General features: G+C 47.0%; 3 protein-coding genes and 1 pseudogene across 3 annotated transcripts; 2 read left to right on the forward strand and 2 right to left on the reverse strand.

The window, feature by feature from the left end:
• The first annotated feature begins 32,035 nt into the window (after positions 1–32,035).
• Positions 32,036–58,305, forward strand: LOC132483157 (calcium/calmodulin-dependent protein kinase type 1G). The gene is made up of 12 exons (XM_060088406.1): positions 32,036–32,102; positions 39,179–39,299; positions 44,906–45,034; positions 48,710–48,784; positions 50,881–51,019; positions 51,655–51,778; positions 53,356–53,431; positions 54,501–54,613; positions 55,373–55,451; positions 56,901–56,988; positions 57,208–57,632; positions 58,215–58,305. The coding sequence occupies exons 1-12, from the start codon at positions 32,036–32,038 to the stop codon at positions 58,303–58,305; spliced, it is 1,527 nt and encodes a 508-aa protein (XP_059944389.1).
• Positions 44,150–44,526, reverse strand: LOC132483350 (small ribosomal subunit protein eS25-like; annotated as a pseudogene).
• Positions 58,306–60,709: 2,404 nt separating the features above from the next.
• Positions 60,710–100,104, reverse strand: LOC132483159 (laminin subunit beta-3-like). Its single transcript, XM_060088407.1, has 22 exons — positions 100,077–100,104; positions 99,113–99,267; positions 86,984–87,098; positions 86,386–86,459; positions 79,865–80,056; positions 78,768–78,831; positions 78,225–78,418; positions 76,163–76,283; positions 75,201–75,389; positions 74,010–74,165; positions 73,448–73,644; positions 73,029–73,140; positions 71,914–72,292; positions 70,553–70,713; positions 70,232–70,452; positions 69,753–69,950; positions 69,287–69,431; positions 65,411–65,618; positions 64,866–65,007; positions 64,312–64,488; positions 63,444–63,597; positions 60,710–60,846 (listed from the first exon to the last, which is right to left on the reverse strand). Exons 1-22 carry the CDS (start codon positions 100,102–100,104, stop codon positions 60,710–60,712), a joined length of 3,519 nt encoding a protein of 1,172 aa, XP_059944390.1.
• A 31,033-nt stretch (positions 100,105–131,137) lies between these two features.
• On the forward strand, positions 131,138–132,140 carry LOC132483160 (G0/G1 switch protein 2-like). Its single transcript, XM_060088408.1, has 2 exons — positions 131,138–131,275; positions 131,435–132,140. The coding sequence occupies exon 2, from the start codon at positions 131,467–131,469 to the stop codon at positions 131,776–131,778; it is 312 nt and encodes a 103-aa protein (XP_059944391.1). The 5' UTR covers positions 131,138–131,275; positions 131,435–131,466; the 3' UTR covers positions 131,779–132,140.
• The last annotated feature ends 11,286 nt before the right edge of the window (positions 132,141–143,426 follow it).

A 143,426-nucleotide genomic window follows, 5' to 3' on the forward strand; every position in this document is an offset into this window, starting at 1 on the left:
GGGAGTGTTTCCTTAATTTCTCTCTCAGATATTTCATCATTAGTGTATAGGAATGCAAGAGATTTCTGCGCATTAATTTTGTATCCTGCAAATTTACCAAATTCATTGATTAGCTCTAGTAGTTTTCTGGTGGCATCTTTAGGTTTCTCTGTGTATAATATCATGTCACCCAAAAACAGTGACAGTTTTACTTCTTCTTTTCCAATTTGTATTCCTTTTATTTCTTTTCTCTGATTGCCGTAGCTAGGACTTCCAAAACTATGTTGAATAATAGTGGTGAGAATCGACATCCTTGTCTTGTTCCTCATCTTAGAGAAAATGATTTCAGTTTTTCAGCATTGAGAATGATGTTTGCTGTTGGTTTGCCATATATTGCCTTTATTATGTTGAGGTAGGTTCCCTCTATGCCCACTTTCTGGAGAGTTTTTATCATAAATGGGTGTTGAATTTTGTCAAAAGCTTTTTCTGCATCTATTGAGATGATCATATGGTTTTTATGCTTCAATTTGTTAATACGGTGTATTACATTGATTGATTTGCATATATTGAAGAATCCTTGCATTCCTGGGATAAATCCTACTTGATCATTGTGTATGATCCTTTTAATGTGTTGTTGGATTCTGTTTGCTAGTATTTTGTTGAGGATTTTTGCATCAATATTCATCAGTGATATTGGTCTGTGATTTTCTTTTTTTGTAGTATCTTTGTCTGGTTTTGGTATCAGGGTGATGGTGACCACCTAGAATGAGTTTGGGAGTGTTCCTTCCTCTGCAATGTTTTGGAAGAGTTTGAGAAGGATGGGCATTATCTCTTCTCTAAATGTTTGATAGAATTCACCTGTGAAGCCATCTGGTCCTGGACTTCTGTTTGTTGGAAGATTTTTAATCACAGTTTCAATTTCATTACTTGTGATTGGTCTGTGCATATTTTCTATTTCTTCCTGGTTCAGTCTTGGAAGGTTATACCTTTCTAAAAATTTGTCCATTTCTCACAGGTTGTCCATTTTATTGACATAGAGTTGCTTGTAGTAGTCTCTTAGCATGCTTTGTATTTCTGCAGTGCTTGTTGTAACTTCTCCTTTTTCATTTCTATTCTTATTGATTTGAGTCCTCTCCCTCTTTTTCTTGATGAGTCTGGCTAATGGTTTATCAATTTTGTTTATCTTCTTAAAGAACCAGCTTTAATTTTATTAATCTTTGCTATTGTTTTCTTTGTTTCCTTTCATTTATATCTGCTCACATCTTTATGATTTCTTTCCTTCTGCTAATTTTGGGTTTTGTTTGTTCTTCTTCCTCTTGTTCCTTTAGTTGTAAGGTTAGATTGTTTATTTGAGATTTTTCTTAGTTCTTGAGGTAGGCTCGTATAGCCATAAACCTCCCTCTTATAACTGCTTTTGCTGCATCCCATAGGTTTTTTTTTTTTTTTTTTTTTTTCTTTTGCTGTACGCGGGCCTCTCACTGCTGTGGCCTCCCCCGCCGCGGAGCACAGGCTCCGGACGCGCAGGCCCAGCGGCCATGGCCCATAGGCCCAGCCGCTCCGCGGCACATGGGATCCTCCCAGACCGGGGCACGAACCCGTATCCCCTGCATCGGCAGGCGGACTCTCAACCACTGCGCCACCAGGGAGGCCCTCCCATAGGTTTTGATTTAACGTGTTTTCATTGTCATTTGTCTCTATGTATTTTTTTATTTCCTCTTTGATGTCTTCAGTGATCTCTTGGTTATTTACTAATGTATTGTTTAGCTTCCATGTGTTTGTGTTTTTTATGTTTCTTTTCTAATCTCATAGCGTTCCTAGTGGTCTCATAGCGCTCATAGTGGTCAGAAAAGATGCTTGATATGCTTTCAATTTTCTTAAATTTACTGAGGCTTGATATGGAACTAAGATGGACCTATCCTGGAAAATGTTCCATGCCCACTTGAGAAGAAAGTGTAATCTGCTGTTTTTGGATCAATGTCCTATAAATATCAATTAAATCTATCTGGTCTATTGTGTCCTTTAAGCTTGTGTTTCCTTATTAATTTTCTGTTTGGACGATCTGTCCATTGGTGTAAGTGAGGTGTTAAAATCCCCCACTATTATTGTGTTACTGTCAATTTCCTCTTTTATTTGCCTTATGTATTGAGGTGCTCCTATGTTGGGTGCATATATATTCATGATCGTTATTTCTTCTTCTTGGATTGATCTCTTGATCATTATGTAGTGTCCTTCCTTGTCTCTTGTAACATTCTTTATTTTAAAGTCTATTTTATCTGGTATGACTATTGCTACTCCAGATTTCTTTTGATTTCCATTTGCATGGAATATCTTTTTCCATCCCCTCACTTTCAGTCTGTGTGTGACCCTAGGTTTGAAGTGGGTCTCTTGTAGACAGCATATATATGGGTCTTGTTTTTGTATCCATTCAGCAAGCCTGTGTCTTTTGGTTGGAGCATCTAATCCATGCACGTTTAAGGTAATTATCGATATGTATGTTCCTATGACCGTTTTCTTAATTGCTTTGGGTTTGTTTTTGTAGGTCCTTTTCTTCTCTTGTGTTTCCCACTTAGAGAAGTTCCTTTTGCATTTGCTGTAGAGATGGTTTGGTGGTGCTGAATTCTCTTAGCTTTTGCTTGTCTGTAAAGCTTTTGATTTCTCCATCACATCTGACTGAGATCCTTGCCAGGTAGAGTAATCTTGGTTGTAGGTTCTTCCCTTTCATCCCTTTAAATATATCATGCCACTCCCTTCTGGCTTGTAGAATTTCTGTGGAGAAATCAACTATTAACCTTATGGGAGTTCCCTTGTATGTTATTTGTCATTTTTCCCTTGCTGCTTTCAATAATTTTTCTTTGTCTTTAATTTTTGCCAGTTTGATTACTATGTGTCTTGGTGTGTTTCTGCTTGGCTTTATCCTGTATGGGACTCTCTGAACTTCCAGGACTTGGGTGGCTATTTCCTTTCCCATGTTAGGGAAGTTTTCAACTATAATCTCTTCAAATATTTTCTCTTGTCCTTTCTCTCTCTCTTTTCTTTCTGCGACCCCTATAATGCAAATGTTGTTGTGTTTAATGTTGTCCCAGAGGTCACTTAGGCTGTCTTCATTTCCTTTCATTCTTTTTTCTTTATTCTGTTCTGCAGCAGTGAATTCCACCATTCTGTCTTCCAGGTCACTTATCCGTTCTTCTGCCTCAGTTATTCTGCTATTGATTCCTTCCAGTGTAGTTTTCATTTTAGTTATTGTATTGCTCATCTCTGTTTGTTCTTTAATTCTTCTTGGTCTTTGTTAAACATTTCTTACATCTTCTTGATCTTTGCCTCCATTCTTTTTCCGAGGTCCTGGATCATCTTCACTATCATTATTCTGAATTATTTTTCTGGAAGTTTGCTATCTCCACTGCATTTAGTTGTTTTTCTGGGGTTTTATCTTTTTCCTTCATCTGGTACATAACCCTCTGCCTTTTCATCTTCTCTATCTTTCTGTGAATGTGGCTTTTGTTCCACAAGGTGCAGGATTGTAGTTCTTGCTTCTGCTGTCTGCCCTGTGACAGATGTGGCTATCTAAGACGTCTGTGTAAGTTTCCTTATGGGAGGGACTAGTGGTGGGTAGAGTTGGCTGTTGCTTTGGTGGCAGAGCTCAGTAAAACTTTAATCCCCTTGTCTGCTGATATGTGGCTGTGGATTCCCTCCCTGTTGGTTGTTTGGCCTGAGGCGACCCAACACTGGAACCTACCCAGACTCTTTGGTGGGTCTAGTGCTGACTCTGGGATGGCTCACATTAGGAGTACTTCCCAGGAGTTCTGCTGCCAGTGTCCTTGTCCTCATGGTGAGACACAGCCACCCCCCACTTCTGCAGGAGACCCTCCAACACTAGCAAGTAGGTCTGGTTCAGTCTCCTATGGTCTCACTGCTCCTTCCCTTGGGTCCCGATGTGCACACTACTTTGTGTGTGCCCTTCAAGAGTGGAGTCTCTGTTCCCTCAGTCCTGTCAAAGTCCTGCAATCAAATTCCGCTAGGCTTTTAAGTCTGATTCTCTAGGAATTCCTCCTCCCATTGCCGGACCCCCATGTTGGGAAGCCTGACATGGGGCTCAGAACCTTCACTCCAGTGTGTGGACTTTTGTAGTATAAATGTTCTCCAGTTTGTAAGTCACCCACCCAGCAGTTATGGGATTTGATTTTATTGCGATTGTGCCCCTCCTACCATCTCATTTTGGCTTCTCCTTTGTCTCTGGATGTGGGGTATCTTTTTTGGTGAGTTCCAGTGTCTTCCTGTCAATGATTGTTTAGCAGTTAGTTGTGATTCTGGTGTTCTCCCAGAGGGAGGGAGTGAGAGCACGTCCTTCTCTTGTTTTCTCTTTCTGAATGAAGCAGATTGGTCTGAAACATACTTTCATGTCACTGGATGTTGCCAGGTAACTTTGGGTTTGCTGTAGAGATAGCACCCAGTTGAGTTGCCAGATTCCTCCAAACCTCATTTCAAGAAAGTTTAGTTATTGGTGAAGGACTTCCTGTGTGCTTCCATGTGCCAGAGCAGAGCAAGTCTGATCTTATGTGCTTTTTTAACCAGAATTTAAAATAATTTTTTTAAATTTCTGATACATACATTTTACATAATACATAATATTATTCAGATTCATAATAATTCATAATAATTCGTAATATTATTCATACATAATATTATTTCAGAAATGCATATTCAGTAGTCAATAAAGGATTATCAAACATAAAAATATACTACATTAAAATAAATTTCTGTGAGAAACAAAATAGAAAGACAAGTTTAAGAAAAAGAATGAAATAAAAGGTCTCAGTGTTAAAGAAACAGTTTGCTCACAGGCTTTTCAAATGGACGATGATGGATATCAAGTCACTATGGTATTTAGATTCCACTGAATACATTTAATGAGTGATTATAGTTTCTTTCTTTTTTCTTTTTTTTTTTTTTTTTTTGCTGTACGCGGGCCTCTCACTGTTGTGGACTCTCCCATTGTGGAGCACAGGCTCCGGACGCGCAGACTCAGCAGCCATGGCTCACGGGCCCAGCCGCTCCGCGGCATGTGGGATCTTCCCGAACCGGGGCATGAACCCATGTCCCCTGCATTGGCAGGCGGACCCTCAACCACTGCGCCACCAGAGAAGCCCTATAGTTTCTTTTTAAAGAGTTTCATAGTTTCGTATCCTCTGGAATGATTTCAATGTATGTAGAAAAATTGTAAATAATTACTTAAGGATGTTTGAAGTGCTACATAGATTTTAGGATACATTGGAAGGCACATGAGCAAAATGGAAGGGCACTGTCTTTGAGCCTGGAGGTGAGGAGGGGTCCTGGCAGCAGAGGCCAGTTCCAGGCTTCCTGCAGAGTTGTGATTTCCTAACTTTTTCTTCTACCTGATCCCTTAAGGGCCATTCTTTCTCCTAGAGAAAGCAGTGACCCTGTGGACCAGAGCTATAGAAGGCTTGGGACCCTCTGCATCTCTGTCCACTCAATGTTACAACAGCCTTTCTTTTCAACAGGAAACCCAGTTTGGCCACGTTTTTAATGCATAGTCTGGTTCATTCGTTTAGGAAGGAGAGAATGTGGGGAAACTTTATTTATTGAACATCTGCTATGTGTCAGATACTGTGCAGGATGCTTTATATACATAATCTCATTTATTAATAAAAACAATTAAGGTTATGATATATAATTATTGTTACTATGCTGAATACTTACTATGTACTAGATACTAAGCTATAACTTTATATGAATGATGGTAATCAGTCCTTACTATAATCCTATGAGGTAAGAATTATGATCATTCCCATTTTACAGATGAGAAAAATAAGGCTCAAATACATCTTTCAAAGTTAAACAACTAGTAAGTGAGAAAGCCTGATTATGATGCCAAAGTCTACACTTTTGATCTCAATTGTTGTTATGCCTGCTTAAAATGAAGCTCTGAGATGTTAAACAACTTGGGAAGATCGAAATTGGTAAGTCCCAGCTCAGTCTGATTGATTGATTCTTTCCTTATTTTGTTCCAGAAGAGCATCCAAGCAGTTCCTGATAACTATAGATATTCATATTTTCCTAGAATTCTCCAAATACATTATTCACCATCCTTCTATGTCAATTTCATAAAGCAGACAGAATTGACTTTATTATAATAATTCTTTTATTATAATTGATTTTTAAAATTATCATAATTATATAATTACTATCCCTCACTTTTTTTTTTTCAAATGAGAAAACTAAAACGCCCAGAATCGTTCCTGAGACTTGCCCCTCCCCATCAGCATTTTACAGACTCCTGATCAGAGCATGTCTGACAGCTGTGAAAACTAAACCAAGGCAGCTGATGCAACACCGGGGCCCCCAAAACACATAGGGCTCGCACAGCTGAGCCCGGGTTAGGAAGCCCTTCACACTCTTCATGCTCTTGGATATCAATGCAAGCGAGGACTTCAAACTGACACGTCCCATCAGGAGGGACCTGTCTGTCCACAGTCTCACTCACAGTTTTAATCGGGGAGCCTTTGGGCCCCGGGCCAGGAGTAGACATGAAGGGCCGGGCCTACAGGTCTTCAGAAAAGAGGTGTGTGGGGTTCACTCCTCACTGCCACTCCCTGAATAGGGGTACTTTTTTGTTGCTTCAGAAAGGAAGGATATTCACTGAACTTTGAAAAAGGGCCTTTTTTCACTAATTATGCCCAAGGCAATGGCTGGGGGGGTGGGGGGTGAGAGGGGCATTTAAACTGAATATAACACATGCAAAAATCCAAACAGTGATTTGATCCTGAGGGAGCCTGAGCCGTGGAGGAGCATGCTAACCCCGACAGAAAGGAAGCAAGACTAGACTGCTCTGTGGTTTGCCTGCTGATACTCCCAGAATTCTCCTGCCTACCCCATTCCACTGCTCCCAGGAATGGTGCATCACAAGGAGAAATAAATGGTCTCATATTGGTGCTTTTTTTTTTTTTTTAAGGATTAGAAGAGAAGAAGTAGCTTTTGTTTTCTTTTTTCCCAGTTGACTAACCATGACATTCGACCTACAGGCTTAGAAAACAACTTGACTAGCAGTGTGAGTGATTAGATAAGACAACAGCCTGGGGTATTCTCTTATGGAAGGTGGGAAGCCCAGGCTGTCTTTTCTTCTAAAATGTGTGGCAATCATCAGAAAAGAGCAGCTGTCAAACTCGCCTCCTGCCCCACTGGGGCTGCCAGGCTGCTGCAGTCTTTATTTAATTGGTTTATTAATCTTATAACGCAATACAAGCCTCTGTCTCTCTGCTTCCCTAGTTAGCCAAGCCTGGATTTTGTAAATATGTTTAATTAAGCTTGAAAAGCCACAAGCCTTCTCTCCTCTTCGTTACACTCTCCCACCAGGCCAGACCCCATCCAGAGCTGAAATAAATAAATGGCTCTGCTTCCCAGTCCATCTGCCCCCTCTGGGGGGTGGTGATGCGAGGGCAGGACATTCAGAGGAAAGAAATGTCCTTTGCCTCATCAGAGGTTTGCTGCACTCTTTGATGGGAGGGCTGCTGTTTTGTGCAGAAACATAAATTAAGAACTCTAGAGGGAAAGGAGAGAAAAGGACACCATTCAAACTTTTATGTATAAATCGCTCCTTTTTCCAGCCACCCATACTTGTTGGGAAGGAGAGGTAGCTAACAAAGGAGCAGCGCTTCTCTAGGACTCTGTGAATTCCTGAAGACAATTCCCCACCATAGAGAGGAGGGGAAATGTGAGGTCAGGGGGAGAAGGTGGGATTGTCCAGAGATGGATTTGGGGGGAAATGTGCATGCTCTACAACTGTTTATTAACAGCTGTGTGCACATCTGTCTCACCCAGTACATTGTGAGTCCTAGCAGGCAAGGACTAGTACCAAACACAGTGCAAGGCACATAGTTTCTGAACTGATCTTGATGATTTCTTTCCTTCTGCTAACTTTGGGTTTTGTTTGTTCTTCTTTCTCTGGTTCCTTTAGGTGTAAGGTTAGATTGTTTATTTGAGATTTTTCTTGTTTCTTGAGGTAGGCTTGTAGAGCTATAAAATTCCCTCTTAGAACTGCTTTTGCCACATCCCATAGGTTTTGGATTGTCATGTTTTCATTGTCATTTGTCACAAGGTATTTTTTAATTTCCTCTGATTTCTTCAGTGATCTCTTGGTTATTTAGTAACATATTGTTTAGCATCCATGTGTTTTTTTAAGTGTTTTTTCTCTGTAATTCATTTCTAGTCTCATAGTGTTGTGGTCAGAAAAGATGCTTGATATGATTTCAATTTTCTTAAATTTACTGAGGCTTGATTTGCGACCCAATATTTGATCTATCCTGGAGAATGTTCTGTGCCCACTTGAGAAGAAAGTGTAATCTGTTGTTTTTGGATGGAATGTCCTATAAATATCAATTAAATCTATTTGATCTATTTGTCATTTAAAGCTTCTGTTTACTTATTTATTTTCATTTTGGATGATCTGTCATTGGTGTGAGGTGTTTAAGTCCCCCACTATTTTTGTGCTACTGTTGATTTCCTCTTTTATAGCTGTTAGCAGTTGCCTTATGTTTTGAGGTGCTCCTATGTTGGGTGCATATATATTTATAATTGTTATATCTTCTTCTTGGATTGATCCCTTGATCATTATGTAGTGTCCTTCCTTGTCTCTTGTAACATTCTTTATTTTAAAGTCTATTTTATCTGGTATGACTATTGCTACTCCAGCTTTCTTTTGATTTCCATTTACATGGAATATCTTTTTCCATCCCCTCACTTTCAGTCTGTATGTGTCCCTAGGTCAGAAGTGGGTCTCTTGTAGACAGCATACATATGGGACTTGTTTTTGTATCCATTCAGCAAGCCTGTGTCTTTTGGTGGGAGCGTTTAATCCATTCACGTTTAAGGTAATTATCAATATGTATGTTCCTATGACCATTTTCTTAATTGTTTTCGGTTTGTTTTTGTAGGTCATTTTCTGCTCTTGTGTTTCCCACTTAAAGAAGTTCCTTTAGCATTTGCTGTAGAACTGGTTTGGTGGTGCTGAATTCTCTTAGCTTTTGCTTGTCTGTAAAGCTTTTGATTTCTCCATCGCATCTGACTGAGATCCTTGCCAGGTAGAGTAATCTTGGTTGTAGGTTCTTCCCTTTCATCACTTTAAGTATATCATGCCACTCCCTGCTGGCTTGTAGAGTTTCTGCTGAGAAATCAACTGTTAACCTTATGGGAGTTCCCTTGTATGTTATTTGTCATTTTTCCCTTGCTGCTTTCAATAATTGTTCTTTGTCTTTAGTTTTTGCCAATTTGATTACTATGTGTCTCGACGTGTTTCTCCTTGGGTTTCTCCTGTATGGGACTCTCTGTACTTCCTGGACTTGGGTGGCTATTTCCTTTCCCATGTTAGGGAAGTTTTTGACTATAATCTCTTCAAATATTTTCTCTCATCCTTTCTCTCTCTCTTCTCTTTCTGCGACCCCTATAACGCGAATGTTGTTGTGTTTAATGTTGTTCCAGAGGTCTCTTAGGCTGTCTTGATTTCTTTTCATTCTTTTTTTTTTTTTTTTTTTTTTTTTTTTGCGGTACGTGGGCCTCTCACTGCTGTGGCCTCTCCCATTGCAGAGCACAGGCTCCGGACGCGCAGGCTCAGTGGCCATGGATCACGCGCAGGCTCAGTGGCCGCTCCGTGGCATGTGGGATCTTCCCAGACCAGGGCACGAACCCGTGTCCCCTGCATCCGCAGTCGGGCTCTCAACCACTGCGCCACCAGGGAAGCCCCTCATTCTTTTTTCTTTATTCTGTTCTACAGCAGTGAATTCCACCATTCTGTCTTCCAGGTCACTTATCTGTTCTTCTGCCTCAGTTATTCTGCTATTGATTCCTTCTAGTGTAGTTTTCATTTCAGTTATTGTATTGTTCATTTCTGTTTGTTTGTTCTTTAATTCTTCTAGGTTTTTGTTAAACATTTCTTGCATCTTCTCGATCTTTGCCTCCATTCTTTTTCCAAGGTCCTGGATCATCTTCACTATCATTATTCTGAATTCTTTTTCTGGAAGGTTGCCTATCTCTACTTCATTTAGTTGTTTTTCTGGGGTTTTATCTTGTTCTTTCATCTGGTACATAGCCCTCTGCTTTTTCATCTTGTCTACCTTTCTGTGAATGTGGTTTTTGTTCCACACGCTGCGGGATTGTAGTTCCTCTTGCTTCTGCTGCCTACCCTCTGGTGGATGCAGCTATCTAAGAGGCTTGTCCACGTTTCCTGATGGGAGGGACTGGTGGTGGGTCATGCTGACTGTTGCTGTGTTGGGCAGAGCTCAGTAAAGCTTTAATCCGCTTGACTGTTGATGGGTGGCACTGGATTCCCTCCCTGTTGGTTGTTTGGCCTGAGGCACCCCAACACTGGAGACTACCTGGACTCTCTGGAGGAGCTAATGGTGGACTCTGGGAGGGCTCACACCAAGGAGTTCTTCCCGGAAATTCTGCTGTCAGTGTCCTTGTCCTCATGGTGAACCGCAGCCACCCCCTGCCTCTGCAAAAGACCCTCCAACACTAGCAAATAGGTCTGGTTCAGTCTCCCCTGGGGTCACTGCTCCTTCCCCTGGGTCCCCATGTGCACACTACTTTGTATGCCCTGCGAGGGTGGAGTCTCTTGTTTCTCCCAGTCCTGTCGAAGTCCTTCAATCAAATCCCACTATCTTTCAAAGTCTGATTCTCTAGGAATTCCTCCTCCCGTTGCCAGACCCCCAGGTTGGGAAGCCTGACGTGGGGCTCAGAACCTTCACTCCAGTGGGTGGACTTCTGTGGTATAAGTGTCCTCCAGTCTGTGAGTCACCCACCCAGCAGTTATGGGATTTGATATTACTATGATTGCGCCCCTCCTTCCATTTCATTGTGGCTTCTCCTTTGTCTTTTGATATGGGGTATCTTTTTTTGTGAGTTCCAGTGTCCTCCTGTCAATGATTGCCCAGCAGCTAGCTGTGATTCTGGTGTTCTCCAAGAGTGAGTGAGAGCACATCCTTCTACTCCGCCATCTTGGTTCAGGGTCCCCACTCCCACTGCTTTTTAGATGCATTTTCTCTCTTAAAGAGAAGATGATGTGAGCATCACTTTTCTCTCCCCTCTGCCTGCCTGGCTGTTGGCTGCAGTCAATGCAACTTTAGGAAGGCATTCTTGGAAGGGAGGAGGGACACAGGCTCTTGTAGAGTCAACAGCCTACCCTGTTGTGATCCAGTCTCCTCCTCTTAGCCCCAGGACATCGCTCTGGTTACTCCAGGGTACTTTTACACCCCACTGTGCCTATACGTGAATCCAGCTGCCTAGTGCAGAGTGGACACCGTTGAGTCAACAAATAAATGATGAATGAAGTATAAACACTAAGATCTCAACTTAATGAAATAAATGTTCTCTCTCTCCCCCTCCCTTGCTATAGGCCTTGCTACTCAAAGGGCTGTCCCTAGATCAGAAGCATTGGCAATCACCTGGGAGCAAGTTTTCTGGGATCCCAGGTGACCTAGACCCAGATTCTACTCTGAAAAGTGCTCCTCTGTGTTCCTAAGTGGCAGTGGGATAGTAGACAAGATGATCTCTTAAAGACCCTTATGGCCTTACTTGTGTCTCAAATCAACATGGCCTATATTAGATTGCTATGATCATGGAAGGCTTAGCTCAGGGTCATTACAGCTAGAGCACTAGCCTAGGAGGGGGAAAGTGGAATTTCAGCTCTTCCTTTCTGTCTAGCCCTTCCTGCTGTTCTGCTTCTTTGGGGGGCCCAGCTGGCAGATCCGAAACACAGAATGGCTTTGCTCTAACTAATTGCCAACAGTTGGCTCTAGCTACATTGATTATTCAAAGAGGCTCATTAATCTCCTAATGCCAGTGCAGCCGTGGCTGCTAATGGTGCCTCTCACCTCCCATCACCCAGTTTCCAGGGGGTATCCTGGCTCTTTCTGTCAGCAGAGCAGTAGGAAACAGCATCCTTCTCAGAAGTCTCAGCTAGTTCCTGGGGATGGGGAGCCAGGCTGATTTGGAACCTGGCTAAGCCCTGCCTCTGGCTAGAGTGGTTCTAGGAGACCTGACCTAATTCTAGCTCACACATGGGTCACAGAGCCTTGGAATGATTCAGGTGGGCCTAAGAATGGATTATAGCAACACTAAGGGGAGGGGTATCTGCAACCTCTTGGATGAGTTCAGATGCCCTCTCACAGCCATATTAAGGAATCTGTCCCTTTTTCCTTTGGATATAGGGATGAGCTCTACCTTGGAAGACCTTGCAGGATGTTTGGAGATATGGAAGAGGTGCATTCTCAAAAGCTCATGATAAAGAAGTCCTGAAGAAGTTCAGAGCCTCTTTCCAAGGTCTGAGTCCAAGGCTCAAACTTGTGTTTTTCCTGTGGCTCAGAGAACATAATTTAAATGTTCTCCTGCCTTTCTTCTCGAAGTTCTGCTTCTGTGGGTTTGTCTTGCCAAGACTGTAAATTCTTCAGGGAAGGGATCTGTTGTGTCTTTCACATCTACCCCCTTGGTCCCAGTACTTGGCCTTGCTAACTCATCAGCCATCCACCTAGACTCACACCAGGGGTAAAGGAGAGAGTGTGAGGGAGAAGGGAGAGAAAGAGGAAGAAAAGACAGGGAAAGAAAGAGAGCAAGGGAGCTCTTGGGGGCAGGTCTCTGAGCAGCGAGAATATGATGAATATTAAGAAAAAGATGCTTAATAAAGATTGATACCAACGCACACATCCAGTGGCTATGGGACTGGTCCACATGGGTGAGCTACTCACTAGCCCTAGGACTGAGGTGGCACAGCGTAGAGCTTTATCTTCTTTCTTCTTCTAACATTTTTTTTTTTTTTTTTTTTTTTTTTTTTGCAGTACGCGGGCCTCTCACTGTTGTGGCCTCTCCCGTTGCGGAGCACAGGCTCCAGATGCGCAGGCTCAGCGGCCATGGCTCACGGGCCCAGCCGCTCCGCGGCATGTGGGATCTTACCAGACCAGGGCACGAACCCGTGTTCCCTGCATCGGTAGGCGGACTCTCAACCGCTGCGCCACCATGGAAGCCCTTCTTCTAACATTTTAATACGAAAATTTTCACAGAGAAAATTTGAAGTATATAGGAAATGCTAATCGTCTAATAATATGGTCGGTATATCGGTGTCTTTTTTTTTTTTTTTTTTTTTTTTGCTGTTTTTGTTCTTTAAGTGGACCAGACGCTTTGGCCTCTGTCAATTCCATCAGTATTGCCAGCCAAAGCATCCTGCTCCCCACAAAGTGGTTGTTAAAACAATACTGCCCTCTGCTGACCACAGGCTCTCACTTCTCTGGGACAGCTCTTCTGCAAAGGGCTCAGAAAGGGCTGGATCAGATTGTCCCTCTTGTACCTGTCCTTTGCTGAGATGCCTCCTTAGTGCTGTTGGGACCCACCTTAGTGCTGTTGGGGCCCACCCAGGCACAGGGATGAGTACCAGGACTGAGATGCAGCTGAGCTCAGACAATTAAGCAATGTATTAGGCCAGCTAATGTCCTTATATCTTCAATATTCTACAGTCGTTTGCTGAGTACCTGCTTGCATGAGGCCAAGCACCAGGGCTGTAGTGCAAAGCTATGGCTCTGTGCCATGGATAAATAACTTGACCACTCAGAGCCTCATTTTCCTCCTAGGTGAAATGGGGACCATCAGACTGTCTTCCCTGGGAAAAAGAGTGGCTATAGAGCAGAGAGTGAGAAAGAGAGCAATAAAACCCTGTGGTTTCAGACACACCTAAAAGAACTAGAAAGCATTCGCCTTCTTAAGGCAACCATGAACCCATTTCCAAGTGATTTTTTGACTTTAAGTAAAAACACTGAACCTTGATCTGTTTGATGTTAACTATTCTAAGACAGCTGATGCTCAAATATCTCAACCAATGGGAAGGGGTAAAGCAGGATGGACCATCCCAAACTGTGGCCACCTATGGAGTCAAAGTCCCTGGGTAACTGGGAGCTGAGAGAGTAGGATCTCTCCCTGGCCTTTGTCACCTGTTTTATTCAAGATAAGTTAGAGCAGTGGTTCTCAAAATTGACCTGTGTCATATTCACCTGAGGCAGTCGTTAAAACCCAGATTGCTGGTCCCACCCTCAGTCTCTGATTCAGTATGTGTGGGGTGGAACCTGAGAATCTGCATTTCTAACATGATCCTAGATAAGCAGACTGGACAGAACTCCCGGGCCGGCTGTGCTGCGGTAATAACTCCTGAATCTCAGTGGCTTCACATCATGAAAGTTTACTTCTTGTTCGTGCTGCATATGGAATAAGAGTAGTGCATCTCTGTTACATGAGGTCACTGGAGGACCCAGGTCAACAGATGGCCCATCATCTTTCAGCTGCAATTTCTAGAACATCTGACCTTCTTAAGCTGCTGTGACAAAGGAAAAGGTAGTGAAGAATCAAGTTTGGGCTTTTAACGGTCTCAGCCCAGAAGTGATGACACTCGTCATATCCATTCACATTTCACCTACCACAACTACTCACATGGCCCTGCCCACGTTCCAGGTAGAAGCCTTCCATGTCCCTAGGAGAGAGAGGTGAACTAGATGTTGGAGCACTTGTACTGTAACCCTGTCACCTAAGCATATCTCTTCTCACTCACAGGAACACATGCAACCAAGTCAAAACGGAATGGTGGTTATGGGGGACACACTTTCAGCCTCTTACCTGTTGGTCATAGAGCAGTGATGATGGTGGTGATGATGGTGATGACGATGATGATAGGCAATAACCACTGAGTGCTTACTATGTGCCAGGAACGGTTTTAAGGGCTTTCTGTGTATTAACTCATTTATCTCTCATGACAACCCTGATGGTAAGTACCATTTACATTCCCATTTTACAAATGAGGAAACTGAAGCAATGTGTGGTTAGGCAGTTTTCCCAGGTCACACAGGTAGTGAGAGACACAGCTGGGACTACAATCCAGCCAGTCCAACACTAGAGTCCATGTTTTCAACCACTGTTCTGCTCCATCATTGTGCAATTAATTTTATTTTTGAAGAGAGAGTAAAGGGGACTGTAGTGGGAAGGCCTGGTTTCTGGATAAGCTGGTAGTTCAGACCTAGTTATTCTAAATATAAACAGTTCTACAGAGAGCAACCCCACACCAGTAACTCTACTGATTTATGAAGGAATTCGCTCAAGCCAGATATTTAAAATGGGATCCAGTTCCAACAGAGGGTCTTTAAGGCCCCTCACTGATGCCCCGCAATGGCCAGAAGGTCACGCAGGTAGTGTCCATGCCTCTAAAAGAACACAATCTTCGTAGTAGTTGATCAGCAATCGGGAGGATTGGACAAGACATTTCTCGACTTTTCTTATAGAATTGCTCCCCAGATCTTACGAGTCCTCCTTAAATGGGCACCCAGGAATCTCCTTGAGCTCTCTCCCTCCATCTTCCCCCCAACCCCTCCCCTTGACCCTACTCCATCTGGAGGAGCATGTCCAGCTGCACTGCCTCCACCTGATATCGCGGCACCTCCTCTCACTGCTGGTGAGCTACTGCCATGTTCTTATCTGACAATGCCATAGGAACAGGTTTTAAGTCTTAGCGTTACTGAGGGGCCACCCCAGTGAGTAGTGACTAAAACACCTCTTGAGGTTAGGGCACCTACATGAAAAATAAGCCTTTCTCCCACTGATAGTAATAGGCTCTCAAAACGTCCATGGGTGATGGTAATGAAAACTGTTCCTTTACTGTGTCTTATCAAAGACCCACACTCGACAAGAAATTAGGAAAGGAGGAGCTAGAAAAAAAAATACAGTTGGGAGACGGAAATCCAACGAGTTGGGTTTTTCCGTCATCAGCGGGAGCGGGCAGGACTTAGCTACAGAAAGGGTCTCTGGCTGATCCAAAATGGCCAGCAGAGGGCGCTAGTCTAGTGCCTTAGAGAGCTTCAAAACATGAGCTATTGTGTGTATGTCTCTGGTCACTCCGTGATAATTCTGGAGGAATGTTACATCATCAAGAGGGATTTGTTTAACCCGAAACACAGGATATTCAATGATCCTTGTTAGTGCATCAAAGGGAGTCCGTCTTTGGCCTCAAAATTTCAGATTTCTTCCCTGGGGTTTACAATTCTCTCTTTTCCTGTTTTTCTTGATAAAAGTTCAAAATCTCCCTGGCAATGATTTTGCAACACTACAGTTTTCAAGGCAATCTAAAAATACTGGCTATTTTGTTTAGATAGCTATCAAAGATCCACGGTCAGTTATTCCATCCATTTGTCTCTCTCCCTCTGTCTCTCTCTCTCTCTCTCTCTCTTTCTCTCTCTCACACACACACACACACACACACACTCACACAGAGACAGAGACAGAGAGCGAAAGATATACACATCCACATATTCACACAACAGTCACAATTTCTGCTGACAATTCAAACTTTTGTCTGCAACCTGGGGTCTGACTGAGAAGACAAATGACTGGGAATTAACTAAGTGCTCAGATCTGTTATTCTGTATTGAAGGTCTGTATTGTGAAGGGTCTCAGCCTGCCCAGGGGTGTACTTGGCATTCACAAGCCACAGTGCTGTAGAGCAGTGACTAAAGCAATTCTTTCTGACCAAGTCTACAGGTGGTCATAGACATGGAAACATGTCTTTCCTTTCTTGCAGGAGTCAGATGGACCAGCGGTGGGAATTGTGCTGTGAAAAACAAGCAATAACCACTCACTTGTCAGCTAATTTTGACATGTAAAGCATGTTGCATACACAGCTCCTAAAGGACACCCCCTGGGCTCTGACTCCAAACTGAGAATGAAAAAGTAGGAGTTGAGGATTTTACATTTTGACAGAGCAACAAAGGCAGACTTGGGATCTTCCATAGCTCGCATTCCAGCCTGTGTGCGTGAGAGGCAAGCTGATCCCAGCACTTCCTTACTGCAGCACTGCCCAGCTGCACAAGGTTCCTATCCACAGTTCAGTCCTATCCATCTCTGTGAAGGTGTATTAGTTTGCTAGGGCTGCTGTAACAAACTACCACAAACTGGGGGGACTTAAACAACACGAGTGTACTGTCTCGCAGTTCTGGAGGCTATATGTTCAAAATCATGATGTCAGTAGGGTTGATCCCTTCTGGGAGCCATGTGGGAGAGTCTGTTCCATGCCTTTCTCCTAGTTTCTGCTGGTTTGCCAGCAATCTTTAGTGTTCCTTGTCTTATAAAGGCATCCTCCCAATCTCTGCCTTCAGCTTCACTTTCTGTGTGCATATCTGTACCCAAATTTCCCCTTTTTATAAAGGCACCAGTCATATTGGATTAGTGCCCATCCTAATGACTTCATCTTGACTAATTACACTGGCAATGACTCTATTTCTGAATAAGATCACATTCTGAATTACTGGGGGGTTAGGACTTCAACATATGAATTTGAGGGAAATGCAATTCAACCAATAAAAGGAGGGTATACCCTCTCACAACCACCAACCCTTCTGACAGGCCAGATGGGGATGCCAATGTCCAGGGTATAAAGAGAAAAAGAAATAATTCATTAATTAGATTCTAGAGTTAATTTCTTCAGCTTTCTAGCTTATCAGTATAGATTGAAAATCTCAATGAGTAATAACCCAAATGTCCCTATGTCTTCCACCCCACCCCTTGAATTCACATCAAACCTAGAGCCTTCTGCAAAGTTGCCCCAAGTATTACTGTACATCCTCAGGAGCTGTTTCATGTCTTCCCTTGAGCAAGTCTCTCTGCTGCTACTCTGAGATCCCTCGGGATTCTCCACCTGCCACTCTGGTCTCACCTGCTTTTCTCTGGAGCCGTGCAGTTCTTCCCTGATGACCATCACTGATCCACCATGCGCTACCACCGATGTCCTGACCTTCTCACTACCTATACTGTTGCGCATGGCCAGTTTGAGAATGAAGGAGAGCCAGGTGGAAATGGCTCTTTCCCCTTCATGGAACACTGTTAAGAGGCTATTTGTGCCCTCATGCTTTACAGGGTTTCCTGAAGCAACACTTTCTTGTTTTAGTTCAAATCACTTTTTCTTCTGGAGAGAACATATTAGCACTGAGCCAAAGGTGATTTCAAGTAACTGCCACCAGGCTTACCCCTCCCATCTGACAAGTAGTGTCTTCCCCAGGAACAGGCTCATCTTGCCTCAGAATGACTTCTCCCACAATGTTCCTTGGCTCCCCTGCACACTGGCTTCTATAGAACACGCCTGGTTTCCTAAGACTTGGCCTCTTGTATCTAAACCCCATCAGCAGACATACATTGAGGTTCTTTCCCAGAGTCTACTCAACATCCATGCAAATAGACTTCTGGCAGGTCCACCTGCTCAGTTTCCTAGATGAGCCCAGAAGAATCATTCTCACACTCAGCATTTCTTAAGAATCTACTAAGTTCTAATCATGAACTAAGTAAGAATTGAGGCTACAAAGATGAATATGACACGGTCGCTGTTCGCAAAGGATTTGCAGTCCAGCTGGGGAGATAGTCATTAAGAAAATATTTTTAACACAAAATCACGTACTGAGTGATAAAGGCACATAAATAGAGTGATAGGGTGTCACAGGACTTTTTTTGCCCAATCCAAAGAAGGCTTCTCAAGCAGTTGAAGTCTGAGATGGCTTTTAAAGGTGAAGAAATACAGGATGGGTATCCTAAGCAAAAGGAGAGCACCAGCACGAAAAAGTCCATGAAGCATGAAACAATGAGGTGTATGCAGGGAGTTTAGCCAGATCTGTACTGTGCCATATAACTTGGATTTGATCCTGCAAGCAATGGGGAGCCCTGGGCAGATTTTAAATGAGTGATATGCTCATATTTGCATTACAGATTTGCATTTGCATCAATCATTTTAGCCAGGCTTGTGAAGAATGGGGATAGGAGAGAGACAAAACTAGAGGAAAAAAGACCAATTTAGAGCTCTTATTATAATCCAGGCAAGAGATGATGAAGTCAAACCATGAAGGAATGAAGAAGAAGGGGCAAATTCAAGAAATATTTAGGAAATTAAATCAGCAAGACTAGGAGATTTACTGGATGTGGAAGGGTGAGGGAGGTTGAGGGGTCACGAGGGACTCAGGCTTCCAGGTTGGATGACTAAGAGGATAACACAGGATACAGGTGGAGGATCCAGTATGGGGAGAACATGTCATGTTCAGTTTCCTGGCTCCACCTCACCCCTGACCCTTCCTACTCCCGACTTCACATTAGACATGCTGAACTTGAGGAGACTGTAGAATCCCTGGAGGAGGTCTTCATTCCTGTCCTCAAAGAATTCACATTCTAATAGGGAAAATAGACATGCATGATCTACATATGGCTAGACTCAACTACCTACAATTCCACAACCCTTTATCTACAATTCCAAAATCCAAAAGGCCCAGAAAATCCAAAAGAAAAAAATGTTTTAATAAACTTGAAGTAAGTTCATCTGACAACAAAACTAAACAGAGCTCACCTTTGACCCATCAACTGTGGCCAAGGGTAGGTTCTACATAGACATAATGGCTCCCGTTGGAGCCATGTGACAAGAAAACGAGCATTTCCCAGCAGAAAAGGGGTGGAGGGATATACCCAGAAAGGGGAAAGAGGGCTGTGTAGACCCCACAGGAGTTATCCACTATGCCTGTAAGAACCCAAATGCAGTCAAGATTACTTACTTACAAATACTTACTTACCAGATTACTTACAATAATTGCAAGATTATTCCTCCATCCTAGAGCTGAAAAAACTGAGGCTTAGATTTATCTGAAGTCACCCCACAAGGACTCAAATCTAGAATGAAAACCTCTTCTATGAGATGAGAATTTGCAAAGGGCTGCTAGGACCTGAACTGTCATTATTCTAAGACCTAAGATTACTTGACTTTTCCACTTCACTTTCTGGTTGTTTTCATGATGATTAAACACCCCCCATAGACATGTTTATCATACCTGAGCTGTAACCCACCCTTCTCCAATCCATGGGTTAGAAAAAGGATCTCTCCCAGGAGGTTTTTCTGGAGCGAGAAACCATGTGATGCTCCCCAAGGGAAGAGAAAAGCCACAGAACTGTTGAATTTTAAAACTAGAAGTAGGCTCTGTGGAAAACATGGACAGGTAGTACGTGCATGGATGGTGCCTCTGCATCTCTGCCAGTTTCGTTTCCACATGTTGCACAGAGCATGTCTGGTATCTAATGGTGGCACGAGGCTGATTCTCTGGAGATCCCCTCAGGTGTGCTAGTGCTGCCTGCTCTGCCCTTTGTGGAGACGAGAGGACAGAGCAATGGTCCAGGTCTCCGGCTTGTTGACTTGTTGATACGTGGCATCATCAGTCCTCCAACTACAACAGAGACCCCTTCAACCCTGTGCCCCCAGCTGCAGACTCAGCCCCATTCCAGCATGGACATCAGGACTGCCTTCCATTAAGGAGCCTAGAAGACCCTTTTGCTCAATGTTCCTGAGACTTGGCCAGCATCCAGCCTTTCTCAGGGTGACTATTCAACTCTGTGACTGAGTCTCCATCTTATTCCTGCAATGAATTCTCCTCCCTGAGTCCCATTTCCAACCTGGATTCCTCTGCTGGGATCCCTGCATTAAAACTCCACCCAGTCCCCAATTCCTCTGGGACAAGGACACTTCCTTGCCTTTGTTTCTACACTAACCCTGAGTTTGGGGTTTCACCCTGACATCCCCCCCACCAAATCTCACCCCCATGCTACCCACCAGCCTGCCTCCCTGAATCCTAATTTATATTTGTTGAATTAATAAATTACTAGCTGCTATATGTCAGGCACTTAAAGACCAAGTATCTACTCTAAGGGCTCAGTATTTCACAAAATACATTAATTTAATCATTTAAAATTTTGAAAATGATGGCAAAATGAATAAGATATTGCCAGACACTGTGGAGAGAGTGAATCACCTTGTCACGGAGGATTTCGTAGAGGGGTAAGATGTGAACTATTTTTAAAGCACAGTGAGTAATCTCATCAGAAAAGGAGAGGACACTCCGGGCAGGGGAGGCGGCCCACGCGAAGGCATATGGCAGGACAGTCTCAGAATACTACCTTCTCACGGACCCCCCACTGCGATTTCCTGCACGGTTGTTGCAGTGACTCCATTACTTCTTGCGGGATGTGATGTACCAGCTATTACCCATCAGCCACCTCTCCAGATACTGAGCTCCATCTGGTCCTTAATCCTTCCATTCTCAGCCAGTTACAGGCTCCCATAAAGTCAACCTTACCTTACAGAGAAATGTCCAGAATGACTGATCTGATACTTCCAAAGCTTCCTAAAGTTGGGAAAGGAACGGGGTCTGCCTTTGGTGCTGCTCTTTCCTTCTGTCCCTGGTATCTGCTATGCCCTCGTCCAGGAGGAGAATAGAAGAAATACCTCCTCCCCCTCGCTCTCCCTTAAACACACCATCTTGCAGGTCTGAGCTCCAAACATGACCCTTTCAGTAGTCTCATCTAGGACATCTGCACCCCAAGGTCAGTCAATAATTTTCTAGTGCTACCGAGTACACTGACCTTGCCACCACTGCAAGAAGATAATCTCTGGTTCTCTTGGTAATCTTTTAGCTTGATTGCTTTCCCCAGGCTTCTGAAACGCCTTGACAGACCATTTTCTCTCTGCTTCCTCCCACCTGTTGGGGGAGGTAGCCATGCTGAAAGTTGAGATCAAAACAATGCATAACCTGAAGTGTCAATGCCAGCTTGCTTCCCATCCCGGTGCTTCAGACTCGCCTCCAATACAAGGTACAGGAACTAGCCTTGGACGTGCAGTGTATTGTGTCTGTTCCCAATGCAGGCCATTGTTCTCAGCCCACAGACCTGGCCCTGGAGGCCTCGTGCCTGCATTCTTTCCCTCCACAAGGTTCTTTCAATGCATCTCCCAAGGTCAAATTTGGACCACAGCACTGCGAACTGTCAGACAGGAGATCTGGTAACTAAATCAAGCAGTTGTTTTCTTCCTCAGGAGTAAATGATTTCTGCGGATTTCTACTTATCATCAGTTCTATTATTTAAATGTTCTATCTCAGGGACAATTGGAGATGAGACCATTTTGGTGGTGATGCTGCCAGCAGCCTCAGGAGCCCTCCTCGTCCTGAAACCTTGGATGGGGGGAGGGGTTCACCTGCCCTCAGCAGGGGTGGAGGGAGGGTCACTGTGGCTACTTTCCCCAGGGGCACCAGGGGTGGATGTGTCCCCAGAATACTGTCTAGCTCTTAGTTCCTAACATTTCAGTTGTTCAAGAGTCCTGGTTATCACTCTCCCTAACCCATTATTAAGGAAAGGTTGGGTCTTTTCACTGCCCTCCCCCTACTTTTGACTAAGTCCATAACTAGGGCGTGTGTTGGACTTGCCTGGGTACTAGAGTGCTCTGGAGGTCCGCACTGCTCCTCTTCCTGGAAAAGACAGTTATCCCAAGAGAGGAGAGGACCTGTCACTGCTATGCCTTAGGATTTTAAGCTGAGACCTCACTGTACATGGAAATCCTCTATCCCAGACATCACTTGCAGGCGTGCACACACGTACCCACACTCCCCATCCATGTGGACACTGCCCCTTCCCCGGCCCCATCTGTTGCCTCCACCCCTCCATCCAGCCCTCTGGAGCTGCCTTACTCTCTGTATTGTTCCCTGCCGTGTCTCAAACTGAATCACGCCCCCAAAGGGTCCACTTCCTGAGTACAGATCGTTTCCCAAGCACTTCACGTACATTATCTCATTTAATTCTTAGGACCCTCTTGTTGAGGAAGGTGTTCCCTTAGGCCCATTTTACGTGTGAGAAACAGACTCAGAAATGTTAAGAAACTTGCCTAGGATCACACTGCTAGTAATAGAACATCCCAAATTCAATCCTAAGTCTGCTCTCCTGTCTGATTCTTAACCTCTTCACTGTAACTCTCAAAGAGATGTATACATATTACAGAATTCCAGCATCTATCAGGGGAGGCACTTCTTAAGGTCAACTATGCATTCAGTAGACAAATTCTTCAATAGGTGGATCCTTCCAGAATGCCTTTCTGCGCTGGGCACTGTGGGGAAAGAGATAATTAGCAGGCTGCCTCTGTGATCCTGTTGGGTCCTTTCAGTGTTGGGGGGCAAGGGGACAGGGTGGGAGACTCAGTTATCATCCCTGGAAAGTTTCCAGAAGGTTGACATCCTGCTGATGACTGGTGTGAGATCTTCTCCTCCTGAGACAGATGAGACAGTGGGAGCGGGCTCCATGGCTGGCACACTTCCCACCCACCATAGTAGATCCCTGACAAATACTTGTTAGTTCTTAGAATAGTATAAAAAGAGCAGCACTCACCACCTATAGCATGAATATGGAGAATTTCGACGCGAGGCTTTTTTGAGGAAGGGTTGGTCAGAAACAGTCCTGCCAGAAAGAAGGTCTGTTCTCTCCATCAGCCAGAGGGGTGGACGCAGTCACCAGGTCTGGGCAGAAGGCTGTCACTAGAGGGCAGTGGCAGCTCCCTCTTGTGACTGAGGAAGCCCTGCTAGCCTATCTTCTCTCTGGAGAAGCTAAGAACAGTCCTGAGCCTTGTAACTCTGCCCGAGGCGGGGGCAGGACCGGGCGCCAGACACATGATTTCAACCGGGAATAAATGCAACATTACTGTTGATGTTTCATACACATCCCTTCATGTCATTTGACCCCAATAGACTTGTGGGGTAGACTGACATTGTTAGTCCAATTTGACAGAGCAGAACAGGGAGATCCTTGAGATTTCGACTCATCCCAGTTTGTTTAGATAGAAAAAATGTTATGGGGACAAATGCTAAGTCACCTAAACCCCTGTCTGGGGAGAATATGTTTGTAAACATGGTGATGTGGGCTAAATTCTTTAGTGAAATTCTCACCATCATAATTTTTCCTTTATAGGCCAGTCTCTTTATTTGTTCATTCCCTGGAGGGTTAGGAAAAAACAGAAAAAGGAGATTGAAATCAAATTGGACAATCAGGTACTTTGTAAGCTGCCTTAACAAAAGTTTGGATCAGGCAAGTGATACTCATGAGCACCCACCCAACACCTTTGCCCCACACCACTGTCTTTCAAGGTCACACAGGTGACCTTGGAGAGTCATGACTGATTCCGCCAGCTATGGATACAGAAATACATGCAGATAATCATGGACACAGAGGAGGAAGGTACAGCAATCTCTGCCGAGGACCAGAAGCAGGTACCCACATAGAAACTGACTACGTCATCAGCCAAAAATCCAAAGCCCAGGGTGACAGGTTTATTCTGCCTCCCATTTCTTCCTGGAACGTGGCATGTACCAAGACTGGGCTCATTGGAAATGTGACTCAAGGCCACAAAGGTGACAGATTCTTCTAGCCATAGACACACAGCAAACACAAGAGGAGGGGATCAGGTGAAAATCTACTCACCTCGTAGGGCATCCAAACTGCAGGATCTAATGCCAACCCGGTCCCACCCAGAGTAGAGCTAGATATAGCTGAATGCTTGCTGAACCTTGGCAGAGGCTGAGTAGGAGAGGAAGATGTGCAGGAAGGGTGTATAGGATGAATCATGGGAAAGAAGAGAAGAAAGAGAAAGTTCGGGTGTCATGGACTGATACCTTCCTCCCTAGGTGGAGGGGCCATGGGGAAGCAGCCAGAGATGCTGACTGAATGGCCCACCCAACACCCAACTCTGCAGACTCTAAAGAAGTTGGAAGATGCAACGCAAACCAGAAGAAGTGAAGTCTTTTATATATTCTTCTGGATTCTGTCAGGGGGAGGGGTAGCCCATGGTAGCCTGTTACTACTGGACTGAATTCCTGCTCCTACTGTTAACGGTGTCAAACTCAGGACACACCAGAAAACTCTCCTTTTAGGTTTTATTCAGCACTTTGATTTTGAAAACCTTTGTGGAACATGCTCTCTGTCAGGCAACATGGTGGTTATAGAGGTAATTGAGGCATGGTTTGTACCCTTAGAGAACTTGTCACTTCCGGGCAACCTTGACATGCATCAGACCAATTTCCATCTCAGTGGAGCAGGGTGGACGCCATTGTAGAGACGGGCTTTGGGAGAACAGAGAGGGTGGTCCATTTTGCCTGTGGACCCAGGGAAGGGTGCTTAGGAGAGGAGACTTTTTACAGGTTCACTTCAAATAAAAAGATGAGCACATCACAGGCTGCAAGAACCATACATATCATGCCTATTCCTGGAAGCACTAGAAATCTGGTGCCTTATTTTTAAAACAAATACTAAAGTAACAAGTATCACATTGTGCCAGCCTGTCTCTGCTATCCTGTCATTTCCATTCTCTCCCCCCATCCTCACTCCCTGTGCCCATTCCATTCTCTATTAACCAACTTCAGTGGGAAATGTGTTATGACATCAATGGGATTTGTTCCTTGGTGGCCCCTCTCCCTCTCTTTATCTTTCCTATCATACTTTGAAGGCCTTGCGTGATTTTCTCCTTTTCCTGCTTCACCAGCAGCAATTGGGGCTCCTCTCTCTCCAGCTTCCACTGCCCAGCCACAATGCACTTCTCTGTCTTTCCAATAGGTATGGCTCCTTTCCACCCCAGGGCCTTTACCCTTGCTGTTCTTTGGTGTCTCCAACTGTTCTTGTAGCTAATTCTCCTTTCTTCTGATTCCAGTTTGAAAGTCACTTCCTTGGGGCTAGTAAGATTTCCCCTATCATATACTTTCTTAATGCCCTAAACTGTTCATAGTATTTATCACAATTGTAATGATCTGTATTTGTTTAAAATCTGACAATACTGCTAGAACACAAGACTCATGAGGACAGAGACTGTGCCTATTGTGTTTATTACTGTATGCTCAGAGCCCAGCTTACTGCCCAGGACAGAGTAGGTGCTCACAAATATTTGTTGCATGAATGAACTAATGAACTAATTGTTTTCCCTTCCCTTTTCCACCCTGGCGCCCCATTATGTCTTGTCATTTCCTATCCAGAAAGCTCAATCTGAGATCTAATTAAATGTAAAAGACAGGGCTTCCCTGGCGCAGTGGTTGAGAGTTTGCCTGCCGATGAGGGGGACACGGGTTCGTGCCCCGGTCCGGGAAGATCCCACGTGCCGCGGAGCAGCTGGGCCTGTGAGCCATGGCCGCTGAGCCTGCGCATCTGGAGCCTGTGCTCCACAACGGGAGAGGCCACAACAGTGAGAGGCCCGCGTACCGCAAAAAAAAAAAAAAAAAAAAAAAAGCAAAAAAATTTGTAAAAGACAGCACAGACCAAGGGGAGGCAAGAATGTGCTCTTTGACAGACCAAGGATTGCTCTGTCCTCATGAGCGTGCCTCCCTTTTCTCTCCTTACCCCAACCACAGGAAGACCCCCTTATTTTGTTTATTTGGGGAATAAGTGTGACCACACAGGAGCAGCAGAGGTGAGGACCTGGCGAGTACACTTAGCTACTTCTCCTTTTGCCAGCATCACCTGTGAAATAAATAATAGCTTGATAAGCTCAGACCCACACCAATCATTTTGGGGTGAAAGGAGGAAGCTGATGGGCAATGGCACCCCCTTCAGGCCACTCCCTTCTTTTCTCCACCCCTGCTCCCTCTTGGTTCCAGCCAGCCCTCACCCCCTCAGGTCTTGGTGACTGCAAGGCTTGCCTGCTGATTTTCCAGTCTCCGATTTTCCCAGCGTCAGGCACATCACCACTGGGTTCCCATCAACATCCTTGCTTAAGAACCTGCAATAATGCTCTACTGCCTTTGCAGGCAAGTCCAAAGCCCTCGCTGCTTCAACACTAGACACTCTGATCTCTCACTGCATTGCAGGTCGTCGTATCCAGCACACATCTTGTATGTTCCAAGCTGTGTGTTTTTCCTAATCCCATCTCACCCACCACACCTCCCAAATTCTGGTCCTACTCATCCTTAAGGCTCAGGCTGACTCCCATGAAACTTTTCCATGAAACCTTTCCTGACATCTCCAGCCCACAGCGGGCTCCACATGGCCTCATCTCTGGTGACAACATGAGTTAATAGCATCCTATTTAGCTATTAATTGATCTCCGATTGTTCTCTGTGTTTTAGTTTATGTATAATAAATATTTGGTTGAATTGTTGATTGGGGGAAACATAGCGATACGGCCATTACAAGAATCTGAACCAAGACAAAATGCAAGCACAGGGGTGTATGTGCACATGCATGTGTGTGCCCGAGTGTGCATGTGTTGTCAAGCCAAAAGCTCTCTTCCACCTCTTCCACCTTGGGAAACATTTTCTAGTCACCTGTACCAATACCGGAGCAGTGGATGCTCCCCGCTCCGGCCTCTGATGTCTGGCATATGACCCGGTCAGTACCTGCAAAAACCCCCGCCTTCTGAATTCGACATAAAGAGGCAACACTTTCTCCTGTGCCGCCCAACATCTGCTGAACCTACTTCTATTTCCACAACTGAGAATTCATTCCCGGCACTGTGGCTCACCAGGACCAGCAGTGTGCCGGTGGATGGGAGGGAAGGGGAAGGAGGGAAGAGGGTGCTGGTGGGTTGGTGCTCACAGACAGTTCCTTGCCCAATTCAAACTTGTAACAGAATACAAAGTACTCTGCATCACAAAGTAACACATTCTGAGTTACAGAGTACAGAGCTAACTTATTCCTTGCACTTGGACAGTAGAAGTTCTATGAGTGTTGAGTCTGAGCCTGGCTTCTATCCTCAACCCCTAGTACATAGTCAGTGCTTGACAAATATTTAAGGAATGAGTGTACATACACATGTGTTGGGCACGACTTCAGAGAGGTGGAATTCAACTCCCTGTGGAGATAAACTCTCTAACATTTGTTGACGTCCATGAGCCTTACTTGACCTTTTCAGGCTGGGATAAACTCCCCAGTTCCTGCATCTAAACAGGAAGAGGACAGCTGCTCGTCAGGTCAGGGATGCTATACCCAGAGAATCTAAGCAAGAAACAAGATGTTGGACCCATAACAATAATATGTTATTATTCTTGTTATCAGTACTAATGAGTTAGCATTTATTGAGTACTTACTATGTATACCAACCATGAGCAAATCATTTCTTATTTATTGGACTCTCAGAGTCCCTTCCACTTCTGGTGGAACCTATCTGGTTCATCACTAAACACTGGCTGAGTGCCTACCCTGTGCTGGACACAGGAGGAAGATTAGGGAAAGGGAGACAAGAGGGCAGGAATAGAGGCGAAAATCACTGCCTTAAGAATTCTCAATTCAAAAAGGGAGACAGCAGTGGAAACACGAACTAGAATCCAAGGCAGAAAAAGATTAAGAAGTAAGGAGAGTTGTAGACAGAGAGTTTTGAGAACAGCACAGAGGAAGGAGTGATTATTTCTAACGGGGCGAAGAAATCATGGAAGGCTTCATGGATGAGATGGTATTTGATGTGAACTTTTAAAATCTATAGCATTTCCATAGGCAGAGAATGAGGAAAGGGTATTCTACACTGATAGATCAGCATAAGCAAAGGTCAGGAGCTTTGGAAATAAGTGGCATGTTGGAAATCAGTGTCTCCTGTGATATGGCTGGAATGTCAGCTGGGTGGATGGAGGGACTCAGGGGAGGGAGGATACTTTTGTACCAGATCCTGTAATGCCTTCAATGATGGGATGAAGTGTTTGGATTTTATTCTGTAGGGAATGGATATTTTTGAGGTGGAGGCAATTTTCTTATTGTGATCATTCTAGCAAAAATGAAAGTTGGAGAGAGAATAATAGTAGCTCATATTTACTGACTACCTACCAAGTGCCAGTCATTGTTCTAAGCAATTTGCCTTCTGTCTCGCTCCACCCCACTAGGGTGTGAAATAAATTCAGTGATTATCCCATTGGACAGATTGAGAAAACTGAGGCACAAAGAGGCTAAGCCACTTGTCCAAGGCCACACACCCAGTTAAAAGACAGCCCAGGGGCTTCCCTGATGGTGCAGTGGTTGAGGGTCCGCCTGCCGATTCAGGGGACATGGGTTCGTGCCCCGGTCCGGGAAGATCCCGGAGTGGGATCTGCAGAGTGGCTGGGCCCATGAGCCATGGCCGCTGAGCCTGCGTGTCTGGAGCCTGTGCTCCGCAACGGGAGAGGCCACAACAGTGAGAGGTCCGCATACAGCAAAAAAAAAAAAAAAGAAAGAAAGAAAGACAGCCCAGGAGTCCAGCCTAGAAGTCTTCTCAAAAGCCTCGCTTAACTATCCCATCACACTACCTCAGCCAGGGACCAATCAGCGTCTAGTCTAGTCTATTACAATAGTACCCAAGAAAAGAGAAGAGGGGCCTGAATTAAGATTGTAGAGACGAAAATATAAAAGAGGCAGCATGTACTTACTGTCTTTTGTGTAAGAAAGGGGCCTAGGGAATATATATATTATTTTGTTTGTTTCTGCATGAAATACTGGAGAGATACACAAGAAACTAATAAAAATGGCCACCTGTAGAGGGCAGGGTAGGGGGAAGGGGTGGGTGGGGAGTGGATGGAGTGAGACACCTCTATGTATGGCTTTCAATAGAGTTCTGATTTCTGACCCACATGAATGTGTTGTTTATTCAAAAAAACACAAACGATAAAAAATGGAAAGGCAGGGGCTTCCCTGGTGGCGCAGTGGTTGAGAATCTGCCTGCCAATGCAGGGGACACGGGTTTGAGCCCTGGTCTGGGAAGATCCCACATGACGTGGAACAGTTAGGCCCGTGAGCCACAACTACTGAGCCTGCACGTCTGGAGCTTGTGCTCCGCAACAAGAGAGGCCACGATAGTGAGAGGCCCACGCGCTGCGATGAAGAGTGGCCCCCGCTCGCCACAACTAGAGAAAGCCCTCACACAGAAACGAAGACGCAACACAGCCAAAAATAAATAAATAAGTAAATTTTTTTTTAAATGGAAAGGCACAATTTAAAAGCTAAGAGTTTCCAGAAGGAGGGGAATGGTCTCCTGGGGTCCAATGGGTTAGAACTGAGAAGAGGATGGTAGATTTGGGGATCAGAATGCTTTGCTTCTGGAAACAGGTGAGAGGGGTAAAACTATGCAGCAGTGGGCCCCCCAAGGGATATCCAAGTGCTTCTCCCATTTTATAAGACACTGAGGGTTCTGTAGTCTCTGCTTTCAGCCAGTATAGATATCCTACTGCTCAGGAAGGTATTTTAAACAACATACACCAGCAACTGAGTGGTTAAGAGGGAAACGGAGGCAGGCAGTCTCTGATTTTCTATTATCACCCCATTCAGGCCAATGGAAACCTTTAATCTGATGTTTTGTTTTTGTCTTTTATGTTTTCCCTCTCTCCATCACACACCTCCATGCAAATACAATCACACACACACACACACACACACACACACACAGCATAAAAGGGCCCCTTTGCAAAAGGATTTTTCTGGATCTGCTCAGAGGGAAGGAAAGGCAGAGGAAAGGAAGGAGAGATGCAAGCCGCCCTAGCTACTTTTCCTCCCCTTTAAGGCTGCCTGGTTACAGTCCTAGGAAAGAAAACCCCTGCATTCCTCCCCTTTAATTTGGTTTATTGTTGAAGCGCTGGAGCAGCTAATCCTCACAGACCTGTAGGAGCTGGAGTGGGAGGGCCACGGGCACCGTTCTCTCAGATTCCCTGGGTAAGATGAACCTGCTTCTTTATTCGGTTTGAGGAGGTTTCTTTGTTTAGCGGGAGGCTCCTGGCACCAAGAGAGTGAGTTTGAAGAGCCACTCTTGCAAGCAACTTGGGTGTTTATTTCAGCCCCAGTTCCTGTCTTGCCTGACTCTCGAGGTATCAAGGGGAAGTTGTAGCTGCCTTGGAAGATAAGTCTGAATGGGTGTCCGGGTGGGACCTCTGCGGGGATTATCTGGCCATCACTTCAGGATTGGCTTGAGTGGGAACCTTTCGCACTCCTGGGCAAAGAAAAGGGAGCAAAATATCTGTATGTGCCCCTCCTGCCATGCCTGCTTGCATTTAGGGACAGCCCTCTGGGCTCTGTGCCTGGGAGGGGCTGTCCATCTGCAGGGTGTCAGGACCTCCAGCGCCCTTGCACCCCTCCCTCCTGCTCAGCTTTCAGTTCTTAACCTATCAGACCCCATCTGTCAAATGGGGCAATGCCCTGTTTTGGTTCTGCCTACCTGTCTAGGTTGTTGTGAAGATTAGGAGAGTCAGTGGGCAAAAAGGAGGTTTGTAAGCAGTCAGTGGCTCTGCAGACCCAGGGCAGGCAGACCAGCCTCAGTCCCTCCTGGCAGGGTCTGTGGCCCAGTGCCCGCTCCTGTCCCCGACTGCGTTAGGATGCAGAACTCAGCAGGGACACCGCTGTCAGTCACCTTCCCCAGGGGTAGGTCTCTCTCCCTTCTGTCTTTAAACTTCCCTAGTTCAGTTCTCAGGTAAAAATGGTAAAAGGAGGTCTGGACTCATCACCACCCCCGTCCGCACTGTGGCCCCTTCTTTCCACGTAACTTTGACGCACAAACATTAACCCTGAGGCTCCCGGGGACGGCTGCCAGGGCTCTCGCTGCTGTTCTGGCAGCGTGCGTGGCTGGCCAGCTGCTTGTTCTGGAGCCAGATCAACTGATGAGGAGGAAAATCTCTGAGAAGGGTCAAGAGAGTCAAGCAGGTTCCATCTTGGGTGAGGAGGTGATCTTTCCCAGATCAGAGGCTGGAGACAGCCCGGCCCCTGGCAGTCCTACTGACTTAACCTTAACTAGGGCCAAAGACAAGACCCAATAGGCCATAATACAAAGTGCTTAGTAATACCTGATATGGGAACCACACTCTACAGTGAGGAATGTGCTTTTAATTAATCATGTTTAAGACAAGCCCATCGGGCTGGTGGGGCAAATAGTGGTTCCTCTGAGACTCCACAAGGCAAAGCTGGATACTGGTGAAATCCATTTGATGACAATAGCATTTGAACCCAGATCTTCTGACATAATCGGTGACCTTTCCATGATATTACAGATAGCTATGGTGCAGGTGTGAGTGTGGGTGTTTTTATGTGTATTAAGAGCACTCTTTAGAAAGATAGAGCAAAACTTTGGGAAAGAAGCTCAAGGTTAGAGTGAGAAAAGGTTTGAGCTGGAGCCAGGAGCCACTTAGACAAGAGACAGATGGCCAGCCCCAGACTCAGTGTTGAGAAATCTGAGTGTTCCCGGGATCCAGCCTTTCCCAGATCATCCGAGCCAGCCATGCGTTCCAGGGAGAATCAGTTGGTTGGTGGGATTACAGGAGAGCATCCTAAGGATGAGGGCAGAGGTAAGTGAAATCCCAACAACCACCCGCAGGAAAGAGGCAACAGGTTACATGGTGGGGGACAGGGAGACTACTGTTGGGGTCTGATGGACTGGGGTTCATGCCCGGCTCTGTCACTTACTATCTGTTTGATTTGGGGGCATTTTTATTAATATTTCTACCCATCAGTACCTCAACTATAAAATGGGGTTAATGATACCTGATTCCTACCTTGAAAGACATTAAACGAGATAATGGCAGGTAAAGCGCCCAGCACAGGGATCACCCAGGTGATCAGTATGAGGCAGCGAATACCTTAGGGCCTGGGAGCAATTCTGCAATTCTGGCTGCGACTACAAAGAATCCCCTTCCAAGAGACCAGCACCTCCCTGACCCCCTGTGCCCCAGTCACGCACGTACCCGCTGCCAGAACTAAGCTGCCATCCCTTAGTGTCGGGGCCCAGCTGCAGCCTGCCAGAGGCAGTGGAGTGAATGGGCTGCAGCATGAATGGGGCGGGGCGGGGGGCAGCTGTCTGCAAACGGGCTGCGAGCCAGCCCTACAAGTGCTGGTGCATGGCCGTTGTCAAGGGCAAGGGGACTGGGGGTGAGCAGCTACCCCCGTGGAAAGCAAGCTGGTGAGGGTGCCAGGGAGCTGCACGGGTTGTGGATGACTGTCACACCCGTGTCCTGGAGCGGGTGAGGGGGAGGGGGAGGGGGAGGCTGGGAACTCAGAGCTTCTTGCCACAGCCATTCTGAGCTCAGCCCGTCCTTCCTCCTGTTCCGTCTCCCCAGGTGGAGGTCCCTTCTCTCACCTTCCAGGGGGCGCAGTACAGTGAGCCTCTTGCGTGGGAGTGGGTCTTAAAGGCAGCGTGTGGCGGACACACAGTTACACCTATGACTCTTGAACCCTGCTTAGAAAGGTACCCCAGTGGAGACCAGCCCATGGAGAAACTCAACCCAGGCAGTGTTAACTCTGTGCTCCAACAGATCTCTGCCTTCTTGGTTGAGTAGCAGATAAAGTAGTTGGTTTGCATTTCAGGGCTACATGTATGAAAAATTATACGTCTTCAAACACTTTAAAAACAGAGTGAGATGCGGGTCACACTTGAGAGGCATGTGGGAGCCGAGACCAGCTAACAGATTCACGACTCCTGCTGTGTGCTCACCTCTATTTAAACTGTTTGTTTCCCCTCTCTCTGCCCAGTGTTTAATCCACGTGCCTATAAAGTGGGCTCACTGCACAGCACTTTAGAGGTTACAGAATGCTTTCATCCCTGTTGATGTATTGGAAGCCCCCAGGAATCCTGGGAAATAAACAGAGCAGGGATCATTAGTCCCATTCAGCAGATGAGGAAAATGAGCGCATTAAGAATAAGTTACACACCCAGCTATCTCCAGTGACTCTTATGTGTCGACCCCTCAGCCATCACACAAAGAAGCACAGAATTCTGGCTTGTCACTGCAGCAGGGTTTGATTAAACTTAAATGTGGGTTTGAGCCTGAAATAAACTGCAGGAGGCAATTGAAAAATGACCTTCTTCAGTGATTTTGGGAACAGAAACTGGCATGCACAGTTGGCCTTGGAGATGCCAGACTAGGGGGAGGGCTGGAGATGGAGCCAGTGTTCCTGGGAGGGTCTGTCCAGCCAGAAGTCTTCAGGAGCTTTTCAGGTCCAGGGCCTGAGCTCTGGCAAGCTGACCAGCCACTTCAGCTGCAGCCTATGAATTGGAAGTAGGTTCTGATGGCACACACAGACCCAGCCACGTGCCTGTGCACCAGGAGGAGAGCAGGGCTGTGAGTGATGACAGCAGGCTGCTGGAAATTTCATCTATTGCTCATTTATACAATCACAGAACATCAGAGCTGGCCTAGTCCCCACTTTCCCCAGTAGGCTCTGAGCAACCATAGATCCTCTGGATGCTAGTAAGTGTTGAAAAAGGAAAGAATTTACAGTTACAATCTAGTAAAGTTGAGGGACACTAGGTTAAAAAGCATTAAGCAGGTGTCTTTAACAGCCCTCAGAGCCTTTAATAAGCTAACACGGAACATGAATCTCCAAGGAGGGGCAGTTAGCAAATCTGCTTTGCTTACAAAGAGTCTCCTAGGACTAATATTCTAAAAAACAAATGTCAAGGAACCCAAATCTAGTCCATTTTCCTCTTTTTACTAAGGAGAAAGGTGGAAGCCCAGAGATGTACAGTGATCTGCCTGGGGCTGCCCACTTCTTGGTGCCAAGCCAAGACTGGAGCCAGAATTTGACCTCTTTCCAGTGTGCCTCTCAATCCAGAGGGTGATGAGAAGTCTAATATAGGCCAGAGTCCAGGAAACTATGTTAGGCCAGACCCAGGAAAGAAAATGTCCCAGCTTTAGTCTTTAGGCTCCTTTATAACCAAACAATTTATGTATTGCCATGATTCTGTGTGCCCCAACCTGGAGACAGGGAGCACATTCTTATATGCTTATAAGACAACTGATAACCTCCTTCCCAAGACCCACAGCCCTTTCTGAGTCATGCTCGCAAGGAATGGAGAACCCCAGAAGTGGTCTTAGGGTGGGCAAATTCCTCTGGGGTGAGTAAAGGAACCACACCTGGTCCCACAGGAAGGCTGAGGCTTGCCCACCATGCCTCCAGTTCATTCATGCCTCCTTGCTCAGAAGCCTCAAGTGAGAGCACTGGAGAAGGCTCTTCCCATAGGCAGAGTTGAGAGCCATTATCTGGAGTTGTAGGCTGCAGGGATGCTACTCGAAGATTCTCCCCTTCCATGTGTCCATCTCCTCTAGTTTACTCATATCCAGTTTAGGAATCTACTGTGGGTTTGGGAAACATACATTGGATTGGACTGAATTGAATGCCTCTGGATTCAAACATGGTGCCCCCGAGATTCTGGGACGTCTCATCAGGTGGGGTGACACTCTGAAGCAATTAGCCCTGCTGATTAATTTTTTAAAAGCACCTCAGAGCAGAGTCTTAAGTGGCTATGACTCAAGATAGTAAACTTTGGCTAAAGAGGCCATGTGGACCAGGGCAGGCAGGAGTGAGTGTCCAGAGAGAGGGTCCTGGGCAGGGTGGGGTCATAACATGACTTGGTACCTACGTAATATGGTGATGGCAACGAGGATGCCCCTGAAGATAAATGTCATGTGCCTTCAGGTTCTGCCTGGGTCTAGTTGCTGCCCCTGTGACCAGTTGGAGCCTGGGAAGGAGATAAGGACAGCAATGCTCCGTGAAAGAAGCATGTGAAGCGTGCCTGCCTCCTGGACTCACAGCCTGAGCATCTCTCCCCAGCAACTCATAAATAGCCAGGCTGGATGCCACCCGCCTATTCGCAGAAGCTCAGAAAGCGCCACACTCAGGGGTAGCGTCCACCTCGAGGCTGTGCAGCCTGCCCTTTAGGAATAAATTTTCCCTCTGTAGTCTCCTCCCCAGCTGTGAAATATTTTCCCAAGAGATCAGGAAGGCCATCTGTCATATGGAAGACCACACAACAGAGCAGGAACTAGGAGCCTGGTGTTGCCCTGTGGGGGTTACTTTAGAACCAAGTGAGAGCAATATTGGAGTTTCAACCTTCTCGGAATTTTTCTTTTTCTCTGAAAGGACCTCAATTACAGAAGTCGAGAGAGGAGAGGGAAGATTTTCAGGGAAAGAAGCAGGATGCAGTAATAGAACACCCCCGCCCCCCATCTCAGAGCCCACAGTTAGACCCCTAGCACATAGGGCACCAGGGCCCTGAGGTTTCTCCAAGGTCAAGGAGGGGTGGCAATGAAGTGGAGTTTCAGATCAGGGTCCCTGAGCTTTCCATGCGGCTCTGAAGATGGAACTAAATTGTTAGGGCTGAGTGTATGGGAGGAGGGGTGGGCGGGAAAGATGTTTTCTTATAGCCGAGCTTAGGCTAAGAATACTATGTTTTTAAGCTATTTAAGAGCAATGAGAAAGAAGGAACAGTGAGTACAGATCTGCTAATGTGGTGATGATGCTTCCTGGAAAGTGGACCCATCATTCCACAGGGGCTTCAGAAGGGGGAGTGATGCATGCCACACTGATGGGCCTGTGCTGGAAAGAAGGCCCTTGATTGGCTCTTTACCTGGAAAAGGGGCATCTACAGCCCAGTTGTTCTGTGGAGGGGAGAGACAGAGAGGGAGTCACACAAACTAATCTTGTTGATAGGCTCCTTTTAAGGTCCAGCCCCTGGCCCTCATCCCCTACATCCTTCAAGACTTCTCAGCTGTCCTGTTTCTATACAGTAAGAAGCAATTGGTCCAAGCACAGCTCTGATAAGTGGAAGCTGCTAGATTTGGGGCTAAGAATCTGCAGAATAGTATCTGGCTAAAGATAGCCCTCTCTTCTAATATTTCATCTTCCCCAAAGCAATCTCTGCCAGTCAGGGTTCATTTGTCTCCACCTTGTAGACTGTGCCCTTGAAGTTCAAGGTCAGCCCACCATTGCATGCCCGGCGAGTCCTCCTCTGGCCGGTGCCTGTGCCCTGAACTGCTGTGGGCCCTCTGCGCTGCCATCCTGCCAAAAGGAACAAATCAACAAATGGGTCTGGAGATACAAGGGTACACCAGATCTACATTCAGCTGTATCGAATGCTAAAGAATGCTTAACATTTCCCACATGTGCTTTTCATAATAATAGCCACCAATTATTATATAGCCAGGTTGCACATTTACACACTAGGCTAAAATGTACAAAGAAGATGTAGCTTCTTTATTTCCTATAAAATCTTCCCCATGAATTCCCACCCTACCAGGCAGCAAAAAGTATACAAAGGGCAACTTTACATTTGAACTTGTCCATTATAGCATCTCAGGTTTAATAAAGAGTCTCATTTGGCTGATCCAGTATCTTTCAGGAAAACACAGCCTTGAGATGGTCTTTTCTCCTCCTGTTCCATTTTCAAGGTAGCCTTTTATGTTATAAGGTACTTACTTGACCTGTTTGTGGCAGGGGAGAAGGGAGCCCCCTACTTATCAGAGACCTCAGATCCCAGTTCTCTGAGAACTCACAGAGGCTGACTAGCGACCTCTGAGGTGTGCCTGGTCCCATCTGGCCCCTGGGGCATCAGGCCGACATCCTCCACTAAAGGCCTGATCCCAGACATTTGCTTCCACGTGAGAAGCCCTGATTATAGCTGTTTCTTCTTCTGGACCCTGGTTGACAGGAGCCCTAGCAACAATATATCCCCTCACCAGGGCCGTGGGCAGAGGTGAGCTGGTAAACGTTTAACATCTGGTTCTTGAGGGGTGGAGCAAGGAGTGGAGGAGAAGCCCTGATGGTAGCATTTGCCTGTTCCTATGGTGTAAATACTCCCACTGTGGTCAATTCCAAGCTAACAACATGAGGCCACTGAGCATGGAGTTTGGTCAGCCGTGGGTCCAGCCCCCACAGTCCCTGAGGAACTTCTGGACTCCCTGCAAGTCATGTGACACTGACTCACTCACCTCCCCGTTCTGGGCCTGTCCCATGATGACTGTTAAATGTGTTGAAGTCAGAGTTCCTCCAAGGCTTAGGGTCTCCCACCAGCAGAGTCCTGGGGAGCCCATCCATCCAAGTCCCCGATCTCCCCCATTCCTAGATGGATGTTTACTACAAGAGGGTGAAAGCAAGATGTGTGTTTCTGACAACTACACCATCTGTCTCCCCATCTCCTTCTCAGGATCCACTTGGGCCCAAATCGTCAGTCTTTCCACACCTCTTCCTCCTAGCAAGGACCATCCTTGTGTCACATTCTTCTTATTTCCAGGGTCTTAAGCCTCACAGTTGTCACTTAAAGGCAGAAGAGGTTTCCCCCTGTATCACAGAACCTATTTTATGACGTGAGTCCTCCCCTGACCTTCATCTAAATAAGACCCTTCCTGATTATCTCTCTAACAAGCTCAGGTTTTGTTCTTTTATCATCTACCCACACTTTGTCACTGTATACATGTTAGCTGACTTGCTCGCTTCCTGACCCCTCCAGCCTCCCAGGCCTAGGAAGGCAGAGCCATCACCTGTGTTCTTCACCTGACCACTGGGTTATACACTAAGTACCATAAGCAATTTTACCTTGCAGTGAAATGTAACAGGAACTCATTTGTCTAAAAACGTATTGAAAAACATTAATTAAGACCCTAGAACTTGGTGTCAGGGGGCTAGAATGCAGTGTGATACAGTGAGGGATGCATAGCTTCTGTTCCTAGTCTTGACTAAGAAATCTAGACTGAAAACAATTAGCTCTATAACCTTGGCTAGATTATCTGATCTTCAGATAATCATTCTGAATCATCCTTATAAAAGATTTGAGATCTGCTCTATCTACCTCACTAGAAGCTAAGACCACTTCTCTGGTTCTCCATTTCTCATTACATCAGTCAGGGTCCCAACAGGAAACAGATGACATACATTGATCGACAAGGAGAGTTTACCGAAGGTATTATTTAGAGGAATACAGTCAGGATATATATACGTACAGCCCCTGGCACATCATAGGTGTTGACTGTTGAATAAATATGGTATTGAGAGAACTCATGTAAGCTCAGGACACAATTCAATTCAGATTTTAATGAATAACTGTTTTTCCAGCACTGTGCTAAATGTCATGGGATTTGCAGAGGAAACACAATGCTCATTCATCTAATATTCATTCATTTAACCCATAAGTTAAGAACAGTAATGACTGGAGGTGGCATCAGAGCTGTGATAATAGAAAGAAGGGCAGCTGACCCGGTAGTCTGAATAAATACCTGGGCGATCACTTGGTATCTTAAGAAACAGCCCAGATGCCTTCAAGGTGGATAGTCCCATGTTAATCATTCGTGTATGTCTTATTGCCCTTACGTACGTTTGTACAAAGTGGATTTTCCACTACTAGACTCTAAACTCCATGAGCATGGGGCAAGCACAATGGGCATGCAGTAGACGATCAATAAAATTTGTCATGGTAGTTTAAAAAGCAAGTGGAGAGAATAAGTCTTATTTTTGCCAATTACCCAGGTTTTGCTTCCAGTCCTTCCTTCCAGTTGTTACACGCAGGATGTATTTTAGATTCTTTTTACAACTTGTTCTCATCCAATTGGAGGAATTATCTGATCAGACCCTTTCTTCCCTTCCTCAAACCAAGCATCCCCAGAAGCTTCAACTCTGGAGGCAATGGGTCGGAAGGAAGAAGATGACTGCAGTTCCTGGAAGAAACAGACCACCAACATCCGGAAAACGTTCATCTTCATGGAAGTGCTAGGATCGTGAGTCCTGGGGCTGAGGATAGGGTGGCTGGGCTGCCTGCTGTGGGGAGTCGGAAAAGAGTCATCCTGGGCCAGCAGAGAATGATAAACTGGGCTGAGGCTGCTGTAACACTATCTCAATAGCTCTCAGGGAATAGAGTAGGGGCTTCAGGGGGTAGATTAGGGAAAGGCACCTTGGGGTAATACAGAGAACAATCCAGCCCTTTCCCCAGGGTTCTGCCTCCTTACTCCCAGAGGCCCCCACCCTGCTTCCAGATCTGTGACAACTTGTGAGTCCTGCCCTAGTTGCAGGAAAGAGGAGTTCTGGAGCATCTCTGGAGACTCAGTGACTCTAGAACCTTCCTGGGCCTCCTCACCCAGCTTCCTCATTTCCCCCCTGCAGTGAAGAGGTCAAACCCACTGTCTGCTATAGACAGAAAAAGGAGCTTCTGAGGCTTGGAGAGTGGATGGGTTACACACACCTGAATCAGCTCCCACCACCACCATCCTTTCTGCTCCATATTTAAGTACTACGCTGTAGCCAAACTCCTACCAGCCTCTGGCGTGTCTGTTCCTTCCCCCTTGACAATGATTACATGGCTGGTGGAGCAGAGACAGCCTGTCTGGAACTGACTCTCCACTTAGTCCTACCCCTCTTCTGAGAGGTCACAGCCTCTGACACAGGCTGGCACCCACTCCAGGCCACCGGCTCCCATGGCCTCAGAACCCAAGCTGGTGGAGCTAATTAGTCTGGGCTAATTGGGCTGGGGACATGAGGGGCCCTTAGTGGGCTGTCCACTCAAGCCAGCTTTCCCTTTAGCCAAATTGGCTAAGTTGAGCCCCCTCCGCCTGGCTAGGAGGCAGTGACCTCAGGCAGCGAGAGCTGCCTACACTCTCTGCAGCCGTGAAGGAGTCAGCTTGGCCCTGAGAGGAGGCCTCTGAGCCCTCCCATCCCAGGCGAGGGTGGCACTCCGCACACAGGAGGATCTCAGTGGCCGCCCTGGTCATCAGAGCCTCCACCCTCCATGGAAGGCCATTGTCAAGATGGGGTTGGCTAGAGAGGGGATTTTGGGCAGGAGAGAGAGACAACGCTCATGAGTGAATCTGAAATGATTTGCTAAGCAGCCCAAAAATCCAGAGAAAGAGAGAGAAATAAGCCCAGGTTGACAAGAGCGTACACACCAACTGCTCAGATTTGTGCTATAGGATTCTGAGAGGTAGCACGTGCCACCCTTACAGAGTTCAGTGAGGTCTGCCAAGCAGCTTCGAAACCCAGGAGGATGTTGGAGCCACCTGGGGAGCTTATGCCTCTGACTTTTAACTGTGAAAATGTTTAAGTAAAGGAAAGGTGAAATAATAGTACAGTGAACTCCGATATACTCACCGCCTAAATTCAATAGTGGTTAACATTTTACTAATTTGTTTTACATACACACGAACACACACGAACACACACTGCATTGAACAATTTGTAAACAACTTGCAAACATCATGACACATCACCTCTGAGTCCTCTGTCGGCCCTGCCTAAGAATGAGGGCATTTTCTTCTATGTTCACAAATATCATTGTCACACTCAAGAAAATGAATAATTCCCTAAAATCATTTTAGTCTAGGGAATTTTTGAAAAATACAGGTTCCTGGTCCCAGACTACTAAGCTGAAATTTAAGGGGCTAAGATCCAGTGGCCAGGCATCTATCTATATATATATATTTTTTTTTTTTTTTTGACTGTGTTGTGTCTTCATTGCTGTGTGCAGGCTTTCTCTAGTTGCGGTGAGCAGGGGCTACTCTTCATTGCAGTGCGCATGCTTCTTATTACAGTGGTTTCTCTTATTGCGGAGCACGGGCTCTAGGCCTGTGGGGTTCAGTAGTTGTGGCACGTGGTTTCAGTAGTTGTGGCTTGCAGGCTCTGGAGCACAGGCTCAGTAGTTGTGGCGCATGGGCTTAGTTGCTCCGCGGCATGTGGGATCTTCCTCGACCAGGGATCGAACCTGTGTCCCCTGCATTGGCAGGCGGATTCTTAACCACTGCACGGCCAGGGAAGTCCCAGGCATCTGTATTTTAAGTGTTGCTGGTGGCTGTAATGTACCCAGCCCAGCACTAATTTGAGGGAAGCAGGTGGACAAGACAGGACAAGTCACAGCTGTTGCAGCAGCTAAGGCTGAACAAAAACTAAGAAGAAGTCACCTCTGTGGTGCTCAGGATGGGGACAGGCAGCCCCAGGCTGCAGACCCCACAGAGTTACCCAGGTGAGGTGGTCTCCACAGAGGGGACAGCTAGACAGAGCTGATTCCCCTGTTCAGGAAGCCAGAATCCCATGACAAAGGCCCCTTTCCTCTAGTCCTCAGCTCCTCTGGAACAACCCACCAGGGAAAACAGGCTTTTGTGAAATCTGCCCAGATGCCACCCACAATTTCAGGGCCCTGGGCAGCTGTAGGGACACTGGGCAAAACTCGTCCATTTCAGAGGGTACATCACCCAAGTCCCAGGCCTCCTCCTTTCACTGCCAAGGAAGAGATTTTTCTTCTTGGTTCCTCCCTTCCTCCTCCATCACCCAGGCTCCCAGCAAGAGCAGAGAGCTGTTCAGAGCAGGAAACGCAAATCAAGATCTATTGCAGCAAGCGCTTGCTCCTGGCTCTGAAGCCTCTGTCCATCTTGCCTTCTGACCCAAGCAACCTTGGCCACTCAAAACTAGCTCTCTGCTCCCCAGTCTGACAAATGGCACAATTAAGTCTTCTAATCCCTCTCCCCTGTCCCTGCCACACACACACACACACACACACACACACACGCACGCACGCACGCACGCACACACTCCACACCTCCCACCCCTGCACACACGCACAATGCAAGGCAGCCTGAGCCAAAAGAGCAGTAATTACCACAACATTGCACAACCCTAGGAGATACCACAAACTGCAGGATCCCCCAGGAAGGTTTGATCTCATTTTACACGTGGACCCAGAGTGGGTGTCAGCTTTGAAATCAGGGGACCATCCATGTGTGGTTCTAAAGATACAGGTGAAAGGGGAGAAATCTGAAGGTGGATCCAAGAACATCACAGGTGGAAGGAATCTTTAAGGCCATGTGGTTCAACTCTCCTTTTACAATAAGGAAAGCGGGGTCTCAAGATGAGTAGAACACACAGATAATCCCCGTCCAAACTTCCTCCCCATCCATCCATCCTTCCTTCCACCCATCCACCCATCCATCCATCACACAAACACTGACCACTTTCCACATGCTGCCAGGCACAGGACCTGGTGCCCATCCACATTTGTCTCCCCTCGTTCCCTGCCTCACACTCTAGCAAAAGAGGCTGGATTACCGGAGGCAGCCCCGCCTCTCCCTGCTGTCTTGCACCTCTAGGCTTTTTCTCATGCTTCTTCCCCACCCCCACCTGAAACATCACTTCCAACTTGCTTTTTCCCTAGGCTAACTCTCATTGATCCCTTAAAACTGAGCTCAGTGTGTTCTTAAGTCAGAGGGCCACAAATGATCTGCTTCTCCGCCATCCCAAATGGTCAGTTTGGACACATTAGGGAAAAGCGCCCTTTTCTCTAGCTTGCTGTCCAGAGTGAAAATGTTCTTATAATTATTGTATGAAAAGGTACAGTGGCTCCAAGGTGATGGCATCTGCTGGAATTGTACAGTGTGTAACCGCCCAACCATAGCAGAGGCCCTGTCTGAAGTGTCCATTTTCTGTGGTCTCATAATACTTCCCGCTGATCTGTCTCTCACGCTAGATTCTAAGCTAGACCAGTACTAATCCCAGTGCCTAACACGGAGAGGTTCTGTCAGCTCAACAAGCATTCATGTAATGCCTGATAACATTTTTCAAAGTGAATGTTAATTGCTCATTTGTCTGTGCTCTTCACTAATTTACAGGCTCCTTGAGAGCAGAAACACTTCCCTTTTTATCTCTAGTGTCTAAGATTCAGTAGGTGCTCAATAAATCTTGATTAGAGGGACGAGTGAATGAATGAATGAATGAATAGAGCAAGCTCTGAAGGCTCTAATTAACTCAGTTCCAAGTGCAGCTGGGGGAAACAGGAAACACCAAGTATTTTCTAATGCAGATTCTGAATGTCCTTACACAAGCTTGATTGCTATTGGGGCTTCGTGCTAGAATCCCCAGATGGCTGGGGAGAGGATGGCTCAGCTATTTCCTCACCTAAACTCTATCGCCTCTTGTTATGATCAGGTGTTCAAATAATAATAGTACTAATAAGAATAATAGTATCTAGCACATGTAGTTTACTAGATCTCAGGAAAACTTTTATGCACTTATATCTATAACTCAGGTACTCTTCTAAACAACCTTATGAATCAGATACTATTGACATTCTCACTTTTCAGATGAAGAAGCTGTGCATATGGAAGTTAAGTGAATTGTTACCCAAAAAGCTGAGGTTCTAACGTGGGTCATCGGGCTCCAGCATCCACTATTTGCTAACTGCTGTTATGGCCTTGCCTCCAGAGGGCCCCCTTGAACCAAGAAGCCTGCAATTTGGAATCCTACCCTGTGTTCCCATTGGGTTCCATACTTTCTGTCTTCAGACAGCCTGCCCAGAGCTGCTGAGTTCCGTTTTGTCCTCACATATCCTACTGAGCAAGAGGATGCTCACCTCCCTTGCCGCTAATCATTGGTTCAGGGCAATCATCACTATCTAAAACAGATACAAGAGCCTTTTTTCTCTCACTGTCAGAGCCCTGTCTCCCAGTGCTACTTCTAACTGCCACACAGTGACCACACAGCACACCACATTGGGAGAAGCCAAGTAAATTGACTCTGCAGTGGCCTCTCTTTTTTTTTTTTTGATTTAATAAAGTTTTATTTTTCAAAATGTACAGTTGGTGGGACCTGTTCATGCATCTTCACCAGCAGCTGGGGCATCTCAACCCTTGGTGTTTCTGGTGTAAATTACTTGAGCTCTATGCTTTGAAACAAGCTTAAAAATCCTTTACTAAGGAGCTCCTGAAGGGCTGCCCTGGCCAGGGAACCAGGAAACTTCAGTCTCTCAGAGACCACAACTGGGGTTATAAGCTTCCAGTTGGGAACTTCCTTACGGAGTTTCTCATATGTTGCTTTGTCAAACAAGACTAGGTTATTGAACTTGTCCCGAAATTTGCCTTTGGACCACTTCTTCTTTTTGGCCTTGCCCCTAGATTTGTTCACTGGGCCTCTGTCTTTCTTGGCCCACTTTCCAGCATCTTTCTTCTTCTTGTCGTCCTTGGACGGCATAGTGAAGCTGGGAGAGCAAGTGCTATCACTGCCGCCTTGCTGAGATCAGCAGTGGCCTCTCTTTAATGGGTTTGCCAAGTGGAGAAATCTCCAGAGCTAAAGCAGTTTCTGGGAACCATTCCCAACTTATGGAACTAGGCAAGAGCAGCTGCCTAGTCCCTGAGTCTGTAATAGAATCTTTTCTTTCCCACGTGATAGGTGAAAGAAAGAACACAAGGCCATGTCAGATGGGGTCTGCCATGGATACGGCTCCACGGGGTGCCCACAATGACAATGAAATGACTTACCAGTCACACCTTCTTTCATCTACAAATTTTGCCTCCAGCAATGTTCTCTACCGGCCAGTACTAATTTTTATCTCTTGGTGTCTTCTACTCAGAGGAGCTTTTTCAGAAGTTTTCCTGGTGAAGCAAAGAGTAACTGGGAAGCTCTTTGCCCTGAAGTGCATCAAAAAGTCGCCTGCCTTCCGGGACAGCAGCCTGGAGAATGAGATCGCTGTGTTGAAAAAGTGAGTGGGTCCTAGGGTTGGTCGAGTGCAACCGTGGGATCACAACATTTCCTTCACAAATTACCTTTGAGAAGGCCTGGGGCTGAATTTGCACACCCAAAGGTATTACTCCCTTCGATTGAGCTAATGGGTCAGTTTGATCCATCAGCTATATTAGCCAGACAGCTGTCTTGGCTGATTTTCTTTCTTTTTTTTTTTTTTTCCAGCAAATTAACTAGTGATCAACTGATAGCAGAGTTGTTTTGTGTACATAAACCACGGGGTAATTAGCTCAAAGGACCAAAAATCAATTGAGGGCCAACACCAGGAAGAATCAATAATTAAGGAAGCAGCACAAGATTTGGAAATGAGCCTCAGTTTCTTCCAAAGCAAATGCAGGTTCAGCACTCCGACTATCATGAGGGAGCTGACACGAACAAATCATCAAATGTTTAGAGCGGGACTCATAAAACAAACCCTTGCGGAGCCCCTATGGTGAGCCAAAAGTTTATTAGGCATCAAGACCACAAGGATGAAACCAACAAAATTCCTTACCCTCAGGAGCTCGCGTTTTGTGAACAGTCAAAGGTGCCCATAAGTAACACCAGTCCCATTGGATGTGAGCCACACAGCAAAAGGCAGAGTTCAGAGGAGACAGAGATACAGGTTGCCTATATGTGTGTTTTCACGAGTATGTGTTTTAGGTACATTTTCAAAGAAGACAGACCTTGATGGATGAGTAGAATTTTGTGGAGGCAGGAGGGGCAGTACAGAAAGGAAAGTATGGCCAAGAGTAGCATAAACTTTAACATAGAATCATGGACGGGCAAGGGATGTTAGGGGAGAGTTAGAATTGGAAGCCCCTGTACTGAGAGTGAGTACCGTCAAGGGACAGGAGATGAAACTAAAATGGTCAAGTGGAATCTGATAATAAAGGGTCTTAGATGCTGTGATAAAGAATGTTGACTTTATTCTGTGGGCAAAGAAAAGTCCTCAAAGGATTTTAAGTCAAAAGTCCCATGATCAGATTTATATTTTAGAGCCATCCCTCTTACGCATGGTGGTGGAGGATGGATTGGAGGATGCCAGCCTAGAGGACAGGACACCAATTGCCAGACTTTCTCAATAATCGAGGCAAGGGATGAGGATGCAAGCAAAGGTAGTGGCAAGATCACATGGTGGCAAGAAGACTGGGTTCAAGAAATCTTTCAGAGAGAGAAGTGATCAGGTTTGGGGGTGGGCTGGTAGGAGTGTAAATAAGAAAAGCATTAAAAAGACCCTGAGAAAGTAGGATCTCAAAGAGATATTTGTACACCCACGTTCATAGCAGCATTATTCGTAATAACTAAACCATGGAAGCAACTCAAGTGTCCATCAGTGGATGGACAGATAAGCAAAATGTGGATATACATGCCATGGACTATTGTTCAGTCTTAAAAAGGAAGGAGGTTCTTCAGTTTGCTTGCAACATGGATGAACCTTGGGGACATTATGCTAAAAGAAATTAGCCAGTCAGAAAAAGATACATACTGTATGATCCCACTTATATGAGGTACTTAGAATAGTCAAAATCATAAAGACAGAAAGTAGACTGGTGATTACCAGGGGCTGGGGGCAAGGAATATCAGGGAGTTATTGTTTAATGGGCATAGAGCTTCAGTTTCACAAGATGAAAACAGTTATGGGGATGGACAGAGGTGATTTTTGCACAATGATGTGAACATATTTGACACCGCTGAACTGTACACTTAAAAAATGGTTAAAACGGAAAAAAAAATGTTTATCATGAAATATATCAAAGTGTAAGTAAAATATATATGTATAATTTAAGTGAAAAAAAAGACCCGGAGATTGAGCTGTTATGTGGACAGTCATATCATTACTTGGGAGTGCAAATGAAAAGGATGTGTAGGCTGAGAGGAAATAGAAATTGGTTGCAATATATTGAATATAAATATCCACCTACCTCTACATATATTGAATAAATATCCACCTCTCTCTACATAGAGGTAGGCGTCTGGTAGGATGTTAGAGATGTAGGTCTGGGCTTCAGGGAGATTAGGGTAGAGACTGTAAACTCATTGAGAGCAAGGACTAAGATGGTCTTTCTTATCATTGCATTGTATCACCAGTCTCTAACAGCATAGGTGCTCAATAAATATTTGTTCAGTGAGTAAATCATCGATAAATTACTGTTAGCATCATCAGATTATAAATGTAGTTGAATCCATCATGTAGCCACTGCATGGGGTCTGTATTTTTTTTAATATCTTAAAGATGCTAGCTACTATTGATTATGTGTTTTCTATTTCCCCAGGCACTGTACTAAGCATTTTACACGTCTTATCTCTTTTCATCCTGATATAATTCTATGGGAAAGATGTACTTTACAGACAAGGAAAGTGAGGCTTAGAAGATCTGAGTAAACCAGCCAAGGTTACCCAGCTAGTAAGTGCCTGAGTCAGATCTGAACTCAGGTCCAACTGACTCCGAGTCTAAGTTAACCCTTGTGCTGCACAGCCTTGAGTAAAACTTCTTAGAGACTTTTCTCCTGGATGGGCATGCACAGAGATGCTGCCTAGAAACCAACCCCACAGCTAATATGATTATTCTGCTTGCCTCAGCCTCTGAGTAATCCCAGACAAAGGTAATCTAGGGCAAGGTTTCTTGACCTCAGTGTTATTGACATTTTATTTTTTTTATATCTTTATTGGAGTGTAACTGCTTTTCAATGTTGGTTAGTTTCCTCTGTACAACAAAGTGAATCAGCTATATGTATACATATATCCCCATATCCCCTCCCTTTTTCATCTCCCTCCCACCCTCCCTATCCCACCCATCTAGGTGGTCACAAAGCTTCGAGCTGATCTCCCTGTGCTATGCATCAGCTTCCCACTAGCCATCCATTTTACATTTGGTAGTGTGTATATGTCAGTTCTACTCTCTTACTTTGTTCTTGACATGTTAAACCAGCTAAGTCTTTGTTGTGTTGAGGGCTCTCCTGAGCATTGTAGGATGTTTAGCAACATTCCTGTCTCTACCCACTAAATGCCAGGAGCACTTCCCCCCTCCCCAATTGTGACAGTAAAAAATGTCACTAGATATTGTCAAAGGTCCCCTCAGGGACAAAAGAGCCCCTGCTTAAGAATCACTGATCTCAGGTATCCCATCGAACTGACCCTCAAAATGAGCATCTGTCTTACTTCGCACAATATCCTGGAACAATAATTTTGTAGCACTTCCTCAGTGGTTACCCATGAGGAGGCTTAGCTAACCAAAATCCCACCTGTTGAGGGATCACACTTCATGTGATGTTTCTGAAGGAGACCTGGATACCCATTTTGTAGAATAACCTAGTGATCGATGCTCCGCTAGCCTCCCTCAGTTCTTTTAACTTTCTCTTTTGGTAAAGTTTAAAGAGATTCCTGGAGTAACAATGAAGTATTTGTTCCCTGAAGGCACAAGGATCAATTACCCATTCAAAAATATGAACTGAACACCATTCTGGGAATCTTTTCTCTGGAATTTCTTTGTGACTGCCTACTTATTAGGAAAGCTTCACAAGGACCCTATCTTCCTAAACATTGTCAGCAATAGTCTCTGAAAGAAATGAAAGTCCAGCTGGGCTAGATCTGCATTCTTTGTCTGGACAACCTGAACCATATACCTTTCTCCATTACCCTTACTCTTCCTCAGGATCAAGCATGAAAACATCGTGACCTTGGAGGACATCTATGAGAGCACCACTCACTACTACCTGGTCATGCAGCTGTAAGTAGAAGGTGACCTGCTTCTCCACACATGTCTTGCGGGGCCTTAGAGGACTAGAAGAGGTTGGTCGGTGATGAGGGAAAGATGGTGATTAAAAGACAAATCAAGAATTAGTGCAAGAGACCCTGAAATGCCAAGAGTTCCTTCTGGTCATGGATGTGTTCTGAGTGGACCGAGGGGTAAAACTAGGGCTGATGATTGAGTTGGTATGTACCAATGTAACCTTACCACTTGTTAAAATATTTCCTACCAGTCAGCAAATAGCTGTGGCCCTAACCTGTCCATCCTTCCCTGCTTCCCTATACCCCCAACTTTCTGGACCTCCCCACAACCCTACAATTGAAGGGGTAATGCCTGACATAGCAGGAGGCCTCCAGAACCCTTCTCTGGCACCATAGCTTGAGTCCATTTTGACCAGTCAGTCTATGTCCTCTTAACCGGGCATTAAATATTTTAACATCCTCCAGGGTAAAATTACCATGGAAGTAGAAGCCACAGGTAGAGAGATATCAATTCAATAGAAAGAATGACTTTCTCAAAAGAGAAGCACCCAATGTTAACAATAAGCTGATATTGTGTGTGTACCCATGTGTAGGACAGAAATGATGCCCCATTAGAAAGGTGTCCATGTCACTGTCATATCCAAATAAGAGCTATGCCTGAGAGTGACTACTATAGGGCTGGTCGGTGCTCCTGAGGGCTCAGCCTTAGGCTCAGAGATGCTTCTGTGTATAAAGTACACACACACACACACACACACTCACACTCACACACACATCACCCAGCAATCTCAGCACAGCTGGATACAATGTTTTTGACTGATAGGCTGATTCCTCAGAAATTTTAACGAGCTAACTCAGGCTATTAACTCCTGGGCTCACCTGAGGCCCAGTGAATAGTGGTAGCAAGCAGTCAAGGTAGTGAGCTTGGAGGGGCCCAGAGCAGCACTAACAAGTAAGCAGGGACCATGTGGCACCTTAATGAAGCCAAGTCAACAGAATTAGCACACAGTCATCCAGGTAGAAAGGTGGGCAGGTTTAGAAGTCATCAAAGTACGTCAAGCCTCCTAGAGCACCAGCTCCAGGACCCAGGCCAGTCTGAGTCAGGAATTCATACCTGTGTACAAAGAGTATCTTTCTCATGGGCCTCTAGCTCCCATAGCAGAGCCCAGAGCTTCAGGACAGAAACAAAAGGAGTAGGACTGTGTGCATTTTGATTAGAGAAATTCTACTTCCTTATTGCTGCATGGTGCTGTCACGTGTGCATATTCACAACCAGTGTCACTTGCAGAAACTACAGGGAATCAGGTTACATCATAATATATAGAAATAGTAAGAAAGTGACAAAAAATAAAACAGTCTGTCTTAGGAGGGAGTGAGTTCTCTGCCACTGATGTGTTCCAGTACTGTCTAGAAAAATTGGCAAAAATAGTGGAGAGAACATTCAAAACATGGGGGTTGGGCCTGATCTTAAAGCTCCTCTGAATCCTCAGATACCATACCATGTGAGCCTAAAAACACTATTACTATTAGAGTCACTCTATGACTCTACCTCATAATTTCAGCTTTAGGTAGCTCAACTTTCCAAAATGAAGAAAGAAATCCTGGCATAAGCCCAGTTAGCCTCATCTGCACTTCCTTCTCTTTCCTACTTCGTCTGATTTCAGCTTCACCTCTCCCTTGCATCATGGCTTCCTGTGTCCTAGGCCAGGAAAGACGGCAGCTAAGAAATGTGTCCACAGGAAGCAATTATTGGCTTCCTTTTTTGACGTATAGTTGATTTACAATGTTGTGTTAGTTGATTATTGGCTTCTTGCAAAACCCTAACCAGAGGCATTTTGCATTAAAAAAAAAAAAAGTTTCCAGGGAGAGGTCAATGGTTGACCCAAATAAGTGACTCCCTAGTGATATCATTCCAGGTACCCAAAGAATGTGTTCTGAGGTTGGAGTAGTTCTCCCTGCACCCCTCGAATCACAGTCTGTGGGCACTTGCCTGTTCCACCAAAGCTGTGCCCCCAGGGCTACAGAACAAATGAATTCATGTCCCTTTGACCTGAAATAAGTACTGGATTCCTGCACTTGCCCCTGTGCCTGCAGTGTTTCTGGTGGGGAGCTCTTTGACCGGATTCTGGAACGGGGTGTCTACACAGAGAAGGATGCCAGCCTGGTGATCCAGCAGGTGTTGTCAGCAGTGAAATACCTCCACGAGAATGGCATCGTCCACAGAGACTTAAAGGTGCCAAGGCGGGGCCCTCAGTGGGAAACAGGGAATGACCCTTTAGGAAGCTGCATGAGTCATGGGACGTCTAAGCTCTGTAAAATGAGAGGGTTAGACTAGCTCATCCCTCAGATTCTAAAACAAATCTTGGGTGACTGAACAATCATTGTTCATTTGCACATCAGCCTTTTCCTGAACTTTTCACTAGGCCTCACCCTACTAGGTTACCAAAATAATCCACACATTTCTTGAATTTAGCCACAGTCAAATTTAATAAATACTGATTGAAAGTCAACATTGCAACAGACACCTACCAGACTTTTGAGAGATCAGAGAAAATAGACTAAGGGTTGGTTTCCTCAACAAGCAAAACAGTCTTAGGGTAGTTAGGGATGAGAAGAGGGAAGGGTTAGTACATTAATAGTTATAAAGCTAAGCAAAGTCAGGGCCAAAACCAAAACTCAAGGTGCTGGGTTAGAGGGGTTGAAGGTCCTGTAGGAAGCAGGAAGGAAGAATGGAGGGAGATTAGTCTGGCTTTGAAGTCAGGAGCACAGGATGCAGCTCCCTAAGAAATTATATGACGGGGGAAGGAAAGTGATTCTTGTTTCAGGTGATTATATCCTGTATTACATGATATTCCTCTTCACCCATAGCCTGAAAACCTGCTGTACCTCACCCCTGAGGAGAACTCTAAGATCATGATCACAGACTTTGGCCTCTCCAAGATGGAGCAGAATGGTGTCATGTCCACTGCCTGTGGGACCCCAGGCTACGTGGGTGAGTCTAGGAACAGAAGGGAGGTTGACCAGTTGGCTACATTCCACCACATGGATGTTATTCATGAAGAAGGATTGTTGTAAGGAGACAGGGTTCAATTTCAGGGGTCATCCTGGTAGTACAGTCACTTATGAGGTTTAGGGCCAGCCAATCCATCTGGACCCTCCTGCTTACAAGTCCTACATCTTCAAAGGCATCCTACCCCTGAGCCTTCCCACTCCTCCTGTCTGTACTTTTGCTCTCACTTTTGCAGACAGACTCCCTGCCTTTATCTAGACCAGGGACAGAGAAAAGATCACAAACCCAGAGATGAGTAAATTGCTGAGAGGTTGGCCATTAGACCTCCTTCTACTTTCTCCTAGTCTGGAGAAGACCTCAGCCCCCCAGCTGGTGGTATCCTGGAGGCACAGTATTGTGTTTGAATCTGAGGAACTCAAATATGGGTCCCCAAATATATATACACACAAGAAAATACCCTAGGAAACTGGCAGAAGTGGGGCCTCCTGCCTAACAGCCCTATAGGCTTCCAGGGCCCCCCAAAAGGTGAGAGCAGGCAGGGTACCAGGAGAGAGCATTCATGGGATCTAGGAGGGAGAAAGCCAAAACTCAGAGCATCCACTACTGCCCCTTCCCTCTTAGCCACTCATCACCTGATTGGGGTTGGGAGTGGGAAGCAGAACCCTGACTCAACAGAGGGAATCTTCTCTCTCCCCAAAAGAGAGGTTGGTCACTTACCAGCACGTATTGAGTCCATTGGATACAAATCCCTGGTATCTGGGATAAATGCAGACAGCAGCTCACTACTGCCCTAGAGCTCCTAATCAGAGGAAGACATGGCCCATTCCCTCACAGAGCTCTTGATCTGATGGTGTAGGCGCTAACAGAGCCTGATGGGACAGTTACTACTCAACGGAAGTCCTCAATTAATGGAACTTCTGCTTTCAGGGAGATCCCAATCTAGTGGGAGAGACAGCCTTTGCCTTGCAGATTTCCCTGTCTGAAAGGAGACACAAGGTCCCTGTACTGGGGGTCCCCCATCTGAGTGGGGAGATATAAGCCCTGCCTCCAGAGAGTACTCAGTCTAATGGGGAAAACATAGCCCTGGAGATCCCCAGTCTGATGGGGGAGTCATAGGCCCTGTCATGGGAACTTTCAGTCTGATGGAGGAAGATTTCATCTGCTGGGAAAGACACAATCCCTGCCCTAGGGGAATTTTCAGTCTTAAAAAACAACACGGGTTTCCCTGGTGGCGCAGTGGTTGAGAGTCCGCCTGCCAATGCAGGGGATGAGGGTTCGTGCCCCGGTCTGGGAGGATCCCACATGCCGCGAAGCTGCTGGGCCCGTGAGCGGCCGCTGAGCCTGCGTGTCCAGAGCCTGTGCTCCACAACGGGAGAGGCCACAACAGTGAGAGGCCCGCGTACCGCAAAAAGAAAAAAACAAAACAAAACAAAAAAAAAACACTACCCCAGGCGCTACCCTAGTCCTCTTCGCTAAGCTGCTTCCTGACAATTGTCCCTCACCCGTCAGCCTTTTCTCTTGCCCCGCTCAGCTTTGACTCTGCCTTTGGTTTGCTGCAGCTCCGGAAGTGTTGGCCCAGAAACCCTACAGCAAGGCTGTGGATTGCTGGTCCATTGGCGTCATCACTTACATATTGTGAGTAGAAGCTGGCATTGGCTCAGTTCCTGAAGAACCTCAGAGCCTGCTCACCCTTTCTTCTCTCCTCCCCATCTCAGCTCCTTGAGCAGCATCCACCTCCAAAGCACATGCATGTACACACGCACACACGCACATGCGCGCACACACACACTTATGCACACAGCTCCAAAGGCTCTTGTCCTGATCTCCACCAGGTTATAAAAACAGAGCTCAGTGTGAACCCACTGTTCAGTCACATGGCACTCCATCTTTAAGCACCCCACCCCCATTTACTGTCTATAAATGTATTGAGTCCCACTCTGTGGAATGAGCAATAAAAGAGGGAGAAGCCAAGCTAAGCTTAGAAGCCAAGTGGCCAAAATGTTCACATCTCAGATTTCTCTCCTGGCAACGTCAGCCCAAGGCAAAATGATGGCCTGGATGAACCCAAACCTGGTCACTGCTCCTCTCCACACGTTCTCAGGCTCTCCCTTCCAAACCTGCTCACCGCCTCTTCCCCAGCATCCCTTCTCACCTATAGCAAATTTGCTCTTAGGAAAATAACCTGCGATTAGTCATTTACTCCTTAGTGTGGATGCATTTCTCTATTTCCTCAGCTTATGTTGAATAATGCTTCTCTTCATTCATCTACTCAACAAATATTCATTGACTGTCTGCTCTGTGCCAATCAGTGCTTTAGGTACTGAAGAATGACGAACAAAGGAGCCTAAAAAAGCCCTCATGAAACTTACATTCAAGTGGACATTTCTACCATCCTTCTTAAAAATATTTTATATATCCTCTGAGAGTCAGGGGAAGTATGTGGAGAGGTGGTGAGGGTTTGGGGGATATAATGTTCAAAGAGGCCTTTCAGGGTGGCCTGTTCCAAGCTTTGACTCCTGCATAAACACTTGACAGAACCTGCATCATTCCTGAATCAGAGGCAGACCCATGTCCTGGTCACACTGCTGGTGGGGACCTTTATGTTGCCTGCCTGTGTATATAGCGGGAGGCTGGACAGAGGGGAGAGGTTGGCCCAGGGAGGATGGGGTCGTTCAGCAGCATGTACCTTCCTATTCCACTGCAGGTTGTGTGGGTATCCGCCCTTCTATGAAGACACTGAGTCTAAGCTTTTTGAGAAGATCAAGGAGGGCTACTATGAGTTTGAGTCTCCGTTCTGGGATGACATTTCTGAGTCAGGTAAGACCAGCCAGTGTGGAGGACAAAATAACAGGCTCAAGGCAGAGGCTGCCAAGGGACAAGAGCTTAACAAAGGATGACAGTCCTGGCTCTTGGCAGTCCCTGGGGAATCTAACAGAACAGGCTCCAAGGAAAGTGAAGAAATCTTCATCTGGGCCAAAGGCCAAGTAAGTGATTCACATCTCAGGTTCATGCTTTTGTCTTCCTGGAGGCAGAACCGCAGTATGTCTGGTAACTGCGGAGGAGGTGGTTCAGATGAGGGGCCAGGAGGGCAGAGCCAGGCACAAGGGAGTGTTCCAGGCAGGAGTGGCAAAACCAAGGCTAAGTTTTGCCTTTCACGTATCAAGATCAGGAGTCTGCAATGTCTGTGTGTGGGAAGGTTATCAGTGTTTGTTGTTGGGTCCATTAAGTGGGAATCAGAGCTGGGATAAGCTAGCATTCACACGTGTGCCCATGTGCGGTGCTGGCCCCTGACTGGTGCAAATGTGCACCCGCATGGCATCAGGCACGTTGGTGCCTCATGCCCAGAGATGTATCTACAGTGTTGGGTGGGTGACACGGCTGCATAGAGCCTTTCTGGTGGTTTGTGGTGGGTTGTTGTTAGGTGGTTTGGTTTTTTCTCTCCTTCAAGACTCTTAAAATTGCCTCTTTGGAAGATGAGCTAAAGATGCTTTCAGTGCCACCCACCAGCCTGGAAGTGAATTTCCATCAGTCATGAAATCTGGTCCTTATCTGTTGTATCTTTGATTGCTCCCCCAGCCAAGGATTTTATTTGCCACTTGCTGGAGAAGGACCCGAATGAGCGGTACACCTGTGAGAAGGCCTTGAGGCACCCCTGGTGAGTGAGGAATGGGGGATGGGCTCTAGACCCTCACCTGTCTTTCCGCAAACACCATGCTGACTCGTTCACAGCGTGTTTCCCCGGAGTCTGCTTGCCCTAGCGGTTTACTGTGTGACATCCAAAGGGCACAGACCAGATCCAGCTAGAGAACAAAATAGCATTTAAGTAAGTGGATTCTGACCCAATGGTGGCAGCTGGGTCCTCTAGTCAAGTTCAGGAGGCAGATACAGCTAGACAGGTAACTTTGCCCTGTTCTTAAGAGCATCATTTTACTCTGGGGTCAAAGTCTGTTCCATGCAAAGTGCTTTGAGAACAATCACAAAGCAACCAATTGGTAAAGCAGGTAAATAAAGTCTTGAAACACTTCTTTTTTTCATGCTACACCCCTGCTGGGAAATTTACAAGCTCCCCAATTCCCACCACAGCAAGCCTAGGTTTTCCCTAATCTGGCCTGACCCGTTACCTCCAAATTCATTTCTCAGGATTCCCAGCATACCTTCTGTATTCCAGAAAGGCCTAATAGCTATATTGATCTCCCTGCCCTCCCCCGCCTTCTAAACCAAGTTTTTTCCACATTACACCTTGGGTCATACCATTCTCACCACATCGAATGCCCTGCCTGGGATGTAGCATTCTTCAGGATCCGCAGCAGTTTTTGTCCTTCTCTGAAGCCCTGCCTCCTGCAGTCTGGACAGACCTCCCCGTCTTTCCTTATCCATGACACAGCTCACCATGAATTACTCTAGTTCATGGCATGAAACAAGGCTTCCAACCTACACTGTAAGCCCCTAGCGATCAGGGCCATGTCTGTTACTTCTCTGGGTCCCTTAGTACCTAGAAAATACTATGTACATGGCAAGTGTCTGAGGGACACTTAGAGATGGATGAATAACAGGCTGAGGGGACAAGAAAAGGGCAGCCTGTATTGGGTGGCTTTACTGAGGAAGGTTTGCAGGAGAAGGTGGGTTCTGAGCAAAGTTTTGAGCCAAAGGATGGTGACAGCCCAAACGCCCTCTGACATGAGGTGGGGGGATGGGGTCAGTAAACTTTTTTTCTATAAAGTGCCAGATAGGAAATATTTTAGGCTTTGCTGGCCATATCGTCTCCATGGCAACTACTCAATCTGCCCGTTGCAGCTCGGAAGCAGCATAGCCCATAGCTGAATGAATGGGTGTGTCTGTGTCCCAGCAAGATCTTATTTACAAAAGCAGGCAATGAGTAGATTTGGCCCACAGGCTATAGGTTGCCCACCCAGCTCTAAAGCAAATTTCTAAAGCACAGGCCCTCTATGACCTGCCCGGCGGAAAGAGGAGCCCTGGCTCCAGCCCTTTCCTAGCTCCGGCAGTCTGCTCAGTTTACCTTGGACCTGCATGCCCAGCCCCCTGCCCAACTCCTGGCTGAGTCCCTGTAACCACCACTAGCCAGGGGTCCCCTCCACGTCCACAGGATTAACGGAAACACAGCCCTCCACCGGGACATCTACCCGTCAGTCAGCCTCCAGATCCAGAAGAACTTTGCCAAGAGCAAGTGGAGGGTGAGTTGTCCTCTCCAGGAGGCGGGTAGGCTGTCTAGGCCCTGGAGGCTGGGCTAGGGCAGCTGGGGGAGGGCTTTCCTGGGGGTCTCCCAGCAGACCCTGGAGTTCCCTGAACCCTCTCTGGAATGAGAAGTGCACACATCGGTTTCAAGAGGTCCCAGGGCAAAGGGAAAGCTTAAACCTCACGGCCCTCTGAGGACTGGTCTCGTGTCTCCTCAGCAAGCCTTCAACGCAGCAGCCGTAGTACACCACATGAGGAAGCTGCACATGAACCTGCACAGCCCAGGTGTCTGCCCGGAGGTGGAGCACAGGCCACCCATCACTCAAGCCTCTGAAGCCTCAAGACCCAGCTCCCCTGAGATCACCATCACCGAGGCACCCGCCCTGGAGCAGAGTGTGGCCCTCCCTGCCCTGACCCGGCTGCCCTGCCGGCATGGCCTCCGGCCCACTGCCCCTGGGGGCAGGTCCCTCAACTGCCTGATCCACGGCTCCCTCCGCATCAGCAGCAGCCTCGTGCCCATGCAGCAGGGGCCCCTGGCTGTCGGGCCCTGCGGCTGCTGCTCCAGCTGCCTGAGCGTCGGGACCAAAGGGAAGTCCTCCTACTGCTCTGAGCCCACACTCCTCAAAAAGACCAACAGAAAACAGTACGTAATTTCAGCCAAAGCCCAAGGCCTAGCCCTGCTCAGCCTGGGTCTGAAAGAACTCAGGCAATGGAGCTGAAAGAAATTGACCAAAGAGCCTCTCCCATTTGGGGGCAGCTCTGTAGGGTGGAAGAGCTCTGGATGGGGGGGCGGGGAGGAGGGGATCAAGGGAAATGCCTCCAGTCCTGTCCCCACCCCTCACCAGCTGTGTGGCCACTGTCATTTCAATCCATATCTCTGTTTCTAGTTTGCTCATCTGTAAAATGGGTTGATTGGATCATACCTGCTCAGCCTGCCCCACAGAGGTACTGTCAAAGTTTAGTGAGGCAACAGGGATTATAAATGCCTGCACAAAGCTGGGTAGATGTGAGTGGTGGGCGTTAGATTCCTTGAGTTTCCAGGGCCTCTGTGTTTCGGGGGGACATTGGGGGCTTGGTTATCTCATTCATCTTTTCTATAAAGGCTCGTACTTTCTGAACCTCATAAAGGGAGGGCTGAGCGGCAGCCACTGGCACAGAGAATTATTCCAGCTCTCCTTCCTCCTCAAATACTCCATCATAGCCGGCCGCTCCATTTCCTTTCCAGGAACTTCAAATCGGAGGTCATGGTGCCAGTTAAAGCCAGCGGCAGCTCCCACTGCCGGGTGGGGCAGACTGGAGTCTGTCTCATTATGTGATCCCTGGGGCCTGTGTCTGTGTCACTACAATTTTCAGGTGAGGGAACTAGAGGGAAGAGGGCCAGGGCCGTGGGCTCAGGGGGAAATCGCAGTCACAGAGTCTCAGTGATGGGGTCCGAGGGGTACCAGAGGCGACAGCACCCCCCAACCCTGAACCCCCTTCTTCTGCAGGAGAGATAGCTATTCACCTCTTCTCTGCCTTTCCAAACCTGGAGTCTACGCTGCAGTGGGAAGAAGGGAGAGCAAGCCGAGCAAGGCCTGATCAGGAGCAGCAGACAGCTGCCACCTGGGACAGACCCTCCCAGAAGGCCCAGGAGTGAGTCCCCAAGCGTGGAGGCCTCACCGAAACTGTGGGTGGGAGGAGCGGCATCCGAGGCTTCCAGGTCTCCCTGGCCTGCCTGCTCCGTGCCCCCAACCCTACGTGCCGTGGTTCTGCACAGTGTCCGTAGATAGCTCTCACCCAGGTCTGTGTCGTTTGCTGTGAAAAGCTTAATGGGCTGGCCCAGCTGCGTCACCATCTCCGAGCAAAGCCATGTGGAGCCTCTACCCAGACTCCCCGCTCAGCACACACTGGATCTTGCCTCTCCAGCCTCCGTCCTCGTAGCCTAGAATGGATTCGTTAATGGAGTGGCCTGCGCATCTGCATGAATGACAGGCAGCTTCGTGGTCTGCTTGTGAGCTCTCCAAGTTCAAATCCTAACTCAAGGATTAGCTCCAAACCCGGCCAGCCTACACCCAGCACTCCTCTGATCCACCTCCCTCCCTGCCCCCATCCAAAAGCAGGACCACACCCTCCAAGATGAAAGAGAAAGAAACCCAAGGCAAGGTACCGTAAGGAATTATTATCCTGGCCGGATGCCCTCTACACACACACTCAATTAAGTAAGAATTGGAAGTTGACTGTTCTTTCCGCCAGTAATTCAAATCCTGGCGCTGCTCCCCTCTCTCTCCCTGAAAATCAGGCACATTGTTCTTGTCCCTTCCCAGTTTTCTGGTCTCCCGCTCCCTCCAGCTTCAGGCTCTGTGTTGTGCTGAATAAAATGAACATATTTTTTTCTATGAGGCTTCTTTTGGTTCTTCTCTAAGTCAGAAGCAGCTCAGGGGCTTCTGGGCCTTCTGGAGTGGAAAATGCACGGAGAGCTTGAGGTCAGGTAGGACCTCGCGACGGTAGGAGTGGTCGGGGGACACACAGTGGGCCAGGCACCTAGTGACATGAGCTACACGCATCAACTCATTTCCTTCTCAGAACAACCCCTTGGGGGAGGTGCCACCGGAACCCAGACAGTCCAGCCCGAGCAGCCATCCTCCTAATGCCTGTAATAGATGAACTTGGGTTTGAGGCCTAGCTCTGCCCTGCCTGCCACATCTGTGACCTACGGGGAGTCACTGAACCTTCTGTGCCTTGGTTTCCTCACTTGGGGACAACAGTGCCACCTACATCATGAGATAATGCAGATGATGTATCTAGCATAGAACTCAATAAATAATCACTCCGATCAATAAAGACCAAGAAATTCATGTAGATAAAATGCTAGCACAGTGTCCGGGCCACAGTTAGCACACAAACGTTCGTGCCATTTCCATATTTTCAGCACACACATTCACACACACACACACACACACACACACATCCATTTACAGCTTCTTTTTGAGATCTCTAGAGACACAGAGTCTGGTCTTAGTTCTGCCTCTAGGAGCTGTGTGATTTTGAACAGCTTGCTTCCCATCTCTGGATTTCTACATTTTCTTCTGTAAACGAGAAACTGTATAGTTGTTCAGAGGTGAAAACGCCTCCTCTGGTCTCTCAAGTATAGACTCCATCAGTTCCTGGAGCAAAGGGGTCCCGTCTCCCTAAGTCTGGGTGATGAGTCGCTAGACTGAGCAAAGTGGGGGCAGCCTATTCTTCACACACCACCAGGCCTTGGGCTTGAGCAGAGGATCACCCAGGAACCCCAGATGGGAGACAGAAACAAATGAGAAATGTTTACTTCACAGGGAGACAGACCATTTCCCCTCTTTGAAACTCCAGGCTCCTTTCTATAGATTTTTATTGGGCTTTCCACTTGTACATCATTTTTAGTTATGTTTCTGTGTTGGTCCGGGATTCAGCCTCAACGGAGAATGAAGGGCAAGGACACTGCCCAGCCAAGCGCCCTCCACTTGAGAGCTCCCGGTTACAATGATGTGGCCCGCACCCACCATCTCTGTCCCTCAACGGTAGTTGTCCCCTCAGCCCAGGCTCAGCTTCAGCCCAGAGTAATCCTAACAACTGCACACCAGGGTGGTCCAGGCTGTACTTTAGGCCGCATAAAATTTTCCTGCAGCTGGAAAGTATTCCAAGCCAGTCTGGCCCCCAGAAGCAAAGAGGGCAGGTGAGCAGGGCCACAGGCTGGACGCTGGCACATCACCTGCAGGTGGCGTAGTAGAGCACGCGCCCGTTGATGTGGTTCCGGATCTGCTCCACGTGCTTCTTCAGCCCCGCCAGGTCCGCCGAGCGAAGCATGATGGCCTGGCTCCCCCGAAGCAGCTCCGACTCCATGTCTGAGGGAAGATGGAACAGCAGGGGGAGGAAGACGAGCTGGTGAGACACCTGAAGACTCCCAACCCTTCCTTCTCCTCCCACCCACGTGGACACAGCATCTGTGGGAGAACTCACTTCCACCTTGAGGGAGTCTGGCCCCTAAGGCAGCTCTCTCCAGCCTCAGGCCTCTCCAACCCCCATCCCACTCTTAGAGAAACATGGCAGGGGCCAGACCCAGGAAGCCCTTACCCCAAGGATCCTCTGCCTCTACTCTTCTCCTCTGCTGTAGGCAGAGTTGTCCCAAGCTGATGAGGGAGGCCATTGGCACCAAGATTAGACACCCGCTATGTTGGACCCAGACAGCTGCCATCCCACCAATGATTCCTCAGGTGGGCACCAGGGCAAAAGAGCTGGGTGGCCAGAATTCCTCCCCATTGTCTCTCCCCAAAAATGTCACTCCAGATAAATCTAGTCCTCCCCCTCTGGTCCATTCCACATACCACCACCCGATTATGTGTGGAGGATATGAAGGACTCTAAAGTGATCGAGTCCAGCCTGTCCCCCGCTGTCATCCTAGGCAGGAGCCCCCTGTACCACATTCATGAGAGCTGGTACCCAGCCTCAGCCTGAACTTTCCAGGAATAGGGCCAGGGGGCACTGTCTCCCAAGGCTCCAACTTTAGACAGTTCTGCTTGTTAAAAAGTCTTTTCGTTAAGCCAGAATCTGAGCACATCTTGCTGCCACCCAGTTGGCCCAGGTCTGTCTCCTGGGGTGTAGGAATCTATTCTTTCTGTTTCCCACATGGCAGTCCTTCACATGTCTGAGGCCCCATCTTCCCCAGATGAAACAGCCCTAGTTCCTTCATCCACTCCTCATCTGATATAATCACCAGGCCTTCCCTACCTCCCAACCCTGGCCACCCTCCCTCTCAAGTGTGTGGGTTCGTCAATGTCCCTTTTGAAGGTGTAGTAGCCTCCACTGAACTCGATCTCACCTGGGAGATCAGCAGAGAGTAACAGGGTTATTAACATTCTGACATTCAGCCAGTGGGTTCCCACATGGACCTATGGGTTAATAAAATACTGAAATTTTTACAGTTGCTGTTCTGTTCCCCGACCCCCATCCCCAGAGGCTCCTTAAGCATGCTCCTGCCCATAACCCTGCAATTAAAGGTAAACTCCTGCAAGCAGGTAAATGCTTGCTTTAATGCTACAACCTGAGCCTTTCTGGCTGGTAGGTGCAGGACACACCAGTTACTAAATATTTTTAATATCATCCTTGAGCCATTACTCCGCTTATCTTGGCTGCTTTGCATTTATTAGCTCTTTTGGAAGGAGCAAGGCACTTCTGACTTACATCAAGCTTACAGTTACTCAAAACTCTTGGGTCTTTTTCGGGTGAGTAACAACTCATACGTGTTTATCACTAACCGGTTATAAAGTGTTTAGCTACATTATCCACTGAGAAGCCAGACCTCACCTGAGCAGTACTTGTGAGTTTAGGTCCAAACAAGGCCAGAGTGAGAGAGAATTTTTCTCCTTACTTAATTTTATCCTGTTAGTTTCCAGCTCATCCTTTTAGACTTCTGAGACTGCCTTAGAACGCTGGTTCTGTTATCTAGTGTATTAACTACCAGTCATCCTCAGATTTGATTAGCAAATTCTTTATCTTCATACAAGACACTGATGGCCAGGGCCAGGGCGTGCACTGACCCAGCCCTGGACTCCTCCATCTAGGTCAGTTCCTCTCGCCTCCCGCTTCAGTTGTGGCCGGCCATAGTCACTGTCCACCTGCCAGCCCGCCCTTCTCCATAGTGTCCATCTAGCTAGCCAAACAGATTTTTGTCAAAAGCTTTCTCTAAAATTCAAAGAGGCTCTGGCTTTGTCCTTCACAGGGCAGTGACCCCATCATCACATCTCAGAGACTGAGCCTGGAAATCTCTGTTCTCCTTTCTGAGGAACCTCAGAACCCTTCCGAAAGCCTCTTTCATTGTGATTTGCCATATTCAAAACCCTTGGATGGTTACCTACTGCCTCCAGGGCTGAGTCTACCCACCTCCTCCTGGCATCGGGGCCAGCCACGTGGACCAGCCACACTGGCTCCATGCTACTTCTCTCCCACCTGTTCTCTCCTCATCCACCCTCCTCTCCAGTTGCGTGGTCCCGCCTCCATCCTCAGAACATGTCTTGATGTTCCTCCTCACAGCCTCTTCCAGGCTTATACATCCTCCCAGGCCCACCTCAAATCTTATCTTTTTTGAACATTACCTTCCCTGAACATTTCTCTCTGACGTTATTTATCCTCTGAGCCCCTAGAGCTCCTATTATTCGGGCTTTTATCACAGTCCTCCTTGTGCTATTAAATACAGTTTCATGAAGCTGGTGGCCAATAGGAAAAATGGATTGCGAGCCTCCTGAGGGCAGGCCTCGTCTTTGTGAACATGTCCACACGCCTCAAAGCCACATTATATGCCTTGTACTTACTAGGCGCTCAGGAAATCCCTATTGATCTCACTGCCTGAGCACTGCTAGCTCCAAACATTAGGCCTCAGAAACCCTGGGTTGGGAGCAGCCTTCAGGGATGCCCTGAAGTCCAAGCCCCTGGACCACTCCCTCACCTTTCATCCTGTCCATCATCTCCATGGTTTCCCCAAACAGTTCCTCCGCCTCCATCTTGATGCTCAGGATCCGGCTGCCCTGCTTGCCCAGCATGGGGCTCCGACCCAACCGGTCCTTCAACTCAGCATATTTTTGCTTTATTCTCTCAAATCCCTGAAAAAGGAAGAACAGTCTCCACATCATCATCATCATCCAAAGTCCTAAAGACCTTTGGCTAAAGGACTTGATGTAACTCAAATCAGCACACAGAGATGAGGTGCCTCCTGATATCCCCAAGGGGTTGATTCTGCCTATAAAAGCCCCTGGGCCACAAGCCATACCTTAACTTCTGTATTTCCCTCCCTTCATCTGCAGTGCCAGCGCAGGGCCAGGTATACAGTTGTCACTTAATAGTATGCTTGGCAGCTTGGCCATTGTACCAGGACCACCAGTACCCTGGAGACACTGAAACTGGCTCTTCGACCTTCTCTCTGATCTAATTCTGACAGTGATGGGGCTCAGGCTGGGCTAAGTCAAGAGTTTCTGTCTGGGCTGGATAACCATGACAGGGGACAAGCTCTGGCTCAGGTGTCAAGAGACCTCCTTTGTAGATGAGCTTTAGGTCTGGACAGAGTCACCACTTCATCTGTGAAAGGAGAGGGATTGGGCTAGCTGTTTCCAGCATCCCTGAACCAGCTCCACCAAAGGCAGCCAGAGGGAGAATTCAGATGCCTGGCCAGGTGTGCCTTGACCCTGAAGCCCCTGCTGGATATTTCAGAATAACTGTTACTCAAAGTGCTTTGGAACCCATGGTCTTATAAAGTGTACAGAGTCCTGTCCTGCTCCCGCTGGCCATGCTTGCTTGGGCTAACTCTGCCCTCTAGGTACCTCCTGGGCACTCAGTGCCTGCTTGCTGGCCTCCTCTGCCAGCTGTTGGGCCTGGGCTGCCTGCGCCCGCTGCTGCCTGGCCTGGCGGCCGAGCTCCTCCATCCGTGCTCGGAAGCCACCCAGCTGCTCCATCAGGCCGGTCACCAGTCTTTCCGCTGGCCCCAGCACCTGCTGAACCTTTGTGGAAAAAGAGACTTGGAGTTTGGGGTGGGTCTCATAGGCAGTGACCTTCATTCTTCTCTCCTCCAACTCATCAGGCCACAAAAACTCTCTACAAGCAGGACATCACTATCACCACCACCCCAATCCTCTATCTGCCCCCGGCATCCAGGCCTCCCCGTTCTCCAACTCAGCTGACCACCCCCCGCCCACTCCTGCAGCAGCCACGAGAGCAGAAAACCAAAGGCTCGAAGCCAGGCTCAAGGCTCATAGGCTCCCTTCTTCAGGACTCCAGCTCAGTTTCCACCCGGGTCACTTCCTGGCATCTTCTAGGCCTTGTGCCTGAGTCTGAATGTTCATTCCCACAAGTGGGGGAAGGAAGCCATAATGCTTACCTCAGCAACCCTGTCTTGGATAAGCTGAAGGGAGCGGCGGGTGCCTTGCATGGTGTCCTGGGCCTCCTGCAGTGCCAGCGTGCCTTGTCGCAGGTTCCCCAGCACATCCTCTACATGGCCCTCCACTGTGTGGGCTCGGCTCCTGGGCCCGGGGGAATGGAAGGGTGGGGGGTGGAATGGGTGCACAGTGAATGAAGAGATGTGGGATCCAACTCACTCCCCAGTCCAGAGAATATCCTTTCCAGCCAAGATAAGAAGCCAAGTATTAACTCAATAGCTTTTCCATCCCAGGACCCCACCAAGCAGGTTGTCTGAGGCAGCCTTTGGGGACGGTTTCCAATAAGGAAGACGGGGCTGTGCCGAGTAAAGTTTCAGCTGGATGCGGTGTATCACTTCACCATCCCCCACCACAGTAAGCACCTCCTCCTGTCTCCCAGCCCTCGGCACCCCTCTGACTTGCAGACATTCCTCTCTTGCTTCCAGCAACAGTTCGGGGGCAAAACCCCAGCCCGATCCTGGGAGAAGTTCAGGGCCCAGGGCCACACCTGGCCTGCTCAGCCTCAGCCTGGAGCCTGCGAGCCCGAGCGATGTCCTGCTTGGTCTGAGAAAGCACCAGGTCCACGTTGGGGAGCCTGGCTGCGATGGCCTGGATCTCATTCATCTTCCGCAGGACTGTGGCAGAGTCTGTGGGCAGCCACAGGGCCAGCACGGCCTCACTGACCTCCTGGATGGTGGCTATGTCAGTGTCAGGGTCTGGAAGACAAACCATCCAACGGAATGGGGGAGCTCAGCCACCTCCCAAAAGATCAGAGGCCATCTCCAGGCTGAGCAGCACCCGTGGGCAGCACCTCCATGCCATCTCTGCCCGGGCTGCCCAAGGAGCTGCCGCTCCCTCCCAGGCACACTCAGGCACCCTGCTCTGAGAATTTCCGGGCTCGCTGCCGCGGGAGGATGGCTGTCAGCACAGCTGTGGCAACTAAGTGGCACCACAGGAAGCTGCAGGCTGGGGAGAAGGAGGTGGTACCAGGCAGCTGGTACTGAACAATGCCTGGAGCACAGATATAATCAGCCCTGAAGTGGGGAGACCAGCCAGGGACTGGAACTGCTTTCTTGGCAATAAGAACCCTTCCACGTGCTCCTCCTCTGGGGCAGAGTGATCGCTTTTGCAAAGGCAGATCAAGATTACCTGGGCTTTGCTCACATGTCACCTTCTGAGAGGGGTCAGCCCAGGCCACCCAATCTAGGATCGCAACCTCTACCCTCTGCCAACACTCCTTATCCTACTCATCAGCTTTATCTTTCTCCCTAACATGTATCGCCACCCACGTGCTGGACACTTAACTCATTTATTGGGTTTTCTGTCATTTCCCCACTAGAATGTAAACAACGTGAGGACAGGGACTGGCTTTCATCCACAGCTATAGCCCAGCCCCTAGCACAGTGCACGGCACTTGGAGGCACTCTCTTTGTACATTGAATGAATGATTGAAGGGGCTCCAGTCTCAGGGCTCTTCTTTACTATTCAAGCAAACTGGGACAAGTCAACTGGCTTCGTTGAGCTCAGTTTCCTGATCTGTGAAATGGGAATCACGATGCCCAACCTCAAGGGATGATATGAAACAATCAGTTCAGCAGGAATTTCACAACCCAACTCTGGGTCAGAGAGTAAGGTCAGAAGTACAGAGATGGCATCTCCTCCCCATGGTCACTTTTACAGATTCCACTGGTACTGACATAGTAGGGAAGGGGCCAACCCTCCACCCAGATAGTTTGCCCTGGGACTTAACTCCTCTGGGGCCCACCCAGCCTTACTCTGCAATCAAAAGTTTCCTCACCAGCTGGCTACACAGGTCCTAGACCCAGTCTCCTCCCCATGCCAGGTGGAAAGACATTCCTGGAAGGTGGAAACCATGCCTCTTTATTGCTATGTCCTTTGGGGGCCAGGGTAGCACACCACAGGAGCTCAAGGCATAGTTGTGGCTAAGTTTAATGAAGTGGGCTTTTCCGCAATTACAAGCTTTCACAAGGACCTCCCCATAGAGACAACCAACCTCTCACCTAACCCAGAGTCCTACTCTCAACGCGGCTTATATGTGCCTTCCCTAGAAAGCCTCTTCCGGCAAGCACACCCTCACCTAGCACCTGCCCTTCTTTGTTCTGCTTCACTTCAGCTGCACCCATGGGCTTGGTCTGAGTTACACTCAATTTCATGGGCTTCTGAGTCTCAGGGTGGGCTCAGCAAACATTCACTGCTCCGAGCTGCAGGATGTGGGGAGCTGAGACTGCAAAGTCAGATTGGACTTGGTCCTTGCCCTCATGGAGCTTGAAATCTAGTGGGACAAGGAAGCACAACCCTGAGTGACGGGGGTAAGCTCAGGGTGCTAGGACGGCTGTTACAGGGGCACCTAACCCAGTCTGACAGGTCCAGGAAAGCTTCCTGGAGAATGAGATACCCAGGGGATCCTTAGAGGGTGTGTAGGAATTAGCCAGGTCGGGAGGGGTGGGGCAGGGCAGGGTAGACAATGCAGGGAGAGGACAAACATTAGCGAAGGCAAAGAAGCAAGATGGGTGGTGGGGTGCTGGGAGGTGGTCCCTCTCATAACGCAATAATCTAGAGTGTGGACTCCGGAGTGAGGTGAACACTACCCGTACTCCCTCCAAGCTGGATGCTTTTAGGCAGGTTTCATAACCTCCCTGTATCTGGAGTCCTCACATGCAAAGTGGTAGGCAGTCGGGATTAAATAATGTGAAGCACTTAGAACAGTGCCTGGCTCTTAGTAAGAACTCAGTAAACCTGACCTATTATTTTTGTCACTTCCTTTGATGACCTGAGAAAGGTGGTGTCTCCTCCCTCCTCCACCAGCCTTCCACTCTCCCGCCCTCGCTGTGACCCTGCGTGCCCACAGCAGCTGGTACCCATGCTTCCTGCAGCAGGACTCTGGACCTTAGAATCCACAGCCATGGAGACTGTAAGAATTGTCCCAGGTACCTCCCAGGGGCCAGGCCTCTCTCAGGCCCTGCTCCTTCTCTCTGCCCCTCATCCTGTCCAAGAACTCAACCTGAGACACAAGCATAACTGAGGGGACAGCAGGGACCCCGCAGCCCGGCCACTCCCTGCCCATTCATTGGAGCCCACACTGCACCCCAAGGACAGGCTTCCTATCCCACCACCCCCTAGCTGGGGTTGATGCAGGATGGGGGGCCACCTAGCCTGCCTTACTCGGCTTCACTCAGGGCAAGTCTTCCTTATTTGTGAGTCCCATCCCCAAACTCTGGCCTGTCCCTGATTCTCTCCAACCTGCCACCTGCACCCAGGAGGGGGCTCTGGCCTCTTGAAGCAAAGGCACCGCAATAGTAGCCGGAAGAACGACTGTCATTACACCAGGCCGTCAGCTCATGTTAACTGGGCTCCCAGCCAAGCAAATTCCCTGGCAGGGACCAGAAATTTAATAATATCAGTTCATATTCCTGAGGCATCTTTAATTTTTCAAAACACATTTTACATCAGTTGCTTGACACGTGGAATAAACTTAAATACTATCATCCCCGTTGGCAGAAGCGAAAGATGAGGCAGAGAGGAAAACAACTTGCCCAAAGTCCCACAGATTTCCTGAGTCCTGTCCAGGGACCTTCCCACTCCCCAGGTGGCAAGGGAGGAGATCGGGTTCATTTATTCATTCAGTCAACATAGGGTGCTTTTCTGGGCCTGGACTTATGCTAAGTGCCAGGGACACAGTGAATAAGACAGACAGCCATCCCCACCCTCTTGGAGTTTAAGAGTCCAGTGGGGAGAAAAACATTACACTTGTAGACAGGTGAGCTCAACAACCACAGGCTCGGAGTACAGCAGTGAAGGTGAGACTCCAGAGGGAATATGGGGGAGGGGGATGACCAGATGGGGTGGTCAGAAAAGGCCCCCTGAGGGAGATAGTTAAACTCAGACCTGGAGGGCCAGAATCAGCAGCCTTAGAGAGAGCATCCCAGGCAGAGGAACAGCAAGAGCCTCCGAGGCTGGCAAGAGCCTGGCCTGTTCAAAGACAGTTTGTGAGCAACGTGGAGAGGATACAGGCCACACCCAGGAGGTAACAGAGGCCATGGTAAGGAGCTGAGAGTTTATCCCAAGAACAAGGGAAAGCCAGTGAAGGATTTTAGGCATGAGTGGGATGTGACCCCGCTTACACATTTTTCAAAGATGTTTCAGACTGTTCTGCTGAGAACGAGCTAGGAGGGAGCAGGAAGGAGGTGGGGGGTCACCTAGAGGCCGTGCAACCATCCAGGTGAGGGATGGGGGCTGGTCCAGGGGTATAGAGACCAGGGAAGGAAGTAGCTGACTGACAAATGGGATGAGGGACAGGGAATGGGGCACTGAGAACAGGCAGGAGTCAAAACATCAGCCCAGGGAAAGGTGAAGACCAGCTCACCTGAGAGGAAGTCCCGGACCTGCTGGATGAGGAGCCGCGTGCGTGTGACGTCTTCCTCCATCTGGGAGCGGCTGGTGCTCACCTGCATCTCCAGGCTCTGAGCATCTGACTGCACCTGCAAGGTGTCTTCCTCGGCTGCCCTGATCTGCTGACACACACTACGGGTCAGCAATGATTAAAGCCCCCAGAGGGCCTCTCAGCAGCCCCCGAGGATTCTGGAGGCACCTGCTACCCAAGATCTCCCTAGGAAACTTTCGTAACTAGCTCAGTTTGGCCCCAGAAGAAATGATGTGAAAACGCTGGCCTCAAGCTCTATCTCTCACTTGCTGTAGGGCCACGGGAGAGTCACCTAACGTCTCTGGGCTTTCGACTCCTGGCTGCGAAATGGGAGCTCTGACTTGCTCAGGGATTCTGTCCTCTCTGCCTCCTCCACCACGGGCCTCCACCCCACCTCAGCCACACCTACCATCTGCCGGGTCTGCTGGAGCTGGGTGTTGAAGCCCCGCAGCTGCTCGGCCACCTGCCCTGCCGTCCGGAAGGCCCCGCCTGCCCTGGGGAGAGCACCCCTGCAGTGGGAGCCACAGGCCGTGCCGTTGTCTCGGGGACACAGCTCCCCAGGGCATGCTTCCGAGGTGCAAGCCATCTCCCTGCGGCCCCCACAGAGCTGTGGAGAGATGGGGACATCAGAGGGGGTCCCCAAGCCTCCTCAGTGATCACTCCCCTCCCACACCTGGGAAACAAGCAGCCAGACATCTCCATGGCAACTTGGGCACCAGAAACTTGTTTCCTTGGTAACTGCTGAACACACTACGTGGGGTCAAGGGTCGGGATGGGCGGGGGTGTGGGAGGTCCACATGGCCCCAGGGGGGAATGTGGAGCAACAGTCGGTGAGTGACAAACTGGGGCGGGGGCCCTCTGGAAGTGGGGCTCCATGACAGGAGTCACCTTGTTGGCGGTGGGTGTCAGATCAGGCAAGGAAGCCATCTGCAGCCTTAGGGCCGCGAGCTGGGGGCCACCGGCGCCTCCTGCCTCTCCCAGCTGCTGCTCCAGCCTCTCTGCCTCTCTCCGGCTGTCCCTGAGCTGCAGCAGCCAGCGGGAACTGTCCGCGACCTGCTGAGCAGCCTGGGATGACCGCTGGTGGGCCGCGGTCAGCATCCGGAAGGCTCCTGTGGGAAGAAGAGAGGGAACCAAGCTGACCCTGGACCCGGAGGCCTGGAGACGGAGATGAAGCCTGGCCCGGCATGGTGTCTGTGTACCCCTCCTCACCTGAAGGATCGGCACTGCTTATTTTTTCAAACTGTTCCCTCTTGCTCTGATACATAATGAGGAGGCGATTGAAGCTTCTGTCCAGATTCTCCAGGTCTCCCGGGAGGGACAAGGCCTCCTGCTCTAGGGGCAGATCCACCTGCAGGCCCTGGAGAGTCTGCCTGAAGTGGGAGAGAAGCTTCCACTAAAACACAGGAGGAGGGCTTCCTCCCTAGAGCCAGCCACCCCCTCGGAGAAATCGCTACTGAGTCAGGAAAAAGAGACGCCGTCAGCAAAAGCCACAGAAGGCAGCCTCCGCAGGCTGGAGAGCATCCTGCTGGGCAAAAGCTAGCACAACCTCCCTCCACCCCTATGCAGGCAGATCCATAAAAATCTCTCCCTCCTTGGCGTGTGTGACCCTAACAGTCCCGGCTTTCCGCCAGCTCCCCACGTCGGCTTCCAGGAGGAGCATCCCCTGAGCCCCCCCTCCTCCTCTGCTGCCTACAGGCCGACATCAGCCACCACCTGTACCCCAGGCTCCCGAGTCTCTCTTCTGCAGCCCACACCTCCCCACGGAGCTCCCGTAGCTGCGGTCCACTGGTGGTCTCCACTTGAAGGGGGTCACCTGCCCTGACCCACCACGGCTGAGCTTTCAGATGTTCCTCCCTCCCAGGCCCTTTGCAGCTCCACCCACCACCATTCCCTCCACCAGCCTCGCATTCTCCATGGCTGGGCTTTGCTCAGCGCGGACCGTCCTTCTGCAAAGCCCCGCCAGGCCGGCACACCCAGCCCACCAACCGCCTGCGGACTCCCTACTCAGTGCTGAGACCAAGGTCAATGGCACACCTAGATGGCTCAGGCCCTCACAGTCAGCAAGTGCTCAGGGAAAGCAAACTCATGAAAACTTCAGAACGAAACCTCACTGAGAAGGCACCTCTGCTGGTAGGAGGGGACCGTGGGTGGGACTGCTCCCATTCCAAAGGCAAACGCACGTTATTTTTAGAGCCCTGCCTCTCAGATGCCCTCCACAAGGTTGACTAATGCAGAGCTGACTCTCCCACGGGCGGCACCGGGCACATGAAAGAACTCAGGACTTGGGCTCGTGCCTGTGCTCCCGGTGCCCCGCTCTGCCTCTCGGTGGCCACGTGACTCTATCATGTCACCTATCTGTGCCTGTTTCCTCATCCGCAAAACGCAAGGAATAACACCCACCCACGCCAACCTCCCAGGACTGCCGTGATAGTGAAAAGAGAGGCGTCTGTGAGAACCCTTGGTAGACGGTAAAGGGCTGTAACCGATGTAAGGAAGGACCAGTGTGCCCCTATGTGGACCCACGTGGAGTTGTTCTTCTGCCACGTGGCTTGGCAGGGAGAGGGAATGACCTGATGGAGACGATGGCATTGGCCACCTGGGCCACCTCCTGCTCCGTGACCGAGGCGCCGCCGAGGATGGCTTGGGTCTGCTCCAGCTTGTTCTTTGTGTCCAGCATCCGGGACACCAGGCCGCGGTCCTCCAGGCCCGGCCCGGGCCGCAGGCTGGTGGTGGCATTGCGGAGGCTGCTGAGGCGGAGGGCCCGCTCCCGGAGGCCGGCGTCGTAGGTCTGGAAGCAGGGGTGGCAGGCCACACACACCGGGTAGCGGTCACAGTAGCCTCGCTGGCACTGGTCACAGCGTGGCCCGGTCGAGCCAGGGCGGCAGAGACAGTGGCCCGAGGCCTTGTCGCAGCCTGGTCCCTCCGTTCCCCGGAAGTCACAGTCACAGGCTAAGGTGGGAGAAATGATGGCCAGAGGCCGGGGGGTCAGGAAGATCAGGTGTTTGGTGGGGAAAGCCCGAAGAGGAGGTCTGACCTCAGGGTCTTTCACACTTAGAGTAAGACTGTCAAGGCCAGAATGAAATCATGGTAATGACAGCAAGCCCTTACGTAGCACCTCCGACGTGCCAGGCACTGTTCTGAGCCTCACTCACCAGGCACACGCTAACGTTTCTGACCCTCACCACACACCCTGTGGCAGAGTTAACACGCTTATTTTCCTATTCTCACAGATGAAGCATCTGAGGCAATGTGCCCCTTGCCCAGATGAGGAAGCTGAGGCCTGAAGAGGAGGAGCAACTCCTCCTGAGGTCACAGAGCTGAGAACAGACCTGGGTCTGCGTGCCCTTGTCACTACTTGTCAAACTGACTCCCCCTCAGGACTCACTTTCTCCATCTATGAAGAGGGAGAGGAGGACGTTTCCTGCAGATGGCTTCTGGGAAATGGTTTCTCAGGGAAGTGGGAAGCAAAGCAGCCCTCCTGTCATGCGCACATAGGGACATGGGGACGGCCTGGTGTCAGCCCCGGGGCAGCAGTGGGGAGCGAGCGCTCCTATGGTTGCCAGGGCCCACCCCGCGTGGACCAGTACGGGATGCCCTCCCACACCACAGACCCACGTGTCCCCACCACAAGCCCACCCGAGCACACGCCCCCCATGTCCTGCGCGTCCCCACTCAGTGAGCACACCTCGGCATCCCACAGCTGCATCTCTGTAGGTCCTGTCAGGACACTGGCGGATGGCTGCAGCGCTGCAGGTCAGGCCACCAAATCCTTCCTTACAGGGGCACTGCCCTGTGAACTGTGCGGGGAGAGACTGGTCAGGGGGCAGAACTCCCCAGTGCACCTCAAAGCAAGGTCTCCCACGAGGACACAAGCTCTGAAGTCAAAGCCCAGGAGAGCCCTGCAGAAGGTGTGCGAATGTGGCATTGCCAAAGGCTGAGAGCCACGGACGGAGGGACATTTGGTGGCCTCCCCAGGGGAAGATGGACAGAGGCAGCCCAGTCTGACTTTGGAAAGACCCAGAAGGGCAGTGCGGAGGGGAGACAGAGGCTGGTGGGCGGGAGCCCTCCCTTGCTGAGGGGCCCATGGGCCACCCCGCCATGTACCTCGTTGCACTGGGGGCTGAGGGAGTTGTGCAGGTCGCAGGCACATGGCTCGCAGCCCCGGCCACTGGCCAGCTTCCAGTGGTAGCGAGCGCACTGGTCACATTTGGGGCCCACCACGTGGGGCAGACACAGGCAGCGTCCACTCTCCTCATCACACGGCATGTCCCGCCGGGCACCCAGGACGCTGCAGTCACAGCCTGCACGGGAGGGAGGGCTGCTGAGCTCGGGGGCCGGGCCACCGAAATCTTACCCCCAGAGGACGTGCATCAGGGAGGGGCACAGCCTGGGAAAAGAACGAGGCAGGGCCGTTCCCTCCAGATAACCTGGCTGACTCATAAGGCCACCGCACTTTCCCACCAGTCCCCACACCTGGCTGCTTGGCCACCTGCCTGCCCTCCCTCGGGAGGACTCTGTCCCACCTTCCACCTCAGGCCTGTGCTGTCACCTGCTGGAAGCCAGTGGCAAAGCACCCGGCACTCAGCTCAGTGAGCAGGACCAGTCACAGATCTGGTGGCCCCAGGCCGCCTGCCCCACGCCACGGCAGGCTGGGCCTCTTACTCACGGTGGCAGCCCTGCGGGTTGGCATAGGTGAGTCCTGTAAATCCCGGCTTGCACAGGTCACAGCGTTCCCCCTGCACTTGCTCCTTGCACACACACTGCCCGGTCACTGGGTCACAGGGCGCTCCTGGCACTGCCCCATCTGGATCACACTCACAGGCTGAGAAACAAAGGCAGCCAGGGCAGGAGGGACAAAGAAGAAAAGCAGAGAGCACATTCTAGAAGCCAGGCTTCCTGGTTCAAATCCTTGTTCCACCACTTCCTGACTTACAACCTTACCACCTTACTTGAGTTATTTAATCCCTCTGTGCCTCAGTTTTCTCACCTATAAAATGGGGGTAATTATACAACATGCATAGGCTTCTTATGAGGAATCAGTGAGTAAGTGTAAAGCAGGTGGAACAGTGCTTGGCACATGTTAAGTACTATAAAAGTTTTGGTTGGCATTATTTACTGAACTGCTACTCTGTGGCCAGCACGGAGCTGGGCACTCTTGCCTGTCACTTTATGTAATCTTCAGGATAACCCTGAGAGGTGAGGATGCTTATCCCTATTGCACAGATGAGGAAACTGAGGCTCAGAGATGTTCAAAGAACACATGAAAGGTCACACAGCAAGCAAGTGCTGGAAACAGAAGTCAAACTCAAGACTTTCTCACTCTTTCCATAAATAGATAATATCAACAGGAAGGGAACCAACTTTCTCCCACCCCAAAACCCAAGCCCCTTTCATGGCTTTCAAAATGAAGACTCTTCCTTCACCTAGAAAGTCTTACCTGATGTACCCCACCCGGATCGGAGTGCTTCTATCTCTTTGCTCTCTCCCATATGAACTCACTGGCCCTTGTGATGTGTTAAGTCACTCCTGGGTGACTTACGTGTTCATTTCATAAACATTCCTGGAGCATCAGTTATTTGTCTGTCGTTGTGCTAGGGCCCAAGGATACAAGAATAACCCCTGCCATGGAGGGGTCCTTAATGTTGGAGGAAGCAGAAAAATAAAGAGCAAACCACACTGACTTGCTTAGAAGGGCACAGCTAAGTTAAAAACAATTGCCCACAAGTCCTGACTCACAACCAAGTCTTCACGCTTCCTGAGGGCCTGTATGTCCTTAGGGACATGTGCTCTGTTGAGCCCAGAACAGATGGGGATTAACAGACAGATGATGCCTTGGGTCCCTGGAGCCCCTACTCACGGATACAGGTCTCCTGAATGGGAGCACCAGGACGCCGGTTCCGGAAATAGTGTAGCTGACACCGCTCACAGTTCTTGCCCTCAGTGTGGTGCTGGCAGTTGTCACACACACCTCCATGTGCCCCCTGGCTGGCGGCAAACACGGCTGGGTCGAAGTGACATGTCTCTGAGTGTCCGTTGCAGTCACACCCTGCAAAAGGAGATCACTAGGGCTGACATGTGACCAGCATCGTTGCCATGTACAAAGCACATTCCACACTAACTCCCTGGCATCCCCAGCAACTCTGCAAGATGCTCAGGTCTGGGAAACAGGGAAACTGAGGCCCAGGGAGGCTTTTGTAATTTATTTCAAGTTATATAGCCAGTAAGAAAGGGAAATAGAGAACTCAGGCCTCTTGACTCCCAGCGTGGGGACTAACCCAAGAATAACACCCATGTTGAGCCAAAGAGAGAGCCCTTGGAATGGTCCCATGCCAACCCTCCCCCACTGCCACCTGCTGGGTCTCCTGCTGGGTCACTGCCCTTCTCTGGGCCGGGGATCTTTGTCGCCCTCATTTATGCAGGGAAGGGCCCTGCCTCCAGGAATCTAATTCCATGGATTTCAACTCTGGAGGCACATCTGAAGTAGAAAGAATGAAACAGGGAACCACGTATGTCCTACACTGGATAGGCCAGAAAGAGGAGGACCTGTGGTTAGCACGAAAGGCACGTGGCATCAGAAGCATGGACCAAATCGTGGTTCCTCCAGGCCTGGCTGAGGAGAAGGGCCAGGAGCGGTGGGAAGATGCAACTCACATACTTTCTCAAATACCCTCTCCTTCCCCAAAGAACAAGGAGAGCTTAAATTACAGAATGCAATTAGGTTTAGATTTAAATAATAAAGACTAGATTCTCCTTGTGTCCCCCATGGGCCAGCACCCCAACCAGCTGCTGCAGGGGAGGTGGGTGATCCCAGGCTCATACTTTGGCATTCATGGGGGTCCTGGTCATCTGCGGGTTTCCAGGGTCTGTTGTTGTAGAAGGGTGCACAGTGTTCACAGTTGGGGCCGGCGGTGTTGTGCTGGCAGGCGCAGACCTCATGGACCTAGGAGAGGGGCCATAGGTTACCATGAATAATTATCACAGGAGCGTCCCAGAGATGGACTTGCCCTCTCCGCTCTGTGCCCAGGGTCCAGCTCAGACCCCAGCTCCTCCAGCCTTCACTCAGCTCCTATGACACTCCCAGACGCCGGCTTTTGTGGTGTGTGTGTGTGTGTGCGCATGCGTGCGTGTGCGCGTGCATGCGTGCACACCTGCACTGCTCCTCCATTTAGTTTTTTAAAAGCTCAGCCCTTGCATTTGGCCATCCCCATGCTGCCCAGTCCAAAGCAGCACCTGTAAAGGGCTTAGACAACCTTGTTGGTAAACTGTGATTCTAGAAGCTTGTGGGCCCTCTGGAGATTTATATTCCAACAATCTATGACTGCAGTTGTTTGACTAATGAGACTGCAATGATGAATTGTTACTAGACTCATTAAGGTATAAAAATAGAATAGCCATTGCGTGCTAATTGTCTTCCATATTAAGCTCACCACCCGCAGGCTGGCATCTAGGACTTGTATTGTGTTTGCTCCATCCTCATCCCCTACTCACTCCTAACAGCACAGCTGAGCTGAACTAGCTGCTCCCAGGACAAGCCCTACTTTTCCCCACCTTTTGGCCTGTACTGATGTTTTTTTTCCTGACTAGAAGTCCCCTCACTCTCTATTCACCAGCAAAATCCTGCCAGCTAGAATGGCATGTCCTTCACCAGGCTTGCCTTTTCTCTCTAATTCCATGGATTTCAACTCTGGATGCACTTCAGAATTATCTGGGGAGCTTTTTAAAAAATACCAATGCCCAGGCCCGATTCAATCCAATCTCAGGGACGAGGCCCAGGCATTGGTACTTTATAAAGTGGTGATTCCATGGTGCAGCCAGATTTGAGAACCACCGGGGCTGGGCAGGCCGTTGCCCTCCTCTACATCCTCATAAGCCAGCAATCCTGCTCAGCCTGTGTTCCGGTCTTTTGTTTATGGACCCTAATGGATGACACATCTCTGGCACTGGTCTCCCTCTGCCTTCTTCTGTAGGCTGGGGCAAGCACTGACCCAGAAGTGGAAAGGATAAAGCTGCCCGATGCTCATGTCACCTGTATTTCCCTCAAAGGTCACTTTACATGATTTCATCGTGCGCCTCTATCACTGGGGCAAACCTCAAGGGTCACTTTACATGATTTCATCGTGCGCCTCTATCACTGGGGCAAATATCATGGTCCCATCTGTTAATAGAAGAACCGAAACCGCAGAAAAGTGAAATGACAGCTCCCTCTGCTTCTTGGTCCTAGGCTCTCTCTCCTCTACTGATGGTTCTCAAGTTTGGTTTCACAGAAAATCCCCTGGGTTGCTTGTTAAGCTGGAGTTTCTCTCTTCCATGCCTGATGCATCTGACTCAACTGCTCTGGGGTGGACTTAGCATCTGTGTTAGACTCTGTTCTCTCACCCTGCCCCATATCTCACCTCTACATGGGACTTTACAGTCCCCAAACCAGTGGCTCTATGGCAGGATGTCAGAACCACCCTGGCAGGATGTGAGAATCACCCGGGGCTTTAAATAACAATAATAAAATCAGTGTATGAAGGTGTGGGTCCGGGCGATGTTTTTATGCTCCCCAGGAAACTACAATGTGCAGCCAGTGCTGAAAATCAATGCCTTAAGCTCCCCCACAAACACCCATGCTTATATTTCTACTTATATGTACGTTTATACTTACACATACTTCTATGTTACTGAATAAAAATAATTTCAAACCATAAAGCAGGTCCAAAAAAGTGCTGCAAAATCTGACCTTTGAAATGATAATCATTTAGACTCATTTTCACCATTGCTAAAATATTAAGTACTCGAGTCTTAAATTTAGTGCCCTCCCTCCTTTATAGAAGCCAAAGACGTCAGTCTGCCCGGGTCTTGCCCCTCCCCTCTCCTTTCCCCCTCCCTGGGCTGTCACCTGCACAGTGGTGGAGGGGCCGGCAGGGGCTCTGGAATTGGGGGCACAGCGGTCAGCATGGCCGTGACAGAAACAGCTCCCCTGCAGACGCAGCTGGGAAACAGCATAGTAGGCGCTGGGAGGGTGATAGCCCCTCTGGGGCACAGGGGCCAGCCTGGTGAAGTTGACTCTCAAGTTTGTGATCTCCCCCAGCTCTGAGGGGGACAAACAACAAGGAGGGAGAGGGTAGAGATGGGAAAATAAAGAACAGGAAGTTAGAGGCAAATAGAGACTCCTAGGGCAGGATGATAAGGAAAGGAATTCTGGTCGCACCATTCCATCTTCCTCAACCTTCCCACAACAGAAAAGACCCACTCCACCCTGGCTCAGGCCTTTTGAGTCTCTGGGGCCACCACAATACCCCTATGGGCTGAGCAGGGCAAGTGTTCAATCCAACCATGTTGACAGAGGTAGGAAAGACAAGGAAATGTCCATGATCTGGGTTGCAACCATGTTTTGTTCCCCATCCACAGTCCCACAGGCTAGAGGAGTAGCCACACTGACCTTGAATTTTTTGACTTTGAGTTGCTGGGATCCCAGAGGCTAAGTCCATAAGGTTAAGTTGGACCTGCAGAGAGAGGGGAAATGGAAGACCTGAGGAAGAGGTGAACTGTGGCCCAAGCCCAGAGGTCCTCCTTTCCATTCAATGCCCTGACCTTCTCATACTAAGGTCTTTCTTACCTGGAGCCTGAGATGACCATGGATGTGAGGTCTGCCAATCACTCTGGGGGAGGGAGATGATCACTGGGCCTTAGATGAGTTTGCGTGTGTGTGTGTGTGTGTGTGTGTGTACAACCTCTCCTCTCCTGTTGCAAATATAGCTATCCCAAGAATTTCCTGATTTCCTTGGGTCAGAAGTTACAAGTAAGCTATATAATAGACACATAAGGGTTTAGGGGATACTAATTTTCCAAAGACCCAGGATGAATGAGGGGGTCCAGAACCAAGGATGCATGGACATGCTGACCACCACACTCTAGGCAACCCCAATTTCAACTATGCTGTTCTTACTTGATTAAAAAAAAACACTCATTGAATGTGACTTCAGCTGCATATCCCAGGATGAGTTTTCACATCAACCTTCCACAAATCAGGGAAAAGTCCCGTGTTCTGACGTGTGGTCTGGGGCATGTGGTTATGTGGATCTAGATACGGCAGTAACCAAGGAGGAGTCATTGCAGGAAAGGAAAGAGACGCACTGCCTACAGAAAAGGCAGTGCTCCGAGCAGCTCTGAGGGCTCCCCTGAGCCTCAGCCAGAGAAAGGAGACAAAATACAGCCCCCGAGGGTGGGAGCGAGGGAGGAGTGATGAAAGAAATGAAAGGATTTGACCCCAGGTGGGAGGATTCAAGGAGAGAACGGGGTTGAGTTATGTAATACACTCAGTGTGTTTCTGAAACATCCTTCCTGGGCAGCAAAGAGAATGTGCAGCTAAGACATGCCCAGAGGGATCATTATTGGGGAGCTCAGGAAAGACAGCAAGGCTCACTGCCTGGGGGAGGGGGTGGTTCTCATAGATTCTCCAAAGCCTGGTGACCATGTAGCGATGGGATGGGAGAGACCTTTCCCCGTGCCTACATTTTCAGGGTCCCCTCTGCCTACCTTGGCCCCATCCAGGCGCCCGTTAGGCCTCTGGGGCAGAGGCTGGCACCGAGCATCCTGCCAGCTCTGAGGCTGGCCCTGGCGGACCCGGGGGAAGGCAGACGTGCAGTCAGCAGCTAGGTATTGGTACACCTGCCAGGTCTTGCCGAAGTCCGAGGAGCGCTCGATCAGCATGCCAGCAGGCATGGGCCCCTGCAGAGACACACACAGGGTTGGGGCCTGAGTTTCCCCGCAGTGGGGACGCGATCACAGAAAGAGGCTCTTAAAGAGGTGCTGGTGGCCCCTGAGAACCACAGTGAGGAGGGAGAAAGGGGGCTGCATGGGACAAGTGGGCTCAGGGGTACCCGGGTCCAATTCTCCTGACAAACCACCGGCCCCAGCGGGTTTTCCCCAGGGGAGCCGTGGAAAGTGATAGAAGGCAGATCTGTGTTCCAGAAGGCATGATCCCTAGCTCAGCCCACCACCCAGGTGGCCAGGCCAGAAAATTCTCCCACTGCACTTCCCACAGCCAACCATTTTTTATCACCTCTAGCTCCCAATTCTGTCCCTCCTCTTTTTCCTCGCATGGATGTGGCCATAGTTCAGGTCCCAGTTGCACTGAGCCTGGGTTCCTACAACAGCCTGGAACTCAAGCCTAGCCTTTGTCCAGGCTCTCCAAGCCACGCTCCCCACTTCACCTGCAGGGTTATCTGATCACGTCACTCCCTGCATGAGACCCTTCCATGGGTCTGCGTTGACCTAAAGATAAAATGCAAGCCCCTTAGCATGACATACTGTTATGTCCCTCCTTCTTCTCTCAGTGATTTCAACCATTTCTCATGGCTTTAAGTGTTGTCTTTATGCTGACAGGCCCCAGCTTGGAACACTTCCTTGGGTTCATAAGCCAACCTCCACACAGAGAGAACTTTCTTTCTAAAATGTAAAGTGAGCCATGACTCCCCTCCACTAGAAACCTTCCAGTGGCTTTCCACTATTTTTTTCCCAGCTTTATTGAGATATTATGAACATATCACCTATGTAAGTTTAAGGAGTATCAAATGTGATGACTTGGTACACATATATATTACAAAATGATTACTGCAATAAGGTTAGCTAACACTTCTATCCGCTTACATAATGACCTTTTTGTGTGTCATTTAACAGCTTTCAGGTGTCTAGTACAGTATTATTAATTATAGTCACCACGCCGTACATTAGATCTGTAGAACTTATTCATCTTATAAACCTGGAAGTTTATATCCTTTGATCAGCATCTGCCCATTTCCCCCACCCTCCAGCCCCTGGCAACCACCATCCTTTTCTCTATGTTGATGAGTTCAGCTTTTTAAGATTGTGTATATAAGTGAAGACATGCAGTATTTGTCTTTCTGTCTGTCTCATTTCACTTAGCAGAATGCCCTCAAAGTCCATTCATGTTGTCCCAAGAGGCAGGATTTCCTTCTTTTTTCATGGCCGAATATTCCTCTGTGTGTGTGTGTGTATGTGTGTGTGTGTGTGTGTGTGTGTGTGACATCTTCTTTATCCATTAATCCACTGATTGACACTTACGTTGTTTTCATATCTTGGCTATTGTGAATAACATTGCAATGAACACGGGAGTTACAGATATCTCTTTGAAAAAGTGACTCCAGTTCCTTCCAATATATACCCAGAAGTAGGACTGCTGGATCATATGGTAGATTTATTTTTTTAACTTTCTGAGGAAACTTCATACTGTTTTCCATAGTGGCTGCACCAATTTACATTCCCTCTAATGGTGCACAAGTGTTCTCTTTTCTCCACACCCTCACCAACACTTATCTCTTATCTTTTTTTCTTTGGCCGCACCATGGGACTTGCAGGATGTTCCCCAACCAGGGACTGAAATCAGGCCACAGCAGTGAAAGCCCAGAAGCCTAACCACTAGGCTACCATGGAATTCCTTACCTTTTTGATGATGGCTATACTGACAAGTGTGAAATGACATCTCATTGTGGTTTTGATTTTCATGTCCCTGATGGTGAATGATGTTGAGCATCTGTTCATGTACCTGTTGGCCCCTTGTATGTCTTCTTTGGAGAATTACCTATTCAAGTCCTCTGCTCACTATTTTTCTTTTTAATAGATCTTTACTGGAGTATAATTACTTCACAATACTGTGTTAGTTTCAGCCATATATATACATATGTCCCCATATCCCCTCCCTCTTGAACCTCCCTCCCATCCTCCCTAACCTACCCCTCTAAGTCATCGCAAAGCACCGAGCTGATCTCCCTGTGCTATGCTGCTGCTTCCCACGAGCTAACTGTTTTATATTCGGTAGTGTATATATGTCAATGCTACTCTCACTTCACCCCAGCTTCCTTCCCCCTCCCACCCTGTGTCCTCAAGTTCGTTCTCTATGTCTACATCTTTATTCCTGCCCTGAAACTAGGTTCATCAATACCATTTTTATTTAATTTTTTTTAGATTCCATATATATGCGTTAGCATACAGTATTTTTTTTTCTCTTTCTGACTTACTTCACTCTGTATGACACTCTCTAGGTCCATCCACCTCACTACAAAAAACTCAGTTTCATTTCTTTTTATGGCTGAGTAATATTACATTGTATATATGCGCCACACCTTCTTTATCCATTCATCTGTCGATGGACACTTAGGCTGCTTCCATGTCCTGGCTATGGTAAATAGTGCTGCAATGAACACTGTGGTACATGTCTCTTTTGGAATTATGATTTTCTCAGGGTATATGCCCAGTAGTGGGATTGCTGGGTCGTATGGTAGTTCTATTTTTAGTTTTCTAAGGAAACTCCATACTGTTTTCCAGGTGGCTGTATCAATTTACATTCCCACCAACAGTGCAGGAGGGTTCCCTTTTCACTACACCCTTTTCAGCATTTATTGTTTCTAGATTTTCTGATAATGGCATTTCTGACCAGCATGAGGTGATACCTCATTGTAGTTTTGATTTGCATTTCTCTAATGATTAGTGATGTTGAGCATCCTTTCATGTGTTTGTTGGCAATCTGTATATCTTCTTCGGAGAAATGTCTTTTTAGGTCTTCCACCCATTTTTTAATTGGATTGTTTATTTTTTTGATATTGAGCACCATGGGCTGTTTTTATATTTTGGAGATTAATCCTTTGTCTGCTGTTTCATTTGCAAATATTTTCTCCCATTCTGAGGGTTGTCTTTTTGTCCTGTTTATGGTCTCCTTTGCTGTGCAAAAGCTTTTAAGTTTAATTAAGTCCTATTTATTTATTTTTGTTTTTATTTCCATTACTCTAGGAGGTGGGTCAAAAAAGATCTTGCTGTAGTTTATGTCAGAGTGTTTCTCCTATGTTTTCCTCTAAGAGTTTTATAGTGTCTGGTCTTAAATTTAGGTCTTTAAACCATTTGGAGTTTGTTTTTGTGTATGGTGTTAGGTAGTGTTCTAATTTCATTCTTTTACATGTAGCTGTCCAGTTTTCTCAGCACCACTTATTGAAGAGGCTGTCTTTTCTCTATTGTATGTTCTTGCTTCCTTTGTTGTAAATTAGGTGACTATATGTACGTGGGTTTATCTCTGGGCATTCCACCCTGTACCATTGATCTATATTTCTGTTTTTGTACCAGTACCATACTGTCTTGATTACTGTAGCTTTGTGGTATAGTTTGAGGTTGGGGAGCCTGATTCCTCCAACTCCGTTTTTCTTTCTCAAGATTGCTTTGGCTATTAGGGGTCTTTTGTGTTTCCATACGAACTGTAAGACTTTTTGTTCTAATTCTGTGCAAAATGCCATTGGTAGTTTGATAGGGATTGCACTGAATCTGTAGATTGCTTTGTGTAGTAGAGTCATTTTCACAATACTGATTCTTCCAATCCAAGAACATGGTATATTTCTCCATCTGTTTGTGTCATCTTTGATTTCTTTCATCAGTGTTTTATAGATTTCTGAGTGCAAGTCTTTCACCTCCTTAGGCAGGTTTATTCCTAGGTATTTTATTCCTTTTGTTGCAATGGTACATGGGAGTATTTCCTCAATAGATGCGGAAAAACCTTTTGACAAAACTCAACACCCATTTATGATAAAAACTCTACAGAAAATGGGCACAGAGGGAACCTAGCTCAACATAATAAAGGCCATATATGACAAACCCACTGCAAGCATCATACTCAATGGTGACAAGCTGAAAGCATTTCCTCTAAGATCAGGAACAAGACAAGGATGTCCGCTCTCACAACTCTTATTCAATATAGTTTTGGAAGTCTTAGCCACAACAATCAGAGAAGAAAAAGAAATAAAGGAATGCAAATTGGAAAAGAAGAAGTAAAACTGTCATTGTTTGCAGATGACATGATACTATACGTAGATAATCTTAAAGATGCCACCAGAAAACTACTAGAACTAATCAATGAATTTGGTAAGGTTGCAGGATACAAAATTTCTGCCCACTATTCTTGAATAAATCTGAACTCCTGACCATGGCTGAAGAGGCCATGCTCTTGGGCCCTGCTCCCTCACCCCGTCTCATGCCACTGTGCACCTCCATCTCCTCAAGCCCTCAGTCACATTCCCTCTTCAGAGCCTTTGTTCACGTTGTTTCTTCTGCTTGGGATACTCCTCCCCCTCGTGGGTTCCTCCACATCTTTTGTTCTCAGCTTAAACGTCACTTCCTCACAGAGATCTTTTTATACCTGTCTAACATGCATTCTTCTGCCCACACTCTGCCCACCCCACCCCATCATTTCCTATTCCAGGATCTCATTTGTTCCCTTTGTAAATGTCACACAATTTCCAATTATTTATTTGTTGGTTTCCTGCTTTTTATTTTCCTCCTACCAGACCAGGGTTTCCCAAACTTGACACTGTTAATATTTGGAGGTGAATAATTCCTTGCCATGGGGTCAGTCCTTGTCATTTTAGGATGCTTAGCGGCATCCCTGACCTCTTCTCACTAAACGTCAATAGCATACTGGCAGTTGTGACAACCAAAAATTTGTCTATAAGCTGTCAAATATCCCTTGCTTGAGAACCACTACAGTAAACCATAGACCCCCTTGTCTATCTGTTTTTTTTTTTTTTTTTCTTGGCCACACTGCACGGCTTGTGGGATCTTAGTTCCCCAACCAGGGATTTAACATGTGCCCTCTGCATTGGTGCAGCGGAAGCACAGAGTCCTAACCACTGGACCACCAGGGAATTCCCCCAACTTGTCTATCTTGTTCACAGTGTACCCCCAGCATCTAGCACATAGTAGGCAGTTAGTACATCTGTTGAATGAATAGATGAATGTTTCATCTACTTTCCTCCCTCCCCATTTACACCTGTAAACTCATCTCTCATCAGTTTGTAGCCTTCCACATCCCTACTTCTCACTACCGTATACACATTTGCCCCACCAGACCCTACGTGCATTCCTTGGCCCCCTCCCCCCAATTATATACCTTCTTGCCTCTTGCCTCCTGGCCTTTGCACTTTGTTGTTCTCTTTGCCTGGAATGAACTTACCTTTCACCTGGATATTACTGGCCTAGGAAGTTTCATCTTCCCCTGGGTGTATTCTCTGATCCACTCCCCCAAAGACAGATCAAGCTGGATGTCCCCTTCCTGAGCTCGCCAGCACCTCTTCTTACCAACATCAGAGCACACATCCCACTGTCTTGCTACTGGTTCTTTGCCTTCCCTACATATACCAAAGCAACTCGAGGATCATGATCTAGTTTTAGTCATCTTTTTTAACAGCATATAATCAGTGTTCAATATGTGTGTAGCAAGAATGGACAAATAAATGAATGGGTGAGTGATGACAAAGCAATGAGACTACCAGTATCCATCCAAATGAATATTGCCCTTAGAAGTTGTCACTGTTAAAGACTGGGCATTTGTTCAAATGGCACTAGAATGTCTCAAAATGCTTTTGACCTATTCTTGAGGGAATGTTCTTAGAGCAACTTCCTCAGTCACATAGGATATTAGGAAAAGGAAAAGAAAAAAAAAAAAAAAAGACCTGTCAGTAATGAATGAAAATGTTCCCTCCAAAAGGCATATCTCCAAAGGCTAGTCTAAAAGCAGAGTCTGAAAAGTAATAGCACTGAATGAGCAGATTGCTCCAAAAGCACATCTTACATGTGGATGGGCCAGTTCTTGGCTGTTTGTTAAACTCAATCTCATCAGCAAAGTTATTAAAACAGAGTATACCAAGAAAACACAACTGTATAATAAGTGGCCAGGCTTTGTACAATTGGTCTTGGCAGAGCTGAATAAATTAGATGGGCTAAGGGTGGGGGATGCAAAGAGGGAGAGGATATATAAGCACTACACAGCCAAGACAGGGAATGTGGAGGCGCCACTGTTCTCCCGGAAGTGGTACCTCTGCTGTCACCATGATACAGGCACAGGGTAAGTGTCACTCCCACCTGGGGAAAGGAGGCCCACCCAGCATGTGGTACCATCACCTCCAGCCTGAGGAGACAAGGACCTTGTGCTCCCCATGAGTTCACGCCCACATAGCCCAGAGTCCCCCTCTCCTAACCACTGCCATGCCCAGGAAGCACACCTTAAAATCCATCATGAGGTCCTGAAGCTGGAATTTCCTGTCTAGGTCCAGCTGCAGAGAGACAGGGCTCACATCTGGAAAGACAAAACATAGAAACTTTAGAGCAGAGGATTTCTAACTTCCCGGGCTCTAGGAAATCAGAAACTCTCTAACCTTGATTTTCCAATTTCCCTCTCAGAGAGGAGTGGTACCAGTATGTTTCTACTTACTATCACCTATTCAGGATCCTATCTCTTCTTGGTCAAATTTCCTTCCCACCATCACATGATGCCCTTAAAACCTTAAAGAGTTTCAACTCCTCTGTTCAACACAAATCTGTTCCCAAAGCTCAGTTCCATCAGTAAGCCCACTGTGAGTAAGTAGAATGAAATTAAGGCATTTCTCTCTCTTCTGACCCTTTCATTAACCTCCAATAAATTCTTCTACCTACAGCATCTGAAAGACCTCAAATACAAAGAGAGAAGGTTCTGCTTGTCAACCACCCACCTCCCACTACCATAAGAAAGCCCTGGGAACCCCAAAGGGCTCCCGGGCACCCTCCCCATCCTGTGGGGGCCTCCACATGTTTGGACCCCTGGAGGCTGTGGCAGGTCCTTACCGTTCTGTGACTGCCACCAGCGCATGGGGCCCGAGGATGAGACCACATTCTCCACTCGGTGACTGTTGTAATTGTGAGGCAACCTGGAGTCACACTTGCAGCATTTCATCTGCCACTGAGGGATAAGGAGATACCAGAGACTCAGAGGTGGGGCCAGTGAGGATTCCCCCCTTGTATCCTGAGAGCCCAGAACATTCTCTCCATGGAAATGCTACCCTTGGGGATCCATTGATTTCATTAATACCCTTGGAAGGATCAACCTCTCAAAACAAGGCTACCGTTCATCTTTTCATTTACGTCCTTTGGGTTCCCCCCAACACATAGCTAAGTAAATAGTAAATAGAGGTTGTGATTGGGAAAGTGGTATGAGGTAGTAGAGAAAAAATAATTTTCGTATCTGACATTGCCCCGAAGAGAAATTTGAAAAGGGTGCTAAGAGCAAAAAGAAGAAAGAAAGAGAAGCTCACATTAATTTAATATCTGCTATGTGCTATGTGTAGGCTAGAGAGTTTTATATCTCATCTCACTTAATTCTGGCAGCCTGGGGAAAGTCAAGTTTCTAAGGATTAGGAAGAGGGGACAGGAAAACAGAACAAGGGAATTTGGGGTTCCAGTCCTAGCTCTCCTCTGTAAATTGAGTGGAGATTTAAGTAGAGTCATTCAATCATTCAACAAATATTTATTGAGCACATACTACATGCTGGACCCTGCTCTGGGTTGAGTTATAATAGTGAACAAAACAAAGACCCAGGGGCTTCCCTGGTGGCGCAGTGGTTGAGAGTCCGCCTGCTGATGCAGGGGACACGGGTTCGTGCCCCGGTCCGGGAAGATCCCACATGCCATGGAGCGGCTAAGCCCGTGGCCATGGCTGCTGAGCCTGTGTGTCCGGAGCCTGTGCTCCACAACGGGAGAGGCCACAACAGTGAGAGGCCCACGTACGGCCAAAAAAAAAAAAAAAAAAAAAAAAAAAAAGACCCAGCCATCAGGAAGCCAACATTCTAGTAACATCAGATGACCTCAGAGGCCTTCCAGCACTGACATCAGGGACTTGAGGATCTTTCCCAGGTTTGGCATCCCCTACCCACAGGAGAGAAGCCTAGGGTCTCCAAACAGATGGAGCTCTGTAGGTAGGTGTCCCAAAGCCAAGAAGGCATAAGGAAAAGGAAGTTTGCAGTCCTGGGGCTGAAGGCAGAGGCTCTTCCTCATGAAGATGTGGGTCAAAGTGAGCAGCCAAGAAGGAAACAGCCTCACTGGGGAAGTCCCCCCAAAATCTCACCTTCCCTGGCCTGCCCATGCTCTGGAGGGAGACAAGAGACAGAACTGAACCCCATGGGCTCCAGAGCAGGGCAGAGATGACCAAGAAAAAGAATACAGCCAGAGAACATGGCCCTTGTTCTTTCAGTTTGTACATATGTGTGCAAATGTGTGTGCACGTGCGCACGCGCGCACACCTCACAGAGACACCATGACCTTACGCCAGGTCCCTCATGCAACACACATCAAACCGATTTTCTCTGAGTAACCATGGTCCCAAACCTTGTGCCCAGGAGAAAGAACACTGTTCAGAGGGCTCCCAATTGACCCACATGTAAAAGCAAGGCTTGGACGAGAACCTCCCTGACCTGTGAGTTCCTTTGGGTAGGGACCAGTGTACCTCCCCACACCTCCTGCCTCTGCTTTCCCCTAAGCCTCCACCCACCAGAACCAGGGGAAAGCTCAGGCAGCCTTCTCTGAGGCCTTCTAGCCCCTGAACCTCTGTCCTGTCCAGGGAAGCCACTAAGCTAAGGAAGCCGATGTTCAGAACGAGTGATGTCTGCTGAACTGGTGAAGCTGACAGCTCAGTCCCAGAGGGGTTGAGTTAACACGCTGAGTCTGTGCCTTGAGTTATAGAAACTCCTCACCCGACACCACTCTTCCCCCTGCACTGTTGACAAAGCCTGAACAGTGGAGGATGTGGGAGGGGAGTCAGGAGTCCTGGCTCTGTGAGCCTCTGCTTCCCACCCCACTTTCCAGCTCCCACCTCCAATCTGCAAAACGAGAGGATTGTCACCCTTCCTAGTACTTGGAGGTGTCCTCATCATGTCCCAAAGTGCTTTATTAAACAATAATTTTTGGTAGGATACAAATGAACTTACTTACGAAACAGAAACAGACTCAGACATAGAAAACAAACTTATGGTTACCAGAGGGGAAGGAGGGGAAGGGAAAAATTAAGAGTTTGGGATTAGCAGATACAAACTACTCTATATAAAATAGATAAACAACAAGGTCCTGCTGTACAGCACAGGGAACTATAGTCAATCTCTTGTAATAAACTATAATGGAAAATAATATGAAAAAGAATTAAAAATGATTATGAAATATAAAAAAGCAATATTGGGGGGATGTTCAATGCTCTTATAATGGCTGGCACATATGCCTTATATAAAACAGCACCCAGGGCTTCCCTGGTGGGGCAGTGGTTGAGAGTCCGCCTGCCGATGCAGGGGACACGGGTTCGTGTCCCGGTCCGGGAAGATCCCACATGCCGTGGAGTGGCTGGGCCCGTGAGCCATGGCTGCTGAGCCTGCGCGTCCGGAGCCTGTGCTCCACGACGGGAGAGGCCACACCAGTGAGAGGCCCACATACCACAAAAAAAAAAAAAAAAAAAGCACCCACTGTCCATCCCTTGCCCTGCTACATTTTTCTTCATAGTACTATCTCCACTTGACATATTGTTCATTTACTGTCAATTTATTTGCTCACAGTGTTTGTACTGTCTGCCTCCCCCTGTTAGAATGTAGACTCCATGAGGGCAGAACTTACTTTCCTTTACACTGTATCCCAGTGCTTAGCAAAGTGCCCAGCACTTAGTGGGCCCTCTATAAATACTTTTTGAATGAATAGTAAATGCTCAGTAAATGCTAGCATTTTCATTTACATTATTACTAGACTCTCCCTTCCTGGGAGTTTGAAAGTAGGGGCGAGGGAGTGAGGAGGTGACAAACATCAGTATTAAGTGATTGGAGCACTTACCATGTGCCAGGTACTGTATCAGGAGTTTCAGTGCAATAACCTATTTAAGCCTCACAACCACCCTACGTGGTAATATTATTCCTATTTCACATGGGAGACAGCTGAGGCTCCAAGAGGCTATGGGACTTTCCTGTTGATTGACAGCCAGCACCAGCCCCAGACAGGATCCCTCCCTACATCTTTCTCTTCTTCTCCTCCTCCCCTCCCCTCCCCACCCCTTCCTTACTCTTCTCTTTCTCTCTCCCTCCCTCCTTCTCTGTCATCCTCTCATTTCCACTAGGAAACCACCTGGGTGCACAGACATTGTGGGAAACGCGGTAAAGGGTGACAATCTCTGTCTCACCCAAAGGGCTTGGTCTGACCCTGAGGCTGACCATGGCAGAGCCTCAGACAGAGAAAGCACTTTGGGAAGAACGCTGGCTTGTCAGGCTAACCTAGTTCAGTTAACTCGGAGACTGCAGATGTGTCAGTGGCTAAACTAAATACCTGAGCACTTAAAATAATCCTGTCTGGGCAAAAGACACCTCTTGCTGGAATCTGAGTCTCCTCCAGAATCCTATTTTGGTCCCTGGCAGCAAGCATGCCCTTCTCCCCATTCTGGCCAGCCTCTCATAGGCAAAGTTTTCCACTGCCCATCCTCCATCTGCACTCAGCACATGTCCTGCAGAGAGACAAGGGCCAGCTGCCTTCCGGCGACCTGTCACCAGAGACCCCCCTGCTCTGTTGGGAACTGATCCCAGCCTGTTCCCTGGCCAAGAGAATGCCAGAAACAAGGCTCATTTTTTTCTCTTGGGCCATGGGACACAGGAGCTAGAACAGCTCAACCTGGGACTGGGGAAATGTCGTTGATATTCCCAAATGATGCAATATTATGTACCATTAAAAAGACTGTTGAGAGAAAGATTTTCATTGCATGGGGGAAATGCTTACATTATAATGTTTTACAAAAAAAAAATATCATGTTCTCTGAAAAAAAGGTGGGCATAAGCTTGTATACATGTCATGATCACAAATATCTATTCTTGAAGGAATAGAAAATATGTGGAAGGAAATACACCAATATATTAGGTTGAACCAAATGAAATGGCTGATATTCAGCCATCTTGACCAACAAAAATGGCAACTGTATACAGTTTTAACCTAATATCTCTGGGAAATGGCATTACGGGTAACTTTTTTTCTTTGTTCTTTTTTAATAATTTTAAACTTTGATGCTTTGGATATATATTAACTTTTATATTCAGGCATTATTGTAAAGCAAAACAAACTGAAAAGGCACAGGGTACTCAGCATGGGCTTGTCACCCTGCCTCCACCTTGTCTTCACAGCCAGTCTGGGGTATCCCACGCCTTCTCCACCTGCCTTCCACATGCTCAGACAATGATGTAGGGATCAGATGGCCTCATGAGCTTAATATCTACATGCCGCTTATCACAGTAACATAGCTAAAGGAGGGATTATCTCAATCCTCAGAAACAGGCTAAGCCATAAGTCTTGGGACAGGTATTTTAAGTAGCTCTGCTTGTCAACCAGCTACAGGGATGGAGGCCTGAAATAGGGCGGCTTATGGCAGAAGCCCACATGAAGGCAAGCTGCCAATTTCTTCCCTCTCTTCTCTGGGCCTCAGTTTCCCTTCCTATTTTATTCTTGTATGTTTGTAGGTAGTATGTGTATAAGAGTGTGTGTGTGTGTGTGTGTGTGTGTATGTGTGTGTGTATGTGTGTGGTTCTCAACATGAGGCTCCTCCTTTCGTATGTGTTACATTCCTCTGTCTCTCCCAGCTGCAGCTGCCTCTCTCTCTGGGGTCATTTGGCCAGCATCCCCATGGCTGTGCTACTTCAGAGACACAGCATTGTTATCAATTCAGCCTGTCAGGCTTCCAGTCAGTTTGGCTCCTGTTCCCCTCAGTCTGGAAAGACTGGGCCTTTTCCCTTATCCTGGAGCTTTCTAGAAGCTCAGCAGTCTGGCCGGAAGAGAAACCCTCCCAGAGAGCTATGGGGGTGGGGGTGGGGGCAAAGGAGAGAGCAAGAGCCAGTGGGAGCCTGAATCACAGTGGAGAGGGTGGAAAAAGGAAAGCAATGCAAATCAAAGCTCTGTGCTTTTGCAGAACATGGAGCTAATTCTGGGGGAAAATAGGAAAACAGGCTCTGGTTATATGTGGTCCAACTCCCTCCCACAAGCAAGTCAGAGACTGCCTGTGTCTATCTAAGGAGCTGTAGTCAGGGTCATGGCCGCCAGCCAGGGCCAAAAGAAAGCCAGCGCCAAAAAAAAAAAAAAAATGCAGCTGCCTACAAGAAAGGCATTTCCTCCACTTCACCTTCCTCACTGGTAAAATGCAGGGGTGGGATGAGATAATAAAGTTCCTTCTTGCTTTAACATGCTATTACAATTCTCCCCCACTCCAGCTTATCTGCTCAGAGGCTAAAGACACTCCAAACAAGAATGCAAAAGAAGCAAAGTAAGGGCTTCCCTGGTGGCGCAGTGGTTGCGAGTCCGCCTGCCGATGCAGGGGACACGGGTTCGTGCCCCGGTCCGGGAAGATCCCACATGCCGCGGAGCGGCTGGGCCCGTGAGCCATGGCCGCTGAGCCTGCGTGTCCAGAGCCTGTGCTCCGCAACGGGAGAGGCCACAACAGTGAGAGGCCCACATACCGAAAAAAAAAAAAAAAAAGAAGCAAAGTAAGACATTGGCCAAACAAAAGAAGGAAAATAAGACACTGGCCAAACACTGTACTAGAGAAACACTCTTCCCAGCAAAGTGGGCAGGGGAAGAGGGGACCCTCAGACCTTGGTCAGCAAGGCCTCCATTAGACCCCACTATGATCCACAAGCCTTACCATTTCTATGTCAATGGATTTTGCCAGCAAATTTTAAAAATCAAGACCTGTTGTGGTGCCAGGTGGGAGGAGGTCCCCAGTGCTAGGAGGCACTGTCATGAAGTAACATCTTGACCAAAGCCTTAACTCAACAGAGCCCTTATCTCCATCTAAACTAAATTTAGATAGCTCAGTTCTAAAGCTGAAGACAGAGATGATGAATACCACACACCCCAAAATTACACTGCACCAGGCTCTGTCCTGAGCACTATACATACATTATCTCATTTTATGCTTCTAAAATCTCTGAGGTAGGTATATTATATTAAATGGGGGTATCCTCATTTGACAGATTAGGCAAGCAAGTCTTAGAGAAGCTAAGAAATGTGTCCAAATCCACAGGGCTAGGAAGAGAAGAAGGAGGGATTCCTCTGGCAGGCTCTCTGCCTCCAAACCTTCTCATCGTATTCTGCTTCAAGGGACACAGTAGTCACATGGCAACCATGGGAAATTGCAGGGACTAGAGTTGGTTTTCAGCATGTTCCCTCTCTTATCGTATTCTGCTTCAAGGGACACAGCGGTCACTTGGCAACCATAGAAAATTGCAGGAACTAGAGTTGGTTTTCAGGATGTTCCCACTCTTCTCCCCTAGTAAGGGCAGCCTCAACCTCAGCCCAGACTTCTACAGAAACAGAATTATCCCCCTAGATCTGATTGCAGAGAGTTGGTTTGCATTCCTGGACCTCTGAAAGCTCTACCAGTAACAATGATTCCTATAGCCCCTGAGAGCAAAGAAGCAAGGTAGGTCTGCAAGACACTACCCAGAGAGCTTCTAGGGATTTGACCCAAGGAGCAAGGGAGTGAGAAGCCAGGCCAGCAAAGTCATGAGGCCACCCAGATTTGTGTCCAGGTTTCCATCTCACTTTTCCACTCTCTTCCCTCCTTTTAACCCCACAAGCCACAATCCCCAACCCATAACAACCAGGACCCAAAAATCTCACATTTCACAACCCAAGTTTTGCTTCCCTCTGATCCAACTCTTTCTCTAAGTGTCCCTTTTCATTTTCTTCTATCCCCTCAAAACTTACTCATTCTGGGTCTTATTCTCTTAGGGGCCTTTGCAAAAGCCACAGCTAATTTTCTGATAAGCAAACCCTTCCTGAAATATAAGTGATGATAGATTAACAAGATGCCTTCCCCAAGGGTGTCTGCATTTTAAACAAAGAGCTCAACGATGCTTCATCCAAAAGAATAAATCCCCAATAGTAGGAGCTTTGAAAGTTTCATACATTCTAAGAACTTCTGGGAAATAGGAGGGCAGATATTTTGGTCAGAGACAGGCTCAAAGTCCTCTGTGAGCGGAGGACAAGGACCTCAGGATGGATATGAACACATCCTCACATCCTCTGCCTACACATTAGCCATGCTAAACGTCAAGAAAACAGATGACTTTCAAACACAGAAAGGCAGTGGTTGTTGGGGTGTGTGCCTGTGGGTGTGAGTGTGCTTCTGTGCATGTGTGTGTGTGTGTGTGTGTGTGGAGGAGGGGACGTCAACTGGCTACTGCTCCTTAGCTTGTTTCCAAGAGATAAAAATGACAGCTGTTTGGTTTACACAGCTAATTAACCTGAGGAATGCACTGTGTAAGATTGTTATGAAGGCAGCTGGGTAATTAAGTTTTCCCCCAGAAAGGAAGGGAGTGGGGGATAAATAAAGCATTTAAGGGAACAGACACAACATTGGAGAAGACATTGTCAGGAGCAGAAATCAGGGCTGGAAAACTTCCAGGCGAAGCCCACTGGTTCCCAAGGAGCGTGCACCAGCCCAGAGATGACTGAAGGTCATGGCTCAGCCCCTGCCAGCACCCACCTGACAGAGACGATGGCCAACCCTCAGGGTCACATACAGCCCAGCCAGAAGTTGGCAGAGATGTTAGAGCTGAACAAACAAAGGCTGACTAACGCAACTCCTTCATTTCATGAATGGGGAAATGGTGGTCTAGACAGAAACCATGACCTTCTTGAGGTCACGTTACTATTCTAAGTGTCAGAGCCAGGACCAGACCTAGAGAGTCTTCACCCCCAGTTGGGTGACTTCATTAACCACGACCACTTCCAGATTTCCCAGCAGCCCACTGCAAATCAGATGGACAGCGGTCACCTTGGAAGCAGAAAGTGGGCTGGCCCAAGGGCAGTTTGATTTCAATAAGTATGTGAGGGCTTCCCTGGTGGCGCAGTGGTTGAGAGTCCGCCTGCCGATGCAGGGGATACGGGTTTGTGCCCCGGTCCAGGAGGATCCCACATGCCACGGAGCGGCTGGGCCCATGAGCCATGGCCGCTGAGCCTGCGCGTCTGGAGCCTGTGCTCCGCAACTGGAGAGGCCACAACAGTGAGAGGCCCGCGTACCACAAAAAGAAAAAATAATAATCAGTAAGTATGCGAGAGTGTGTCCTGATCCAGGAAGAAGAGCTCAAGAGCATGATTCACAGATGCGGAGGCCCCTGCATGCGGACACATGTCTGGGTAGGTGGGGAGAGGGGGATGGGACATTTAGCATCTTCCAGACACCAGCCCAGTGGTCACTTGGCTCCTTCCTTTATACAGTCCTCACAACAACTGTTTGAAGTGGGTGCTGTCATTACTCCTATTTTTCAAATGAAGAACTAAGGCTCAGAGGAAGCACAGACGAGAATAAGGGTAGGGAGACATCACAGACATTTTCATCCATGCCTTGGGTTTTAGGGAAAAACGGTGCAGTGAGTTTACTCAGAGGTTACCTAGGAGCTGGAAGAGAGGGAACCAGGGGACAGGGTGGGACTGCAGCCTCGGGCCATTTTGATAAAGACCAGCCTGGGTTCAAGCCTGGACAGTTAATGGGTAGTCAAGGCAGGTAGGCCCAGAAGGGCAAAGCTGGGTTGGGGTGGGCGCATAAGGCAAAGCTGGCCGAGTCGTATGTCCATCGTAAAGGCTGCAATATGGACCCAAAACCCATAGAAGCCGGCCCTCAAGGCCAATAAGATTGATCCAGTGAGACAAAATTAGGCAGAAGAGGTGACATGCTAACAGGCTAAGATTGACCCACGAGAAAGGAGCCACACTGAGATCAGGAGCTGGGAGAGACAATTTTGGAACAGGAAGGAGTCCCCACTGTTCCTGAGTTTCTTCAGGGTTGGCAGGGGGCAGCGAGCAATGCTAAAATGTCCAAGAGTCATAAATCTCTAATGCACTTACATTTATGCCATACCAGTAGGCAGGCAGGCAGCAGGTGCTGGGTGACTTTTACTGGGATCAGGGCTCACCATGTCACCCCTGCTTGAAAATAGAACAGAGGCAGTAACCAGAGGCTATGACTTAAGGAAGGTATGTATATGGAGGTGGGAGCTGGTAGAGGGGGATGCAGGGGGATTGAAGGGACAGGCCCTAGGAATGCAGCTCTGCACCACGCCACCTTCCCTTCCAGCTGGGGCTGGCCACTGCACCCCCATCTCTAACTACTCAGAAAACTCAGTACCTATGTGTTTCCATCAGAAGTTTGGGGGTCCCAGCACACATCCAAATTTTCCCAATAGCTCACGGGGATAATAAGAGCCACCTCATGGGGTATTGTGAAAATTAATTGAGATAACTTATATAAAACTCTTAGTAGAGTGCCTGAGACATGTCATATGTGCTTAATAAGTTATAGTTACTATAATATCATTTAATAATAAAATAAACTTCAAAACTGAAATTGGAACTCATCAGAGTTAAATCTGGATTCCTAATTTTCGTCACACAGCTGCCCCTGCACCAAGTGAGGGTTCAGGGTACACCTGTACAGAAGGGTATCTGTGCCTTTAGTGTGTGTCTTCACTGCTGGCAACCAGTGGCCTCTAGGTGGTTAGGTAGGGAAGGGAGAAGGAAAGAGAAATCAGAAAAGGCAGAGAGGAGACAGGTGGGGGAGAGAAGTTGGTTCTCAGCAGGCAGCTCATTCCCAAAGAAAATTGGAGCAAAGAGCGACCTTAAAGACCATTTCTCTGACACTCATTCATGGAAGAGGAAAGGAAGACTTAGAGAGGGGTAATATTTTGCCCAAGATCACACCACAAGTTAGTGGCAGACCTGGGGCTACACACTGCACTCAAGATGCCCTATCCTCCACTCTTCCAAGAGGTTACATGGATTTATTCCCCCTTATAGAAAAAGGAGAAAAAGAACCAATGCTTCTCAACTTTCACAGCACTGAAATAGCTGAGATTTATCCATCCCCATGGTTTCAAAAGTCTAGATTTCTCTTTTGCAAGCACCCAGTTTTTCTCTCAAGGGGCTGCTTAAGAGCAAGGGAAGCAGTTGTCTCCCTGGGGCATTTGAGAGAGGCAGAGGGCAGGTCAGGATGAAGCCAAAAGCCCAGCCTAGAGGGAAAGAGGCTGTCCAGACAGGGCTGTGGCTGAGGAACATCCCAACACAGGGGCCTATGATCTCTCCTTGCTTCCCATCCCAGAAGACGGATCAGCCCAAGGAAGGGAATCAGCAGAGGACTCCCTGAAAATTTTAGACACGGCTCAGTGGCACAAGATTGGAGGATGTGTAGGAAGGCAGCAACTAAAGCCATTCTGTGCCCTGGAAGGCTCAATACTGCCAGGTCCCCTGATGCTTGTGGAGTAATCTGGGCTCACAGGGAGGACTTGCCTGATGCTGGCCATCTTACCCAACACTGTCAAATGGGCTTTCCCACATCCAAGTGGGTGAGATGCAGAAACCACAGCCATCTCTGCTCAGCACCTCCAAAGCCACTATACAGTACCACCTATGATTAAAAAGTGGCCAAAAGAACACTGGGGACTGGAAGGGCAGGGAGGCCAGAGATGGGATCAGATACCATCTCCATGGTCCTGAGGACAAGGACCACCCAGAAAGAGGAAACCACAGACAACCCAAGCCTCCTTCATGGCCATTAATCTCTCTCACTCCCTTTCTCTCTCTATCTTTTTACCCCCAAGAGATGCAGAGGCTCAAGGGAAAACCACTCCCTCACTCTTCCCTTTTTCCAAACCTGTGTTTTGAGGGCATAAAAAATGGCCAAATGAGACAGGCAGCTGGGAAACAAGAAAACACTGAGTGATTTCCACCTTGGTAAACACAAGGAGCAAGGAAAGACCCCAACCTTGTTGAAGGGAAAAAAAAAAAAAAGAAAACCAAAGTTCCTACCAGAAAGGTCCAGAGGCAAAGTAGAAGAAAAATCTCAACGGCTCTTTGAAACAAATCAGTTGCCTAAATAGGTGATGAGAATTGACGTAGGTCAAAGAGTTCCAGTGCCTGGATTTGCTCAGCTCTTTTCCTTATCAGCTGAGCCACTGAACCTCCTTGCTAACCTCAAGTCACTTCCTTGTTTGTCTCACTGATCTGTGTCCTTTAACGGTAATTTGAATATATCCCCCGGGGGAGGGATAAATTAGGAGGTTGGGATTAACAGATACACACTGCTATATATAAAACAGATAACCAACAAGGACCTACTGTATAACACAAGGAACTATGTTCAATGTCTTATAATAACCTATAATGGAAAAGAATCTAAAAAAGAATATAACTCAATCACTTTGCTATACACCTGAAACTAATACAACATTGTAAGTCAACTATACTTCAAAAAAATTTTTTTTAATTAAAAAAAATTCTACAAAAAAAGATGTCTCCCACTTCTCCCGGAGTGGTGGAACATGTGGACCAAACATGCAGAGGCTGAGAGGTAAGTCATACGTGACGACTGCAAAACATAGAAGGATAAACTCCAGCCTATAATCATTTGGTAGCTCCAGCCACACCCTTTCCCCAACACTAGCCAAAGAGATGGCAGCAAGGGAGGGGCCATGGCACAGCTCAGCTCCCCCTTCAGCAAGAACACAAGCCTTGCACACATCCCAGCATCTGTGCTCCACCAGCCTTGACGCTGTCCACCAAAGATGGCACCGTACACCCCACGCACCTAAAGGATCCCCATCTATCTGATTGCTTATTCCCAAGACTTGGAAAACTGTCCTGCCCAGGCCCAGGGGCTGAGAAAAACTCCAGCTTTATCAAGCAAAAGAGAGAAAGGAGCTATTCCGCTAGTTCTGAGTACATTTTCTCTTGCCCAACAAAGGTGAAAATTCCTTAGAGGCAGAGATCTGGTCTTACGCTTTTCTTGTACTCCCCACAGCGCATGGATCTAAGCTGATACCAAGTCCACTCTAAGTATTCAGTGAACAGATGGCAGGCTTCCCCATCCCCGCCCCAGCTCGCCTTCTTCCAGCCCCCCGAGGCCATGGAGGAAGAGCCTACCTCTCCATACTGGACGCAGTAGGTCTCAGGCTTGGCCAGGCCACAGGTAGATGAAGCTCGGAGAAACCGGGTCCTCCCAATGAGCAGGTCCCCAATGGGTGGATAGCAGGCCCCACGGGAGCAGGCTTGCTGGGCACACAGGATGCTGGGCAAGACTGAAATCACAGGGGGTACAGGCAGGGGTGCAGCCTAGAGAGAAGAGGGTCTAGCCGGCCACCCCAGTGTGCCTCATGGAAGCCGACATCGATCAGCAAGACTAGACCCTCTTCTCCACCTTCTTCATGCTCCCACCTGCTGGTTGTGGGAATAATCGCAATCCTGATGCTGTTTGCTAAAAAAGCTGATTTTATAGTCTGTAGCCCCCTAAAAAGAAAGGAGGAGAAACACTGGCAACTAAAAAGCCCGGATGATCCTGAAATGTAGCATCTATATGTGGCTTTTTAGAACAGAGTTGCAGACACACGCTCAGCCACCAGGACATGGCCCACAACTCTCCTCACCTGCAGCGTGGCCTCTGTCAACAGCCCAGAGTAGTGCTGGCTGCTGGCTCTTTGTGGGACACTGAGAGATACCTGCATTCTGTCTGCTTCTTTATCTGTAAAGGTGACCCTGCCACGCTTTGGGAGTACCCAGCTGCAATTCACTGGACATCAAGAACTCAAGCCATGATGGCTCTGGGACCAGCTTGAGAGTGAGAGGATGGGAAATAAACCATGCAGGGCACTGGGGAAGCCACAAACCACCCTCAGGTAGGAAGAAGACATTTGGGAGCCTCTCAAGATCATCTTCTTCAAAGGCCCCCAGGACAGAGAAACCTCATGGACATCCCGGTAGACAAGTGTCCCAAACCCAAAGACCCCAGGGTGACTGGTGATGCTCACACTTTGGTAGACTGTCCTCCTACCCACGGCTGTCCCCTCCCTGGTATATGACAGCGCCTGGAAGGATGGGAAGGGATACTTACCAAAACACAGGAGAAGGAGCGGCCTCATCTTCAGCCAATGGGATGATCCCCACCCAGGACCTCACCTGGGACAGAACAAAGTAGCCTGGGTGAAACCATGCAAACCCTTAGGGTGCACCAGCCCTTTGCTGTTTCTGGACTCATGTTTTCTCAGAAACCTTTACTTAGGGTCTTGACCTAGGGCACTTCTGAGCAGCAGGTGCATCTGTAGCCAAAAACTTGGAAAATGCCAGAGACCTGGCCCCCGTCCCAGCTGGCATGTGACTTCCAGGGTGCCCTGGGATAATGCCACCCCCTCCCTGACTCCAGCTTCCCCCTTTGAAATAGAGAGGAGGAGGATCGACACTGCCCTACCCCACATGGTCAGAAGGACAATGTGGGGAGCAGGAAAGAGCTGGACCCTTTGCAGGAGAAGTCCGGGGCCTTGATGCCTCCCCAAGAAAGAGGAGTGTCCTTTCTCAGGGCCTGGCCCACCTACAGGTGCAATGATGAGTGGGTCAAAGAGGCTGAGGACCTGGAGCTGAGCCCTCTCCTGCTATTGGCATGGTCTTCAGTACTACACAGAGCCACCCCGAGAGTGAGGCTGTGATGGCCACATCTCTGGGCTGGGCAGGTAGTGGAATATGATGGAAAGGCAGGCCTAGCAGTCTTTAAAATTGAGTAAGCAGAGGAATGGATAAAGAAGATGTGGCACCTATATACAATGGAATATTACTCAGCCTTAAAAAGGAACAAAATTGGGTCATTTGTAGAGATGTGGATGGACCTAGAGACTGTCATACAGAGTGAAGTAAGTCAGAAAGAGAAAAACAAATATCATATATTAACGCATATATGTGCAATCTGAAAAAACTGGTATAGACGATTTATTTACAAAGCAGAAATAGAGACACAGACGTAGAGAACAAACGTATGGATACCAAGGGGAAAGGGGTGCGGTGGGATGAACTGGGAGATTGGGATTGACATATATACACTATTGAGACTATGTATAAAATAGATAACTAATGAGAACCTACTGTATAGCACAGGGAACTCTACTCAGTGCTCTGTGGTGACCTAAATGGGAAGGAAATCCAAAAAATAAGTGATATATGTATACGGATAGCTGATTCACTTTGCTCTACAGTAGAAACTAACACAACATTATAAAGCAACTATACTCTAATAAAAACTTTTAAAAAGAAAATTAAAAAAAAAGAGTGAGTGAGGAGTTCATCCGAACTGGAAGCAACCCAAAATGTCTCTAGTGATGGGCTGGGGCTGTACAGGAGACATGGGGGTTGGGAGGCCACAGAGCAAGGATTCTGAAGGAGGCTAGGGGTGGATATTCAAAGGGTCCTAGAGGCAAATGCCCCACCCTGTTCATGCAGTGCCCACCTCTGCCTTGGATCAGATGCTCACTCTGCTCCAATGACGGCCACAAACTCCTCTGGCTGGGATGGAAGGATGGGGGTTTGGAAAGGCAGGGGAAAGGGGGGACCAGGGATACTCCTACATCTTTAAATCTTACATCCTAATGCTTCAAAATCTTTCCTTCCAATCCCCTACCAGAGGAGTCAGGGGCCCAGGGAAGAGACAGGTGGCCTGAGGTGACACAGCCAATTGTGGCCTAAGAGGGAGACCCGTCTTCTGGCTTCCTCCAGCTCTATCTCTGCTCTCCCATCCAGGGGCTGGAACCACACCCACACCCGGAACTAGGCATTCTGGGCAGCCCTAGCTGGGCCAGCCCACCCTCTCCTCGTCTCTTTGTGTTCAGTCCCAACTCTGAACCTGCTTTCTTCTAAGTCACTGAGATGCTTATCAGTTGTGAAAAAGAAATCCAAACAATGGCAGACATTAAACCTAGCCTTCCGGATCTTAGCTGGCTCAGCTGAGTTCCCAGGAAGAGGAATGAATCAGGCCCTGCAACCAGGCCCCAGACACCCAGATACACAGCCCTTGTCCCACATCCGGCCCCCACCAGGCAGGTGAAGGCAGGTAACGTACCTCACTCCTTGCTGCCACGGTTCTTTCTCCAGATCGCCTCTCTGAGAGCGCGCCTTGAATGTGGGAGTCCCCTCTCCTGGCTCCTAGGTTTTAAACAACGGCCTCACCTCTGGAGAGGTCCTGGCTGGGCGTTACCCACTGCAGGGCGGGACTCAGGAATCTGGCAGCTGGCACACCCATCTGTAGTCACTGCACCCTCAACCTCACCCCCACCCCCACCCCCAGACAGGACTGGACAGGTGGGTCGGTCTCAGAGGCCTCACAGCAAGCTCGGCAGAACCCGCCTGCCTGTGGGTGCCTTGTGGGGCGAATGTTAGTGATCTTTGGAGACCAGGATTCCTGGCGGAGGGGTGGGGGGGGAAGGACACTGGCATCTGTGACAGGCACTGCGCTTGGCACTTTCCCAAGGCCCGTAGAGGTCAGCCTCCTCTGGTGTCCTGGACCAACCTGGACAGAAGACCAAGCAGAGAACACAAGGATCAGGGCTTCTATATAAGGTGTTATAGCCCCAGACCGGTCACTGAGCTGGAAGGGAAAAAGACGCGAACATCCAGGACCCTGGAAAGCACCAGACCCCTCCCAAGGGAAAACAAAAAAATGGAAAATCCCTGCTTCTTGGGGGATTAAAACGCTATGGTTCATCAGGAAGGGGTCAAAGCCCAACTCACCCAAGAAAAGCTTAAGAGGAATAAACAGGAATGAACTCTAAATGTCTCCCTTCAGGCTCCCTCGCAGCCTTGGCAGGGAGCCCAAGGACAGGTAACTACTTGTGAGTCATGGCTCCCAGCTCGGGAAGGGCTGCTCTCCTAGCCCCTCCCACCCTGGGCAAGAATGCCTGCCTCGAGGGCCAGAAGACAGACCTGACCTTCCTAAGGGATGGAAAGGAAGGCTGAGGCATAACTGGACCAACTTCCCCTGGCCTCCTGCCAGGCCTGAGAACACAGCTTCCTTTGTAGGAGCCTGGGCGGGCTCCTGGCTTAGGGCTTTGGGCTGAGAGCTTCTGTAAATGGCCCATATCGAGAGGTTGGTCTTGGAGGACAGTCTTCCCCACCAGGTTAGGGTCAGAAGGCTTTTAGAGAGATCTGGAAAGTCACCCAGTTCAGATCTTGGCCCCAGAGAGCCTACACTGGCCTTGTTTGGACATTATTGCCTCAAAGTTTCTATTTAAAGGAGGCTCTTAAGGAGCCAGTACAACCTGTCAGTGTCTCCTCAGCAGGAAATTCTCTACAATTGGAGGGTTAAGTCCAAGAAACTGGTCTGAGAACGCTTAAGGGGAAAATGTAGGATTTTGTGGATTAAATGGTAACCTGGGCGTTTCTAATCCTCAGATTCTAATGTAGCGGAAGAAGTTTAGATGGGCAGGAAAAATACTATAATTAGCAAATGGGCAATAAGTTGTTTGGATGCAAACGGACATTCCAATAAATGTTAGTGTCTTGACCCCTGTAAACATTCCAGTGAAATCTGGCTTAATGAGTCGGGATAAGTAGCTGGCCCTCCTGGGCCCTGCCTCTGCAATAAGAACACAGAGACACACCCCCTCCAGTCCGCCACAGGGAAAGGTTACTGCTCACACCCGTGAGCTTTGAGCCCACCCATCTATTCTCTTTCTCTCCAACTCCCTAAACGTGAGGCTTCCAGGAATCTTGCCCCTCATGGAGCTGTCCATCCTCTGCCCACAACCAGGAAAAGGATGTGACAAAGAACTCATGAATAGTTAACTCAGCAGAAGAAGCAGCCGTTGCAATGCCATATCCTCAGACCGGTGGGGCGGGAGTGCGATGGGAGGCTGGGCCCTTTAAATCCCCCTTCTCCTCTCCCATTATGAGGCCAGGAGCCCAGGTAAATAGCTGTCTCAGACTTCACAGGCTGGGGCAGGTCCCAGAGCAGTTTGGCTTCGCAGAGGGAAAGGCAATTGCTCTGTGTGGGTCCCTCACCCCACCCCCGCGTTCCCAGCCAAGTCCAGGACGTTGTTTCTGCAGACCCCAAGGAGGGCCCAGCCAACCCACTCCTCAGGGACACTAAGGACTCCCCAGTGGGAATCTAGTACCCCCAGGACTGCAGGGCCCCAGGCACAGGGTTTGAACTTCAGAACCCAGTTTTTTCAGAGACAAGAAGCCTAATCTAGAGACAGAAGCTAGGGTAGGACCTGGCCAAGGCTAAAGGAAAGGTGGGAGCATTGCTCCAACACCATCCCCTCTGTATCCCTTTCCTCTCCCGCTGCCCACCACCCTGCTCCAGAGCTCTCCACTCTCTTTCTCTCCGAGCCTTGGCTTGTTAGAACAAGGAAAGCGGTGCTCAGGAAAGTGGTCATCCTTGACCCCTGTTCCTCTCGTACCTACATCAGTCCATCTTGCAATTCTGTTAGCTCCCCTTTCCAAAGGCAACCTGAATCCACTTCCATCCTCCTGGCCTGAGCCTGTCTACCCCAGGCTTCTGCAACAGCCCCCTAACTCCTAACTGTCTAGTCCCACAACCAGGTCTTGTCACTCCCCTGCTCAGAACCCTGCACCAGCTCCCATTTCAGTCAGAGTCATGAGGCCCCACGTGATCTGATACTGCCCGTTCCTTCTCCACCTCTACCACTACTCTCCCTCACGAATCCTCTCCCTCCAGCCACACGGCCTCCTTGTTCTGCTTCCAAATTACCAGGTTGCTTCTGAGTTAGGGCTTTTGCCCCAGCTGCTCTCCCTGCCTGGGACGCTCTTCCCCCATGTTGGCAAGGCTACTTCTCTTACCTCTTTGAACTCTTTTTTCAAATGCTACCCTCTCAAGGAGGCCCACTCTGACCACCCTATTTAAAATGACAACAAACTTCCCTTCCCCGTCCCTGTCCCCCACCCCTAGCATTTCCAACCCCACCTACCCTACATTATGGATGAGTTGTGTTGTTTTGTTTTGCAGTACTTACCAATTTCTAACCAACTATACAATCTATCTATTTATCATGTTTATTTTCTCTCCCCCCACTGGAATGTGATGTCCAAGAAGGCAGAGATTTTTGTCCATTTTTTTCACTACCGTTTTCCGAGTACCTAGAAATAGTGTCCGGCTCGTAGGAGGTGCTCAATACTTGTGGAATGAATGGATTCACACTCTGTGGAAATCATTGATATAAGTTAAAGAGTTCCTCATGCCCTGTAGGTATAGTTGCATTCTCAAAGGGGACAGTCTGGGCTTTTGCTCACCAGAATGGATGACTAATAGTGGAAATTCCTGCATCAGTCAGCTGCAGACAGCGGGGTGGGGAAGGTCTCTTTGGAGACACCTACCTCCAGATTACAGAAATGGCACCATGTCAGTGCAGGCAGTCTCCCTCTCTGCCTGCTTGTCCATTGTCCCTTACAATATCTCTGACAGGGGAAGGGGGGGTGGCCTGAGAAACTACCATCTCCATTACCCATCTCTCAGGCTCAAACCATCCATGTTGCCAGGGAAATCAGCCAAGATCTGATCAATGAGAGATCAAGGGATAGAGAGAAAAGAAAGGAGGGAAGGAGGGTGGAGAGGAGGAAAGAGGTTGAGAAGTTATGATAAGAGAACCTGGTCCAGGGCCTCCCTGGTGGCGCAGTGGTTAAGAGTCCGCCTGCCGATGCAGGGGATACGGGTTCGTGCCCCGGTCTGGGAGGATCCCATATGCCGCGGAGCGGCTGGGCCCGTGAGCCATGGCCGCTGGGCCTGCGCGTCCGGAGCCTGTGCTCCGCAACGGGAGAGGCCACAACAGTGAGAGGCCCGCATACAGCAAAAAGAAAAAAAAAAAAAAAGAGAACCTGGTCCAGGCTGTGGATGCCAGATCCCAGGTGTTGGAGGAAGGGGCGCCAGGTGACTAAGGCTTGGGCACCACCCAGATCCAGTGAGTCATGGCTGAGTCCTCGTCTGTGGGACTGGGTGGGCTCCAGGAAGGGTCCTGGGGATTTGTCAAGTGACTAAAGCTGGCGTGTCTCCCCTTCTGCACAACCACTCGGCTGCCCAGAGAAGCGGTCACTCTTTGTGCACCTCTCCAAAAACGAGAGAGAGAAGGTGGGGCTTTATGAGCTCAGGCAGGAGCCCAGCCTCGGGTGGGGGCCAGGAGAAAGAAAACGGGAGCCTGGGCTGCCATCATGGGGTGACTCTATTCCATAGAGTCTGTCTCCCCTGACCCTCCCCTTCCCATCCTGAATGTCCATCCAATTGACAGCGGTGCACATCAGCCTGGGCCTGAGGTATGGGAGAAATCAGGCAGTCAGCCTAAACTAACCACAGCTAACATTCTCTGGAGAGCTCACAGTGTGCCAGGCACTGTTCTAAGATCTTTATACATATTACCTCATTTAATACTCACTACATCTCTATGCAGTAGACACTTAATTATTCTTCCTTTGTAGATTAGGAAAATGAGGCACACTTTAAAGAACTTGGTCCCAGCTAGTAAGTGGTCATTTGAAACCAGACCAGTTTGCTTGGCACTTATGTTCTTAAGCATTACTTTGGGCCTAAGATGGCCTAAACTCCCTGCCTCCACCCTTGGTAATCCTTGACCAGAGTCCACCAGACTCTGAACTTTATGTTTCCCAAACCTAATCAAGACCCAATAACTGAAAAAGGGTGTTTTGGGGGCACAAATGTCGACTGGAGACTCCTGGGGAGACACTGATGTTATAGAAACATCCAGAACAGACACCATTAGGTGCCTTCCTGTTTGTTTTCCATGTAGACAACCTCTTTTGTGTTAGAGATGGAGATGGATGGAGACGGTGCTGGACTCCAGATGCCCCTTCTCAGAGACTCCAGCAGGGTTTCCCCCTCATACCAACAGGAAGCTGCTCTGAGTGAGGATGTGAGCAACCTACAAGGGGTGGGAAGACAGGGGAGGTGACCAGACAAACATCTCGGAGAGCTGACAAGACTAAACAAACAAGAATGAACATGATGACAGGATGACACAACTTCCCCCTCACCGAAGGAAGGGGATCCCCTCCCCAGAGGTCAGCCTTCTGGGTCAGGGGGCCCAGTTTCTTCTATCTCCTAGGTCCTAGGGTGCACCTCCAAATGTCACCTCCCTCTTGAGGGGAACTAACGCTGGCTCGTGGCTCCCCAGAAAAGAGGGAGGAATATCTTGACCATTCTGCCACTTTCACTGCCCTCCCAAATTCCCGACCTTTCTGGGGGGCAGCCTGGCTCAGACCACACTCCCTCTCTACCATTGCCTCTGGGAACTAGCTTCTTGGGACCTAAGTCCAACCTCTGTAACCCTTGGCCACAGACTTGCCATGTGGAGCTGGCCATGTGGCCTGAGGGGAGAGAGACACACACCTGAAGGGGGCAACTTGTGGCCACAGGTGAGGTCAGGAGCATCTGGGAATGCCTGAGAGGGACCTGGCAGCGGAGGTCGTGGTGGGGGGGGTCTGCTCCCCGTGCTAGCGGAGGGCTGCCTCACGGGACTTTAAACTTCCAAATATCATCCCTAAAAGGGCCACTCGAGAGGCAAACTCAATTTCCTAATGTTCTAATTGGCATTTGAGGGCTGAGTATGGAGAAATGAGCCTCCTGTGGTTTGAGGGGGAAGAAGCATGGGTGAGTCTGTCTTCTTGTCTGGAATCAACCCCACCTATCGGCTTTGAATCAGCACCTCCCTGCAATGTTTGTGGCCACATCGTGTCTCTATGGACTTGAACAGCTCTGAAATCCCAGACCTAGCTCCAGCTCTGTTTCTCAATAGAAGCATAAACTTGGGAGAACCCGCCACTGAGCCTCAGTTTCATCATTTGTAAATAAAGGTGTTGGGGCTTCCCTGGTGGCGCAGTGGTAGAGAGTCTGCCTGCCGATGCAGGGGACACGGGTTCGTGCCCTGGTCCAGGAAGATCCCACATGCCGCGGAGCGGCTGGGCCCGTGAGCCATGGCCGCTGGGCCTGCACGTCCGGAGCCTGTGCTCCGCAACGGGAGAGGCCACAACAGTGAGAGGCCCGCGTACCACAAAAAAAATAAATAAATAAATAAAAAATAAAGGTGTTGGATTTTACTGGTTCTCAACCCAAGCTGCCCTCAGAATTACTTGCACAACTTACAATATCTTAGGCCAGGCCCCAGCCAGAGATTTAATTGGATGGCAGAAAGACAGGGACATTGAAAATGCTTTTAAACCTCCCCTGAAGCCCCCTCCAGCTTTAGGATGCTCTGTTCTCCGGGGTGGGGGGGGGCGCGGGGTTAGGACAGCAGTTCAAAGCCTAGACTTTAGAGTGAGGGAGATGAAGGTGCAAGTCTTGGTTCTGTACTCAGCAGCCACATGACTTAGCACAGCCAAAGCTACTTGCTTTGCTACTACTCCAATGGGAGTAATAACAGTCTACCTCATGGATCCGTGTAAAGATCAAAGGAGACAATGCATATATAACTCTCAGCAGAGTACCTGGATAGAAACGTGCTCTGTGAAATGTCTGTCACCACGTGTGCGTCACACACACAGGTGTTGGGGTATGAGCAGCAGTCTTTGCAGCTGTGCTTAACAGAAAGCAAATGCCATTCCATCCAGATGTCTCACAACTCACTTACCAGGCAGTGGGCCAACCTGGGCTGCCCCCCTCCATCTCCCCCAGGGAGGCCCCAGGTCCCACATTCCAATCAGTTCCTTAGGGCTGCAAATTCCTGAAGAGCAGTGATCTGGATGAGAAGGGAAGAGGGGGCACTCGGCGGGCCAGACTAGCTAAGCTCCTTGAGAGCAGCGTGGTGCTTCCGGCCTACCTGGACAGGGAAAGACAGGGTGTGGGGTGTTTACAGAGGGCAGAGGGCAGAGGAGCAAGCGGAAGCGTGACAGACGTATTGCTTCCTGGCCTCCAAGAGTTAACAAAACCAAGAGTCCAACCCCTGATAAAGAGAGGAGTCAAAGCTGGTCTGGACAGCAGTTTGTTACTTACCTCGGGGCAATTGCCCAGCAAGTCTGAGGGCTATAGAGAAAAGGCACTTTCTTTCCCAGGGGCTTCTGCTTACACGGATTATATTGTGGTCTATATTCTATCAGACAAGGGTGATGAGACCTTATCTAATCTAATTCCTTCCCTTTAAAACGTCATTCAAAATTGACCCTCTTCTGATCTAAAATACTGATAAAGAGGTTTTAATAGCCTGGGCAAATGTTTACGAGATATGGTTTTCTGGGGGGAAAAAATAAGGAAACAAACATGCACAAAATCTACTTAACTCTAAAGACAAAATAATACTCGTGTCCATCCAGAGATGAATGGATAAAGAAGATGTCATATGTATATACAATGGAATATTACTCAGCCATAAAAAAAGAATGAAATATTGCCATGTGCAGCAATGTGGATGGACTCGGAGATTATCATACTAAGTGAAGTAAGTCAGACAGAGAAAGACAAATATTATATGATATCACTCATATGTGGAATCTAAAAAATAGTACAAATGAATTTATTTACCAAACAGAAACAGACTCACAGACATAAAAAACAAACTTATGGTTACCAAAGGGGAAGGAAGGGGGAGGGATAATTTGGGAGTATGGGATTAACAGATGCACACTACTATATATAAAATAGAAAAACAACAAGGATTTACTTAATAGCACAGGGAACTATATTCAATATCTTGTAATAAACTATAATAGAAAAGAGTCAAAAAAAGATTATAAATGTATATGTATATATATATAGGTATGTATATATATATGTATATACACTTCGCTGTACGCCAGAAACTAACACAATATTGTAAATCAATTATATTTCAATTTTTAAAAAAAAGAAAAAATAATACTCAGAGAGAGGACAGGGAGAGAATATCCAAAATGTTACATTTCCCAACTCTTTATATTCCTCTGTGTGCTCTCATCTTCCACAATGAGGATATTTTACTAGAATAATCAATACAAATAAAGCAAAAAGTTTCAGGAGGAGGAGAGTGATTTTTGTCCACCTACAAGTGATTAATCATTCCTCTCTTTGCTCCCTCCTTTGCCCTGAACCTGTCCACTAAACCCACAGACTGCCCCAGAGTTCTACAAGTTTTCTACATCATTGTAGATTTTGTAAGGTGTGGTTTCCCCTTCTTAAGAAGTATTGCTTATTGGGGCTGTTAGATTTATGTCAAGAAAGCACTTAACACAGTTCCTCGGTAAATGTGTAAGAAAGTAAGGCATCACTCTAAACACCACATCTACAATATCTCATTTAAGCATCACAGCAGCCCTTTAAGGTGGCTCTTTGAAAGGACTTATTATTATAACTTTTTTGCAGCCTCAGCATTATTTGATAACTTGTTCAAGGTTTCTGAGTGTTATTGACTGAATATGGACCCCCAGAAATTCATGTGTTGAAGCTCTAACACCTAATGTGATGGTCTTAGGAGGTGGGGGCCTTGGGAGATAATCAGGTTTAGATGAGGTCACGTAGGTAGAACCCTCATAATGGAATTAGTGCCCTTATAAGAAGAGGAAGAGACACCAGGACTCTGTCTCCACCATGTGAGAACGCAGCCAGAAGGCAGTGATCTGCAAACCAGGAAGCCAGTTCTCACCAGGAACCCAAACTACTGGCACCTTGATCTTGGAATTCTAGCCTTCAGAGCTGTGAAAATGAATGTCTTGTTGCTTAAGCCACCCAACCATGGTATTTTGTTAGAGCAGCCTGAAGTGATGAAGACACAGAACTAGCGTTTTAGTCAAGTTAGGCTAGGCTATGCTGCAGTAATAAACTAACTGCAAAATCTCAGCAGCTTAACACAACAGACAAATGTTTATTTGTTGCTTGCACAGAGTACGATGCAGAACAATGGTGAGGGAAGAGGTCTTCTGTTCCACCCAGTCACTCAGGGACTTCCGCCATCCTGCATCTGCACCAGCCAGGACACATGGTCTTAGTGGCCTTGACAGCAAGGTTATAGGGGCACGGAGGAACTCTCCCCAGTTACTCCAGGGTTCACAGTCATGCTGCTTACAACCTACTGGGCAGATCTACTCAGAGGGCTCCTAAGTGACCTTCCCATATGCCCAAAAGAGGAAAATGAAGTAGGACTTTGTGAACACATAGCATTGTCCACCACAACTAGTATATGGTGAAACCAGAATCCAACAGCATATCTTTAAGCTTCTAAAATCCATGCTCTTTCCACTACAACAATTGGCCTCTCAAAATTGAGAGAATTTGTTTTTCATTAAAAAAAATTTTGATAGGATAACGTGTAGAATAAGACTGCTCAAGGATGCTGGTAGGAAAAATGCCCATAGTGAATGTTTTAGATTTGCAAAGCCTAAAGCATCACAAGATTGCCTCATGGAAAACCTTAAACACAGTGAGATCTCTGCAGGTTGTACCCAGAGGGTAAATATCTATGAGACATATACACCACTCCAGTCTTTAAGAGAAAAACCACTGGTGGTGAGAGCAAATCTTCAAGGAGGAGATTCTGGTATGTTGCAAGGTGACCAACCAGCCTAGTTCACTGGGGCTCTTCTCGTTTTAAACCCTGAAAGTTCCACTTCCCAGGACACTCTTCAGTCCCAGACAAATACTTGGTCATCTGCTTGTACATCAATACTTTTTCACCCTGACAACTTTCGAAGGTGTCATCTCAAGTGGCTCAGTAAACTTTGAGTGCAGATGCACAGTGATCTGAGAAAGTGAAGTTGGCCCTGAGCCCAAGAAAAACCTGGGTGGAAATAGCACATGAGAATAAAACTCGCTCACAGGAAAGAGCTCAGGAAGCTCCTGTATGGATATTGGCTCACCTCAGCAAAGTAGTCCTCTTCGAGGACTTGGGGGAAGAAAAGAGTATGACTCTGCTCCTACTGCTGCAGCCTGATGTGCAGGAGGCTTTTGCCAGCCAGATCACATCAAGGACTCATATTGAGTTTATAGATACATTAATACCTCTATCTTTTTCAAGTCAAATGCCATTAAAATAGGTCAGTGGCGTCCTGAATTTGTGCTATTCTTGACATGCATGTACTCACAAATGCACACACACAGAAGGACACACATGCCTTTGCACTTTTTCCTATTGCATTTCGTCTTGTAAATTTTGGCTTAGCACTCCATTTACAAAGTTGGATTTGACAAGTACTTTGACCTATACACTCTCCATCATCTCCAGGTTAAAGTCCAGAGTCCACAGCCAGGCTCTTGGAGTCCTGCTGAAAAAAAAGCTGTCTTTTTGGCCCTAATTCACACAGCCCCGCTTCCCACAAGTGCTCTGATCCTGTCACACTTGCTCTAATCCCTTGACCACACTTAGGCTTCATTCATCTGGATCTGACTGTCTACACCGCCCTTTCCACCCTTGTGTACTTGGCCAAATGCTAAATCCAAGACTCAGATCATATTCCTGGATAGGTGATGGCTTCTCTGTTATTTTCTGTAAATTCTTCCCAAACTCCATCAGCAGACCTTACCGATACAATTCAAGTAGCAACCAGTTCTGTTCTGTCTTGTAGATCCCTTCTACCTCAAATTTACATACCTACAGTTATTCAACATTTAGTTATTTTGTGATTTGCTCCCAAACCTGGACTGAAAACTCCTTGAGGACAGGGGCAACCCTTGGCCACGCTTTTTATCTGCTAATGAGTGCATCACCCACTGTCTGCACATAGTTAAGTGCTCAATAAACACATATTGATTTATTAGTATGAATCCTTGGGGCAAGGAGAAATCTACCAAAAAGTGTTCAAAGAATATGATGCCATGAGTTGATACTATACAACCATGAGTTGATACCTATAACTCCCTCTCAAGACAACATAGACAAAAAATCATCCAGAAAAAGAAATACCTGTTATTTCCCTTAAGAATTAGAACCTGAGAAAATTCATGGTGAGTTGATCCACTGATGAGCAGACTTCCAAGGCTGTGCTCCCAGTCCCATCCACAATGGCTGGTACTTGGGGACAGAAAGGCCAGGAATCAAACTGGCTGTACTTCTGGTGTTTGGAACTGAAATACTTCTGAGGTCGGTCACAGATCCAGGTCCTCAAGATGTTCAAGCTCCAGCTTTTAGAAGCCTGAGAGGTGAGGAAAGGGGTAAATGTGGGTCCAGGGGAGAGGAGGGCACAAATGGAGAGAGAGTCTTGGGAAGCAAGAATTCCTAAACATGACTCAAGGATTCTTGGTCACTCCCAGATAATCGGGAGACGTGTAGCAAAAGGTCTGTCGGTCCTTGCCTGTCCTTGTGCTGCCAATGAAAATGTGTCCTGCTGGGAGTTTCAGGCCCATCCCAACCCTTGGCCAATGAGGGCCAAGCCTGGTACACTAAGAACCCTGTCCCACAGCCAAATGGGTCTAGGTGTATCTGCTTGTCTAAGTCCATTCATTGGGCATCAGCAGTGTCCCAGGAGCTGGCACGAGCACTGAGAGGGGCTTCTCTCATTTACACCCCTCTGTGTATCTGGTCTGCTGCTTTTCTGGCCTTTCTGCCTGGGCCTCTGATAGGACCTGTTCTCCCTCCAGTTGTCCTTGAGGCCCAAGATTAGGTCTGAATCCTCTCAGCAAATCAGCCTGCACATGGACACCCCTCCACCCACAGCTTCTGCCCGGTCCTCATCCTCAGAGCCTGGGCTTTTCTTCCAGTTTCTCCTCACATCTCAGCAAACCCTTCTGACTTCTGACCAAGAAACTCAAAAACATCCCGAACCATTCATTCACAAAATAAATACTTACTGAGCACCCACCCAATGCCAGGCATCCACTGACCCAGTAGTAAATAAGTCAGACACATCCCTGTCCAGAGGGGGGACTACTGTCTAATGGAACACAGACATTAAACACATAATTGCCAAAGAATTCATTAATTATGCAACCAGAATGACCTCAACTTCTTTAGCCATCCAAGTCACTCTTTCCTCTATTATGTGAATAACCCTAATTCTGAGAATTCTAAGGAGATGCTAACAGATAATGCAAATTCATTCCAGTAGCTGCTTGTCCTCAAACAATCCTAGCTTCCTTTTTACCATTTCTCCATGCTGCCCCTGATCTCTCCAGCCTATTTTGGCCCCAAACACAAATGTATGATCCTTTCTCCATTCTCCTAAGAACAAAAGACATAACTGCTGAGCTTGAGAAATCTTACTGAAAGTTTGAAGGTGACACAGGGAAATTACAGCCTAACAATAAATACTAGCTTCCGCTGTCTCCAGAATCCGTCCAGCATCATAGCCTGTTCCTGCTGCCATCTCCCTCCTTAGCTCTAAGCCTTCCCCAGGTTGCTGGAACCAGGGTCCTCCCTCCTGGGGAGCAACCAGTCGGGAGAACTCCCTTTCTGTGAACTCACTTCTCCCATCTCACCCCATGAAGATAGCCATTTACAGGGTAACAACCCAAGCTGGCCCATCTACCTTACAATTAATCTACTCACTGCTACTTGCCATACATCAGCCTGCATTCAGTCATCCTTTCATTTCAGAAATAATTACTGAACATATATTTTATACCAGGCATTGTGCTAGGTTAGGACAAAAATATACAACAGCAAACGAAACAGACTAGATAGACCCTGCCTTTATGGAGGAGACAAACAATAAAGAAGTAAGCTAGAAACTAACACTGACAATTACAGCTTTCAATGATTTTTATGAAATATTTTTAAAAACCAGGATGACATGATAGATGGGGGTCTCAGGATGTTGGGAGTACCACTTTAGAAAGGATGGGTAAGAGAATTCTCTCTGAGGAGGTGACCCTTGTGATGAGCCTGAGAGATTTAGGGCTGAACATTACAAGGCAGCCTAAACATGTATTTAAGGCACCAGCAAAGGAGAGGCAACAAAATTTATTCTGAAAAATTTTATATCTAATATATTTTAAAAGATATGGCAGGGCTTCCCTGGTGGCGCAGTGGTTGAGAGTCCGCCTGCCGATGCAGGGGACACGGGTTCATGCCCCAGTCTGGGCAAATCCCACATGCCGCGGAGCGGCTAGGCCCGTGAGCCATGGCCACTGAGCCTGCGCGTCCGGAGCCTGTGCTCCGCAACAGGAGAGGCCACAATAGTGAGAGGCCCGCGTACCGCAAAAAAAAAAAAAATAATAAATACATGGCAATAGACACCTTGGGCAGAAATAGAATGCTGTATGTCCCCCTTACACATATTTTAAAGTTTAATACCGTTTTTATTTTGATTTACTAGGGCAGATTAGAGCATTCAATCTTTTTTTAATTAACTTTTATTGAGTATGGTTGCTTTATAAGGTAGTGTTAGCCTCCATTGCACAATAAAATGAATCAGCCATACACATACAGATATCCCCTTCCTTCTGGACTTCCCTCCCATTTAGGTTACCACAGGGTACTAGGTGAGTTCCCTGTGCTATACAGCATGTTCCCATCAGTGGTCCATTTTATACATAGTATCAACAATGTATATGTGTCAATCCCAGTCTCCCAAATTCTCCCACCCCACCCCTTTCCCCCTTGGTATCCATACATTTGTTCTCTATGTCTGTGTCTCTATTTCTGCTTTGCAACTAAGATCATCTATACCATTTTTCTAGATTCCACATATACGCGTTATCATATGATATTTGCTTCTTTCTTTCCAACTTACTTCACTCTGTATGACACTCTCTAGGTCCATCCACGTCTCTAAAAATGATCCAATTTCATTCCTCTTTATGGCTGAGTAATATTCCATTGTATATATATACCACATCTTCTTTATCCATTCCTCTGTCGATAGACATTTAGGTTGCTTCCATGTCCTGGCTATTGTAAATAATGCTGCTATGAACATTGAAGTGCATGTGATTTTTTGAATTATGGTTTTCTCTGGGTATATGCCCAGTAATGGGATTGCTGGGTCATATGGTAGTTCTATTTTTAGCTTTTTAAGGAAACTCCATACTGTTCTCCATAGTGGCTGTTCAATTTACATTCCCACCTAGAGTGCAAGACATTTTCTCCACACCCTCTCCAGCATTTATTGTTTGTGGATTTTTTGATGATGGCCATTCTGACCAGTGTGAGGTGGTACCTCATTATAGTTTTGCTTTGCATTTCTCTAATAATTAGTGATATTGAGCATCTTTTTATGTGTTTGTTGGCTATCTGTATGTCTTCTTTGGAGAAATGTCTATTTAGGTCTTCTGCCCATTTTTGGATTGGGTTGTTTATTTTTTCTGATATTGAGCTGTATGAGCTGCTTGTATATTTTGGAGTTTAATCCTTTGTCAGTTGCTTCATTTGCAAATATTTTCTCCCATTCTGAGGGTTGTCTTTTTGTCTTATGGTCTCCTTTGCTGTGCAAAAGCTGTTAAGTTTAATTAGGTCCCATTTGTTTATTTTTGTTTTTGTTTCCATTACTCTAGGAGGTGGGTCAAAAAAGATCTTGCTGTGATTTATGTCAGAGAGTGTTCTTCCTATGTCTTCCTCTGAGAGTTTTATAGTGTCTGGTCTTACATTTAGGTCTTTAATCCATTTTGAGTTTACTTTTGTGTATGGTATTAGGGAGTGTTCTAATTTCATTCTTTTACATGTAGCTGTCCAGTTTTCCCAGCATCACTTATTGAAGAGGCTGTCTTTTCTCCATTGTATATTTTTGCCTCCTTTGTCATAGATTTGGTGACCATAGGTGGGTGGGTTTATCTCTGAGCTTTCTATCCTATTCCACTGATCTATAATTCTGGTTTTTTTGTGCCAGTACCATACTGTCTTGATTACTGTCACTTTGTAGTATAGTCTGAAGTCAGGGAGCCTGATTCCTCCAGCTCCTTTTTTCTTTCTCAAGATTGCTTTGGCTATTCGGGGTCTTTTGTGTTTCCACACAAATTGTAAAAATTTTGTTCTAATTCTGTGCAAAATGCCATTGGTAGTTTGATAGGGATTGCACTGAATCTGTAGATTGCTTTGGGTAGTAGAGTCATTTTCACAATATTGATTCTTCCAATCCAAGAACATGGTACATCTCTCCATCTGTTTATGTCATCTTCGATTTCTTTCATCAGTGCTTTATAGTTTTCTGAGTACAAGTCTTTTGCCTCCTTAGATAGGTTTATGCCTAGGTATTTTATTCTTTTTGTTGCAATGGTAAGTGGGATTTTTTTCCTTAATTTCTCTTTCTGCCCTTTCTTTATTAATATATAGGAATGCAAGAGATTTCTGTGTATTAATTTTGTATCCTGTAACTTTACCAAATTCATTTATTAGCTCTAGTAGTTTTCTGGTGGCATCTTTAGGATTCTCTATGTATAGTATCATGTCATCTGCAAACAGTGACAGTTTTACTTCTTCTTTTCCAATTTGGATTCCTTTTATTACTTTTTCTTCTCTAATTGCCATGGCTAGGACTTCCAAAACTATGTTGAATAAGAGTGCAAGAGTGGACACCCTTGTCTTGTTCCTGATCTTAGAGGAAATACTTTCAGTTTTTCACCACTGAGAATAATGTGTGCTGTGGGTTCATCATATATGGCCTTTACTATGCTGAGGTAAGTTCCCTCTATGCCCACTTTCTGGAGAGTTGATATCATAAATCGGTGTTGAATTTTGTCAAAAGCTTTTTCTGCATCTACTGAGATATCAGATGGTTTTTATTCTTTAATTTATTAGTATGGTGTATCATTTTGATTGGTTTGCATATATTGAAGAATCCTTGCATCCCTGGAATAAATCCCACTTGATCATGGTGTATGATCCTTTTAATGTGTTGTTGGATTCCGTTTGCTAGTATTTTGTTGAGGATTTTTGCATCTATGTTCATCAGTGATATTGGCCTGTAATTTTCTTTTTTTGTGATATCTTTGTCTGGTTTTGGTATCAGGGTGATGGTAGCCTCGTAGAATGAGTCTGGGAGTGTTCCACCCTCTGCAATTTTTTGGAAGAGTTTGAGAAGATGTTTGCTCTTCTCTAAATGTTTGATAGAATTCACCTATGAAACCATCTGGTAATGGACCTTTGTTTGTTGGAAGATTTTTAATCACAGTTTCAATTTCATTACTTGTGAGTGGTCTGTTCATATTTTCTATGTCTTCTTGGTTCAGTCTTGGAAGGTTGTACTTTTCTAAGAATTTTTCCATTTCATCCAGGTTGTCCATTTTATTGGCATATAGTTGCTTGTAGTAGTCTCTTATGATCCTTTGTATTTTTATGATGTCAGTTGTAACTTCTCTGTTCTAATTTCTAATTTTACTGATTTGAGTCCTCTCCCTTTTTTTTTCTTGATGAGTCTGGCTAAAGGTTTGTCAATTTTGTTTATCTTCTCAAGGGATCAGCTTTTAGTTTTATTGATCTTTGTTATTGTTTTCTTCATTTCTACTTCATTTATTTCTGCTCTCATCTTTATGATCTAGAGCATTCAATCTTTTCAGGGATTAGAACCTCTGCAGTCTTACTCAAGTCCTAGGAAATACCTGAAAAGGGTGTTCCAGGCAAAGAATGAGCAAGTGCAAAAGTCCTGTGGCAGGAAAGAGCTTAGCTTCTTCTACAGGTAGGAAGAAGGGACAGGAACAGTATGATTGAGGTAGGAGCTGAAATGGGTGGGACATGTGGGCAGGGGCCTGGTCTCAGACAGGGAGTAGTTTTAAACACTGGTTATGTAGGAGGATTCCCTGATTTTTTTTTTTTTTAAATTTCTGATGCCCAGGTCTGACCCCAAGAGAATTAACTGGTCTGAGGTGGGGTTGTGAAACTGGTATTTTTTAAAGTTCCTTGGATGATTCCAACTTGCAGCCAGGATGAAGAACCACTGACATGGGGCCTTATAGACAGTCAGAGAGACAGAAAAGTGAATGGTGAAGAATATGGACCCTAGAATCAGACAATCTAGTTTTGAATCCCATTTCTGCCACTGACTAGCTGTGTGATCCAAAGCACATTATTTAAGCAAAATGGGGACAGTAGTTTAACTATTCTGTAGAGTTATTTGTAGGATTAACAAGCTAATACATACAACGGTCTTAGAAAGCATGTATTAAGGATGCAATGACTTCTAGCTTTGGCTGCTCTATGTGAGCGATAATGGCAGCTTGGCCCAGGTTGGAGGCACTGGAGGTGAAAAGACAGAGTCAAATTATATATTTGGAAGTAGAACAAACGGGACTTGCTGAAAATTGGCTGACAAAGATGAGGAAAAGAAGGGAATAGCGGGCTTCCCTGGTGGCGCAGTGGTTGGGAGTCCGCCTGCCGATGCAGGGGACACGGGTTCGTGCCCCGGTCTGGGAGGATCCCACATGCTGCGGAGCGGCTGGGCCCGTGAGCTATGGCCGCTGAGCCTGCACGTCCGGAGGCTGCGCTCCGCAACGGGAGGGGCCGCAGCAGTGAGAGGCCCATGTACCACAAAAAAAAAAAAAAAAAAAAAAAAAAAAAGAAGGGAATAAAGGATGGTTTCCATGTTCGGGACTTTAGCAATTGAAGTGGTAACATTTTACCAAGATTGGGAAGACTAGGAGAGGAACAAATTTTGAAGAAGAAAATCAGGAATTTCAGTTTTATGTATTAAGTTAAAGACACTCTATTAGATATCCAAGAAGAGATACCTATTAGACAGCTTAATATGTAATCCTGGAGCTCAGGAGAGGAATAAATTTCAGAGTCATTAACATATAGTGCTGTGCTGTCCAATATGCTAGACAGTAGCCACACTTATAAGGTTATTTGATTTAAATTTAGATTAATTAAAATAAAATTAAACATTAAGTTTATTAGACACTTTAGTCACATTTCAAGTGCTCAACAGCCACAAGAAGCTAGTGGCTACCGTCTTGGACAGAGCAGATACAGAACATTTCCATCATTGCAGAAAGTTCTATAGGAAAGTACTGAGTCTCAATCCATGGAACTATAGGAAATCATCTATGAAGTGGTTCACAATTCTGGCTACACATTAGAATCACCCCAGGAATTCAGAATCAATTCATCTTGGGGAACTCCCAGGCAATGGTAGTTTTTAAAAGTTCCCAGGATGATTCTGAAGTGGAGCCAGAGCTGAGAACCACTGATCTAAGAAAATAATGTTGGTAGGGCCCTAGGGTACCCCAATATTAAGGGCAGTGATTCTCAATCTTGGCTGAACATTGGAATCACCTTTAGAGCTTTAAATATTACTAATGCCTGGGTCCTGCTTGGAGAGATTTCTGATTTAATTGGTCTAGTGTGCAGCCTGGTCTTCAGAAATTTTAAAAGCTCCCCAGTTATTCTAATGGACATTCAAGGCTGAGAACCACTGATTGATAGAGGAGAAAGGTGTAATGAAGAAGAGCTAAGAAGAATAAAATAATGCAATACGATGAAAAACAAGAGAGTGCAGTGTCCCTGAAGCAAAAAGAAAAAAAAGTGTTTCTAGAAGGAAGAAATGGTTCTATCTGTTGAATACTAAAATTCAGTTCATTTAATAAGCATCCCATTGGGTTTTGTTGGGGTAGTGCTAATGGGAGCCAGATGGGAGTGGGTAAAAGAATGAATGGTTGATGAAGAAATAAATACAGTGATTGTAGACAACTGTTAATAAACAGTTTCAGTTATGAAGAGGACCAAAGAATGCTGGCAGCAGCGGGATAGTGATTTGGGGTCATGGACTAGGTTTTTTAAGACACAGATATTAGAGTATGTTTGTATGCTGAGGGATACTATAATAAAGGAGAAAATGATTATTCAGGAAAGAGGAAGGATCTGGCAGGAAGTTGACTTCCTATCCAAAATCCCTACCCTCCTTCCTCCTTGCTTAAAGATCCCCAGTGTTTTTCAAGTCTTCAGGGCTGTTGTCCTTTCCCCAGTTCAAAGATTAGCCTTAGCCAATGGTTCTCAAACTTTAGCATGTGTCAGAATGACCTACAGGACTTTTAAAAACACAGCTAGTCCTGCATCCAGAATTTCTGATTCAGTAGGTTTGGAGTAGGGCTCAAGAATCTGCTTTTCTCACAAATTCTCAGGTAATGTTACTGCTCTGGTCCCAGGAAGAATCTTTGAGAACCACCGGTCCAAGTTCATGAAGGTTATCCTTTCCTTCATAAGTAGTCTTAGGGATGGGCATTTAATGCAGTTCTGGCCAATGAAAGGAAGTCTCTAGGAAGATTCTAGGAAAGGTTTCTTTGCTGATAAAAGAAAAAAAAAAAAGTCTCTCTCCTTTCACCAGATGTTATCATATTGAAAGCAATGCCTAGAACAGTGGCAGCTATCTTAGAAACATCATGTGAGCCAGACTGTGCCAATCTCCACAAGATGCTGAAGATAATAGACTAGAAAGATGGAAAGAACCAGGTTTTTTTTTTAATAATGTTACACTACTGAATTAATCCTGGAAACCCTGTCTTGTGAAATAATATACTTGTCTTATTGTTAAATCATTTTGAATTAGATTCTTACTTGCAACCCAAAGCAACCTAAGTTTTGTGTAGATTCCCAAGACCTTAAATAGTTGAGTCAGGATGAGATGTAGGGGCACCTCTATATAGAAAGAATGGAGGATGCTTCCTCCCTAGTAACGTGACGGAAGGTAGAGAGTGTGGGTACTGATGCAGATAGATTTGGTGGTTGAAAAATGAAGTAGCTCCTGGCTGATTCCTTCTATCTTACCAGGGCAGGAGGTATCAGGGAAGAAGAGGATATACCCTGTTTAAGAGGTGGGGAGAAAGTGTGGAAAAGTCTTTTTAGAGAATAATAAAAATAACTGACTGGGAAAACATAAGTTATAGCTAACTGCTCATTTGAGATTTGTGATCTTAAATTTATAGAAAATGAGCAGTCAGCCTAGTTTGACAAATTTCTCCAATTTCTTGGGTGTAGATTGCTATAGAGCAGATGGCTGACTCTACCACAGTTAAGTCTTTCTGGGTAAACATGAAAGAAACAGAGAGGACAAGGAAGGACAAGGTGTCTTCAAAGAAGTGCTTATGAGGATGGACCATAGAATCAAAGCCAGATTCTCCTCATCCCGGGGAGTCTTCCCCAATCCTCATCAAGTTTTGACTGGGTTTTCTCCTGGCATCCCAGCAGGAGCTCCTAGCATACTGCTGGTATTAGTTGTCTATTATTGCATAGCAAATTACCACAAACTTAGTAGCTTAAAACAACATTCAATTATAAGCTTTCACTTCTGTAAGTCAGAAGTCTGGGCACAGCAGCTCAGGGTCTCCCAAGGCTAATATCCAGGGGGCTACATTCTCATCTGGAGCTCAGGGTCTTCTTTCAAGTTGACGTAGTTGCAGGATAATTCAGTTCATTATGGTTGTAGGACAGACATCCCATTTTCTCACTGGTTGTTAGCTGGGAGCCACTCTGGGAGGCCACCCACATTTCTTGCCACGTTGCCTCCTCCATCTTCAAAGTTAACAAGGGAGATTCTCCCTCACTTTGAATGCCTCTCACACTTTGAATTTCTTCTTCAGGAAAAGCCCAATTCCTTTTAAGGGCTCACATAATAGATCAGGTTCATCTGGATAATCTCCCTTTCTTAAAATTAGCTGTGCCATGTAACATAACCTAATCATGGGAGTGACTATCCAATCATATTCACAGGTCCTGGGAATTTTACAGGGCTTGTTCACCAGGGGCAGGAATCTTTGGGCCATCTTAGAATTCTGCCTACCACACTAGAAAAGAGTCCTTTTAAGAGGGGGAGAATAGACAAACCTGACAGAAGAATCCCAAATAATGTAGATACTCTCCCCTCCAGGAGGTGGAACATAACTCTCTGTCCCTGAAATGTGAGCCATACACAGAGACTTCCTTTTAATGAGTACACTGGAGAAACCTGACAATCACTACCTGAGCCTGAAGGTCAATGTCAACAGTGATAAGTCACATTGATGTCATGTACCCTTGATATGCTGTGATGGGAATGTTACCTTACCTTTGTGATCTTCCTCCCCCAAACCCATAACCCCAGTCTAGCCATGAGGAAAACATCAGACAAACCCAAATTGAAGGACATTCTACAAAATACCTGCCCAGTTTTCTCAACACTGTCAAGGTCAATGGAAACAAGGAAAGTTTGAGGAACTGTCACGGTCTAGAGGAGCCTGAAGGCATATAATGACTAAATGGATTGTGATATTCTCATGGGACCCTGGAACAGAAAAATGACATTAGGCAAAAACTAAGGAAATATGAATAAAGTATTGGCTTTACTAAAAAAAAGAAAAAGAAAAAAGAAAGAAAAAATGAAGGGAGAAGGAAGGAAGGAAGAAAGAAAGAAAGAAAGAAAGAAGGAAAGAAAGCAAGAAAGAAAGAAAGAAAAAGAAAGGAAGGAAGAAAGGAAAGAAAAGAGTACTTTATCACAAGAGGGCTTCTGACCTAGATTCTGGATATGAAGGGAGAAAATCAGATTTTGTGATACATACCCCTAGAACTGAACTATTCTGGAAGCTGATTTAGGAAATAAAACCTATGGCTCTGCTTCACTACCAGCCTTATGCAAGCATCGAAGTTTCCTCAATCTCCAGACTTCCAACCTTTCCCTCTTCTCTCTGTCCTTTCATGGGGTGATCTCTCCCATTCCCAAGATCTCATCCATCCTCAACTCACTGAAACCTCTCAGATCTTCAACTCCACACCTACCCTCTCTCCAGAGCTCCAGATTCATGGTTTACATACAACTCTCTGCTGACCATCATTGCCTGTATGTCCCATAAACAGCCCAAACTTAATACATTCAAAATGGAACTCATTCTCTTCCTCACCAAATGTGTTTTTCCTCTTCTCTTCTCCAAGCCTGGGAGTTACCTCCAACTCCTCTCTCTTCCACAGTCTGCCAGTTTCACCTATAATTTATGACTCAGATCTTTCCCTCTGTCCCCACTGCTCTGTCTTGGTCCACTCCCTCACCACTTCCTGCCTGAATTATTCTAACGATACCCCACTGGCTGCCTCTAGCTTGCTCCATTCTCATGTATTCTTCACTCTGCCATAATTATCTACTTAAAATGGCAGCCTTGTTGAACTCTCTTGCTGCCTAAAATTCATCAGTGTTTCCCATTGCCTGCAAAATAACCAATTCAATATAAGACAAATTGATAGTTATGATTAAACACCTCAAGGAACTATGCATTGTGCTAGTTCTGAGAACAAGACAGAGGTAGTTCCTTCCCTCATAGAGTTTACAGCTCTGCAATGGAGATAGATGATAATTATGAAAGGGAAAATGAGGTGACTGTGTGGACGTGTGTAGCAAAGAGAACTAGCCTCGTCTAAGCAGTAGGGAAGGACTCCCTAAGGAAGTGGGAGTATAGTGATACTTGACGGATGAGTAAGAGTTCACCAGGTCAAAGGAAAAAATGAAGGAAGTGTTCCAAGGGTTGAGAATAGCATGAGGAAGGATCTGAAGTTGTGAAAGAAGACAACAGTGTGGCTGGCACCTAGAGAGCAAAGGTTGAGGGAAATTATATATATATAATGAAACTGGGAAAATAGACAAGGACAAGATCATGGGTGAGCTTACAAGCCATGCTAAGAATCTGGGACATAATCCAAAGGGCAATGTGGGGATCCACTGAAGGGTTTTAAGGAGAAGAGTGACACGTTTTGCTTTTTTTTTTTTTTTAAGATTGCACTGGATTGGACTGGATTGGATTGGGTGGGTCAAGACCCAAAGCATAGAGATCAGCTGTGAGACCAGTAATAGTCCAGGTGAGAGGGCAGGGGCTTTGACTAGGAGGATGACAGAGGGGATAGAAAGCAAATAAAAGCAAGAGATACTTAAGAGGTAGAATGACAAGTCTTGGTAACTGTTTGCATATAAGAGGTGACAGAGAGAGAGGAGCAAAGGATGGCTCCCAGGCTTAGGATCTGAGACACTAGGTAAACAGCAAAGCTTAGACTAAGAAAGATAATGGTGCAAGTTTATGGAGTAGAAATATTGAATTTGGCTTTAGACATGGTAAGTTTGATACCTGCAAGATATCCAAATGGAAATGTAGACTAGGCAGGGAGACACACAGGTCTAGAGCTCAGATTTGTATGTCATCTACATAGAGGCAGTAATGGAAGGCTTGGGAGTAAACTAAATTACCTAAAGAGAGTACGCAGAATAAGAAAAGAGGCTTCGGGACTTAGTCCTCAGAAATGCTGACATTTAGAGGTTAGATAAAAAGCAAGAGTGAGAAAAAGAACTAAGGAGTGTCCATAATAGGACAGCAGGAAAACTAAGAGAATCTGATATCATGGAAGCCAGGGAGAATGTATTTCTAGAAGGGAGTGGTCAACAATTCCTAGGCATGGCATACGTCGTGATCATTTACAGAATTGTTCATTACCTGCCTCCTACATACTACTTCCTCCTCATTTCCTGCCATTTCCCCAAACCCATCCTTTATGTTCTAACACCAATCTTGTCTAACTTCTCTTGGACCATGCAATGTATTCTCATGCATCCTCCCCTTTTCATGTGAAGCCCTCTCTCATTCCTGAATCCCCAACCCTGAGCCCCTCCTTTCCCCCCCAGAATCAGCGAACACTATCCATCCTTTAATACTCTAAGCTGCTCAGACATCATCCACTCTTAGGCCTTCTTTGACCACCTCCTCCCCAAAATGAATCAATACATTTCTCATTCTATTTGTTTACCTGGTATATAGTTCTATGATTGTGCTTATCCTAGTATTCAATATATTGTCATAACTTATTTAATGTTTGTGTCCTCTACTTGACTATGAGCTACTTGAGGGCAAGGAGAACTTTGTATTCTGCTTTTTTTATAGCTATACATGACATAGTATCAGACACACAGCTGGCTTCAACAAAGGCTCTGGACCCTATTGCTGCCTATACCACCTAGTGAATGCAAATGTCTTGGGCTAGGATAAAGGACCACGGGAATTGCTGACATGGAGCAGGAAGCAAAGACAACTGAAGCATAACCAAATAATAACTGAACCAACTGCTTCATTGGTGCCAGACCACTAAGCCCTTCATAGTGCCCTAGCTCAGTATTCACCACACCCCTTAGTTGGTGTTAGCATCATCCTCACTTTACAGATGAGGAAATGGAGGCTAGAGAAGTTAAGTCACTCATCCAAGGTCAGACCCTGACAAGAGGAGCCAGGACTTGAAGGAACGCAAGTCTGTTTGACTCCAGAGCCCCATACTCTTAAGTCCAGCTAGCACTTGAGTTTGAAGGAAGTTCCTTGCACTGATTCAAACTTGTGACGGACAGTACTGGGCTTGTGCTATGTGGGCATCAGGGTGCCACTGCTCCCAGCCCACGCTGCCCGCTCCAGCAGCTAGTGGCTCTGCTTGGCCAGAAGCTGTGAGGGACAAAAGCAAAATGTCTGTGAAGGGTCTCTCCCTTGGTATTGATTTGTCAAGGCCCTGGGGTCCCGGGGGCAGGTAGGAGGGATTCCAAAGAGTAAGCCAGTCACTGCAATGTCAGACATGAAGTTGGGAATGGAAGTAAAAGGTGAGGGAGCCAGAGTGGAGAGGATCGAGCCAAGTTGCCAGGTCTTGGGCAATTTCAAGCCCAAGGCCCTGAGCCAAGGACAAGCCACTGTGCCTAAAATAACCTCCCAAGAGAGTCTTAACTGACCATTTTGTAATCATTATACCAGTTCTGACTTTTAGGTCAATGTCATTAGCATTGATTGGACCCTGATTAGACGTTAGCACCGTGAAAGGTACAAAGACCTGGTCTTCTGCAGAGACAGGGCAAGCGACAGGACACAATGAGAGCGCTGTATAAAACAATACATAATGCAGCGCCAACCTGTGCGGTCCCAGCCACAAAGGCAGCTGGAATTCACAGAAAGGAAAGAGCAGAGTGTGCTGGCACAGGCAGTGGGGGCTTCTTGGAGCACATGAAGGAAGACAGAGTAGAAGAGAAGAGCTTTTCGGGTAGGAGGAAGAGGGGGAGCAAAGGTGACGCGGCAGCAATGAGAAGGAACTGTTTCTTGGGCTGTATGAAACCCATCTGTGGAACAAAGGATTCTTGTTGGAGAAGAATGGGATCTGAAGTTAGATGAGTAGGGAAGATCAGATGATACAGGTCCTGGATCCAAGAATATTGATCAAGTAAATTTAACGTGCAGAATCCAGAAGTTCATCACGTGGGCAATGAGAAATCATCCGGGCTTTGAAAAAGGCAATTAAGAATAAAAATTTAATTTGAGGAAGATTTATTTGGTGGTAGTGTTTGAGATGGATTAGAGATAAACGGACTAAAGGCAAAAACAACAACAACAAAAAAACTGTCAAAAAAAAACAAAAACAAAAACAAATAAATCCTGAATGCTTCTTGGGTATACACTAAAAATCTGACTGCATGCAAACTTAATAAACATAGTCTATCTCCTGCCAGTCCAACGAGGAAGACATTCATTAATCCCATAGTTACCTATTAAGGACCTGCTATGTGCCAAGGATTATACTGGGTCCTGGGGATGCAGTGAAGAATAAAACAAAGCTCTGGCCCTCATAAAGGTTAGCCTCAGGTGGGTGTGGAAGACAACACAAAAGCAAACCAATAATTACATCAATGTAAAGCCAGGTACGAAGTGCTATGAAGGAAAATAAAGCAGGGCATTGGGCAGGGAATGGTGTGATAAAGAGGTCAGGGAAGACCTCTAAAAGAAAATGTCACAATATTTCAAACCCAGAGAACAGGCAAAATGGAGATGCCACCACTAGAAATAAGAACATTGAGAAGGTGACTCAGTTTGGAAGAGTATAGAGAAAGTGGGGAGTCTTGTTTCAAGTGTGGCAGGCTTGTGTTAAAAGCAGGATATCCACACAGAAATGTCAGGATACTAGAACTCTAATGTACAAGATCAGAGGAAGATAAACATTAGCCATGTAGAGTTTAAAATCATCCATTGATATTTCAGAGATAAGAACCTTCTCTCCAAAACTAATTGACATGAAATGTAAGTAACTCAAGGACTGAAAAAATTGGAGTATAAGATACACAAATAGTTTTACTATATCTCCTGTGATGATCCCCATGCTCCAGCCTCCTGGAACCTCAGGAATTGGGCAGTTACTTTTTTTTTTTTGGTACGCGGGCCTCTCACCGTTATGGCCTCTCCCGCTGCAGAGCACAGGCTCTGGACACGCAGGCTCAGCGGCCATGGCTCATGGGCCCAGTCGCTCTGCGGCATGTGGGATCTTCCCGGACCGGGACATGAACCTGTGTCCCCTGCATCGGAAGGCGGACTCTCAACCACTGCGCCACCAGGGAAGCCCTGGGCAGTGACTTTGATAGGCAGCAAGCTAGTAACAAAATAATAATACTAATAATTGAGGCTTATACACAACCAACCATCCAAAAGATGTCTGTCCCCTGTTCCTTCAAACCCCTAAGCACGGTTGCTGGGATAGCTCTATCCCTCTTCCGTACTGACTCCTTGGACCATATGTTGCCCCTTTGTGATTGCTTCTTCTGCTGACAGTTCTGAACGTTTTAATGTTTGGGAGAAAGGGATTTAGCAAGCAAAATAAACAAATTTTAAACTGACCAATCCTGCCTTCCTAGAAATGGCAGGAATTAACGTTGGGATAGACTCATAGGCTCCAGTTTGCCCGGAACGGTTCCAGTTTCGGCACTGTAAGTCCCATATCTTGGAGAAACCCCTCAGCCCTAGACAAACTGGGATGGTTGGTCACCCTACAACTGGTATGAACTTGACTGCTATACCCTATGTCTGACCTGCATGATGCAACACAAGGCTTTACATCTCTAAAGAGAGAAGAGCGCAGTCATATCACGTGCTTAGTTTCCCAAGCCCTAGCCAAACTGCTACCCTAGAAACTGGGTACTCTTTCCCACCCAGACAGAGGAGCTGTGTCAGAAATTCCTAGGCATGTGGTGACCCTGGATTCCTCAGCCTTCTATTCCCACCATCTCACACTCAGCTCCAGCTACCACCTAAACAAGGAACACCAAATCCACCAGTGACCCCAATCCATGGCACTGGCCACCCTCTCTGCCCAGCCCTGGACAGCAAGCTGGTAGGGCCTGGGGGCGGTGGTCAAAGTTGGATTATCAGAGAGGGAAAGAGGGGAACCCATCTGAGATGGTGACGTGCTGTACCACAGCAAATCACAAGAAAGGGGAACCCCTGATAAATTACAGTCTGCTGACGTTGGGAGACGTGCAGTTTGCGTCTTTGAGTTACAGAAACACTAGAAATGCTCACTGAACAGTCCATTTCGGAGTTTTGGGTCCAAAGCTCCAGACGGCTGACTCACCTTCAGATCAGAAACCACGTGAAAGCCCTGGTATTAAGGTGTACAGCATACGCTCATTCAGAAGCCGTAGTATTTGAAACTCACACAGATCTTGGGATTGCTCACAGATCATTTCCGCCAGTTATTAGAGGCTTCTCCAAAATTATAAGGAAGATTCAAAGAAAATGCCAAGACTGATATTCATCCCCCCTTGTTACAGAATTTTCCTGCCTCACGAGGTGAAAAGAATAATAAGCAGGGGACACAAGCCTCCAGGAATCATCCCTATTTGGCCCTTTGTCACCTTGACTGCTTGTGTACATATTAAAATGTAGAATTTCAAATAAGCTCTTTAGGTATCCTTGCCCACTCTGCACACACAAATCCTATTAACTGAACTACTAATAGCCAAGGTGAAGGGTAGGCATAATTGTTGCCTTTTTAAACTGAATTGTCTAGGAAATTACCTCAGACCCCAAAGAAAGATTACTGTTAAAATTTCCAAGGACCCAAATACGTGAGCCCTGCCACAGCCGTTTCCTGGTCCCTCCCCGCAAGGCTCAGCCTGACTGACTTCGCTGTTGCAAGATTGCATCACTGACTTTTGCAATTTTCTGGCCAGTCCAATTTCCCCCTCCTCTCTTTGCCCTCTCCCTTTCTCTGCTTGAAGTGCTTTTAGCCCAATGTCTCTCCTTTCCCCTACTTGCTAACTAACTCTGGTGTATGGATAACCAAAGCTAAACCAGAACACCCGCCACAAAGGTGATGAAGTTTAATCCTAGTTGAAATCAACCCCACCCTCCTCATGCTTCCTAGAGCACTCTCTACTCTTTCGCTTCTTACCCAGGCTGCCTACTCTCACTCTTCTGCCCCTAAACTGTGTCTATGCTAAGTGGAGCTGGTACGGTGGTGTTGCCCCCCAGATCCAGGGAAGTGGCATATAATTATTGAGGAAAGACCAGCAGACAAACTTTTACCAACGGCCCCCCCTCCATGTTCACCTCTCCCTAGACCCCAACTTCACTTCTCAAGTGGGAGTGGGGACAATTTGGATTTAATGGCAGTTCCCTGATACACAAAAGTACAGATACAAACACCTACAGGCACAGAGACTGACATCACTCACACACACACACACACACACACACACACACACACGCCCCCATCTGTGCATAAAGGGCACCCTCAGTGAATAGTTATCTATCAAGTGACCCTAGCAATGCAAGCACCTATGAATAAAACCAGTCAGACCAGAAATAAACAGTATAAGCACAAACTGCATTATGCAGAGCCTGGAGACCCGTTCTGATCATTACCCGGATCCCTCCCCCTTGCCTTCTACCTCGGATCCCTATACGTGTGGGAAGACGACAAACCTCCCGAATAAAAACTAATTTTTCAGTTAGGTAGAACCCCAGGTGTCCTTATAAGGGGTCCTTCCAGGCTGCCCCGGACGAGGGAAGCTGTGACCCACCCACACGATTAGGAAAGAGGTCAGGGGCTTCCCTGGTGGCGCAGTGGTTGAGAGTCCGCCTGCCGATGCAGGGGACACGGGTTCGTGCCCAGGTCCGGGAGGATCCCACATGCCGCGGAGCGGCTGGGCCCGTGAGCCATAGCCGCTGAGCCTGCGCGTCTGGAGCCTGTGCTCCGCAACAGGAGAGGGGGAGAGGCCCGCGTATCGCCAAAAAAAAAAAAAAAGAAGAAGAAAGAGGTCAGAAATGGACGTGCATACCTCCCTGGGCTCTGGGTCCTCACCCTTGTACACCCAGGACCGCCCTCCCCCGCACCCCGGGCTCACACGGCCGGCGCGACGTGCACATCTCGTGGCTGACTCCCCCAGGGTCCTTGCCCCACTCCTCCCCCACCCTCCTCTTCCCGCCCCCTCCGCTCTCTGGCCGGTGCAGCACGGGCCCCAGCCCAAGGAGCCCAGGAGGCGGGGCTCGGAGAAAAACATATAAGTGGCCCCGGGGCGCTGACCAGGTGTCAGTTGCGGAATCTCCATCCGGAATACCCGCGGCTGCCGAGCAAGGGGAGGAGGAGGCGGAGGAGGAGGAGGAGAACGCAGAGCCGCGGTACCCACGCACACCGTGATCGCCCACCCGGCTTGCGCTGCCTGCTGCTCGCTCGACGCCCCTAGGTGAGCCCGGCGGGGAAGAGCGCGGCGGGGCGCGGGGTCCAGGGTGGGCTCCCCTCTCTGCAGGCCTACCCCGAGAGAGCCGAGTGAGGGCTGCTCGGGAAGATGCATCCGTCTTTCGGTGGCTTAAAAGCCCCTTTTTCTGCTCCGCTTCTCCCGCAGATCACTCCCACCCCCGAGAGCCCGGAGTCGAGATGGAAACGGTCCAGGAGCTGATTCCTCTGGCCAAGGAGCTGATGGCGCAGAAGCCCAGCCGGAAGCTGGTGAGGCTGTACGTGCTGGGCGGCGTGCTGGCGCTCTTCGGCGCCGTGCTCGGCCTGATGGAGACCTTGTGCAGCCCCTTCACGGCCGCCGGCCGCCTGCGGGAGCGGGAGGCAGCGGTGGCCGAGCTGCAGGCCGCCCGGGAGCGACAGGCCCTCCGGGCGCGGGCCCTGCAGGAGAAAAGCAAGCAGCTGGAGGCCGTCCAGGGCTGCCGGGCCCCGACCAACCGGCTGCACGCCTCGTAGAAACCCTGGGGGCCGGCGGAGGGAGCGGGAGAGAGACACACAGGAAGAGGAGAGTGAGGCAGAGCGCGAGGGTTGGGCTCGAGTGGGCGTCTCGTGCTGTTTGGACTTCCGAGAAACTACTGACTTTAGAATTGAACTACCACGTGGATCCACCAAAAGGCGTTTGGGATTGAGTTTTGCTGCTGTGCAGCACTGCAGAAGGATGACATGTCCAAAACCTTCCAGCTCTCTGACTGCATCCAGCATTTTGCACTAGGGTGAACGGAGGAGAAATGCTTTTTATATTATTATTGTTGTTATTGTTATTATTATTACAGTGACCACCATTTTGCATTTTGAAATAAAAAACGTTTTGTACTATATCTCAGCATCAGATTCCTGAGGGGCACGGTTTTCTGGGGTGGGCAGCAGGGAGGGCGGGCATTTTGGCGGAGGGGGTCTTACGTGAGCCCAGTGGAGAGAGCAGTTTCCTGAAGGTCAGGCAACACTTGCTTCAGGGCTCTGGACTCATATTGATGTTACATGCTTATAAGTCTGTTGAGGATTTGTTTTTGCTTTGTGTTAGGAGTGGCAAGAGAGAAACTTTTCTAAGTCCCACCAGACTCAGCATTTTAAGATCAGAAGATAACTCAACTTCTGAGCTAGAGTAAGTGAATGAGAGATACTGATTAATTCTAGGGCACAAAGCCTATTTGCCATCTCACACCTGTGCACCAGAGGATCTCATGGTTGATACCTCTTTCTTCCTAACTGTATTTTAGTGGAGGGGGGTGGGGACAGTGAGGGGGAAGGAGGGATGGAGGGAGGGAGGGAGGGAGGAAACTAGCTAGCTGGTAGGAAAAGAGGGAAGGCAATCTCCCAAGAACATTTAATTGTATATCTAGCTCTACCAAGCCTTTCTCCTCACAAACTGAATCACAGTAAGAAGTTCTAGGTTAGGAGGGGGAAAGACCGGTTGTCACAGTCCTGAGTCATCTTCCTCCAGGGACAGAACTTGCTCTGTGGTAATAGCTAGTCCAGTGGCTCTATAGGGCTCAGCATAGGGAATTTTAAACAATGGCTCTTAAAGAAGTAGTTAGGGGCATAGGCCTGATGCCACTCCCCTAGTGATTTTAATACGTCTCCTGCCCTAACCAGGTACAGACATTTCCCTCTCTCCATCCATGGCTATGCATTTTTGCCAAACATAGCAAGGTGCGTGCCATCGCCTCTGACCAGACTCTCTCTCCACCACCACCCTCTTCCCTCACACACACCGTTCCATTTTATTTCTGCCAACTCAAATCCTACCCAGTGTTCCTGGCCCTGATCAAGTGCCATCTCTGATATCCTTATCACTCCAAACAAGAGAGCAGTCAGAATGGGGTGAGATTAATCAAGGGAAAAGACACGTATTTAAAGGAAAAGAAGAATACCGGTGGAACCACTGTTCTCGCAGTTTCCAAAATGGGAAACTTGACCCTATATTAAGGTGACATAACCTCACCTTAATTGTCCAAAAAACTTCTCAGGAATTCACCCCATCTTATTCTTCAGTTTTCCTTCCCAAGTGCCTCTCCTATTATGTCTATTATTCTTCCACCCATGCAGCCACCCTCTGGTCCAGCTGTCAGCATCTCAAACCACCTCCTGCACTCTCTAGCACATTCACCCCAAAACATCCCTGCCAGACTGGGGATTGTGACCTTCCTTCATCCTGCTGCTCCTCCCTCAAAAATGTCAGCGCCCAAGACTCCTGTCCAGATTTTCCAGTGTCTCCGTGATCTGCTCGCATCTCAGCCCTCCCAACTGACGCTCCGCATGAACCCAGGACCTTCCTAGTCCCTTCTGGTCTTTCACACCTTTGTTCACATTACTCTTCCCACCTGAATGCCCGCCCACCCACAATCGCCACACCTTCTGAAGCCACAGACCTCAGATTCTCCAAGAGAGGGATAATTTCAAATATTCTGCCTCTTGTCAAACTGTATATCAAATCATGTACTCCAATTTTTGGTTTAGAAGGTAATGCCTATATTTTTTGGTTTGCCTATATGTAAAACTACATATATTTTACATATTTGCCTAAATATATAGGAAATGCCTATGTATTTTTAGTTTCAAAGGGTATGCCTTTTACCTATACGTGTACAAACTACCCAACCCAATCAAATCCAAGCTATCGAAATCTTTTCTGTCCTCACTGATCTTTTCACTTCTCTGAATTCCTACAGGACATTCAGTCTGGGTCTCATACTGGATCACACAGTGATGGACATTTTTGTCCCAGTTGTTTTATGGAGGTGATCATCTCTCTCAGAGTATAATCTTCTTGATGTATTTCTCTTTAGTGTTGAAGGAAACGAACAAGTCCTAGGCAAACAGTAGATTCTTAATATATACTTGATTTCTCGATTAATCTACTTATAACTTTAGAGCGGTGGCTCTCAATGGGAAGGGGAGCAGTTTTGTCCTCCAGGAGACATTGGAAAATGTCTGGAGACATTTCTGCTTCTCTGGTAGTGAAGGAGGGGCACTCCTGCTGGCATCTAATGGGTTGAAGCTAAGGCTGCCATTAAATATCTCATAATGCACAGGGCTGCCACTCACAATAAAGAATTCTCCAGTCCAAAATTTCAATATGGCTGAGATTGAGAAACCCTGGGTTAAAGGAAAGTAAAGAAAAAGGGTTTGCTTAATCGTTTCAGAATCCAGGTTTTGAGGTGGTCTCGAAAGACTATGTCTGATTGTGATGAAACAAAAGTCCCTCTCTCAACACAGGGACAAAAAGGGTCCTTGGCCCTATCCTGTTTGGCAAATTTTATCAGCAACCTAGGAGAAGTGACAGAATTTATACTTATCAGTTCTTTTTGATGATGCAGAGCTGAGATAGAGTCAGGATTCAGAACAACTCAACAGGCTAGAACCATGCACTGAGGCTAACCAACTGACACTGAACACGAAAGAAGATACAGCACAGAATTCAGGTCCAAAAATCAGTTGCATGACCACAAAATTAGACTTATTCTAGCATGTGAAAAAGACCTAGGTATTTTCACTGATTACAAGCTCGGTATAACCCAACGAGTTTTGTGATAGCGCTACTGAAATAAACTAACACCTTATTAGTAGAAGTAGAATGACCAGAAAAAGGGAAGGAGAGGTGGTTTTGTTTTACTTTGCAGTCTGGCAGGTGGGAAACCAAAGAAGTTAAGTCAGACTGCCTGGATTTGCTTGGGTTTGACGCCTCTATTTGCTAGCTCTAAGACCTTGGACCAGTTACTTGTAAACTCTCTGCCTCAAGTTACTTCAGTTCTTTCCTCATCTATAAAATAGTACCTTCCACACGAGATAATTTTGCAGATTAAATGAGATAATGCACATAAAGTGTTTACAGTGGTACCTGGCATATAGTAAGCTTTCAGCCAAAGATAGTTGTTGTTATATTTCTAGAGAGACCTTGACAAACAAAAACCTACTTAGATCAGAGTAACTTGGGCAGATAAAAGTCTAGAACTCCTGCCATACACAGAACAATTGGATGGATCTAGAGAAGATAAAATACAGTAGTGTCACACAACAATTTCCTCCAAATATTTGAAGGGCTGCCATATTGGTCCAACAAAGTCCACTTATTTTATGTGGCTTGAGAAATGCAGAACTAGAACTAGCAACTAGGAGTACAAGGAAGCAGATCATAGGTCATTAAGAAATCAGAGTAATTCAAAACATAATGAGTTGCCTTGTGATACATAGTAAGCTCTCCATTACTAAAAATGCCCAAGCAAAGGATGCCAGGGATGGGATAAACTGGAGAGGAGATTTCTGTACTTGGAGGGAGGTTAGTTATATGACTTCTGAGGTCCCATCCAATTATATGATGCTAGGATTCTGTTTAATATAACCACCAAATAGAGAATGTATTACCCATTCCAGCCTGCTTCTCTAGAACCCACCCCTCCTTCTCTATGTTTTCAGTGCTTCTTTGTTCTTTTTCTTAGCATGTTGACAAATATTTTCCTTCTGGCTCAGTGACTATTAGAAGTAATTTAAAAATAAACGATTTCCTGATTAAGTTCATTTAATTTAAAAATAAACTATTTCCTGATTAAGTTTACTTAACTAATGCTCTTTTCTCTTAGAAAATACCTTAACTTCATAGTTGAACCTAATGGTCCTCACAGTTAGTCATAGTGAAACACTTATAAGTCACCTTTTTTTATTTTTAGTTAATTAATTAATTTTATTTTGGCTGTGTTGGGTCTTCATTGCTGTGCACGGGCTTTCTCTAGTTGCGGTGAGAGGGGGCTACTCTTCATTGCAGTGTGTGGGCCTCTCACTGAGGTGGCCTCTCTTGTCATGGAGCACAGGCTCTAGGCGCATGGGCTTCAGTAGTTGTGGCGCCCGGGCTTCAGCAGTTGTGGCTCGCAGGCTCTAGAGCACTGGCTCAGTAGTCGTGGTGCACGGGCCCAGCCGCTCCGTGGCATGTAGGATCTTCCCAGACCAGGGCTCGAACCCGTGACCCCTGTATTGGCAGGTGGATTCCCAACCACTGCACCACCAAGGAAGCCCACTTATTAGTCACCTTGCTCTTTACAAAACACCACAAAACTCTGATCTATTAACATAAATAAATATATATACATCATTTTGTGCTATATCAGATGTGAACTTGTACTACTTTCTAGTGAAAACAGATACTAGGTATCAACTGTGAGAACATTTAAAAGTTTCACACTTTCTTAGGAAAAGTTTGATTGTTGTGTAGTCATGGTAACCAGAACCAGTTTTAAACCCATTGGCTCAATCAATCACAACTCTCCTCAGGTAACACACTTTTACAAGCCAACCAATCAGTAACACTCCCTCACTTCTAAGGATCATTTAACCATGAAGTGACTCACCCCCATAAATATATTTCAGAGTGCCAACCAATCAACAAATAAATATGCTTCTACAGATATCAGCCCACCAGGAAAGTACACCAAACTCTGAACTTCCTGCTTTCCCAAAACCAAAAGATATACTTACCGGGTTCCTTGTGTTCAGACTCTATTTGTCCTTCAGATCTGCTGCCAGATAAGTCAGTCTCAACTATAATCTGAATCTGATGAGTTTCACTGAGTTCTCATGGCTTCTAAAATTTCTAACCAAGTACATCTTTGTATAAAATCATTAGATCTCAGTCTTTGTGTAAAGTAAATAGAAATTTTAGTTTACAGATATACATTCTGGTAAATAATTATACCTAGGCCTTTGTATATGGCCATTAGACATTTTTGTCTGGGAGGTATACTATTGAGTAATTAGACATAGGTCTTGTATAAGTTCATTAGACTCTTCTTTTGGAGGCATACCATTTGATAACTGTATTTGCCATTAAACTGCTAATTCCCTGCTGCTCACTTTGCTTTTGCTTTTGTTTATCTATATTGTAAAGTTTTATTTTATGTGTTTTTGTTTCTGATACACAAATAAAGAAGTGTTCCATATGGAATGGCCCAATAAGTCAACAAGCCAATCCAAGCTGGTCCTAGGGGACAACAGTTGGAGCTCCATTAGATTGGTGACCAATTCAGGAAAAGGTAAATGATCAAACTTGGCTTTGGGTCTCCTTAAAACTTTCTTGAGAGCACTCTCTATCTATCTCACCAAGGTGTAAAAGAAGGTCACTTTTAGTCTGTATTCTGAGGTCAAAGACTGTCAGGTCATTGATTACATGGCCCTTTCCTAACTTTTGCATAGAAAGGGAACCCAACATACTATTCACAGGCACACATTCTTACTAAGTAGCCTTTCTTGTCTTTCTTGGGTTCTTCTACGTCAAATCTGCAAACTCCTCTTGGAAGAACTCCTGCTTCCTGTTGCACTATAATCCCAGTTCTTGCACTTACTTTGATAAAGAGCAAAAACTTTGAGTTTAGAATAACTATGGTCAACATGAGGGAACTTTTGACATATCAAAATCAATAAATTAATTCATTTGAGGAACCCCCAAAGAAATTAATACATTTAAGAGGAACCCCAGAAATCTAAAGAGTCAGTAGTTATCTTCTTTGATTAGTATGCTGAGGCCTAAAAAACAAAATTCTAATTCCAGCATGGTCTCCCGCAAAGACTCTAATACCTTCTGAGATCCACCCTAATTTCATTTCTCTCTCTTCCACTCACCTTTCTCTGACCTTCTATATGAAACACCCTTTTTTCAGAGTTTTCTTTAGAAAAGATGCAATTACACTGTAAATCTGCTAAACCAGAAGGCATCCCTAAAGAAGTTAAATTTAAACCCTGATCTGGAGCCATATTAAGGGTTAAAATTAAGGATTTTCCTAAATCTCAGGAAGCCAGGTAAAAAATTTTTACATCATTTAGGATTTTATTTGGTACTTATTCTTCTGGACTAGATCTTTACCAACTAGTTCAGTGAATTGTTAATCCTTCAGCTGGAGAAAAATATTTAAAAGCAGAAGGGTAAGAAAGGAAAATTTTAAATAAGTCAGCTGTGTAAAATGAAAAAAAAAGTGTTTTAAGGGGGGCAAGAAAAAAAACAGAAAACACAGTACAAAAGACAATTCCAGAAGCCTTTCTTTTAAAGATACAGTGGACAAAAATACAAAATTGTAAGTTAAAAATGAAAACAGACTTCGGGAAACTTTCAAAGAGCATTCTGGAGTAAACAAGTATTAACCCAGGGCCTGGCAAGGAGCAAGTATTCATTAAATATTTGTTGAATATAGAATAAATAAATGGATGAAGAAAGTAAACTTTCTGATGACCCATTGTTATCCATGCCTTAGTCCAAAAGAATGGAAACCTCTGAATTGGGATGTGACCCTCCATCATTAGTTGGTGTCAATCAGGCTGGAATTACTGTCCCTACTTGTGGAGACCCTACCCCATGTGGATCCATCTCCTCACTGCCATCCACTCCACACTCCCGCTGATGTGATCACCATAATGGTCTATAAGTCATCTCGATGATTCCTAAGGAGTTTATAACTAAGAAACGCGTAGACACGCAGCCTCACAGAGTACATTAGATTGCTAGTCTCTCTTGGTGGGAAAGGAAAATCTGCCCAAACCCAGCTCTTGTTTTAATTATTTCCTTTGAGGCAAAGCCAGGAATCTGAGAGTGAGCGCTTGCTAAGGGTGGGACAGGGGTTCTGCCTGGTGTGCCTCTGGCATGTTCAGAGCTAGCAATAGTAATAGACAAGTCTCCAGGGCAACCAGGACCACTTCCAAGCATTCCCACCGTGGGCCGCTGCAGGGGCCCTCTATTCTTTGGGGAGTCCTGATGCCCAGTGCCCAGGACTGGGCTCATCTCCCGGTGCCTCCTGGCTGCAAGCTCAGTCCTAGCATGTGGGCTTTCTTCCTTGGCCCGTGTTTCACCTTCTTGTATCAGGTGGCAGACCAGCTGGTTCCAGTTCCTAATCAGATCTTCTGACTCCTCCCAGAAACCAACCACCTTCTGAACAGGAAACCCTGCCCCTCCCCAAAGAGTGGGAAACTGCAGAGGAAGAGAGAGATGAAACAGAAGGGAAAGCAGAGAAGGAGGGAGAGGGAGAAAAGAAGCAAAAGGAAAAACGAGATCAATAAAAATAAGTCAAATCTGGTTGAAACGCTAAGGTAAGACTTTTTTAAATCACAATAATATGTAATAGCATCACCATTTGTGTAAGGGCCTAGTCCATAGTAAGTCCTCAAAAAACCGCTATTGAAATAATGCATCTATTTGGAATAAACTGGAGGGCTGGGCTGAAAGAGATTTCAATGTCAAATGCTGGTCAAAACAAGAAACAAAAAGAAATGCCCGATGAGCTTTGCATTCTTTTTTCTTTTTGGAGCTTTGCATTCTGTAGGAGGGAAGATGTGATAAAACACAGATGGAACCAGATGTCTGTTACTGGCACTGAGCACATTCTGATCATTTTGGGACAGAAAGTTAAGTTGAAACAAAAAATTGCAAAAATATTATTAAAAGTGTCTGCATGTTCTTTTGAAATCATACAAAGATTGCAGGTCTTAAGCATTTTTATAAAGCGGCTTTAAAGTAATGACAGAGCACAAACACTATGCTGTATCTAGGGAATTGCTAAGAGTGCAGATATCTGCCTTTTGCATCCAATCATCATCTAGTTTCACATTTTTAATATTGAGATCTAGAGCTTTGAAGAAGGCATGTTTTATCTCAAGGAGTCTTATTCAAAGGACCAAGGGAGGCCTAAAGTTGTCATTCAAAATTCTTCCTGTGCTGTTCATCTATTCCTTAATCCTAGTCCAGCCTGCTGCTCAGGATACTGACATTCTGAGCCTTAGAAGGGTCTAATCAGATTTCAAAGCCCCTGGTTTTAGGTCCATTAGAGGAAACCTAACAGGAGCAAGAAATAGCATTCCCCACTCTCTACACCCCTATTTGCCCAAACCTTCCCTTGCCATTGACAGCTAGTACCATCCAGAAGGTTGCAGTTTACTGATCCAGTCACTTGGGGGAATTAAAATAGTTAAACTCACACTTTGGAAAATGCCTATAGACCATGGTGGTGTGTTTTCACAACACTTGGCTTTGAAGAGTCTTGCTCCCCCAACCTTTCCAACAGAGCTTACCAATTCAAAGGGACACACTTGAAGTGTTTATTTTTCTTTTAGTGCCAGTATTTTCCTTTAGGTTTTCTGTGAGTGCATCACAGACGGAAGCTGAAAGGAAGGCGGGAGAGGTAAGGAGAGATGGAAGAATCTCACTTCTGCTTGCTTGCCAAAATTTGGAAGGAATTGCCTTTCCCTCTTACGTATGATATGAAAATAAAATCCAAAAATCCTAGCTCTTTCTTGATACTAATTTCAGTACAGCTAAAAAGCTCCATGCATCCAATTTCTGAGCTGGAACAAATCTTAAAGGTAATCTAATTCCCCTTGTTTGCCAGGTGAAGGAATTGAAGCCAAGACAGGGGCAGGGTCTTGCCCAAGGTCACATATATGTCAGTGGAGGAAGGGAGACTGGAACTCAATTATCTCAGTCCCACCCAGGGGCCTTGCAAGAAACTTTAGGCAAAAGTGCCCCAGATACCCAAGGACACATAAACATGGCAACTCCTGATTAAATAAAATAAAATATTCAGTTAAAGATGCTCAACTAATCCTTACTTGGCAGAAATGGAAAGTGGGAAAAGATTTTCCTAATAGTTAAGCTTTTCTAGATCTGTTTTGAAACTGTTAGGAAACTGGAGAGAGTAGAAGGATTCAAGACAGATTTGTCATGAAAGAGCCAGAATATTTTACATTCCTACCATTGATCCAGCATTTTACATATCTTATCTCTTTATATAATCACATAGTATCCTCCTTTTACAAGTAATATTTTTTTAATTTGCTCAAATTCACAGAGAGAATAAGATATTATTATTTCTGCATCTTTCATTAGTAGGTCCAGCATCATGCTGTGGACTAACGTGAATATTTATATTTCAGTGGCTGTTACATTCTTACTCAGGCCATTCCCCAACATGGACCCCTGCTCCAGCCACTTCAAACTACTTGAAGTCGCTCTGACGTATCAAGCTATTTCTAGACTCCTTACCTAAACACATATAGCTCCCTCTGCTTGGTATGGCCTTCCCCCAATTTCTTCATCTCCATAACTTGTACTTATTCTTCAAAACTTAGCCCCAGGGTCACCTCCTCCCTGAAGGCTTTCCCACTGCCCTAGGATGACTTGGCTGCCCTACTCTGTACTCCGTTAGCACACTATGCACATTATTATTACACTATTGTGAGCTTTGATTTACTTGCCTACCCTCCTTATAGTTAACTAGAATCTCCTTGAAGGAAAACATCAGATATTGATCAGCTTTTACAATATATTCCTGGCACCAAGCACAGTTTTGGACATTTATTAGTGCTCAATAAACATTTGGGGGAAATGGATGAATGAACAAATGAAAGATTTCCCCTCCTTTTCTTAAAAAGTCTCACTCCCACACTCCTGACTTTTGGGTATCTTGGAAGGAATAGAAGATGGCACTACTATAGACTTCTTCTCCTTTCAAACCTGACAGGCTGCTCAGAAGCACTCTCTAGGGTTATACGTGCCAGTTGAACAAACATTCATTTCTGCTCCCTTACAAAATGCACTGATCACAGTACAGCAGAAGAATGTGCATGCTATAAATCACAAGGACAGAGAACCAGAATGGAGACAACAACAGATGAGAAATGTCAATACCCTTTCAGAAGATGGAAAGTGGATGGACGAGGGATAAGTGACTTAGCAAACTGGAGACTGCTGAAGCCCAACAGCCCATGGAGGCCAACAAGAAGCCACAGAGCCCAGGAGAGTCCCAGGGATCAGGCCACCAGAAACCTCAATTCAGAGGGAGAGATGGGAGCAAAAATAGGAAGAGACGCTCCAAATCCCCTTTCTTTCCCTCCAAGAAGAAGGAAAGTTTATTTTCTGGAGAAATCGGCCAAAGAGATGCCAGGCTCAGGGACATCAGGCACAGCAAAGGGTGGGCTTAGGCAGGGAGCTAGAAACAGAGGATTAGAGGAAGATGCCATCCTGAAAGATGAGACTCCCCAGCCCCTATCCTGACTCAGATCCCAGAACACGCACAGCCCTCTGCATTCTCCTTATTCCAGCCCACCCCAGGCAGAAGAATGAAGCATTCCTCCTTGTAGAAAGTATACAACTAAAGAAAAAATGATTACAGACACTGATATTTGGGGGTCCCCCAATGATACTGCCAACTTCCCTCTGGGTTACCCTGCAGTGCATTCCCATAGTTGACAAGCCCTGCCCTCACACACAAAGCTTCCAACAGCCAAGGAATTGACTCCAAAGATCACCAAGCATAAAATGAAAGCCCCTGACATTGCCGATGGAGACCCCAACACAGGTAATCCAGGGAGCAGAAGAAATCATTAACAACAGCCCTGGCAATGTCAATATCCCCCCAGAGATAAAGGAAGGCAGTGTATACATCAATGAAGATCAGGAAGTCAGTGTTTTTAAAAATAGTGGAGAACAGAAAGGAGCTTTTTAAAATAAAAATACAACTAGAAATTTAAAAATTAAAAAGAAGTACTGGAAGATAAAATTGACAAAATCTCCCAGAAAGTAGGACAGATAGGTTAAGAGATGAAAAATAGGACAAAAACAATAAGAGACTTACAGGATCCATCCAGGAAATCTGACATCTTCTAATAAGAATTCCAAAAAAGAGAGCACAGAGAAAATGGAGGGGAATACATTAACCAAAAAGATAATTTCTCCAAAATTTCCCATAATGAAAATTTGAATTTCCATATTGAAAGGACCCAGTGGGTGCCCAACACAATGAACAACAACAACAAAAAAACCTCTCCCCAAAGCACATAATTAGGAACGTTAGAACACCAGGGAAAAAAGGATCCCAAAAGTTCTAGAGAGAAGAAAAACAGTTCACAAACCAAGGATCAGGAGTCCAGACAGAAATTGAACTTCTCAGTATCAACACTGGAAGCTAGAAACCGAAAGGCAATACAGCAATGTCTTCCAATTCCAGGAGAAGATAATCTCCAATCTTGAAATCCTTACCCAGCCAAACAATGAATCAGGGAGAGGGTAAAGTAAGGACAAGCAGGCAGGGCTGACACACTGGGCTGTATGTGGCCAGGGTCTGATGGACTAAAGCCCA

The sequence above is a fragment of the Mesoplodon densirostris genome, chromosome 2 (genome assembly GCF_025265405.1).
Source record: "Mesoplodon densirostris isolate mMesDen1 chromosome 2, mMesDen1 primary haplotype, whole genome shotgun sequence".
In the NCBI taxonomy this organism is placed as follows: domain Eukaryota; kingdom Metazoa; phylum Chordata; class Mammalia; order Artiodactyla; family Ziphiidae; genus Mesoplodon; species Mesoplodon densirostris.

What these genes read in the sequence shown, in the direction of transcription:
- LOC132483157 (XM_060088406.1), top strand. Translation starts at nt 32,036, where the DNA reads ATGCGTTCCAGGGAGAATCAGTTGGTTGGTGGGATTACAGGAGAGCAT. An exon ending in GGCGTCATCACTTACATATT is followed by an intron (nt 53,432 to 54,500) that starts GTGAGTAGAAGC and finishes ATTCCACTGCAG; the next exon opens with GTTGTGTGGGTATCCGCCCT. An exon ending in AAAAAGACCAACAGAAAACA is followed by an intron (nt 57,633 to 58,214) that starts GTACGTAATTTC and finishes TTTCCTTTCCAG; the next exon opens with GAACTTCAAATCGGAGGTCA.
- LOC132483160 (XM_060088408.1), top strand. Translation starts at nt 131,467, where the DNA reads ATGGAAACGGTCCAGGAGCTGATTCCTCTGGCCAAGGAGCTGATGGCG.
- LOC132483159 (XM_060088407.1), bottom strand. Translation starts at nt 100,104, where the DNA reads ATGAGGCCGCTCCTTCTCCTGTGTTTTG. An exon ending in CTGGTGGCAGTCACAGAACG is followed by an intron (nt 86,460 to 86,983) that starts GTAAGGACCTGC and finishes TTGTCTTTCCAG; the next exon opens with ATGTGAGCCCTGTCTCTCTG. An exon ending in TGCAGCTGTGGGATGCCGAG is followed by an intron (nt 72,293 to 73,028) that starts GTGTGCTCACTG and finishes CTCCCACCTTAG; the next exon opens with CCTGTGACTGTGACTTCCGG.